At 39.1% G+C, this 144,179-nt stretch overlaps 1 long non-coding RNA gene and 2 pseudogenes across 1 annotated transcript; all 3 read right to left on the bottom strand.

Moving 5' to 3' along the window:
* Positions 1–29,949: 29,949 nt before the first annotated feature.
* LOC127671603 (zinc finger protein 431-like) lies at positions 29,950–121,583 on the bottom strand (annotated as a pseudogene).
* Positions 33,867–41,763, bottom strand: LOC127671681 (uncharacterized). Its single transcript, XR_007974778.1, has 3 exons — positions 41,618–41,763; positions 34,139–34,265; positions 33,867–33,927 (listed from the first exon to the last, which is right to left on the bottom strand). It is a non-coding gene; the product is annotated as an uncharacterized LOC127671681 (long non-coding RNA).
* LOC127672080 (vomeronasal type-2 receptor 116-like) lies at positions 64,741–77,592 on the bottom strand (annotated as a pseudogene).
* Positions 121,584–144,179: the final 22,596 nt, after the last annotated feature.

Below are 144,179 nucleotides of genomic sequence, written 5' to 3'. Positions count from 1 at the left end.
AGAAGCCTTCACTACCATGACAAAGCTCCCACTGAGCAGGGGAGAGAAAAAAAGACCTGAAGAGAGGATGGAGAGAAATGCAGGGATTTCACTTTCCTGATCAGGGCAAGTAGGGGATGGAGAAAGAAGAGAGGAGAGCCAGCCAGGCTGGGCCTATGATCATTGTCATCACGGTCAAGGGTCACTGTGAGGCTGGCTGGTTCCATCTGAGCAGAGGACCTGAGTCCTTTGTGTAGAGAATGGAGGATGACTTTATGGAGTAGGTTCCTTCATTCAACTTCCATGTGCTTCCTGAGGCATCAGATTCATGCTGCCAGGAATGCATAGCAAGCATGTTGACCTACTGAGACAACTCTACAGCACCCGCTGGTCTGTAATGTTTAAAGAGCACCCAAGTGCTCCCATGTGCAATCAGAACAGAAACCCACTATGTTAGATATTTGCCCAAAGTGGAAATCTCTGTAGATCAGGCCCACCTTGAGCCAGAGATTCACCTGCTTCTGCCCCCCTCACCTCATCCCCGAGTGCTGGGATTAAAGGCATGAACCACCACTGCCTGCAAGTGGGGTATTCTCAACCATAGCAGAAGAGCTGGCTCAGTTAGTCTGGAGTGGATCAGAGAATAAAATCTGTGTTTCTCTCCATTTCCTAGAATTGTTTGTTGGGTTGATTGGTTGATTGGTTGGTTGGTTGTTTTGTTGATAAGTTTGTTGGATTGGTTCTTTGACACATGGGTTTTCATGAAGTTTAGGTTAGTTTTGAGCTCCATATACAGCTGGGGATAGCCTTGAACTCCTGATTCTTTCCTTCCAGAATGTTTACATCTAGGATTAAAAGTCTGCAACTACCACACAGAGCTTGAAGAATCTGATGCTCTAACAGGTCTCCAGGCCTTTCTATGGGTATCACCAGCCTTGCCCCAAACCACACAGGCCATCATGGAAGATGGAATTTGAGCTTATCTGCCTCTAAATGTGCCACAATAGCTATAAATACCTCTCCTGAGAAATTTATCAGACAAAATGGAGAGACTGGCATAAGGCTGGACTCAGCTGTTCCAGCTTGTACTCTGGGTACCAGAAACATCAGCATTCCATGGGAGCACATCAGAGACAGAGATGCTAAGCCCTTCCCAGAGTCAGGACCAGAATCTGCATCTGCACAGACTGCAGGGAGGTCCTGTGAATATGACTATCAAGTGGTACTGTTCTAAGACCATTGAACTGTGACACCTGCCACACCCACCAAGGCCACACAGCTCAGCTGGGTCTCCCCAACCCATGCCAAATAATGGTGGGGTGAAGCAAGGTGTTCAGAGGAAGGGACTAGAATGTGATGACAATAATGACAAAGACAAAAGAAGCCAATCAGAGAGACAGAGGAATAAGATACAGGGGCCAACCACGTGTCAAAGAGGACAAGTCTGCAAAATGAGACTGGAGATGGATAGAGAATGTTCAGGATTTGTCCTACAACTTCACTCAGAGATAGGATGAGCAGATGTTCCTCGGGTCTTCTGTGGATGGATTTCAACAATCAGCCCCTCTGAAAGTCCTCCTTCTGGTCTACCCTCTGTACATCATAGATGTGGGAGACAGAACAGATGGGCCATGGAGTTGAGGCTATATGTGCTCAGCTGTAGGATTCTCTCTGTTACCATATGCCCACCCCCCCAACCCAAATGCTGGAGAAGATGCTGGTAACACCTTACCTCATAAATATTTTGCAAAGGCTGAATGAGACATAACCTTGAACATCGTAGGTCAGGTGTCTGGCTCATAGTAAACAGTCAATTTCTTGGGAGAATCTCCATCCCCTAGCTTTGGTTCAGTGAATCAATCTCTCTAATTGCTGCTTTGGAAAAGAGCATCCTGTTATTCCATGATTGGGAGCAGAGAAATGCTGTGGGAAATCAGACACAAAATGGAGATACACAGGAGAGAAAGCCCAGCAATGACTTTGGTTGCAGGGTGCTCACAGACAGACTTCCAAAATGCACACACATTGATGTTTCCCACAACTGGTGGCAATATCCCAGAGGTGCCCAGCTGACCTCAGAACCTTGTGGCTATGCCTTTAACCCAAAAGCCTATCACCATGCCAATCCCTGCCCTCTGAACTGACTGCCCCAAGACCTACATTTGTACACCACAGACCCTGAACCGCTCCCCCCTCCCGGGACAGGAAATAGTCTCTGTTTCATTTCCTACCCCTAAATAATACCCTACAAAGAGTGCTCGCTTCAGTTACATTATCTTGATTTGGAGTTGCTTCATGAGCAAAGGATAGGCTTAGGGAGGAGAGAAGCAAGGGCCAAGAACCCTGCAAAAGTCTCTAGTGCCCTGGGATAGGATTAACATAGAGAACCTGGCCATTTTATAGAAAGCAAAATACAGATTCAATGTAATCCCCATCAAAAATCCACCTCATTTTTTTTTACAGACCTTGAAAAATTAATTCTCAACTTCATATGAAAAAACAAAAAATCTCATGATAGGCAAAACTGTCCTGAAACGTAAAAGAACATTGGGAGAAATCAGTCTCTTCTATCAATCAGTACTACAGAGTAATAGTAATAAAAAAAAAAAAAACTGCTTGGTATCGGTACAGAAAAGCATTGAACAGTGGAATTGAATGGAGAATCCAGAAATAAACCCGTAAATCTATGGACACCTGAAATTCGATAAAGAAGCCAAAATCACACAATGGAAAAAATGAAAGCTTCCTCAAATGGTGCTGGACTAACTGGATGTCTACATTCAGAGGAATAAAAATAGATCCATACTTATCACTGTGCACAAAACTAAAGTTCAAGGGCATCAAGATCCTCAATATGAAACCGGATGCACTAAATCTCATGGAAGAGAAGGTGGGAAATACCCTTGAATGCATTGCTACACGAGACACACCCCTGAACAAAAAAACCAACGGTTCAGGCTCTAAGATCAACAACTGAGAAAAGGGACATCATGAAACTGACAAGCTTTTGTAACACAGAGGACACTTTCAATAGGACAAATCAACAGCGTGTGGATTGGGAAAAGATCTTCACTAAGCCTACATCTGACACAGTGCTGATATCAAAAATTTACAAAAAACTCAAGAAGTTAGACACCAACAATCCAAAGAATTCAACAAAAAAATTGGTGTAGGGTGCAGAACTGAACAGATTTTCTCACAAAAAATACCTAAAGAAATACTCAAGTTCCGTAATCATCAGAAAAAAGAAAATCAAAACACCCTGAGGTTCCATTTTACGCCCACTGAGCAGCTAAGATCAAAAGCTGCAGGGATGGCACACACTACAGCGGATGTGGAGCAACGGGAACACTGCTCCACTGCTGGTGGGAGTTTAGGCCCTGAAACACAAAGGTTATAATATCACACACTGACTTTGTTTCACAATATTTTTAAAAGAAGTGTGTGTGTGTGTGTGTGTGTGTGAATGTATTTTGTCCATAGGACAATAATACAATCTGCATGAGTTGATGCTCTCCTTCCAACATATAGCTCTAAGGAATCAAACTCAGGTTATCTGAATGTTAGAGACTCAATAATACGTCGTGCAAACGTCCCCTTGTGTTGTCCTTTAGGGAGTAATTTGTCCCTGTGACCACTCCTGACCCCCCTCAATTCTGGACTACACTAAAATTAGTCACAACTAGAGTGTGTTCCCTTCTCCAGGGAGTCAGTGTAGTGGGTGTGGCCGACCCCTCCCTATGGAGACGCTACATCTTCTATGAACACGAATCACAGCCATAGCCAGGGTGAACATGGACGGCAAGGAAGAGAGGTGTGGTGAACGTGCTGTGTGAACAAACCCTGTGCTTGAGCAGTGAGGGCGGCTGAGAGACAGGTTCAAACCTATTATTATTACTATTATTATCAATATTATTATTATTAAATGCATTATTATTACTATGTCGATATTATTACTGTTATTATTAACTATATTATTATGATCATTAATTATATTATTACTTTTATTATTAACTACCTTATTATTGTTGTTATTATTAAGTCAGTTATCAGTTATCCATGTTGGAGGCTCAGCCCATCTGGGCTGACAGAGGCCCTCTCCAGCCTCCCAAGGGGCCTAGCTCTGCAGGCTGTGCAGACAGCGCCATGTTTCCAGCTGTGGTCAGCCATCTCCCATGCTGTGGTGGGCTTGGGTCATTTGTGTCTCTGTAAGTCAGTCCACTCACACTCCTGTCAGCAACCTCTGCTCACTGACATTCCTGTAACTCCAGTAAAGAAAGTTGGACTTTGATGATATCCTTACTTTAACCTAATGTTGGTTCTCTATTTAAGGTGAGTCAATGTTTTCCCCAAGGAACAGTGTCACATAACAGTAGGATAGAAGAGAAGGAATTGGAGGTCACTGACTCAGGCAGGAGTGGCACATGCCTTTAATAATAGCACTTGGGAGGCAGAGGCAGGTGGATTTTTGAGTTCGAGGCCAGCCTGGTCTACAGTGTGAGTTTGAGGACAGCCCTGGCTACACAGAGAAACCCTGTCTCAAAAAACAAACAAGCAAAACAAAACAAAAAACCCACAAACAAACAAAAAACAAAGTAAAAAGAAAGAAAAAAGAAAGAAAAAAGGAAAGAAGGAAGGAAGGAAGGAAGGGAGGAAGGGAGGAAGAAAGAAAGAAAGAAAAACAATCAACATGGGATTCAGCCTCTGCCTGCTGATAGCACAGGGGAACTTGACTTGACTGACAGGTCACAGTCAGACAGGGGAACTTGACTTGACTGACAGGTCACAGTCAGACAGGGGAACTTGACTTGACTGACAGGTCACAGTCAGACAGGGGAACTTGACTTGACTGACAGGTCACAGTCAGACAGGGGAACTTGACTTGACTGACAGGTCACAGTCAGACAGGGGAACTTGGCTTGACTGACAGGTCACACTCAGTTGTGAACCAGGATCACACAACACAAAGCTCAGGTGCTGGACATTGGGAAGGTGGGAGAGGTGATTTCCTGGAGACACGGTGCCCACTGCTGCAGCAGTCACTGGCCTGCATCTTGCAGGCAGAGCTGCAGATCTCTGCAAATGAACCATTCTGGTTTAGGACTCTATCACTGGCTCCTGCTCCCCTATTGATATGGAAAGGTCTGAGAGTGCAGTGACCATGGACTTATCCCAGACCAGAAGCCCGGGGTAAACCTCAGACTGTGCTAGTGAGAAGCCATCGGGCCGCCATGTTTGGGTTCTTGTTGCCAGACCAACTGCTCGCCAGGGAAATAACCGGGAGGCCTTCTTAAGAAGTGTGGGTAGGCACCACGCCTTGAGGGTCAGCAGCATTGAGGGCCAAGCATCGGAAGCATGGGTCCAGACAGAATTCCACTGCAGCCACCCTGGCAGTCTGATCCTGTCAGCAAAACTAAAGCACCCAGAAACACAATCACAAACCCAGTTTGAAACCGGTGTAGGATTTCCACCAGGCATTGTTGACATCTGAGCAGAAGTTTGCTCGGCTGCAGGTAGCAAGCTCTTGCAAACAGGGATGCTCAGAAAGGACTCTGGCCATCAGAAGTTAACTCAAAGCACAGCGCTGGCGCTTGACTGCCCTCTACTGTGAAGAAGCCACTGGCCTGCAGTTCTGAGCTGAGAAGAGCTTATGCTTCTGGACAGACTCCTTCATTGGCCAGACTCCCTTTGTGGGATCCAGAGTGTGGACAAGAAAGCTGGCAACTATGGTACTGTCCCGGATCAAAAACCTGGCCCCAAACCCTGGGTGTGTGAGTGAGAAGCCATTGGTTAGTGTCTTCTGTCATCTTGCACACTGGACAAGTGCACACCAGGGACATATGCATGGGACAACTGCAGAAGGGAAGGGGTGCAGGAGAAAGACAGCTCAGAGAGCAAAGCTTTAGGGCTCTGGACTGTGCTGTCCTGAAGAACAAACAAACAAACAAATAAAATATCCAAAACAAAACAAAACAAAAATGACAGGTGGTGCTGGCTCACGCCTTTAATCCCAAGCACTTGGAAGGCAGAGGCAGGCAGATTTCTGAGTTTGAGGCCAGCCTGATCTACAGAGTGAGTTCCAGGATAGCCAGGGCTATACAGAGAAACCCAGTCTCAAACAAACAAACAAACAAAAAAACAAAAACAAAAGAAGGAAAACCAAAACCATACCAAACAATAACAATAACAATAACAAAAATAAAAACACCCTTCACAAGAAAGGAATGCAGCTTCAATTGTGATTCTGGCAGATACCAATCTTGTAAGCCTCCAGAGGTGGGGTGGGGTGGGGTGAGGCAGATGCTTTGATACACTTGTAGGGCCAAAAGCATGTCTTTACCAACGACAGCTTCACCATTCTTCTAGTAAATGGAAAGAAACTGGATGGATTTTCAGGGTTTAGAAATGACAAGGAACTGATCGGACAGAAACAATCAGAAAACACGGGGTCTGCAGCACATCTACTGCATACTCATAGCTGAGCGCCAAGCTTTTCTGCCAGCATTTAGTAATGTGCCCTGGGTTCGAATCCAATTCCACCTCATCCTGCCAGGAAGAATCCGATCTGGTTAACAAGACAAAAGCACCAAAACAAAATCCCCCACTAGGTTGGAAATGACCTTCAGACTTTCAGCCAGGGCCTGCTGACAGCCAAGAAGAACTTGGTTCTGTGGAAAAGTCATAGTTATTTGCACCCTGAGAATGCAAAGGGTGGGCGCTCACCATTGGCATTCCTCTCTTGGGGGAAGAGCTGCCCCACGGCGACCCCTGCTGTGAAGAAGTGGCAGTGCATGGAGCTCAGAGTCAGAGCTGGGGATCTTGGGAGCTTTGGAGCTTCTGGCTCCTTCCTTGGTCCCTGCTCCAGCTGTGGCCTCTACGAGTCTGGACAAGCAGACAGGGGGCTAACTATGGACTTGCCCAGGATTGCGCAATTTGCACAGCCATACACCGCGCAGGGGTAGAGGACTGAGGACCCCGTGCAACTGAATTCAGGGGCATTTAAAGGGGAAAAATCACAAGAGAAGGGTTGGAGACACAATTCACAAGGCAAGGGGTGGAGGACAAAACATGCACGGAATGGGGAAGTCCAGAATGAGGAAGTAAGGAAGGTTAGAGATTATCTGGAGCAAATGTCCTCGGGGCACTGTATTGTTAAACTTTGGAACTAGAACTTGGTGGGCCATCTTTCTCAAGCTGAAAGCAGAAAAACAAGTTACTCTGTGCTGGGCTAGTTGTTTAGAGGTCTAAAAACATTGAGTTGTGGGTCTCTCACCCTGACACAGCCCACTGGCTTCTACTTGTTAACAGACAAGAGGTCTGGGCTCCCACCCCATGCCCGCACAACATCACTTTCTCTCTTCCGTGTGTAGTGAGGGGGTCCACAATAAGAACTCACAACTGGACTTGCATGCACCCTGCTTCCTTGATGAAATGAACATATATAAACCAACATATATAAAAGAACAATAATCATGACATAGTTAATAAGTATAATGTAGTTATTAATAATAATGATGATGATAAGAAGAAAATAATAACTAAGCTAATAATATAGTGGTGTTAATCAGTTCCAAGTGGTATTTTGTCGTCGGTTTCATGCCAGAATTTTGCCAAATATAGTTAATAAAAACAATAATAATAATGATATTACTGATAACAAATAGAAACATAGTTAATAATAAAAATAATAATGATGGCATAGTGCCAGACTGTGGTGGCGCATGTCTGTAAACCCAGCACACTGGGAGGCAGAGGCAGGTGGATTTCTGGACTGGGAGGAGAAGAGAATTAAATTTACAAATGTTTCTAGGATGTCAACTCTGCTTGGCAGGCTCTGTCTCCTCTGGTTACATTTAGGGAAAATCATAAGAGGTGATTGGATTCTACACTGAGAAATGCGACCTTGGGAAATTTGCCCATCAGCATCTATTATAAATGACTGTATCAGTCACCAGGAAAGCAGCTCCTGAATTTGGAGTCCCAGGGTGGTTTTCGTTTTGTCTGCACTTTACAGTAAGCCTTCTCTAACAACTACACAACTAGGACAGATTGTCTGACGTGATGAGGACCAAACCAACTCAAAAGGTTCCCCAGAGCAGGAATGAGAATTAAAATGAAACAAGGCTCCAAATCCATAATAACTCTCTATGGAGGAGTAGGCAGGCCAGCCCTCAATGTCTTCTTAAGTTCCATAGCCTCACTAACCTTCCATAAATCTCAAGTTTGAATTATATTTTGAACAACATCTGGAAAAATCTGTTAGTCATGCAGTTCCAGCCTGTAACTCCCTGGGAGGAATTTGCAAGACAAAGCAGTGCCTCACAAACCTCACTAGGCCTTGCTGAGGTATGCATTAATTAAGATGTAAATGTGAGTTTCTTAATCTGAGCCTATTGTCTGAGGTCAGGGCAAATGATTACACCTCCAGCTGTGAGGAAATACTTCAGGAGAGCAGTTCTACTCTCTATTTCTTTAATTTTTTGGACAATATTTCCTAAAATTATTAATTCCCAATACTTAAAATACTTATCACACGTCTGTGCTGAGAAAGAATTACTTTTACTTGTAGAACCCTACAAGGGAGCAGTCATAGCCAGATCTTGATTGTATGAGGATCGGATTTCTGCACAGAGATGAATATAAGTCTGTTTTTGCTTTGTATGGCTGTATGGAAGGCTATAATAGCATTCTCATAAGCCAACTGTGTAACAAAAGGAACCCCTGCTTGAGGGACTCTGAAAATTCTTCCAGCAGCATTTAGTAGTCAATCAATAAATTCCATGAAACAGTTCATTAGGAGCCTATTTGATACCAAATAATTTCCCACTGAGATCAACTTTCCACACATGGGGTGGTTAAATTTTGCTTATACTACTGCATCCAATAAAGCTTGTGTAAAAGGGGCAGCATCCCATACTGGCCACAGCTGTTTGTAACTTTTATAACTCTGATAACCATCCTAATTACAAAATATTGGTAAATTAAGAATCGTGAGCCTGTGATCAACCTGCAAACTACTTTCGATGGACCACTGATAGATTAACCATAATTTTGAAGGTTTTATTTTTGTGCAATACAAGAGCATAACCATAAGTTTGGAAGGCAAAACACAATTTTAAAAAATCCATTCCCTTTAAAATCAACACCAAAAGCATTAAGCTCCCATACAACGTTTGGTTGCCAATACCTGCTCACAATGGTGCTGCCTTTAATACCTCACCAAAGAGTAATTGCCCTAAATCCTTCGTTTTATAAGTCTGGATTCTACAATAAGAATTGCATAAAATATTACCCAATTTAGAAGTAACTTAGAAACCTGTTTCCCTGCATTGGCTCATGCCACATGTTCTCAATTACTCTGAGTTAAAAGTATTAAGCCAACTTTCTTTTACCAATGTTGTAACTTATAAAAGGGACACCTGTAAGTTGCAGCTCTTATAACACAAGAACTTAAAATGATAAGACGAGTATGACATTGCAGACCCCAGACCAACTCCATGGTGTTTGAAACAATATAGACATATTGTCCAAGAATCCTTAAGTGATTTTGACCAGGGGATTTCACAAGTCATTTCTCTTATTGGTCATCAGCAGTAGTTCCGTAGTCAGCATTTCATTTCTGTCTTTACATGCTTCACTTTGGGGAGGGCTGCTTGGGATGATGGTCATCCAACAGCATTTGTAAGTACAAGAACACAAGTGATCTTCAACAGATAGAAGACATACAGAATGGACAGAACACCATGAATTAATTCCAAAGAGAAAAGACATGCCTGGCACCCAGTATGTCACCAAAGATTTTGGTCCAGGAGAGAGATGCCTGCTCTAAAGGTCACATCTCTTGCATCTCTGTGGGGCAGTGGAGATCTAATCAGCAGCTGTTTCCTCTGCCTTCCTACTTGTGCTTCAAGCCACCACAGGAAATGTCTTTTTAGGCTTATTCCCTACTACATAGAAAGGTCCTTCTCCTTAGAGGTCTCCAGCCCATGGTTTCCAAAGTCAGGAGAACAATGTCACAGTTCACATCAACTCAGGGTCTGTGGAGACGCCCATATCTCCATCCTGGTCACTCTATACCTATGAGTAAATTAAAATTCTATGCTGGGGAGAACATGGTCAACAGACTGACCAATTCACCCCCACTGAAAGACAAATTGCTATTATTAAGAGATCTACTTACCATAAGGCATAAGGCATGGCTTCTGTAAGACTTTCCCACCACAAATGTATATATATATTTATCTCCATTTTCATCCTTTGAGACTTACGACCCTGTCACTGAAGAATGACCCTTTGTTAGAGGGAACTGATGTACTTAGGAAATAATTTCAGGAATATCTTTTCTGCGTAAAACTTCCATCTACCTAATAGATGAGACTTTCAGTCTCCTGTCCCTATTTAATTGTCTAAAGTGTAACGTGGGGCGTGAAACTAAAAGCATTAGCCAGAGCTGAATGCATGCTGTCACTAAAGATATTTTTGCTGAGCCATGGTGGTGCACGCCTTTAATCCCAGTAAATTCCCAGCCTGTATTAACGCATATATGTGAAAGAAAACACACCAGATTGCGGGGGTGCAAAATTTGGGTAGGTTAGCTTGAGCCAGTGAATATTGAATTACCAATTAGGGGATTCTCCTGTAGAGATATGTGGAATGTTCAATGATATAGTTAAGTCAGCAAACAAATTTGTGAGACAAAACTTTCCCTGTGCTGGGATTGTTCCCAGTAACATTGCCTATAGGGACAAAGTCAAAAACTATCTTTTTACTGTCATGCCCTCTACCAACAAATGTCTGCTCTTTTTAAATGTTAATATATCTATGTGTCTTTTTCAAACATGTTTATCTTTTTAAAAAGTCAATGGTTCCTATTGCTTTTTGAATTTCATTTTTTCTACATGTAAATGCTCTAATCATTATTTGTTTCTATTCTCCATAGTTTCCTCATATTTAAGAATTTCGTTCTTTTATCTCAGAGGCTTTGGTATTTAATATTTGTTTCTGGTTAGAGCAATGTCATCCGTAGCTGAGACTTGGCTTATTATTTGCAATTAAGACTTGCTTTTAAGACGTAATCCTGCCTCTGCTGCACTGTGCCTTCAAGATAGTCACAAACCTCCTCTGAGGCTGGGCCCTACTGCTCAGTGTGAATGGAAAGACATTAGTGAATGAGTGTCCCCTAATCTCCATGGCTTTTTTTTTTTTGTGGGAATTACAATAACTCAGAGCTATGAGTCTCCTTAGCACTGTTTTCATTGTTTATCAGAGGTTTGGGTATGTTGTGCCTTCATTTTCATTAAATTCTAAAAAGTCTTTAATTTTTTTAATTTATTCTTTCCTTGACCAAGTTATCATTGAGTAGGGTGTTGTTCACTTTCCATGTTTGTGTGGGCTTTTTGTTTTTTCAAACCCAGCCTAAGTCTTTGGTAATATCATACATAGGATGCATGGGGTTATCTTCAACCTTCTTGTATCTATTAAGACCTGTTTTGTGACTGATCATTTAGTCAAATTTAGAGAAGGCACCATGAGGTGCTGAGAATAAGGTATATTCTTTTGCTTTAGGATGAGATATTCTACAAATATTGATACATTTAGTTCATACATTCTGTTAGTTTCACTGTGTCTCTATTTAGTTTCTGTTTCTATGATCAGTCCATTTCTAAGACTGGGGTGTTGAAGTCTCCCATTATTATTGTGAGGTGCAATGTGTGTTTTGAGCTTTAGTAAAGTTTCTTTTGTGAATGTGGGATCCCTTGCATTTGGAGCATAGATGTTCAGAATTGAGAGTTCATCTTGGTAGATTGTTCCTTTGATGACTGTGTAGGGTCCTTCCTTATCTTTTTTGATAACTTTTAGTTGAAAGTCAATTTTATTCATTATTAGAATGTCTACTCCAGCTTGTTTCTTGGGACCATTTGCTTGGAAATTATTTTGCAACCTTTTACTCTGAGGCGGTGCCTGTATTTGTCACTGAGATGCATTTCCTGTGTGTAGCAAAATGCTGGGTCCTGTTTGCATATCCAGTCTATTAGTGTGTCTTTTTATTGGCCATTGATGTTAAGAGATATTTAGGAATAGTAATTGTTGCTTCATGTTATTTTTATGTTTGTATGTTTATCTTATTTTGGGTTTTTTGATAGACAATTACATTATTGCTTTTTCTAGGGAGTTTCCCTCCTTATTAGGCATTTTCGATTTATTATCATTTTTAGGGCTATGCTTGTGCAAAGATACTATGTACATTTGCTTTTGTCACAGAATATCTTGTTTCCTCCATTTATAGTACCTGAGAGTTTTGCTGGGTAAAGTAGCCTGGGCTGGCATTTGTGTTCTGTTAGGGTCTGTATGACATCTGCCCAGAATATTCTGTCTTTCACAGTTCCTGATGTGAAGTCTAGTGTAATTCTGGTAGGCTCACCATTATATATTACTTGAGCATTTTCCCTTACTGCTTTAAATATTCTTTCTTTGAATTGTGCATTTTGTCCTTTGATTATTATGTGACAGGGGGGATTTCTTTTCTAGTCCAGTGTATTTGGAGTTCTGTAGACTTCTTGTATCTTTTTGGGCATCTCTTTTTTTAGGTTAGGGAAGTTTTTTATTTTTTCTTTCTGTAATTTTGTTGATGATGTTTACTGGCCCTTTAGGTTGGGAAATTTTGCTCTCTTCTGTAAGTATTATTCTTAGATTTGGTTTTCTCATTGTTCCCTGTATTTCCTGGATGTTTTTGGTTAAGAACTTTTTGCATTTTTCATTTTCTGTGACTTTTGAGTCAATGTTTTCCATGGTATCTTCTACACATGAGATTCTTTCATCTCTTTCTTGCATTCTGTTGATGTTTGCATCTATGACTTCTGATCTCTTTCCTAGGTTTTCTATTTCCAGGGCTGTCTCCCTGTATGACTTCTTTATTGTATCTATGTGCATCTGTAGATCCTGGATGGTTTTGTTCAATTCCTTCTCTTTTTAGTTGTCTTTTTTCTGAAATTCTTTAAGTGATTTTTGTGTTTCCTCTTTAAGGGATCTTGACTCTTTTCCTCTGTTCTGTATTTATTTAAGGGAGTTATTTATGCCGTTCTTAAAGTCCTCTATCATCATCATGAGATATGATTTAAATTAGATTCTTGCTTTTCTGATGTGTTGGTGTATCCAGGGCTTGCTATAGTGGGAGTTCTAGATTTTGATGATATCAATTTGCTTTGGGTTCTGTTGCTTATGTTCTTCCCCCTTGTGTCCTGCTCTCTGCTTATCTCTGGTGTTAGCCGATCTGTGTCTGACTGAGGCTTGGCTCTCCTGCAAGGTTATGTGTCAGTAACTCCTAAGAAACCATTTCTCCCAGGAGGAGTTTTGGTATGGATATCATTGGCACATAGTCAGCTAGATCCTAGGTGCAGACAGAATCCAGTAGGATCCTGTTCCCAGCTGCTCCTTGGTTCCTGGGTTCTGATGGCTCTCCATGGATCTCTCTTGGGCCTGGAATTAGAGCAGAAGTAGAGTTCTGACCTGTGCTTAGAGGTGTGATGTTACTCCTGGGAGATCAGCTCTCTTAGCACAAAATTTGGATGTGAAGTACTGTGGCAGGGGATCAGCACTGGGTGCAGGCGGAGAATGGAAGGATCATGTCCCAGGCTGCTCCTCAGTTATTTTGATCTGAGTGCTCTGTGGGGGTCCCTTTGAGCAGAAGTGGTATTCTTACCTCTACTCACAGGCTTGTCAGCACTCCTTGGAGACCCGCTCTCTCACTGCAGTATTTGGGTATGGAGACCTGTGGCACAGGATCAGCTCTCACACTTAGTGTTTTGATTATTACTGGTCAAGAAAATTTTACTTTTTGGTTGAAATTATTTGGGGAATCTATATGTTTCTTATATATTTATGGCCATTTTTTAATTGAAAAATGATTTTTAAATGATTTTATTGAAGTTTTTTTCTAGTACTTTGAGCTATGTGTTGGAGGGTTGAGGCATGCTTTTGGAGACAGAGTGGAAAAGGAATGGGATGGGGAATTTTGGTATGGTGGGCCAAGAGAGAAGTAACAAGTGTAATGAAAAAAAATGAAAGAAATTAAAAGATAAATAAATAAATAAATAAATAAATAAGACTGAAAGATCTCCCGTGTTCATGAAAACATAGACTTAACAAAAAATGCAGATGTCAGATGAACAGCTGTGCTGTGCTATTCTATCCTTAGAATATGGTTGGTTTTGACTCTAAGGAGGCTGGTTCCAAGGATGTCCACAGCTGTGCCTAAATTCAGAACAGAAGGAGTCCATTTTAACTAGCCCTGACTGTGATCCATCTCAGGGCTAAGTCAGCACTACAGAGAATTTCTTTTTAGTGTCATTTTTATTCTATGTGCATGGATGTGTTGTCTGTGTATATCTGTGTGCAGTACCTGCAAAGCCAAAGGAGCACCAGATCCCTTGGGACTGTATTTACAGGGCTTGATTACCTACTAAGTAGTTTCTGGGAATGAAAGTTGTCTTTTCTCTTTCAGTTCACCATGTTCTTCACTAGCATGCTGCCTGTTGACCTGTGCTTTTATTGAAATATTATTTGACCTTTTAATTAAAGTATATTTTTTATGCCTTGACCTCTCTCAATGTCATCCCTTCTTCCCTTCCAAGTCATTCATTTTACGTATGTATTAGAAAGCTTGTACAAATATAAGAATAAAATATGCTGCATACATTTCTGTTGGTTGTGTGTATATGATCCTGGGATGAACACTTACATGAACACTTGCATCAGATATGCAATTTGAAAGCTCTCTCTGCCTCAGGCTAATTCTTACACTTCTAAGATATTTGCTGTGTTTCTATTTTCATGGTCAACCCATGTCCCTCTGTAATCATAAACCAAATTAATTTCATTCAGTAGTTACCTTAGACATTATATTTTATCATTACAACATAAAATGCACTAGTACAAGCCATAAATTCTTCCACCTGCAAAAGTTCTTTCATGTAGCATAAGAAAATTGTGAAAACTAAAAAGGTTTCCTTCCTGTTGTATTCATGTGTCTTTTATTGATACATTTTTAGAAGTACAAATAAAATCGAGGGACATCATAACATTTGAAGGATATCTTGTCACTTGTCACAGTTTTTTTTTTACAAAAAATTAATCTTGAGTAAACAATGTAAGTGTGTTGTTTCAGATCTTGCCAAATTCTTTGTAGTCACAAGTTACTTTTGATATTCTTGAATGTCTTCAAAGACTACTATAATATGTAAAGACTTTAGTAGATTGATTGCATACCAAAGAATTTACACTTGTATAAAGATGCAAGAAAGTGGGAAACATTAACACATCATCTATGTTTATGGGGTTTATCTGAATTACAACTTTTTCTCATGCCTTTTTCAAAGTCTATTTCTAAGACTACTGTAATATGCAAAGGCTTTAACACATTGCTTATGCACAGTGTTTTTTTCCAGGATGAGTTCTTTTATATATTCATAGAAAATGTGTTATGAAAATGTTTTATCACATTTATTATATTTGTAACACTTCTTGTCAATATGCGTTTTGTTACAAATTTAAACATCACTATGATATTTAAATGTTGGGATGAAGGAAAATAAATTTGTCCTAAGAACTGCTTTTTTGTTACCAACTTCAATTTAATTATAATTTCAAACTAAATTTAAGTACCAGGTGATAGTTGACCTGAGTACTTGACAATATCAAGTCAGATTTCATTATTTATGTTTTGTTCCCCCAAACTTAACTGTTCATAACCATAATTTCTGTTACTCCTGTTTTATTTTTCAAAATATAATGCTTGTTCCTAACCAGAAAATAACACATGGATATGATAGGCTAGAACATAATAACTACCTTCTGTATCAGTTGACATAGAATATGAATAGAAAAAATAGTGATTGAGGGGAAAATGTAGATGTAACTTGGGACTGGTGTTTGTGGTTTTTGAGATTGGAAACTCTATAACTTTGTGGCTCAGTGTGGTAGGGGTGGAATGTTTCAGATAAGCTTTGGGGTATATTTTTCTGGCCCTGATTTACTAGTACTTATTTGATTAAAATAATTTCTTATCATTTGCATTTTCCTGATGTTTGAGATGTGTTGGAGCTCAGTGGACCCCATAACACAAAGGCTTAATCACATTGCTGTACTTCATACAATTTCTCTCCAGCATGCATAATTTCATAATGATAAACACTACAGGGGTGTGCAAAGCTTTACCATACTAAAAGCATTCACAAGGTTTCTCTGTACTTCAATAATGAAGAAAACTGCAGAATTGTGCAAGAATTTCACCACCCTAATTTCACTCACTGTGTTTTCAAATTTTATTAATTTTATTTTCTATGTTTCAACAGCTTCCCGGCCTATGCTTGGCAGTCCTGGACCTTACTTTGTCTATGAACCTTGAACCCCAAGAGCTGCACAGCTCTGTCTCCTGAACCCCAGCTTCAATGGAACACTTGGCCTGCGGCTGAGCTTGTCTTTTCCTAAAATCTGTTCTGGATCAGGATGACCTGAACCTGAAGTCTACTGGACTCTCCTGTCCTGGGATTAAAGTGTTGATGTCACATACGCGTGTTCCTCCTCGGACTACATGCAAACAATAGGCATGTAATAATAATGCGAGGTTAGAGAGGGTGGGAGGAGGCAGTGTGTGGTTAGCATATTCATGAGGGGGCAGGGCTCGCCTGCCTCGTTTGCATAGCGTTCTTGCTCAGATGTGAAGCAGACTGATTTGCATAGATTTGAATAGAAATGCATAAACCGTTTCTATGGAACCTCCCCTGTGCTGAGCACTGTACATTAGCATATTCATGAAAAGTCATGACTCACCTGCATCCTTTGCATAACTGAGTCCTGGGAAACCATCGAGCAGATTTGCATACATTTAAATCCAATGAAATAAATCATTTCCATCTGGGCTCTCCCAGGTGAGAGCCGTCACGATTAGCATATTCATGAGGGGCTGGGCTCGCTCACCTCATTTGCATAAACCTCGGCCTCAGAAACAGCAAGCCCAGCCGATTTGCATTCACGCAACTTTAAAATGTGAATCTAGTTGGAATAAATTATGATGTAATGGTGACGTGTGACATCACACAGTTCACTGCACCTGCAAATTCATTTTATATCTTCGATCCCGGGATTCGGATTCTTATTTCCTGCTTTGCCTTTGCGCATCAGAACTCACAGTTTGTTGTATTTTATGTCTCCTAAGATGACCACGTTTGTTTCATCCACACAGACATCTTTAGAATAAACTCTTGCTCAGCCCCGCCCACACACCTCCCTGTCAGTCACCCAGGCCTCGCCCACGCCCACAGTAACAGCCAGTCAAGCTTAGCCCCACCTACACTCAGCCATCAGTCAACCGGGCACCGCCCACACACGCCCATACTAAGGGTCAGTCATGCTAAGCTCCGCCCAGCTCTCCCCTGCACACCTCCCTTCAGTCACTCCGGCCCTGTCCACCTCCCTGTCATCTGGGCCACGCCCACGCGGAGAGTAACCACCAGTCGCGCCCCACCCACAGCAAAGGCCAGCTGCGCTAAGCCCCGCCCACGCCCCTCTGATTTCATTGCCATTTTGTTCATCACAGATAGAAACTGGAAAAGACTGCAGATTTCCTTGCAGGAAAATACAGATATGTAAAATACAGTCGTCCACAAGATGAAGTTCACTTATCAAAATCAAGGACATCGTGAACTTTTCTGACAAAAAAAAATAATAATAAAATCAATAAATAAAACAGTAAAAACAACAAAATCAATCAATCAATCAAAATAATATAAGTAATATAAAGAAAATAAAAAATATATAAAATGCAAAAAATAAATATAAAAATATAAATATAAATATGAATCTCTCATCTACCAAATTGGCTAGACTTGCATTCTCCTGTCCCTATTTAATTATTCCAAAATATAGCATGGGTCCTGAAACTAAAAGCATTAGCCAGACCTGAATTCATGCTGTCACTAAAGAGATTTTTAAGTAATGTTTAATTGTGTGTAGAGTGATTTCTCCCTGGGAAGGCGTATTAATTCTAAGACAGCTGTGTCTTCAGCCTTTTAGAAAACAGTTTCCAAGACAAGCTATGGCGACTCAGGTCAGTTTGCTGCCAGTTTGTTTATCCCCAGAAAATGACCGCGTTTTCCTCTTGATTAAAATTCTGCAATACTTCCGTTTAAAGGCTGCTCCACCACGGAGTTTTACAATTCCCCATTGGAATCATGTAGTGAACTGTCCATTGCAGCAACAGGAAGTGGATTTGCATGTGAAGCATGGTTTCTGCCTTGAGGAACAGGTCAGTGTGAACAACACACAGTGAAATATGAGAGGCAACAGCTACATCGCAGATCAAAGTTTAAGAGGGTGAGTGGCAGGGGACACAATTATGAAGAAAGACCTGATACAAGGAGAGTGAATTATTTTCTAATTTCCCATCTTGTATTAATTCATGTATGTGAAGGAAAACACAACAGGTTATCTTGAAAAAGTGAAAACTGAATTACAAATGAGGGGATTCTCCTGCAGAGATATGTGGAATGCTCACTAATATAGTGAAGTCAGCACAGACATTTGAGACACAAACCATTGGCTGTGCTGTGATTGTCTACACTAACATTTCCCAAAACCTATCTTCTTAATGTCATTCCCTCTACCAGCGAACGTCTGCTCTATTTAAAAGTATGTATACAAATCTGTCTTTTTTTAAACATGTTTATCTTTTAGAAACGTCAATTGTTCCTATTCCGTTTTGAATTTCATTTCCTCTATATAAGGATAAGTTATATCCTTAATAACTTATTTGTTTCTATTCTCCATAGTTTCCTCATCGTTAAGGCTTATATTCCTTTTACTCAGAGTCTTTGGTATTTGATATTTGTTGCTGTTTAGAGCACTGTCTTCTGCAGATGAGATGTGGCTTATCATCTGTAATTAAGACTTAATTTGAAGACCGAATCCTGCCTCTGCTGCACTGTGCCTTCAATACACCTCCTCTATGGCTGGGCCCGCTGCTCAGTGTGAATGACACTTGTCACATTTTTTTCTACATAATGAATAACATTGAGTAACTCAATATAGGTGTGTTGGCAAAGAATTTACCAAAATCTTTTTAGTCACAGATTACTATTGGTATTCTTGAAGGTTCTTAAAAGCTACTGGGATATGCAAAGGCTTTAATAGATTAATTGCATGCTAAAGAGTTTACTCTCGTATAAAGATACTAGAAAGTAAAAAAAAAATTAACAAATTGCCTATGTTTATGTGGTTTTTCTGCATTATGACTTTTTCTTATGGCTTCTAAGAGAACTGCTACATGCAAAGTCTCTCTACCAAATGGCATATTCATAGCATTTGTCTCCAGGAAGTATTTTTATGCATTCATAGATAACTATGGTGAAATATTTTATCACATTGATTGTATTTATAAGATTTCTCTTCAATATGTGCTCTGTTATATATTCAATGATGAGTATGATATACAAATGTTGGGAACAAGCAAAACAACTTGTTCTAAGGACTGCCTTTTGGTTGCCAACCTCCATTTAATCATGAGTTGTAACTAAGTTGAAGTCCCAGATCATAGGGGACCTGCATACTTAAAAATATTTGGCAAGCTTTCATCATTTGTTTTATTCCCCAAAGCATAATGACTGTTCTTAGCCATAATTTCTGTTATCCATGTTCTATTTCTCAAAATAAAATTCCTGTTCCTAAATACAAAAGAACCAGTGAGTGTGATAGGCTAAACAATAAAACCTACATTCTGTATCATTTCACACAGAGTAACAACAGAAAAAAATCCTCATAAAACTGCTGTCAATAGAACAAAACAGAAGCCAACAGATTTAGAAAAGATCTTATGAATCATACAAACGATAGAGGGCTAATATCCAATATATAAAAAGAACTTAGGCAAATGGATGGAGCTAGAGAACCTCATACTAAGTGAGGTAACCCAGTCTCAAAAGATCAATCATGGTATGTACTCACTAATAAGTGGATATTAGCCTAGAAACTTTGAATACCCAAAACATAATCCACACATCAAATGAGGTACAAGAAGAAAGGAGGAGTGGCCCCTTGTTCTGGAAAGACTCAGTGAAGCAGTATAGGGTAAAACCAGAACAGGGAAGTGGGAAGATGTGGGTGGGAGGACAGGGGGAAAGAAGGGGGCTTATGGGACTTTCGGGAAGTGGGGGACTAGAAAAGGGGAAATCATTTGAAATGTAAATAAAAAATATCTCAAATTAAAAAAATAAGGCTGCTATGAACATAATGGAGCATGTGTCCTTATTACATGCTGGGGTGTAATGTGGGTATATGCTCAGGAGTGGTATAGTGGGGTCCTCTGGTAGTATTATGCCCAGTTTTCTGAGGATCTGCCAGACTGATTTCCAGAGTGCTTGCACCAGCTTGCAATCCCACCAGCAGTGCAGGAGTGTTTCTCTTTCTCCACATCCTCTCCAGCATCTGCCGTCACCTGAGTTTTTGATCTTAGCCTAACCAGGTGTCCCTCAACAGACGAATGTATACAGAAAAGGATTTACATTTTCACAATGGAGTTGTATTCATGTATATAAAAGACTGAATTCATGAAATTTGCAGGCAAATGGATGGAACTAGAAAATAGCATCCTGAATGAGGTAACCTAGACACAAAATTACACACATGGTATTCACTCACTGGTAAATGGATATTAGCCCAATAGCTCACTCTATCCAAGATACTACTCCCAGACCAAATGAAGTTTCAGAAGAAGGAAAACCAAGGTATGAATGCCTCAGACCAGAGAATGAATGAAAGGCCATCCAGAGACTGCCTCATGATCCATTCCGTATACAGTCATTCAAGCCAGACACTATTGCATATACAAAGAACTGCTTGTTGACAGGAGCCTGATCTAACTGTCTGATGAGAGGCACGGCCTGAGTCTGAAAAACACAGACAAACATTGGATTCAGCATGGGTTTCCTAATCGAAGATTTAGAAAAAGGACTGAAGGTGCTGAAGGGCTTTGCAACCTGCAATGCACCATACAATGGAAATATGAAAGTGCCCTCGAATGGTGCTGGACTAACTGGATGTCTCTATGTAGAGGAATAAAAATAGATCCACACTTATCATGCACAAAACTAAAGTCCAAGTACATCAAGAAACTCAATCTGAAACCGGATGCACTAAATCTCATGGAAGAGAAGGTGGGAAATACCCTTGATTGTAGGCAAAACAAAAGCGCTGAGAAAGAAAATCACATACCCAGTTTTAAATCGGTGTAAGATTTCAGCCCAGCATTGTTGACATCTGAGCAGAAGTTTGCTCGGCTGCAGGTAGCAAGCTCTTGCAAACAGGGATGCTCAGAAAGGACTCTGGGCATCAGAAGTTAACTCAAAGCACACCACTGGTGCCTGAGCGCCATCTACTGTGAAGAAGCCACTGGCCTGCAGCTCTGAGCTGAGAAGAGCTTATGCTTCTGGACAGACTCCTTCATTGGCCAGGCTCCCTTTGTGGGATCCACCAGTGTGGACAAGCAAGACGACAACTAACCATGGGCTTGGCCAGGATGAAAATTCTGGCCACAAACCCTGGGTGTGTGAGTGAGAAGCCATTGGTTAGTGTCCTCTGTCACCTTGCACACTGGACAAGTGCACACCAGGGCCATATGCATGGAGCAACTGTAACTGTAGAAGGGAAGGGGTGCAGGAGAAAGACAGCTCAGAGAGCAAAGCTTTAGGGTCCTGGACTGTGCTGTCCTGAAAAACAAACAAACAAACAAACAAACAAAAATCCAAACCAAAAAAACAAAACAAAACAAAAAAAAAACCCCAAAAACACCAAAATTGCAGGTGGTGGCGCACGCCTTTAATCCCAAGCACTTGGAGGCAGAGGCAGACAGATTTCTGAGTATGAGACCAGCTTGATCTAGAGAGAGTTCCAGGACAGCCAGGGCTATACAGAGAAACCCTGTCTCAAAAAAAAAAAAAAAAAAGAAAACCACAAAAACAACCAAACAAAAAACAACAAAACATATAAAGCCAAAACCAAACAAAAACAATAAAAAAAAACAAAAAACCCTTCACAACAAAGGAATAGTGCTTCAATTGAGATTCTGGCAGATACCAATTTTATAGACCTCCAGAGGTGGGCAGTGGTGGGGAGAGGCAGATGCCACGATACCCTTGTAGGGCCAAAAGCATGTCTTTACCAATGACAGCTTCGCCATTCTTCTAGTAAATGGAAAGAAACTGGACGGATTTTCAGGGTTTAGAAATGACAAGGAACTGAGCGGACAGAAACAGTCAGAAAACACGTGGTCTGCATCACATCTACTGCATACTCATAGCTGAGCACCAAGCTTTTCTGCCAGCATTTAGTAATGTGCCCTGGGTTCGAATCCAATCCCACCTCATCCTGCCAGGAAGAATCCAATCTGGTTAACAAGACAAAAGCACCAAAACAAAATCCCCCACTAGGTTGGAAATGACCTTCAGACTTTCAGCCCGGGCCTGCTGACAGCCAAGAAGAACTTGACTCTGTGGAAAAGTCATAGTTATTTGCACCCTGAGAATATAAAAGGTGGGCACTCACCACAGTCATTCCTTTGTGGAGGAAGAGCTGCCCCACAGCGACCCCTGCTGTGAAGAAGCGGCAGTGCATGGAGCTCAGAGGCAGAGCTGGGGATCTAGGGGGCTTTGAAGCTTCTGGATCCTTCCTTGGTCCCTGCTCCAGCTGTGGCCTCTACAAGTCTGGACAAGCAGACAGGGGGCTAACTATGGACTTGCCCAGGATTGCGCAATTTGCACAGCCATATACCACGCAGGGGTAGAGGACTGGGGACCCCGTGCAACTGAAGTCTGGGGCATTTAAAGGGGAAAAATCACAAGAGAAGGGTTGGAGACACAATTCACAAGGCAAGGGGTGGAGGACAAAACATGCACAGAATGGGGAAGTCCAGAATGAGGAAATAAGGAAGGTCAGAGATTATCTGGAGCAAACGTCCTCGGGGCACTGTATTGTTAAACATTGGAACTAGAAAGTGGTGGGCCATCTTTCTCAAGCTGAAAGCAGAAAAACAAGTTACTCTGTGCTGGGCTAGTTGTTTAGAGGTCTAAAAACATTGAGTTGTGGGTCTCTTACCCTGACACAGCCCACTGGCTTCTACTTGTTAACAGACAAGAGGTCTGGGCTCCGACCCCAAGCCCCCACAACATCACTTTCTCTCTTCCGTGTGTAGTGAGGGGGTCCACAATAAGAACTCATAACTGGACTTGCATGCATCGTGCTTCCTTGACAAAATGAACATATATAAACCAACATATATAAAAGAACAATAATCATGACATAGTTAATAAGATTAATGTAGTTATTAATAATAATAATGATGATAAGAAGAAAATAATAACTAAGCTAATAATATAGTGGTGTTAATCAGTTCCAAGTGGTATTTTGTTGTCGGTTTCATGCCAGAATTTTGCCAAATATAGTTGATAATAACAACAGCAATAACAACAACAACAATAATAATAATGTAGTTACTGATAAAAAATAGCAACATAGTTAATAATAACAATAATAATAATGGCATAGTGCCAGGCTGTGGTGGCGCATGTCTGTAAACCCAGCACTCTGGGAGGCAGAGGCAGGTGGATTTCTGGACTGGGAGGAGAAGAGAATTAAATTTACAAATGTCTCTAGGATGTCAACTCTGCTTGGCAGGCTCTGTCTCCTCTGGTTACATTTAGGGAAAATCATAAGAAGTGATTGGATTCTACACTGAGAAATGCGACCTTGGGAAATTTGCCCATCAGCATCTATTATAAATGACTGTATCAGTCACCAGGAAAGCAGCTCCTGAATTTGGAGTCCCAGGGTGGTTTTCGTTTTGTCTGCACTTTACAGTCAGCCTTCTCTGACAACTACTCAACTAGGACAGATTGTCTGACATGATGACGACCAAACCAGCTCAAAAGGTTCCCCAGAGCAGGAATGAGAATTAAAATGAAACAAGGCTCCAAATCCATAATAACTCTCTATGGAGGAGTAGGCAGGCCAGCCCTCAATGTCTTCTTAAGTTCCATAGCCTCACTAACCTTCCATAAATCTCAAGTTTGAACTATATTTTGAACAACTTCTGGAAAAATCTGTTAGTCATGCGGTTCCAGCCTGTAACTCCCTGGGTGGAATTTGCAAGACAAAGCAGTGCCTCACAAACCTCACTAGGCCTTGCTGAGGTTTGCATTAATTAAGATGTAAATGTGAGTTTCCTAATCTGAGCCTGTTGTCTGAGGTCAGGGTAAATGATTACACCTCCAGCTGTGAGGAAATACTTCAGGAGAGCAGTTCTACTGTCTCTCTATGTCTTTAATTTTTTGGACAATCTTTCCTAAAATTATTAATTCCCAATACTTAAAATGTTCCTTATCACGTCTGTGCTGAGAAAGAATTACTTTTACTTGTATAACCCTACAAGGGAGCAGTCATAGCCAGATCTTGATTGTATGAGGATCGGATTTCTGCACAGAGATGAATATAAGTCTGTTTTTTGCTTTGTATGGTTGTATGGAAGGCTATAATAGCATTCTCATAAGCCAACTGTGTAACAAAAGGAACCCCTGCTTGAGGGTCTCTGAAAATTCTTCCAGCAGCATTTAGTAGTCAATCAATAAATTCCATGAAACAGTTCATTAGGAGCCTATTTGATACCAAATAATTTCCCACTGAGATCAACTTTCCACACATGGGGTGGTTAAATTTTGCTTATACTACTGCATCCAATAAAGCTTGTGTAAAAGGGGCAGCATCCCATACTGGCCACAGCTGTTTGTAACTTTTATAACTCTGATAACCATCCTAATTACAAAATATTGGTAAATTAAGAATCGTGAGCCTGTGATCAACCTGCAAACTACTTTCGATGGACCACTGATAGATTAACCATAATTTTGAAGGTTTTTTTTTTTTTGTGTGTGTGCAATACTAGAGCATAACCATAAGTTTGGAAGGCAAAACACAATTTTAAAAAATCCATTCCCTTTAAAATCAACACCAAAAGCATTAAGCTCCCATTACAACGTTTGGTTGCCAATACCTGCTCACAATGGTGCTGCCTTTAATACCTCACCAAAGAGTAATTGCCCTAAATCCTTCGTTTTATAAGTCTGGATTCTACAATAAGAATTGCATAAAATATTACCCAATTTAGAAGTAACTTAGAAACCTGTTTCCCTGCATTGGCTCATGCCACATGTTCTCAATTACTCTGAGTTAAAAGTATTAAGCCAACTTTCTTTTACCAATGTTGTAACTTATAAAAGGGACACCTGTAAGTTGCAGCTCTTATAACACAAGAACTTAAAATGATAAGACGAGTATGACATTGCAGACCCCAGACCAACTCCATGGTGTTTGAAACAATATAGACATATTGTCCAAGAATCCTTAAGTGATTTTGACCAGGGGATTTCACAAGTCATTTCTCTTATTGGTCATCAGCAGTAGTTCAGTAGTCAGCATTTCATTTCTGTCTTTACATGCTTCACTTTGGGGAGGGCTGCTTGGGATGATGGTCATCCAACAGCATTTGTAAGTACAAGAACACAAGTGATCTTCAACAGATAGAAGACATACAGAATGGACAGAACACCATGAATTAATTCCAAAGAGAAGAGACATGCCTGGCACCCAGTATGTCACCAAAGATTTTGGTCCAGGAGAGAGATGCCTGCTCTAAGGTCACATCTCTTGCATCTCTGTGGGGCAGTGGAGATCTAATCAGCAGCTGTTTCCTCTGCCTTCCTACTTGTGCTTCAAGTCACCACAGGAAATGTCTTTTTAGGCTTATTCCCTACTACATAGAAAGGTCCTTCTCCTTAGAGGTCTCCAGCCCATGGTTTCCAAAGTCAGGAGAACAATGTCACAGTTCACATCAACTCAGGTGCTGTGGAGATGCCCATATCTCCATCCTGGTCACTCTATACCTATGAGTAAATTAAAATTCTATGCTGGGGAGAACATGGTCAACAGACTGACCAATTCACCCCCACTGAAAGACAAATTGCTATTATTAAGAGATCTACTTACCATAAGGCATAAGGCATGGCTTCTGTAAGACTTTCCCACCACAAATGTATATATATATTTATCTCCATTTTCATCCTTTGAGACTTACGACTTATGACCCTGTCACTGAAGAATGACCCTTTGTTAGAGGGAACTGATGTACTTAGGAAATAATTTCAGGAATATCTTTTCTGCGTAAAACTTCCATCTGCCTAATAGATGAGACTTTCAGTCTCCTGTCCCTATTTAATTGTCTAAAGTATAACGTGGGGCATGAAACTAAAAGAGCATTAGCCAGAGCTGAATGCATGCTGTCATTAAAGATATTTTTGCTGAGCCATGGTGGCTGGTGCTGAGTAAATTCCCAGCCTGTATTAACGCATATATGTGAAAGAAAACACACCAGATTGTGGGGGTGCAAAATTTGGGTAGATTAGCTTGAGCCAGTGAATATTGAATTACCAATTAGGGGATTCTCCGGTAGAGATATGTGGAATGTTCAATGATATAGTTAAGTCAGCAAACAAATTTGTGAGACAAAACTTTCCCTGTGCTGGGATTGTTCCCAGTAACATTGCCTATAGGGACAAAGTCAAAAACTATCTTTTTACTATCATGCCCTCTACCAACAAATGTCTGTTCTTTTTAAATGTTAATATACCTATGTGTCTTTTTCAAACATGTTTATCTTTTTAAAAATCAATGGTTCCTATTGCTTTTTCAATTTCATTTTTTCTATGTGTAAATGCTCTAATCACTTATTTGTTTCTATTCTCCATAGTTTCCTCATATTTAAGAATTTCATTCTTTTTGCTCAGAAGCTTTGGTATTTAATATTTGTTTCTGGTTAGAGCAATGTCTTCTGTAGCTGAGTCTTGGCTTATTATTTGCAATTAAGACTTGCTTTGAAGACTTAATCCTGCCTCTGCTGCACTGTGCCTTCAAGATAGTCACAAACCTCCTCTAAGGCTGGGCCCTACTGCTCAGTGTGAATGGAAAGACATTAGTGAATGAGTTTTCTTCAATCTTCTTGTATTTGTTGAGTCCTGTTTTGCTACTGATCATGTGATCAAATTTAGAGACGGCACCATGTGCTACTGAGAATAAGGTATATTCTTTTGCTTTAGGATGAAATATCTACAAATATCTGCCAGACACATTTGGTTCATAAGTTCTGTTATATGTTCAGTTTTGACTCTAAGGAGGATGGTTCCAAGGATGGCCACAGCTGCGCCTAAATCCAGACCAGATGGAGTCCATTTTAACTCGCCATGACTGTGCTCTGTCTCGGGGCTAAGACAGGACTATAGTGAATTCATTTTTGGTGTCATTTTTTATTTTATATGCTTGGATGTGTTGCCTGCGTATATCTTTGTGCAGTTCCTGCAAGGCCGGAGGAGCATCAGATCCTTTGGGACTGTATTTACAGGAGTGGATCACCTACTAAGTTGTTCTGGGAATAAAACTTATTTTCTTTTAGTTCACAATGTTCTTCACTCGCATTCCGCCTGTCTACCTGCACTTTTATTGAAAAATTATTTGACCTTCTAATTAAAGTGTATTTTGTTATGTCTTTGCTCTCTCATTGCCTTCACTACATCTACCATACATTTTAAGTATGTACAAATATAAGAATACAATATGCTGAGTGCATTTCTGTTGGTTGTGTGTATATAATACAGGGATGAACAATTAGGTGAAGACGTGCATAGGATAAGCAATTTGAAAAGTCTCTCTGCCTCAGGCTAATTCTCCCACTTGAGAGACACTTGCTGTGTTTCCACTTTCATGGTCAACCCATATCCCTCTGGAATAATAAAACAAATTAAACTTTTTTTAGAAGTAGCCTTAGAAATTATATTTTATCATTACTACATAAAAGGCACTAGTGCACAGCCATAGTTTTTTACACCTGCAAAAGTTCCTTCATGTAACTTAAGGGAATTGTGAAATACAAAAAGGATTCCTTACTGTTGCCTTTATGTGTCTTTTCTCAATACATGTTTACAAGTGCAAATAAAATTGAGGGACTTCATAAAGTCTAAATTGAATTTTGACGCTTGTCAAAGTTTTTGTTTAACAAAAATAAATAATCTTGAGTAAAACAATGTAAGTGTCTTGCTTCAGATTTTGCCAATTTCTTTGTAGTCACAGATTACATTTGGTATTCTTGATTGTTTTCAAAGACTACTTTAACATGGAAGGGCTTTCTTAGATTGATTGCATACCAAAGAGTTTCCTCTTGTACAAGGATACCACAAAGTGCAAAATATTAACCCATCGTCTATGTGTATGGGGTTTATCTGAATTATGACTTTTTCTTATGACTTTTTCATAGTCTTTTTCTAAGACTATTGCTACATACTTTAACACATTGCTTAAGCACAGTGTTTCTCTCCAGGATGTGTTCATTTATATATTTATAGATAAATGTGTTGTTAAAATATCTTATCACACTTATTGCATTTGTAAGATGTGTTCTGTTGTACATTTGATATGATGGCTTACATATATATGTATGTGTATATATGACTTACATATATATGTATGACTATAATATATAAATGTTGGGAACAAGCAAAAAGAAATTTGTCCTAAGGACTGCCTTTTTGTTAACAACATTCATTTAAACGTAAGTTCAAACTAAATTTAAGTGCCAGGTTATAGTTGACTTTAGTACTTAACAATATCTAGGTAGCTTTCATTATTCATGTTCTGTTCCCCAAAACCTAATAACTATTCATAACTGTAATTTTCATTACTCCTGTTTTATTCCTCAAAATATAATGCCTGTCCCTATCCACAAAAGAACATATGGCTATGATAGGCAAGAACTTAACATCTATATTCTGTATTAGTTGAAATACATTAAGAATAGAAAAATGTAGTGATTGAGGGGAAAATGTAGATATAACTTGTCACTGGTATTTGTGGATTTCAAGAATCGAAGCTATATAACTTTCAGACTCTGTGTAGATAGGAGTAGAATAATTCAGATAAGCATGGGAGTGTATTTTTCTCACCCAGATTTATCAGTACTGACTTGATTACAATAATTTAATATCATTTCCATTCTTCTGATGGTTGAGCTGTGATGGATTTCAGGGGACACACAACATAAATGCTATACCACATTGCTGTATTTCATATAATTTCTCTCCAGCATGCATAATTTCATAATGATAAAGACTACAGATTTTTGCAAAGCCTTCACCATACCAAATATTTTCACAAGGATTATCGGCAGTACGAATTCTTACATGATGAAGATTGTAGAATTGTGCAGAAGCTTCACCAACCTAAATTCACTCACTTTATTTCTAAATTAGAGTTTAATTACTAAGAATAGATGAAATGATCAATGCATCGTTTATAAAAGCAAACATTTAATTGGGGCTGTCTTTCAATTTCAGAAGTTTAGAAAATTTTCCTCATAGGAGGAAACATGGTACGCATACAGGCAAATATAATGCTGGAGAAGCATATGAGAGTTCTGCATCTTGATCCAAAGAAAGTTAGGAAGAGACATCTTCCAGGGTGCTAAAAGGAGAGTTTCTTCAGCACTGGGAGGATCCCCAAAGCCCACCCCTACACTGTTAAACTTTCTCCAAAAAACACCCGTGCCATTAGTGGCACTCCCTCCTCCACGTAAGTCATAACTACCACATTCCACTTTCTGGCACCATATGATTGTTCAAACACAAGAGTGTATGGCAATCATACTTAAAGAAAGCATATTGCAAAACACTTGATCTCCAATGTCAAAAGGCAGCAGCATCCATCAAAGTCTCAAAAATGTTAAAAGCCCAAACGTCAAAGACTCTTCTGTGATTAATCGTATCATGCAACAGTAATCCGCTCTATTTTTGGAAACAATAAAGCACATCATATATCTTGAAATTCACAGGATATACTTTATTAATCGTAAAGGTAATCATGAGGAAATACTGGACCTAAAGAAGACCAAAGCCAGCAGAACAATCTCCAAACTCTGCATCTCCATGTCTGATGTCAAAGTGTTCTTCAGATCTCGAACTCCTTTCTGCTTTGTTCACCGAAGCACAATTTGTTCTCCTTGACTGGTTTTATTCAATTCTTGAGCAGGTATCATATAGTTCTAACATCTCAACAACTTGGGGTCTCTAAGATAACTTCAATTTCACAGCTTCTTGTTTCAATGTCCTGGATCCACACATGATCTTCTCTGCTCCTCCAAAGAGATTGGGTCACTTTTCCAGCTCTTCCCTCTGTATCATTTTAAGCTCTGGTTGACTCCGTTCTCCTGCTCCTGTTGTTCTTGCTGTTCATACCATGGTACTTCCATCTTCAAGATACTGGGTTCTTCTGCTAGAACAAGTCTTGACCCATAGCCTCCTGTATGTTTGCTCAATGGTGCCAAGCCTCGGCTGTTCTGCATGACAACTTCATGAATTCAAAGTCAGTACCACCTGGGTTATTCTTACACATAACCAAGCCAAGCTGCACCATGAGGTGCAACCTTGGTGAGCTCTAGAACACACCTTTTTGTCACTCATAAAATACTAGTCAGTTTTTACCACAGTGATGTTGATTTCTTCTTCATCACCTCTAATTACTAGCTAGCCAGCATCAATTGTCTCAGTATTATTACCATTTAAGACCGAGCTGCTGAGTTCTGCTGCTTACTGGGGCTGTAACACAGCTCCTTCTGTTACTTTATCAGCAGCTTTCAATATTTCAAATATATCACTGCCTAATCTTGGCTTTCCTGGAACTTGCTTAGAGATCTACCTTGATCTCAAAGATCTGCATGACTCTGTCTTGTGAATGGTGGGTTAAAAAGCATGTAACACCATGCTTGGAACTAAGATTTTCTGTTTACATTTTAAAATCAGAAGCCAGAATCCAAATATATCCCTTGGCAATTTGACACATACTTGTATGTTCATATGTCTACATCAAAACAATAACCAGGTAATAGTAATTCCTAACATGATACAGTTCACTTTCATACAACTGCAAATCCATATGTTTAGGTGAATGTAATCTTGTCCTAATGTAACCATTACTTTAATGCCATTGAATATCCTTGATCACAAGATTAAACGTCATTCGACTTCCTGATGATGCCTTGTATTTGAACCTTTCTTTTTTTATTTTTCCTTTCTTAGTTTCTATGTTTGTTAAAAAATTTCATGCCAAATTCTATGCAGTGATCTTCGTGACTTACTTTGTCAATACAATTAATGTAAACATCTTTACCTTAACCTCAAGGAAACTCTTCAGACGAGGGCAGCAAACTTCTTTGCAAAAGCATAAAAAAAAATCTCCAGAATGGAAATAATCCCAAGCACCCATATCTATCATATCCTCCTATGATACCCTCCTAATTCCCACTTAATTCATGATCATTTTCATTATGTTTCTCTCCAGCACACAGAATTTGGAGACTTATCCCTGGTGAAAACACTGTACCATATTGATTACATTAATAAGTTTTCTGTCCGGTGTGTGTTCTTTTATGATACTGGAGATGACTGGGTCTTGCAAAGGCTTTACCACATTGATTACATTCATAAGGTTTCTCTCCAGTATGTGTTCTTTTATGTATTTGGAGATACCTGTCCTGTGCAAAGGCTTTACCACATTGATTACATTCATAAGGTTTCTCTCCAGTATGTGTTCTTTTATGTCTTTGGAGATCACTGTACTGTGCAAAGGCTTTACCACATTGATTACATTCATAAGGTTTCTCTCCAGTATGTGTTCTTTTATGATATTGGAGAGAACTACATTGTGCAAAGGCTTTACCACATTGATTACATTCATAAGGTTTCTCTCCAGTATGTGTTCTTTTATGTCTTTGGAGAACACTGTGCTGTGCAAAGGCTTTACCACATTGATTACATTCATAAGGTTTCTCTCCAGTATGTGTTCTTTTATGTCTTTGGAGATCACTGTGACATGCAAAGGCTTTACCACATTGATTACATTCATAAGGTTTCTCTCCAGTATGTGTCATTTTATGTCTTTGGAGATAAATGGGTGTTGCAAAGGCTTTACCACAGTGATTACATTCATAAGGTTTCTCTCCAGTATGTGTTCTTTTATGATATTGGAGAGTACTGCACTGTGCAAAGGCTTTACCACATTGATGGCACTCATAAGGTTTCTCTCCAGTATGTGTTCGTTTATGTCTTTGGAGAGCACTGTGCTGTGCAAATGCTTTACCACATTGATTACATTCATGAGGTTTCTCTCCAGTATGTGTCATTTTATGTCTTTGGAGATAAATGGGTGTTGCAAAGGCTTTATCACATTGATTACATTCATAAGGTTTCTCTCCAGTATGTGTTCTTTTATGAATTTGGAGATAACTGTGCCATGCAAAGGCTTTACCACATTGATCGCATTCATAAGGTTTCTCTCCTGTATGTGTCATTTTATGTCTTTGGAGATGACTGGGTCTTGCAAAGGCTTTACCACATTGATTACTTTCATAAGGTTTCTCTCCAGTATGTGTTACTTTATGATATTGCAAAGTACTGTGACATGCAAAGGCTTTCCCACATTGATTGCATACATAAGGATTCTCTCCAGTATGTGTTCTTTTATGATATTGAAAATTACTGCGCTGTGTAAAGGCTTTACCACATTGATTGCATTCATAAGGTTTCTCTCCTGTATGTGCTGTTTTATGATATTGGAGATGACTTGATCTTCTAAAGGTTTTACCACATATATTACACTCACAGGGTTTCACTCTAGTATATCTTCTTACATGCCTGCAATGATAATTAGCACATGTGAAAACTTTACCACATTCATTACTCTGATCAATCATGTAATTAATATGAATTATGTTTACAATTTGTCTAATGGTAAAGAAGCATCAGATCTTAAGGTTTTAGCACTTTATATGTTCATGTTTTTCTCCCTCATCATGAGTTGTTCAAGACACCTGTGATGGTTATTACATGGCTCATATTTATAATACCCTCTTTTTATATGATGTATTTTAGCTATCTGAATAAAGTTAGAAAAACTCTGATCTGTATAACACTGATTGTATTCATATTTTTTCTCTAGTGTGAATTACAACACATGTGACTGGGAACCAGGACACACAGAAGAATTTCCAAATTCCTAGTACCCATAAAGATTTTTTTTATACTATGAGTTTTGGGATATTCCCTGTAAAGCTAAAAAAACAACTAATTACAAATGTCTTTCATATTCCTAATTTCTTCCAAAGGCAGAATACTACATATCTTCTTGTTTTAGAACAAAAATTTTATGCTTCTTCCTTCCATATCCCAATGTTCACATGATTATTATCCATTGTGACACATGATATACCTAATAAAAAGAATGATAAATGAAAGGTTTATGTATTGCATTCACACTGTTTGAATTTTTGTTTCTCATAACATGTGCAATATGGACTAATGTTTCTCTACAACAATATTCTTGATACTCATAAAATGCCCTCTCACCAAACTGAACCATATTACTACAAGAATAGTAGTATCACCAAATTTTCTATGGACTATTTGCTTATTAGAATGTTTTGGATATAAATTTATCACTATTCAATGTGCAATTTCTAAATACTATGAGACTATACAGATTGGCAGATCCACAGCACAGGTCTAATGGAGCTACTCATCAAATGGATACACAAACCAGATATTGGATCTTGAGGTATATGGTTTTGTAAGAATATTATAATCATATATACACTTAAAGGACTGCGTTTTTTACACTCTTGCTTTTTGCTGGAGATTCCATAAGATATTAAAATTTCCTCAGAGACAAATTTGGAACAGCTTGCACATGAAAATTACCTTTCATGACTTCTATTATTTTGACAATGTTCTTCGAGATGATGCTCTTCGCAATTATAGCCTAAAACACAATAACAGAAAATGAATGATATAGTATTGGAAAATAGGCAAAATTAAAGGTACTGTGAATTTTAACTGCACCGTGATAGTTAAAGTGAAAATTTAGTGAAACAGAATTATTCAGCTCAATTTTCATACAATTAAAATAATAGAAGATCATCAATAACCAAGAAACATTTGTTTCCTTCAGAAAAAAAAAATAACAGTCTTACCTATAGCTTTGAGGTTCAGGTAGGTTTCCAACATCACATTTTTGTAGAGACTCTTCTGGGAAGGATACAGCAAATTCCATTCTTCCTCAGTGAATTTCACATGCACATCATTAAAAGTCACTGCATCCTAAATATCCCATACATGTACAACACTAAGCATGATACTAACATCACTGGAAAACAAATATACGCTTTCTCAAATATATACTCACATAATTCTCATGCTTGTTCTGCTTATTTTCTGACTCAGAATTTATAATTACTGTGTCATTTTAGAAGGAGCTTTAATTATAAGATACGCCTCTGTCACTTTTGAACACTTTTAATAGGATACAGCTTTGCCAGAGAAATGCGAATTGAGAGGGAGATGCAGAAGAAACAGATCCACAATACTGAGCACACATCTGAAAAATTGTATGAACAATTACTAACTACAAACATGATGGGCAAGCTGGGTATATTTTCTCATGTCTTTAATCACAGAGGCACAGGCAGGTGTATGTCATTTACCTAGACACTGGCATGGCTTTTGTAATGTGTTCTAGGAGACTAAAATGTATATTTTAAGACCCTCAATAACAACAAATAACAACCATGGGAAAAAATGATACTGAACTTAAAGTTCTTTATGAAAGTTCCTACAAAGAATTATAAATTCACAGAACATCTGTATTTACCTGGCAGATGTTCAAACATCTAAAGTCTCTTCTGACACACAAGGCCAAATCTTGAAGGTCACCTCTTGTAACAGTTTGGGTAAATCCTCTCCTTGTATACATCTCTCCATGGCTGATTTAACGATGCCTTAGTTATCTCAACAAGCTGTGGTCGCAAAATGCAACTCAAGAATCATCCTCATAATTTCACTGCAATGAACTCTCATGGAGTCTTCCCATTGCTCTGAGTCTGCCAAAAGATGGCTGGATTCAGGCCAAATTGAAACCATACAGGAAGAATCCAGGAACTCGAATTTATCATCTATCAGTTTTCAGAAGCCACGCCATATAAAAGATCCTCTTAAGTTTGGCTTTTAAGGTGATGGACTCTGCCTCACTTGGTCCATATTTGCAGCAGGTTTTATTTAAAGTTCCTTCTTGGGACTAGGAAACACATTGCCTATTCCTTCCATGAATTTAAGATTTAGTAGGAGGACATGTTACACTTAGGATATGTTCTTAGGACATCTACCCACTAGAGCATGTGTTCCACTAAGTTCATATCTGTTTTACTTATAACAGCTGGAAACTGAAAAAAAATCAATAAGGCCGCCAACCAAAATTTGGATACAGAATATGTGGTTCATATACAAAATGGAATACTGTTCAGCTAGTAAAAACAAGAACAATATGAATCTTGCAGGCAAATGGATACAACTAGATACTATCATCCTAAGTGAACTATCCCAGACCCAAAAGGACATGCATGTTTGTACTCACTTACAAATGGATAATAACCATAAAGTACAGGATATATGCATGATATTTCTTGGACCTGAAGAAGCTAAAGAAGAAGGAAGTCTAAGGGGCTGAATAGATGGCTGAGCTTTCTCATCCAGCCTAGGCCCACTTGCTTATGAATATTGTCACCCTCAGTGGAAGACACTTCCCACATCAATCATGTACACTGTCTCACACAGACATAGCAACCAGCCATTCTGATGAGAGCACACCCTCAACTGAGGCTCCTTCAGATGACTGTAGCTCTGAAATGTTGAAATGTTGGCAGCTTCACCTCTCTCCTGACTATGTGTCCTTGTGGATTGACAAGATTATCTCTTCCTGCCCACCTCCTCTCCTAGCTTTCAACATTAACCAGCAATCTCTCTTGAACATTACAAAAAGGTCAATAAAAGAGGCCACACTCTGCCAACACTATGAAAATCTAGACCTGAAGAAGCTAAACAAGAAGGAAGTCTAAGGGGCTGAATAGATGGCTGAGCTTTCTCATCCAGCCCAGGCCCACGTGCTTATGATTATTGTCACCCTCAGTGGGTGTAAAATGTAAACAGGAATAAGCATCCACACAAACAAGAAAAACTGAGAAACCTTACCTAGACCAATAATCACCACAAAAGCAGCTGCCCAGACACCAGCATAAATAAATCAAGGAGTGGTTAATTTCATATTGCAGGATCTTAAAGAGAATACTTAAGAAATAATTACTTCCTATGAGAGTTTTAAAATAAAAAAAATCAAACTAATCACCTTTGTTTTGTAAAATAAAGTAGTACAAATACAAAATACAAAAATGAACTTTCCATATATAGGTTGAAAAAGCATCTATATCCTCGATCAAAGGTGGATCTGAACATCTCTGAAGATCAAGAGCAAGAAAGGGTTTCTCAATTTAAAAGATATAATTAAGAAACACCCACCAGAGTAACCAGGTTTAGTTATGGTTGCGGATTAGAGGGTTAGGGTTAGGGTTAAGGTACAAGGGTTGTTAGGGTTAGGATGTTTAAGAAATTAAGAGGTTAAGATAGAATTAGAGATTTAGGATAACTCTCAGGCTTAGTCTCAGGTTTAGGATAAAGTTGGCCACCATTATTCTTGATGGTCCCACTCCCACTGAATCAATAGTATCTCTATTAGACAAAGAAGAAATGTCAGGGTTAGGGTCAGTCTCAGGATTAAGTCAAAGAATTTGTTTGTTGTGCTTTGTGAAAACAGCTTCTATATTTTCTCTCATCTGCCTTCCTAGTCCTTGTTTTCATAATAGCAAAATCTTCTTTCTTGCCCCCAATGAAAGTGGAAAGTGAATTATCCATGAACCTAGAATTCCCAGATGAGAACGTTCTTTACATTATTATGGGGCCCAGTTCACATACAACAGAAGAGTAACTATGACTTGCAACATCATTTTTCCCAAGCTCACCAACAAATTGCTCCTAAAGATATTCTTAAGTTTATTAAAGAATGGCCGTAAAACGACCTTGTTATTAGTTAGTACTTGTTGATCAATATATTACCTACTCTGAGGTCAGAACACACCTCATCCCTCCCCAGGCTCTGAAGAGCATCTTTAAAAGCATCAGCCTAGACAGGTGAGGCACGCATACACTGCCACCACCACACACACATCACTGGGCACTTGTCAACCAGGAGACTGCAGTGAGCTCCAGCCAACCTAGAAGACATAGTGAGTTCTAGGGCAGCCTTAGACTACACAGCAGGATCCTGTCTCAAAACACTCAAGTTAATAAGCATCCACACTACATGGGTGCTACTCAAAGAACTTCAGTTTAGGAACAAATTTGCAGGCAACAATTAGAAATTACACCAAGTTACTTCAACGCAGCAACCTCTGGACTCAGGCGTTGGATTCCTTTCTCAGAAGGAATATTAAATAACACTGGCCAGCCTTACAGCTTTACAGTGATAACTTCAAAACAGAGTCAAAAAAATATGGGCCAAATGTTCCACAACTGAGCTAATGGCTTGGCTACTGAAGTTACCATGCTTCTAATCCAGTCTGGTATACCTATTTCTTCAACTAAACAATAGGACAGCATGAACAGGTTTTGCACTTAGCAGTTGCCATGCGGTCTCAGGTCTAAGGTGGCTCTCACTGTTAGTCTACGTCCTCACATATTTCAAAAGAACCTGGACAGCCAAGCAGTGGTGGTGCACACCTTTATTCCCAGCACTTGTGGGGCAGAGACAGGCAGATCCCTTGTGAGTTCGAGGCCAGCCTGGCCTAAAGAGCAAGTTCCAGAACAGCCAGGTCTACACAGAAAAATAAAGAAAGAAAGAAAAAGGTCTTGAAAATTCAAGATAATAATAGTAATGGTGATAAAGTCCTGATAGACTTTTTTTTCACTGTTTTGAATTCCAGACTCTACAGATGGGCAATTCTAGTTTTGTTTTGTTTTGTATTTTTTTTTTTAAAGAAACGAAGCTCTTCAACGATCCGATAAGTTTCACCACTGCCTTCCCAATGGCAAAACTGTGTTTCCAAGTTTCTCCAAAAGCAATTAGGGGATGGAAAGGAAGAATACACTCAGAAGAAAAGAATTGTGAAACTCCACGATGAGGTAATAGAAAAAAAATGGGTAACCAGATCAGGATTAGCATGTCCCCGCAAAACACACACACACACACACACACACACACACACACACACACACCAAACTTTGCAAGACCCAGTTTCATTTCAAAGTCTGGTCAGTCCTGATTCTTCAACTGCCCCTGTGTTGTCTTCACCTCTCCACTGACCTTTCCCGGCCTCTCATACTGGCAAAACTCAACTGCGACTCATTTTCATTACCCCATGTCTTAGTCAAGGTTCTATTCCTGCACAAATATCTTAAACAAAAAGCAAGTTGGGGAGGAAAGGGTTTATTCAGCTTACATTTCCACATTGATGTTCATCACTAAAGGAAGTCAGGACTGGAACTCAAGCAGGTCAGGAAGCAGGAGCTGATGCGGAGGCCATGGAGGGATGTTCCTTACTGGCTTGCTTCCCCTGGCTTGCTCAGACTGCTCTTATATACTCTTATATAACCGAAGAATACCAGTCCAGGGATGGCACCACTCACAGGGGCCCTCTCCCCTTGATCACTAATTTAGAAAATATCCAAAGCTGTTTCTCATGGAAGCACTTCCCCAACTGTAGAGCTCCTTTCTCTATGATAACTCCAGCCTGTGTCAAGCTGACACGGGGGGAAAAAAAAAAACAGCCAGAACAAGGTTCTTCTTACTTGGCTGCCTTGTCTAAGTTGAGTAAAAGAGATATGCTTAGCCATGCAGAGACTTGAAATGCCATTTTTTTTTGATACTACAGTGGTCCCTGTGCTTCTTTGAGAGATAAAAGGAGTCAGGGATGATGGACTGTACAAGGGGGATGGAGAGTTGGGAGAAAGTAGAATGTAAATTAAATAAATAAATAATAAATAAATAAGTGGGGAAAGTAAACAAATACATATAAATAGAATGAAAATTTAGAAATCAGCCCATTATTTTTAAAATATACCCAACTCTATATTTCAGGTGTAAGACAAGGAGAAAAGATTTTTGGCCAAAATATCACACAAATGTCCTCTCGGTAAAATTCACACTGTTTCTTTTTTCTTCTAAAATGCTATGATCTCAGTTTCCTCTGGCTGCATACTGTCAACACTCCAATCTTGCAAGTCCTATGAGAACAACTGATTAAGCTCAATGGACAGCTTTCTATGACTTTCATCATCTCAATTCCTAATATATTCCACATTCCTGCCAAAAAGAATAAATTCTGTCCAGCCGCAAAACCAACTATCGATACCATTTGTTTTTGTTATTGTTGTTGTTCTAGCTTGCTACTCTGCTGCTGTGATGGAATCTTTTGAGCAGAAGCATCTCTTTTAATGAACTGTTGTTGTGAAAGGTTGTGTCAGAGCACAATTCATCACTTTGGGAGCTTAGAGTAGAAACTGAAGCTAGAAACTGAAGATAAAAGCATGGACAAATATTGTCTCCTGGCTTGCTGTCCTCCTTGGTCAGTGTCCCATGCTCAGTTAGCTCTCTCATCCAGCCCAGGCCCACTTGCTTATGAATATTGTCACCCTCAGTGGAAGAGCCTTCCCATATCATTCATCCACACTGTCTCACAGACATAGCAACTAGAAATTCTGATGAAGGCACACCCTCAACTGAGGCATCTCCAGATAACTGTAGCTCTGAAATGTTGAAATGTTGGCAGCTTCACTTCTCTCCTATGTGTCCTTGTGGATTGCTCAGATGATCTCTTCCTGCCCACCTCCTCTCCTAGCTCTCAAAATTAGCCTGCATTCCCTTTTGAGCACACCCTCAAACAGGTCAGTAAAGAGACATTTAAACAACATCCTATGAAAATCCAGAGGGCAAACTCTAAACCAGGAATAAAGCTCACACCCAAAAAAGACAAACCCAGAAACGAATTCCTAGGCCCGTTATCACCACAAACCCAGATGGCTAGACACGAACATAGGAATATAATGAATAACAGCCAGGAAAATATTTCACCAAGAAAGCCAAGCTATGATTTCACAGCAGGTCCTGAGAAACTAAAACATGCAAGAGATCGAATGCAAAAAAGATTCTATGGGGAAGGGAGAGGAATGAGAACCTGAGGATGGGATAGAGGTACACAAGAAAACCTGAAGTCAGGCAGAGAGATGGGGAGCAGGGAACGAGCAATGAAGGAAGAGAAAGAGAATAGAGAGAGTGCATGTGCAGAAAATAGAGACAGAGTACAAATATAGAAGGTTTTACAGGTATATAACGCACAAACGGGAAACAGCAGCAGTTGATTGAGGTAGCTAATGGCTTAAGCATTTCCTAAGTCACTAAGAGCAGGACATTGAAAATGCCTGTCCACTGACAAATATTGAGGCAAGGATCATCCAAAGAACAACAAATGGAAGAGAGAATCACAAGAATTAAAAATGAATAGCAAGCAGGCAGTGGTGGTGCACATCTGTAATTCCAGCACTCTGGGAGGCAGAGGCAAGTAGATTGCTGAGTTAGAGTCCAGCCTGGTCTACAGAGTGAGTTCCAGGACAGCCAGGGCTATACAGAGAAACCCTATCTTGAAAGAAAAGAAGCCAACAAATCCAAAACAACAACAACAACAACAACAACCAAAATATGAATCACAAAAAAAGCGATAAATTGGTAAAAACAAAAATTGAATTCTAAAACTTTCCAGGCACTAAATAGCCAAAAGTTCTGCAACATATGATAAGGCAAAACCACAAATGATTGGAGGAAGAGAAAAAAAAATAAAAAGGAGAAGGAGAGGAAGGGAGAGGAGGAAGTAAGAGGAGGAGGAGGAAGAAGTAGAGGAGGAGGAGGAGGAGGAAGAAGAAGAAGAAGAACAACAACAACAACAGCAAAAACAACAAGAAAACAAGAAGAAAAAGAGGGCAAGGGTGAGGATGAGGGTGGGGTGATGGCAATCAATCAGTAAAAAGGACAAGAAAATATTTCCAATTAACACTAAATGAAAACATTCCCAAACTAAAGAAGGTGCCTGTTAATTTAAAAGAAGCATCCAAAATACAAAATACTTTGGGAAATAGTCCCTTTGCCACATACTAATAAAAACACTGAACTTCTAAAGTAAAACAATAAACAAGCTACAATAGAAAAAAAATAACAAACTAGAGAAAAAAACAAGTCACATATGCAAGCAGAGCTACTAGATTTACACCTGTCTTTTTAATGAATGTTATAAAACACAAAAGGGTTTGGACACGTGCTGCAGAGTCAGAGAAACCACACATGTTCCTACAAGAAAGCCACTGGTCTGAATGTTTTGGGCAGATTCACAATCAGTCAGGATAGTGAGGTCACTCAGAGGCCACTGATTGATTTGTCAAGTGAGGAGCCACACAAGAGACCTCACAGGTGTTCACATCTGGCTGATGTTTCCCATCCAGCCACAGAGAGAACCCCCACTCCAACACCCACTGCTCAGCCATCTGTCCCTACCCATTGTGGGCAGTGATCCTGTGCTCACCATGTCGCGATTTCAGAGCTTCCCTGAGGTCCCCTCACAGCACACAACAGCAGAGATCAGAGCAGGACACGGAGAATCATTCAAGCTGCACAGCAAGGATGAATTTCCCCACCCGCAGGAAGGGCAGGAAGTCCTCCTGCAAGAGCGGCTTCTCCCTGTGCTGTCAGCAACTGCGGGAACTTTCTGGTGAATCAGGGCCTTGGGGGCGGGGCTGTGACGTCATCACTGTAGGATGGCTCTCCTGCCTGCCCATCGCCTGCCTGTCTGCCTGCCTGTCTCCTGCTGTGGGCGCAGGGTAGAACCCCAGGGCCTCCTTCTATAGAGGGCTGGGGGCGGGGCCATGGGAGGGGGCGGGGCCGGTGACAGACAGACAAACAGGGCAGTGAGCTTGTTCAGTATTCATGCCTTGGCCTGCCCTCACCCGGCGACGCCCCGCCCTCTGGCCCTGGGCCCCGCCCACCTCAGCAGAGCTGAGCTCCCAGGGGAAATAGATGCAGGGATGCTGTGGTCGGGGGCGTGGCCATCAGCTGGGGCTCCTCCCTGTGGGCGTGAACCTGTGGGGGCAGGGTATCGATGTCCTGGTAGGAGGGAAAGGTAGTGGGGTTACGGGGTGAGGGGAAAGGCAGGGGACTGCAGTGTCAGAGATGGAGCAGGCTCAGGGCATCTGCACAGGGCCACAGGCTGACTCAGGCCACACCTGAACCTTCCTGTCACTCTCACCTCGCCCCGCCCCATAGCAGCTCTGGGAGCCACGCCCCCACCTGTCACTCTCAGCCCCTGCCCCGCCCCCAGCTTCCATAGACCAGAGTTTAGAAGGTTATAAAAGTTCCGTCTCATTCACACTCTGGGAAGAATCATGGGACATTGTGTCTTCCACTGTCTAGTGTAGGGAAGTGCAGTCTCACAGGACACACTGAGCCAGGAGTTGAACATTCTCTCTGTTGTTCATATGCTATTGTATGCTAGTCATGGTTACAAAATATCTCCAAACTTCCTGTGACTCCTGTCATCTGCAGAACATGCCATTAGGCTAAATCCAAAATGCCTGGATTATAAAGATTCGACACCCGTCCTGTCCAATATCAGTACCTGTGCAGACATTCACTGAGTTATTATGCTGATCTCTTGCCTGATAATCAGTCCCTGGCAGTCAGTGCCATTTGATGAAACATTTCTCTGTTGATGTTTGTTCACACCTCATTAAGAATTTGAGAACAATTTCATACATTTTTTTCTAAAGGACATGAAAGATTCCACATGGCATTTCTGAGAAACAATTGTATTGCTAATGTGATTATGTACCATATATTTTTCATTCATGTCTAGTTGGTATTTGTTTTGAAACAGTTCTGTGTTTCATTATATTGCAACAACACAAATGTATTTCTATTATGCCAATTTATGTAACTTGGTTAGATTCCAATCAGTGCCACCGATGGAGCATTACATTTGATTTATATTTGTTTGAACTACATTATTTTTGGCCCATAATATTCACACTGATTTAAATAGATTCTTTATCTCCATTTTTGGAATGGTTGCTAAGTCACTGGCTTAAAATAAAATCTGGCTGTGGAGTTTATTGCACTATCTTAAATAATATGAAAAAAATTGTCTTCATACTTTTGTTGAATTATGCTTTGACAATTTGAATATTTTTCAGTACTTCTGCAGACCTGTATACTGGGAAGATTGATACTGTGATATTCTATCCTTGTTGTATATTGTGTGGTAGTATCAGGTCAAATGAATTGGGAATGTGTGTTGAGGCTGACTCTTCACTCCATTGTGACCCCTATGGAAATTCTTTCTTGGTCTGTGGCAGTCTTTTGGAAGTAATTTGGTGCATATGCGGATTGGACTTGGATCCATACTACACTCATTACAGGCAGAATACAGTTCAAATATAAACGTCCTTCAATGAGCTTGAATTTGATTTTGCCAAGATTGAGAGCTGAGAGTCCATGTTGTTTTCCACAGGGAAATCATTCATGTCCTTGGAAAACAGATGCCTGATCTCTGAGCCCTCTGCACCAAGCCAAGTTTCACTCAGCAGCCTGATATCCCAGGAAGACCTGCCTTCTCCTGCCACCTCTCCACATACCTTCATCTGAAACATAAAGAACTGGAGGTCTGGAAAAAGATATACTAAGGATACCCATCAGATGACGGCCACACCAGGATCAATAAGGTGCATGCCCTCCCAATACCCACTACAATAGGAATTTTTATGGACCAACATTTTCAGGAAACCCTTGAAACAACACAATCAGCAAAAGACATGGATACATAATACATAATACCTCCAAAGAAGGCCTACACCAATACAGCAAGCCCGGGATAGCAAGAAATATAGGAAAATGACTACAATTAAACCTTGTAAAGATGATAGTGTTCTTTAAATAGAAAAAGTGTCAAAACTGAAGATAATCTTGGAAAAATAATAAAGATAAAATGGTAGATTTAGGACATATTTCTAAACTAAATAAATAAATTTATTTTGTATTTTTACTGTTTTACCATTATTATTTTCCAACAAATTCTTCAATTTTAACATTTTTCTATATATTTGTTCAACTTTCTCAGAAATATTTTGCATGTAATCTCCAATTTTTTCATAAAATTTTTATGTGCTTCGTCAATTAGTAAACAAATATTTTCTATGTTAACCATTTTACCATTATTATTTTACAATAAATTATTCAAATTTACATTATTTTTCTTTACCTTTCTTCAGTTTTTCGGAAATATAGTCTATGTAAAGCTTCAACTTTGTCATAAAATATTTCTATTTCCCACTTCAATTTGTTTAGAAATGTTGTCCATGAAAATTTTCTATTTTATATATATTTTTTATATTTCTTCAATTTTATCAGGCATATTTTTCATCAAATCCTTCCAAGTTATCAGAAATTTTTCTATGTACTTGGTCAATTAGTAAAGATACATTTTGTTTCCTATTTTGCCACTATTGTTTTCCAAAATTGTCAATTTAAACAATATTTCTATATATTTCCTCCATCTTATCAATAATATTTTCCTTGAAAATATTCAATTTTATCAGACTATATTTCTAATTAACTCTTTAAGAAGTGTAGAATTCCTTTCTATGTCTACCATGGATTGAAGATTCATGGAAATCTTCAATTTGAACACTTTCTATATATGTGTTCTATTTTATCAGAAATATTTTGCATCAAAATCTTCAATTATAATGGAAATATTTTCTATGTGATTGGCCAATTACTACAGAAATATTTTCTTTGTTTACACTTTTGAAAATATTATCTTCCATCAAATTCTTCATATTTATTATATATTTCTATATATTTCTCCAGTTCAGAAATACCATGTAAATCTTCAAATTTATCATAAAATACTTCTATTTACCAATTCAATTAGTTTAGACATATTAATATGTCTATAATTTTAACCATATGTCTTCAATTTTAACACTTTTTTCTATACTTCTTCAATTTTATCAGAAATATTTTCCATCAAAACCTTTTATTTTACTAGAATATATTTTATGTGCTTGGTCAATTAGTAAAGGTGTATTTTATATGTTTACTATTTTACCATTATTATTTTCCACCAAGTTCAATTTTAACTCTATTTCTTATACATTTCTTCTATTTTTAAGTAACATTTCCATGAAAACATTCAATATTAACACATTTTTTATATACTTCATAATTTTTTCAGCCATATATTTGAAGTATATATTCAATTTTATCAGGAAATGTTTCTACTTATCTCTTTCATTAGTTCAGAAATGTTTTCTGTTTCCTGAATTTTTAATCTTAGCCATTCTGACTGGTGTAAGGTGAAATCTCAGGGTTGTTTTGATTTGCATTTCCCTAATGACTAATGAAGTTGAGCATTTTTTAAGATGCTTCTCCGCCATCCGAAGTTCTTCAGGTGACAATTCTTTGTTTAACTCTGTTCCCCATTTTTAAATAGGGTTATTTGGTTTTCTGGAGTCTAACTTCTTGAGTTCTTTATATATATTGGATATTAGCCCTCTATCTGATGTAGGATTGGTGAAGATCTTTTCCCAATTTGTTGGTTGCTGATTTGTCCTTTTGATGGTGTCCTTTGCCGTACAGAATCTTTGTAATTTTGAGGTCCCATATGTCAATTCTTGATCTTAGCGCATACGCTATTGGTGTTCTGTTCAGAAACTTTCTCCCTGTACCGATGTCCCCAAAGGTCTTCCCCAGTTTCTTTTCTATTAGCTTCAGAGTGTCTGGCTTTATGTGGAGGTCCTTAATCCATTTGGATTTGAGCTTAGTACAAGGAGACAAGGATGGATCAATTCGCATTCTTCTGCATGCTGACCTCCAGTTGAACCAGCACCATTTGTTGAAAAGGCTATCTTTTTTCCATTGGATGTTTTCAGCCCCTTTGTCGAGGATCAAGTGGCCATAGGTGTGTGGGTTCATTAGAAAGAAAAACACTCCTTCACTGCTGGTGGGGTTGCAAATTGGTACAACCACTCTGGAAATCAGTCTAGCGATTCCTCCGAAAACTGGGCACCTCACTTCCAGAAGATCCTGCTATACCACTCCTGGGCATATACTCAAAGGATTCCCCACCATGTAATAAGGATACATGCTCTACTATGTTCATAGCAGCCCTATTTATAATTGCCAGATGCTGGAAAGAACCCAGGTATCCCTCAACAGAAGAGTGGATGCAAAAAATGTGGTATATCTACACAATAGAGTACTATTCAGCCATTAGAAACAATGAATTCATGAAATTTTTAGGCAAGTGGATGGAGCTAGAGAACATCATACTAAGTGAGGTAACCCAGACTCAAAAGGTGAATCATGGTATGCACTCACTAATAAGTGGATATTAACCTAGAAAACTGGAATACCCAAAACATAATCTACACATCAATTGAGGTACAAGAAAGGAGGAGTGGCCCCTTGTTCTGGAAAGACTCAGTGAAGCAGTATTCGGCAAAACCAGAACGGGGAAGTGGGAAGGGGTGGGTGGGAGGACAGGGGGAGAGAAGGGGGCTTATGGGACTTTCGGGGAGTGGGGGGCTAGAAAAGGGGAAATCATTCGAAATGTAAATAAAAAATATATCGAATAAAAAAAATTTAAAAAAATAAAAATAAAAAATAAACATATCCAAGAAAGTGAAAGGCATTTGTATTGAAAATAGCAATAAAAGATATTTTTGTATAAAAAAATTACTAAATTAATTAAAAGGGAAATTACAAACAAACAAAATAAGAAATGTTTTCTATATTTATCATTTTACCTGTATTTTTCCATGAAAATCTTCATTTTAACAAATTTTCTATAATTTTTCAATTTTATCAGAAATATTTTCCTTCAAAACATTCAATTTTATCAGAAAATTATTCTTTGTGCTTGGTCATTTAGCAAAGATTAATTTGATATGTTTAGTTTTTACCATTAGTATTGTCCAACAATTGCTGTTATTTTAACACATTTTTCTATACATTTCTTCAAATTTATTAGCTTATTCCTCAAAATCTCCAATTTTACCACAAAATTTTCTCTGCATTTGGTCAATTATTAAAGACATATTTTCTATGTTTACCAATTTACTATGGTTATTTTCTATTAAATTATTCAACTTTATGACATTTGTCTACATATCACTACAATTTCATCAGAAATATGTTAGACTAAAATCTTCAGTTTTATCAGAAAATGTTTCTACATACTACATCATTAAGTTTGGAAATGTGTAATGTGTCTACCATTTTATCTGTATTATTTTCCATGACAATCTTTAATTTTAACACTTTTTTCTATACTTCTTCAATTTTGTAAGAAATGTTTTCCATCAATATCCACTATTTTATTAGAAAATATTTCTTTGTTCTTGGCCAATTAGTATGGATATATTTTCTATGTTTACTATTTCACCATTATTATTTTTCAGGAAATTCTTCAATTTTAGCACTTTCTCCTATGTATTTCTTCAATTTTATCAAGCAAAGTTTCTATTGACCACTTCAATTATTTTAGAAATGCTTAATATATCTACTATTTTATCTGTATTTTTATCCTTGAAAATCTTCTATTTAAGTTATTTTTGTATGTATTTTTTAATTTTATCAGAAATATATTATATGTAAATCTTCCATTTTATGAAAAAAGTTTCTATTTATTTAAATAGTTTAGAAACGTTTTCTGTCTACCATTTTATCTATATTATTTTCCATGAAAATCTTCAATTTTAATACATTTTTCTATAGTTCTTCATTTGTAACAGAAATATTTTCCATCACAACCTTCAATATTATTAGGTTTTTTCTACTTGCTTTGTCAAACCATTTAAAATATAAATAAAGAACAAACCTAATAAAAATAATTTTAAAAAAGAAATATTTTCCATCCAAATCTAATTATTAGAATTTTTTCCTATATGCTTGGCCAATTAGAAAAGATATTTTGTATTTTCACTATTTTACAATTATTGTTTTCCAACAAATTCTATAATTTTAATGCTTGTTGCCATATATTTCTCTAATTTTATCAATATTTTCCATGAAAATCTTCAATTTTATCAGAAAATGATTCTATTTACCACTTTAATTAGATTAGAAATGGTTAATATGTCTACCATATCTATATGGTATGGTACTATCTATAACACATAATATCTGTAAAATTTTCCTTCAATCTGTAAAATTTTCTCTTCAATCCTATCATTTTGTATATATTTTCTTCAAATATATTGGAAATATTTTCCATCAAAATCTTCAATTTCATCAGAAAATGATTCTACTTAACTCTTTAATTAATTTAGAATTTTTTAAAAGATGTATTTTTTATTTTATGTAAGTACACTGTAGCTGTGTTCAGATTTGAACTCAGGACCTTTGGAAGAGAAGTCGGTGCTCTTATCTGCTGAGCCACCTCTCCAGCCCCAATGTATATTTCTATTTTTACCATTTTAGCTATATTATTTCCTATGAAAATCTATTTTAACACTTTTTTTCTAGAGTTACTTACTTGTATCAGACATATTTTTCATCAAAATCGTCAAAATTATCAGAAAATGTTTCTATGCTTGGTTATTTATTAGAAGTAATTCTTCAATATTTGCTTTTTAACTGTATTATTTTATAACAAATTCTTCTATTTCAACACTTTCAATATATTTCTTCAATTTTGTCAAAAATAAATTTTTCCTTGTAAATTTTCAATTTTAGCAGAAAATGTTTCTGCTTCCTTTTTAATTATTTTACAAATGTTTTTGATTCAACCATTTTATCAGTAATATTTTCCATGAAAATATTCTATCTAAATATTTTACTTTTTATTTTCTCTATTTTAACAGAAATATATTCCTTCAAACTCTACAATTTTTTCAGCATGTTTTTCTATCTGCTTAGTCAATTAGTAAAGATATATTTCCTATGTATACTATTTTACCTTTATTATTTTCCAACAAATTCTTCAGTTTTAGCATGTTTTTCTATATATTTCCTCAATTTTATCAGAAATAGTATCCATGAAAACCTTAAATTTTATCCGATATTGGTTCTTCTTACTACTTCAGTAATTTTAGAAATATTTAATTTTCTCTATCATTTTTTATGTATTATATTCCATGACATCTTTATTTCTTCAATTTTATCAGACATATTTTCTATCAATATATTCAATTTTATTAAAATATGATTCTTTGTGCTTGGTCAATTAAGATATAGTATCTATATTTTCTATTTTACCATTATTATTTACCAACAAATTCTATTTTAACCCATTTTTATATATTTCTTCAATTATTTTCTGAAATATTTTCCATATAATTCTTCAATTTTATCAGAAAATGTTTCTACTTACCTCTTCATTTAGTTTAGAAATGTTTCCTATGTCCTCCATATTATCTGTATAATTTTCCAGGAATATCTTCAATTTTAACACATTTTTCTATATATTTCTTCAATTTTACCTGAAATACTTTTGATAAAAATCTACAACTTTATCAGAAAATATGTTTACTTAACACTTCAATTAGTTCAGAAATGTTTAATATGTCTACCATTTTATCTGTATTATTTTCCATGAAAATATTCAGTTTTAAAACATTTTTGTACATATTTCTAAGGCAAAGAGATAGACAAGAGCTGTTCAGAACATGTATAATTTGGACATCTGTTGACAATTTTGGACACACAACTTTTGGGAAGTGTCTGGTTAGATGGCTTTCTCACAGCCTGACTGACAGAGCAGGGAATACAGAGAATGCACTATACCCTTTGTTTTCATCTCTCAGTCACAGTGTCAGATCTGAGTAATCTTGTTTTCCTGATTCCTCTCCACAAGCATCATCTCCAAGCAAGATCGTCCTGAGAAAGTCCCTCCCGTCCTGAATCTCTACATGCTGAAGGTGACCCTGGAACTGCCTTCTAACAAGTTCATGCGGCCAAAGCCTAGGAAGAAAGTGGACATCTCAAGTCTTCTGCTGCCAATGTGATGGGCTGGCTCTTCTCTCCATCCTGACCCAGGCCTCCACAGCTAACACATTTGGAAATAAAGTACAGCACTTTCCCATTGTTCTGACACTGACAAATCTCAGTGGCTGAGACCTCTGGCTTTTGAAAGGGAGGTGATCAACATTTGTGTCCTAGGAGAGTCTCCCAGGATGGGTGCCTCAGCTTCTGTTCAGTAGAGGGAGAACATTAGCAGGAAGGCAAAGCCTGTTCCCCATGACATACACAATCCCTTGTCTGAACATTCTAGTGAATCCGGGAGAGCTCTAGGCATCCCCTGTGATGTCATCAGTGATGTCACAACACCCACTGCTCTCAGGGCTTTCAATTAGTCCCTAGAGAGTTCACCCGTATTTATGTCTGCAAGATGGAAGAAGAGTCTACTTGAGAGTGAGAATGGGGAGCATAGAGAAATGAGAGAGAGGCCAAAGGAAGCTGACTTTCCATCTCACTGTAAACCAGCAAGGAAGATGTGGTCCTGAGAAAGGCACAGTGAGTCATGTAACAGTGATGTTAAAATTCCTGGGGTAGGCACACTTGAGCCTGGCTTCCCAGAAGTGGCTAACAGGAAATAGTGCCAATGTAAATTTAATAAACTTGCCTGTTTATCATAATTCCTGAAGTGTGAGTATTCTAGTTCATTTGTTTGTCCATTACCTAAGACAAGAGGTGGCTAGTCCAAAGCTATTATGCTGTAAATATGTATATTTTCCTCTTTTTGGAAATGGGGGTATAACCTGGGGACAAAAGGAGACCATAATATCTCAGGGAGGAAATTATATCTGCTAGTTTATATGAGTTCATTACTCTACCCTCAGTTTGTTTTTTTTTTATGTACAGTAGCTATCAGACTATATTAACTCAATGAAAAATAGTGTTATGAGACATTACATTCTCATAACTTCTCTGACAGCCTGAAAAAAAAAACCCTAAAATTTCTCAATTGGCAGATTTGTTCTCAGACATATCTTTAATGCAGCCAAACAACTACCAGAATCAGAGATTAGATACATTTTCCAGCTCAAGGTTCTTTAAGTCTTTCAGTTGGATGATTTTCTCAGTCTTTTTATGATGGTTTGCCATACACAGCTATTTATTCCACAGTCATGAGCCTAGAATCCACAACAGGGCATCTGATTATGAACACTTCATATGGGGACTTAGGGATTGTGCCATTTTTTTTTCTGGTTTTCATAGCTAGTTGGTTGGTGTCTATGAAGACAAGTTGTAACCTGTGGAGTTGTTTAAAAGCTTGGAGAGGCCATATCTTTAGTCATCATAAGAATGTGTAGGGAGGCAAACAAAATACCTGTCTGCTTAGATATCCAAACCTCTACAGGCTGATGGCCGAGCTGAGATCCACAGAGCAGGCATTTCAAGCCTGTGCTAAAGTCTTTCCTGTCTCACTGGATTCCAGGTGTGCTCTCTTTCTCTTTGGTCCTCAGCCTGGTCTGTGCATTCTCTATGCCTTCCCACTCTGCAAGTTTACTTGTGCTCCTCTAACTGCAGAGGCAGGGATATGCCACAAATATCCTCTATCAACAACTGTTATCAAAAATTACGAAAAGAAATTGGACAATCTGACCACTCACCTGATGCCTACTGAGAGAAATGAGCTGCAAGATTGCCTGGCATTTATCCCTGACAAATGGACTGATAAATTGGACTATAGCCATTCATTGTTTCCAAATTCATAGTGTTATTCGTGGATCTGCAATGCCCCACTCATCTTATATTTTCATTTTTTTTTTGTTCTATGTGGTTGTACCTCCAGGATGTCACTGTGCCCACCATTATGTCCATAAGTGGTTCTCCAAGGAAGAGTGTACCTTGGTACACTTTGGAAACCCTTAGCAGTTTATAGAGTTGTCTTGGTTTTAATCCCCACAATAACTTGCAATTTCTGACTGATTTTGCTCCTGAGAAAAGAGTGGGATAGACTGCATTCCCTATCCTACTGAGTGACCTCATGCAACCAGGGCATCCTCCAGTTGGATACATAGCCCTTGTTCACCTAGTGTCAGGATATCATGTTTCATGATTGAGTATTGATTAACAGTTGATTGATGATCAGTTATTTATCAGTTATTGATCCATATTCTGCCCCTCATTAGCCGTCATACCCCCTACAAGCCTCAGCCTCACCACACACACACTAGCTAGACTCTCAAGCTTCAACAAACTACCTTAGGCTCTGCCCCAGGCCCCGCCTCTGCATTACTAAGCCCTGCCCACAGTGTGACCTCTCAGACCTCTGGCCCTACCTAATCTGCTCCTGAGCTCCACCCTCAATTTCGTCACTCTGATCTCAGGCAATGCCTCCTGAGTGCAGAGCGAGCTTGCACTCAAACTAACTGCTCTGTCCTCAGGCCCTGGCCCTATGCTCTTAAGTCCCACCATCAGTCTGACTGCTCCTCACTTAAGCCCTGCCATCTGTGTGCAGACAGTACACAGGATTCAGGATATTGACCCCATGGTATGTATTCTTTGAGGACCACCCTGTGCTGATATTTTGTTTTAGGTCAGTGTTCATGGGAGTCTACATGCCTAGGGACATGCCCTACACAGGGCGTATTCTTTGTATGAGAAAGTAAAGTAAAGTCATTTTCAGGTAATATCACACCTACAGAGATTAGAGAATGAGGACAATGAAGCCTTGGAGAACCACAAGAAGCTCAAGAAGAAGAAATTCTTCTATTGCTAAGTGCCTCTCAGGGAGTCCACCGGTTGTGGAATGCTCATTTCTACGTTTGTTTTTGGACTACAGATTCTGTAGCTCTTATTTTATCACTTTTGCCTCTTTCCCATCAGATAAATTGTGGGATTTGGACTACATTTTGTTAAATGTGAAAAAGACTGTTATCCCTCCCAGCATTTTCTTTTCAGCCTCATGAGCCTTAAGAATAATCAAAAAAAGTATGGCAGCTCTGGGCTCAGACAGGGTTTGAAAATCTGATTGTTATGAACCAGGTATATAGAATATCCTCCCTTGGGTCTCTTGTACTATCTTGAGAATATTTATCCTCTATACAACTTTTGTTGTTTTCCTGTTACCTTTGTCGGAGACAGACAATTATATCTATTATTTATGGTCTAGGGAAAAGAGTTCTCATAGCTTATATTGCCCTTTTCGAGTCTTCATGGGTTTCTGTGGCCTGGATGTGTTGTTAAACCTAATCCATCCCTTTACCTGATTATTTTATCTATGGAATTTTACAAGCTCTTAATCTATATTTATGTTCTTTGTAAAAGTATATGTCTATATATTAATCTACACACACATGTATTCAAGTGGATATATATATATATATATATATATATATATACACACACACACAAACATACATATATATACATGAACGCATATATATCCATTATATATAATGAAACTCCTGTTAGGACCTTTGCAGAGGCTGGAGGTTGGAGTGAATTGAAGTCTCTATGGAGACACTCATTTTCTTGAAGCCTACACCTCACATGTAAATGGGATGTTCATTATCCTTTCTTTCTGAAGGCTCTTGGGATAGGACTGATCCTAAGGCATTGTACATTCTATCCAAATACTCTACCAGTGAGTGGCAGGTCTAGAATATCATTCTTCATCTACAAAATTACAGGGTAGATTGAATGAAAGCATTTAGCTTGAAATGTGACCATCCATAGATTGGCCATCATAGAGGATGGCTGAAAGAATGCTCTCAAGATTGGTGATGTTTAGCTACCTGATAGAGAAATTACACTCCACTATGTGTAATAAGGACATTTCAGTCTGGGAAAGTGTAATATAAAAATATTCTATACCTGTACATGTGCCAGTAGAAGATACCAGGTTAATCTGTATATCTAGGATCATTATTCAAAGCAATCACACATTATGCTGAGGACCCACTCTTGAATAAGTCAAAGCCAGACCCAGGCTCCTTCCAGGTACTAGTATGGACATGAAGACCTACTCAATATGGTAGTTCCTTGATAGTGTGTCTTAAACAGAGTATTACAAAGTTTCTAGTATGCACTTTCTTTTTCAGGGTCAGCTCAAAAAGATAAGGTGACTTAAGGCATAGAGATACAAATCTGTCAAGATTCTCTGGATATTGATCTTTGAAAAGCCACAGTTTGCCAGGAACTGTCTGGGGTCCATTAGTTCACTACCTCCACATTTAACTCTCTGGTTTATATCCAGTCTCAGTAAGTCAGTGACACCCCATAAATCATAAATCATTTGTCAAGGAACAGACTTAGCTTGGAGAGAGATTCTAAGGAAGAGGTGTCTGATAGTAGAAAAACAAAAGCCTAGAATGGTGGGTGCAAGATGGTGGCCAATGTTCATCTCAGGAAAGCTTTACCACCTTCTTTCTCTTTCTTCTATTGTCTTTCGTTCTGATCAGTTTTCACTGAAGATTTCCAGTCAGCTCCTGTTCTCTCTAGGTGTTGCCTGTGACAGTTCTCCAAGTAGTTCTCTCTTGCTATTCTGAAAACCTTCTCTTAAAAGTTTTTCTCTTGCATCTCATAAGCCCAGTCACTTATTTTACATATAAATCCAGTTAATTACTCCTGCTCTCTTTTTGGTTTTCATATAAATAGGCATTATGTGAACCTAGCACTTTGCTTCTTTTTTTTTATTGTATACTTTTTTCGTTTTTTTGTTTCTTTATTTTTGTTTTTGTTTTTTTCGACACAGGGTTACTCTGTATAGCCTTGGCTATCCTGGAACTCACTCTGTAGAGCAGGCTGGCCACGAACTCAGAAATCCTCCTGCGTCTGCCTCCCAAGTGCTGGGATTAAAGGCGTGAGCACCACTGCCTGGCAGCACTATGCTTCTTAAGGGACAAAAATCACATATTTCCCTTTAAGTTTGCAAAATAAATTAGAGATACACTTTCTTCTGTCAAGCACAATGGATAACCAAGCTGTGGGTACCCTTTCTAGAAACAACTTCTAGAACACCTGGGACTACCCTTGCCCTGTGCCACGCTGATCTTGAACTCAGTTATCTGACTGCCTTGTTAAGAAAAAATTCCTAAATCTCTTTATTTCTTTTCTTACTACAATTCTGAAAAGTTGCTACACAGTTCAGTTGCTTTTGTTACTTTAGTTTCATAAAGCCTCTTATGCAATTCACATTGCATCCTTATATTTTCACATAGTTGAGAAATTATCTATTTTCCAAGTCATATTTTTAAAGAACTTTGCATAGCCTAAATGGCTGTTCAGAATATGCCTGCCTTTAACATTTGCTGAGAAATTAGCCATGCCTTGATTCTGGACTCTAGTTAGCTATAAGTATCATGGAGTCATTAACATTATCAAGGACATTCATCAAAGGAGGAATGTAAAATATGTACATTATTGTATAAAGGAGATGTATACCCACATCATCTATCAACACTCCTGGAGGCCATGCCTGCTGTTTCTATCCCAAAGGCAATAACCATTTCATTCTCTATCAAAGAAGGCCTGCCAGTCAAACATTCATAGCCCTCCTGTAAGTAGTCAGTTGTCTGATAGAAGATATACTTCCTCAATATACTCTGAGACCTTCTTTGTCCAAAGAGACTCTTTAACTGTACCTGTAAGTATCCAGGTTTGGACAGACATGCTATCTCCCAGAATCCTTTGGGCTAGTCTGTAGATCCATACACTGAGGTACATTGGAGCTTCCTCCCAACATTCTTTAGATAAAGATATTTTCTTGTTTTCAAGAAGTATTCATTATAATGCCCCAGTGTGGAAGAGGATAATATCAATTCTCTATTTTATATATGTGCTTATCTGGATGACCTCCTCAAAACTGATTCCAAAGTATGTGATGATAGGCCATGATTTTGAGCCCACAGAGACCATTGGGAGAAACAAAGCCCTGTATAAATGTGTGGTGTCCTAAGACAGTTAGCATGTATACCTTACTTACCTATACCTTCACATCTGCAGAGGTACCTCCATGAAAACAGGAATAGTACAGTACAATCAAAGCAAAACAAGTGCTGGAAGACAAAGGCCAAGTGCAGAATCAGGAGTAATTGCTCATAAGTTAAGAATATTTGTTGTTCTCTGGGAGGACATATATGGTGTTTAACAAGGACCACCTGATAAGAGAGGATCAGATAACCTATTTAGAGAGCTGAGTGAACTGATTGCAGGATGACCATAGTCAAACGGTAGGCCTAAAAACAAAGAAATAAAACAAAAATAAAAAACAAAAGAAACTTTCGTTCATATAAGATAAATATAAAAATAAACATAACCAGCAACACAAACATCAAAATAATCACATCAAAAACATGATCAAGGAAAATATATATAAAAAGTTCTTTCCTTACATGATGTGGAAGGTCATTATCTCTGTTGTGTGATTATCATTGATGCTATATTACAAGAAAAAATTAGCAAATAGTTTTGCATTTTGGATTTCTTTTATACTGCCTTGTGAATGTTTATTTTTCTTTAGTATCTGAAGAGAAAGGTGACTTTACTTCTAATAAATGGGTCCACAGTGGAGTAAAGAATACGGGTTACACAGTAATATGTTTAAGGGGTAACAATAAACATGACAGTATGACTATAGTTTGGTACAAATTGCATCATAAAGTGTGTACCCATGGAGTAAGCCACATAATCCACACAATAAACACAACCCGTTAAGTAGCCCTTGCTGGCTGAGAATTCACTATGTAGCCCTGGCCACCCAGAATTTACAAAGAATATTTTCCTGCACATTCTGAAGTTTCAGGGGTATGAAAACACACATAAATAACCAAGATTGTCTTAAAGGTGAAGAATTCTCCCCCTCTTACTATGAGGGTGTTCCTCCATCCAACCCACTCCTACCTCCCTTCCCTCAATCGCCCTATACTGAGGCATTTTTCGAGCCTTCCTAGGACCAAGGATCTGACCTCCCATTGATGCCTGGCAAGGCAATCCTCTGTTACAAATATAGATGGAGCTGTGTGCACTCCTTGATTGATGGCTTAGTCCCTGGAAGCTCTGGTGGGTATGGTTGGTTTATAATGTTGTTATTTCTATGAGGTTGCAAACCCCTTCAGGTCCTTCAGTCCTTTCTCTAACTCCTCCTTTGGGGATCCCGTGCTCAGTTCAATGGTTGGCTGAGAGAATCTGCCTCTGTATTTGAAAGGCTGTGCCAGAGACTCTCAGGAGACAGCCTTTTCAGGTTCCTTTCAGCAAGCATTTCTTGGCATCTACAATAGTGCTGGGGTTTGGTGAATTTACATGGCTTGAATCCCCAGGTGGGACAGTCTCTGGATGACCTTTCTTCCATCTCTGCTCCACACTTTATCTCCATATTTACTCCTGTGATTAACTTGTTCCCCTTCTCAAAAGAGACAAAGCACCCACACTTTGTTCTTCCTTCTAAAGTTTCATGTGGTCTGTCAACTGCATCTTGGGTATTCTGAGCTTTTGGGTTAATATCCACTCACCAGCAAGTGCATACCATGTGTGTTCTTTTGTGATTGGTTTACCTCCACAACAAAAGAACTTCTGGGGGGAATCACCAACCCTAATGTCAAACTCTACGATATAACAATAGTGTTCAAAACTGTATGGTATTGGTCCAGAGACAGGCAGCAAGATCGGTGGAATAGAATTGTAGACCCTGAAATGAACCCACAGCTCTATGCTTACTTGATATTAGACAAAGGAACTAAAACCATCCAGTGGATAAAAAAAAGCATTTTTAACAAATGGTGCTGGATCAACTGGAGGTCAGCATGTAGAAAAATGGAAATTGACCCATTGAACAAAGCTCAAGTTCAAGTGGATCAAGGACCTCCACATAATATCAGAAATTGCAACTTTTGTTTTGGTTTTTTTGGAGACAGTTTCTCTATATAGCCCTGTCTGTCCTGGAACTCACTCTGTAGAGCAGACTGGCCTCGAACTCAGAAATTCGCCTCCCAGAGTGCTGTAATTACAGGAATGTGGCACCACTACCCGGCTTTAAATTACAACTTTTAACACAACTGTGCATCCCCTTGCTCTGTTCAGGGCTTATCTTGAACTCAGTAATCTGACTGCCTTTTTTTTTTTATTCTGCAAGTCATATTTATATACTTAAATGCTTATATACATAATGACAATATGTATTAAAAGAAAAAAAGACATCAATTTGAGAGGGAACAAATGAATGAGTGACATGGGGAAGACTTGAGGGGATATGAGAGGATGTGGAGGGACAAATGGAAAGGGAAATTAATATAATTACATTTTAATTAAAATTTTAAATGGAAAAAAGAATAATTTTTGAAAACCCTGATTGTCTTCTGTGTGTTATGCCAATTTTATATTAAAGCAGAATAATAAAAGAGAAACTCCAGGACATGTTCCTGCTAACAGGACAGCAAGTACAGTATTTTCTGGCAGCTTTTTGGAGAACATATCGCTAATCCTTTGATGTAGTGGCAAAGGAAGACTTCCTCAAAGAAATGAGGTAGAGCATATAGAAAAGATGATCCCGAAACACAAAGGCGCACATAGAGACTCAAGTCTGAGAAGCTACAACACTGCCTTTTTAAGAAAAAAAATACCTAAATTTTTAAGAAAAAAAAACCTAAATTTCTTTATTTCTATTCTTACTATGATTCTGATAGGTTGGCACACAGTACAGATACTTTTGATATTTTAGCTTCCTGAAACCTTTAATACAATTCATATTGTGTCCTTTTATTTCGCATAGTTGAGAAATTATCTATTTTCAAATTTTTAAAGAATTTTCCATAGCCTAAATGGCTGTCCAGAACACCACAGCCTTTACCATTTGCTGAGAAATTAGCCCATCCTTGCCTCTGGACTCTTGCTAGTGCTGATCATCATAGAGTTATTTACATTAACAAGAAGGACATTCCTCAAAGGAGGAATGTAAATTATGTACATTATTATATAAAGAAGATTATACACACATCAACTATCAACACTCCTGGATGCCTATGACTGCTGGTTCAATCCCAAAGGCAGAAACCATGTTATTCTGTCTCTAACAAGGCTTGCCAGTCAAACCCCTATAACCCTCCTTGTAAGTAGTCAGTTGTAAGCTAGAACATATACTTCCTCAGCGTACTCTGAGACCTTCCTTGGCAAAAGGGCCTCTATAACTAGCCCTCCAATTTTCCAGGCTTGGACAGACATGCTTTCCTGCAGAAAACTGTAGTCTGGATTGTAGATCCATACACTGTGGCTACATTGGAGCTTCCTTCCTACATTTTTTAAATAAATATTTTTTCTTGTATTCAAGAATTATTCATTATAATACTCCAGCCTCAAGGACGGTGTTATTAATTCTGAACTTTATAGATGTGCATAATCTATATTGTCATTCTAAAGTACAGGTGAGCAATCCCCTCCAAAACTTATGCTAAATAAATGATGCTGGGCCATGATTTTGAACCTACAGAGATCATTGGGGACAATATAACCCTGCATAAATATGTGGTATCATAAGATAATTAGGATGTATACATCACTTACCTGTACCTTCACATCTGAAGAGGTATTTCCATTTAAGTGGGGATGATATATTTCAATTAGAGCAGCACAAGTGCTGAAGACCAAGGCCTAGTGCAGAATTTGGAGTAATCACTTATAAGAGTATTTGTTGTCCTCTGGGAGGACATATGTGATGTTTAACAAGGACCACCTGATAATAGAGGATCTGATAACCCCTTTTGGCAGCTGAGGGAACTGATTGCAAGACGGCCATAGCCAAATGGTAGGGATAAAAAAATTAAGTAAAAAAGAACCATTCTTTCATATAAAATAAATTTAAAAATATACATGAACAACAACACAAACAGAAAAAGAATCTCATCAAGACCACCATCTATAAAAAGTTCTTTTCTTGCATGACTGAGAAATCATTATCTCTGTTGTGTTGTTATCACTGATGCTGTATTACAAAAATAATTTTGCAAAATGATGTGCATTTCTGGAATTTTTTATACTCTCTTGTGAATATTTTTATTTCCTTGGTATCTGAAGAGTAAGGTGACTGTATTTCTAATATATGAGTCCACAGTGCGAATAATGAATGTGGGTTAGAGATTACATGTTTTAGGGGTAACAATTAACATAGCAATATGGATATAGTTTGATAGGGATTGCATCATAAAGTGTGTATCCATGGAGTAAGCCATGTCATCCACACAATAGACACAACCCTCTGAGTAGCCCTAGCTGGCATATAATTCAATGTATAGCCCTGTGTGCCTATAATTTACAAGCAATCCTCTTTTTCTGTAGGTTCTGAAGTTACTGGAGTATGACAGCACAGCTGAATAACTAAGATGGCCTTGAGGGTGAAGAATTAGAAAGAAAATATCTATTCATAATAATAAGTTTTTTAAAGTGTTTGGGTTTATTTCCTTTTTTACTGGATGTTTTATTTATTTATATTTCAAATGTTAATCCCTTTCCTGGTTTCCTCCTCTCAGAAGCCCCCTAGCCCATCATCCCTCCCCCTGATTCTATGAGGGTGTTCCTACACCCACCACACTTCCACCTCCCTACTTCAATTCCCCTACACTGGGGTATCTATCAAGCCTTCATAGGACCAAGGACCTCTCCTCTCATTGGTGCCTGACAAGGCAATCCTCTGCTACATATGCAGCCATGTGTACTCTTTCCTTGACAACTTAGTCCCTGGAAGCTATGGTTGGTTGATGTTGTTGTTCTTCCTATGAGGTTGCAAATCATTTTAGCTCCTTCTGTCCTTTTTCTAACACCACCATTAGGGACCTCATGTGCAGATGAATGGTCAGCTGAGTGTGTCTGCCTCTGTATTTGAAAGGCTCTGACAGGGCCTCTTAGGAGACAGACATATCAGGATCCTTTCAGCAAGCATTTCTTGGCATCATCAATAATCCCGGGGTGATTGTATATGAGATGAATCCACATGTGGGACCACATCTGGGTGACCTTTCCTTCAGTCTCTTCTCTAACTTTATCTCTGTATTTCGTCCTATGAGAATCTTGTCTCCTTCTCAAAAGAACCAAAGAATCCACACTTTGATCTCCCTTCTCCTTGAGCCTCATGTTGTTTGTCAATTGTATCATAGGTATTCTAAACATTTGGGCTAATACCCACTTATACACTGAAACAAAAAGAAGAGAAAGTGGGGAAGAACCTGAAACACATGGTAATAGGGGAAATTTTCCAGAACAGAACACCAATAGATTATGCTCAAAAATCAAAAATTGACAAATGGCACCTCATAAAATCACAAAGATTCTGTAAGGCAAAAGACACTGTCAATAGGACAAAATGGCAACCTACAGATTGGGAAGAGTTCTTTACTAATCCCACATTTTATAGAGGGTTAATATCATATATATACAAAGAACTCAAGCAGTTAGACTCCTGAAAACCAAATAGCCCTTTTAAAAATGGGGTACAGAGCTAAACAAAGAATTCTCAACTGAGGAATACTGGATGGTTGAGAACCACCTAAAGTTCAACATCCTTAATCATCAGGGAAATATAAATCAAAACAGCCATGAGATTCCACCTCATACCAGTCATAATGGTCAAGATCAAAAAATCAGAGGACAGCAGATGCTGGAGAGGGTGTGGACAAAAAGGAACACTCCTCCATTGTTGGTGGGATGGAAAACTGGTAAAACCACTCTGGAAATCAGTTTGGTGGTTCCTCATAAAATTGTACATAGTATTACCTGATGACACAGCTACACCACTCCTCACCATATACAGATGATTCTCCAGGATGTAATAAGGACACATGCTCCATTATGTTCCAAGCAGCCTTATTTATAATAGCAAGACAGTACAGATAAAGAAAATGTGCTACATTTACACAACGTACTACTACTCAGATATTAAAAGCAATGAATTCATGAAATTCTTAGGCAAATGGAAGTAGCTAGAAACTATCATCCTGGGTGAGGTAGCCCAATCACAAAAGAACACACATGGTATGCAACTACAAATAAGTGGGTATTAGCCCAAAAGCTTTGAATACCCAAGATGCAATTCACAGACCACAAGAAGCTCAAGAAGAAGGAAGACCAAAGTATGAATACTTTGATCCTTATTGAAAAGTGGATCAAAATACCCATGTCTTACAGCCAACCAATAGAATGAACTTAGGTTCCCCAATGGAGCAGCTGGAGAAAGGACGAAAGGAGCTGAAGAGATTTGCAGCCCTACAGGAGGAACAATAATATGTGCCAACAAGTAATCCCAGAGCTCCCAGGGAATAAATCTCCACCCAAAGAGTGCACATGGAGGGACCCTTGGCTCCAGCTACCTATGTAGAAGAAGAAGCCCATTTAAGATATTGAGAGGAGAGGCTTCTGGTCCTGTGAAGGCTCAATTCCCCACAATAGGGGAATGCAAATCAGTTAATTTGGGGAGAGGTTTTATCAGGGGGAGGATGGTGTAATAGGGGGTTTTCAGAGGGGTAACTTACTCAGAAAAGGGATACTATTTGGCATGTAAATAAAGCAAAGATTTAAAAAAAAAAGAAAAATTTGACAGCAAATCCCATGGTGATTACCCAGCAGCCTTTTCTAGCACAGTGCTGGCTTATGCTAGAATCTCAGCAGACATATTTTGAATAAATGAAAATTTCACGAAAGTACTACTGGACTCAGAAACACACCACTCAGCTGCTCTCTGTCTGCAAGGTGACTTTAACATAACGTATTCGCAACAGGGCAATTCTTCTTAGTCACATATACTAGGTCAACTTAATTGCTCTTAAGGTGAGACTTGTATAAAAGTCTGTGTCTGCAGGAACAATGCAATCACACGACCCCATTCCAATCTTAGTTTGTGTTTTCATCAGCTCTATTGATCCACAGACTAATCAGTTTGTATTCTATATTATATATACATGACTTTAGGTTTTTGGTTTTTTTCCTAATATTTCAATGAAATAGAAAGGCCCAGATTTTAAAAATATGTCATAAATTAATAGTTCAGAACTGCCTTTTATACAGAGATGGTGATGACTACAAATAACTCTGACTGGTTTTAGCATCGACAACAGCCCTTTCCTCCCTATTTGTTGTGCAACAGGTATGTGGTTTGCTGAAGAAGGCTTTGCAAAAACACCAAGCCTTATTGTTCCTTGTATGAGTTACTCACATCCCTCAGTCTAGAACAATTGGATCTTAAATAATGGAAGACACTGCTGGGAGCTTTGAGATGAATAGGATTAAGTTCTAGCTTCCATGTGACTGCATCTGCAGGAGGGGTTTGAGAGGTAGGAAGGCTAAAATAAAGGAAAAGTGGAAAAAGTCATGCCTATAGACCTATAGACCAATAGAAGAACACGACCTATAGACCAATCAATGGACACCACTGAATAACATAAACAACACAGAGGTTGCCAAAAGGATGCAGTGTCTATTTTGGTTCATTATCTGTGATGGTTGATTGGCTCTATTAGAGAAATGTCAGGATCCTTGCTATTGGATATTTTATGTATTTACATTTCAAATGTTATGCCTCTTTCTAATTTCTCCACAGAAACTCTGTATCCCACCCTTGCTCCTTTTTCAATGAGGGTGCATGCCCCCACACACCCACTCCTGCCACCTTGCCCTGGCATTCTCCTACACTGGGGCATTGAGCTTGGGACCAAGGGCCTCTTCTCCCATTGATGTCCAAGGATTTTCTCTGCTACATATAATGCCAGAGCCACCCTTAATGTGGTAAAGGTCTTGTGGAGGACATTTCCATTAGTGATTTTTCTCAATGAAACACTTTCATTTCATAATGAAATTGTGTCTTTTTACATAAATTTACAGAGCACAACTGAACCCCATTGGACCTTTCTTAAAATATTCCGTTCCTTTTAGATTAATTGATATTCTTAAGAAATTTCTAGTACATTTAAAAGCTACTCCAAAGTCCAGTGCTTCTATGCTGTCATATGAAATACTGTCCATGTGCTTCACACTCTGCTAAAATTTTCTCTTGTTTCTCTTTTCAAATAAGTGCATTTCAATGCATCAGAAATCTATGATATCCCAAATTCTAACAGAGGCATTTTAACATTTAGGTGGGTGATATCTTTGATTCTGTTGCTCTAAGAAAAAAAAACAAAAACAAAACAAAACAAAACAAAGCCAAAACCACACAATGATTAAGAGAAACATTTGAGAAAATTGTTTAATTCTTATGTACCTTGGTCACAGAATACTGAATGTAACCAAGGCATGAAATTGGATGCAAGCACTCCATGAAATCATGTGGAATAATGTGACTTACTGACTTCATGTCTATGTTGTCTGCAGTGCTCTTTCATATAACTCCAAGAAAAACTCACCTAGTGTGGGTACCATCCACTGTCACTATCATCACCTTATATTAATCATTTATTAAGTACATGGCTTACACACAATACCAAAGGTCAACATGATGGTAGCCATTCTTCAATTGAGATTCCTTATCCTCAATTTCTTCAGAACTGTGTATTTATTTATGAACCCATTTCCACCAAACTTTGTTCATTTGTATCACAATGAATAGTACTGTCCTTTATGTAAGTTCTAATTTGTATATCCCTTAAAATTTTTCTATGATTAAGTACTACATTTGTTAAAAGAAAAAATATGTTGAGTATCATCTAACATTTTCCTAATATGAATATTTCAATGAAGCAATTTGTCTTTGCACTTTTGTACAAAATTTGAATCTGATCTAACTAAAATAACATAACACTTTGGGACAAAGATACACCCAAGCAACCCTGCACTAGAAGCCAAGATGGAGAAGACCTCCACAACCACCATGATCTTCCCCCTGGTGCTATGGTAGACAGGGAGGAAGGTGATCCAGACACTGCAGAACACCAGCATGCTGAAAGTTAGAAACTTGGCTTCATTGAATCTGTCAGGAAGGTTCCTAGCCAGAAAAGCCACAATGAAGCTCCCTAGAGCCAAAGGAACCAAAGGATAACATGGAAGGCAATGACTGAGCCTTTGTTGCAAATAATGACAGTCTTCCCATGTTCAGATTGTATATCTCTGTCAATAAAGGGAGGGGATATTACCAACCAGATGCCACAGAGAACAACTTGGATTAGGGTACAAATGGGAATGACCAAGTTAGGTGCCCCTGAAGTCAGGATTCCTCTCATTCTTCTTTCTGGAGTAGTGAGCTTGAAAGCCATGACCACAGTTATTGTTTTGGCCAACACTGTAGAAACAGCCACTGTGAAAAATATTCCAAATGTGGTCTGCTGCAGGATGCAGGTAGCCTGGTTGGGATATCCAATGAAAAGGAAAGTGCAGAGGAAACACAAAATTAGAGAGATAAGCAGGATGTAGCTGAGAATGAGAATTGGCCTTCACAACAGGAGTATCCTTGTACTTCACAAAAGTGGCGAGTACTAGAATTGTGATGACTGAGAAGGACAGAGACATGAAGCCTAGAGCTATCCCCAGTGGATCTTCATAACCCAGAAATGACAAAGCTCTTTGGAGGCAGTGGGTTTGCTCCAAGTTGGCATACTTATCATCTGAACACCTCACACACTGTTCCATATCTGCTGGCAAAAACAATAAACCCTTATAAGATATCATAATTATGTAGTTAATTATTAGGTATTTGTGTTATTCACAGAATGTATCAATAAATATTTTGGTATTGAATATCTAATCCATCCCTTGTTGTTGTAGGGACCACTGACTTAAGATTGATTTCTATTTACCTGTGTTTTGAGATGAAACACAGCAACATGATAAGGAATGGAATGGAAAAACAAATGTATTATACAAAAAGAGAAAGAAAATATCATAAATAACATTTGCATTATCTCAGATTTTTTAATTCGTCAAACCATAAAATCCCTATTCATAGACAAGCGTAGTGTGCATGTGTAGTTACTGATGTCAGTTGATGAAATGCATTATGTACTTTGTTTACTTTTTGGGTGGTGCAATTGACAGTATCTCCTATAGAATTCACAACATACAGTTCCTCATGCAAATACTGTTTGCCTAAAGGAATATTTTCATTCTTGAAGCTCTCTATCTCATAGACATTTGCATGTTCCTCTCATTTTGGTACAATTTCTTTATTCCCCACTATTCATTCCAAGGTATATGGCATGAAGGTAATGAATATTCATAATCATCTCTCTTGACTTAGGTAGGTAGTGACTGATGATAAGCACTATGCCATCTCTTCTTTCTTGAAATCTTCACTCTTGAAATCTTCACTCTTGTTCTTACTGTGACAGGAAATTCTCAATCCCTTAAGCCATCTACCTATTCTTGTTTTGAATTGTCTTGGTTTTTTGAGACAGGGTTTCTCTGTACAGTCCTGGCTTTCCTGGAACTCACTCTGTAGACCAGGCTAGCCTTGTAATCCAGAAAATCCACCTGCCTCTGCTCTCAATGTCCTGGGATTAAAGGCATGTGCCACCACTTTCTGACATTCATCTTACATCTTAAAATATATTTCATAAAACAACAACTGTTACCCTGAGCATCTAGTCTTTGTCAGGAACTTAGAAGGGTAATGGAGGGAAAGATTATGGACTGATCATCTAGTCAAGTTTATTTGGGCAAAAAAAAAAAAAAATCAAAGAAAAATTATGCCTAAAATTCATCCTTAACAATTGGTACAAATGTTTGTCCTCCTAAATGTTTTCTGCATAATATAAAATCAGAAACCAGCATACAGTGAGAGAAATATAATGTTTGTAAAGAGTCTGCAGGTTATTTTCTGGGATCAAAAGAAGCTGATATTATTTAAATGATTAAGTTCTGAAATGAGGAGATTTTAGGATTTCAGTTTCCATTTAGGTCACATAACATTTCTCATTTGGAAGGAGAAGGTATTCAAATTCAGCAATATTTTTCTCCATGCAAGCATGTACCTGTTTCATTGGAAACCTCATTTTCTGGACACTGAACACAATCAAAGCAGCAGTCTGCTGTTTCTTTCTGATGAATTTTCCTAAATCCAGGAGTACATGGCACACTACACAAGGAGGATGGAACCTGAGACAATACATAAATATTATATAATATGTGTGAGAGTGAGCGAGTGTGTGTGTGTGTGTGTGTGTAGTTCATGTATACATCATATGTATAATGACCGATAGATTTATATATGGGACATTAAGAGATAAGGCTGTAAATATTACTCTGTGAACCAGTTTTTCTTAACAATTTCAGACACATTATTATTTTGTATTTCCCTGCAGTACACCGAATGTCATATAATATTTTCTACATCATGCAATATTATATATGTAACTTTTAGGTTGTAGCAATTTTGAAACCATTTACTTCCTAAACTGATATATCCAAAGAGAATGCTTATGTGGCATGTTTTTTTCCTCAGCATTTATAAATAAAAAAATCATAATACTGAGGTTTGTGGAGAAACAATGTAGGGTAAATCAAGAAAAAGTTATTTGATTGATATGAACATTTGATTTATATGAACAAAATATGTTATATAAGACTACCCTAAAATTAATGAAGTTTAAAACAATAACTTGAATTTCTTATCTCTTCCCTCCTTCCCCTGCTTTTATGAGATTCCTGCCTCATCACTCTAGCATACACCTATCCTGGGGCATTAAGCTTGCACAGGAGCAAGGGGTTCCCTTCCCACTGATGTCAGATAAGGCAATCCCGTACAGAAGAGGGCAGACTGGGAAGTAGGAAAACATGTGAAATTTAAGTAAATAAAATTACCAATAACATATACATAAATAAAAAAGTAAACCTTGAATCTAGAAAAAGGTTTCTTTTAAAGAATACATGCTATATTTTATTAGGGCACACACACACACACACACATGTGTGTGTATGTTGTTACAGAATTATAAAAATCCCATGTTATAAATATAGTTTCAAAATTTTCATTATATATATTAATTTAATAAATATATTCCTGTAGTGTGTGGAGAACAGTCATATGGCTGTAACTGAACATGGAATACAGAGGCTTTTTATCTCTATGATGAGATTTACATGGAGTTGAGAGGTACCAGATATTGGTACTTGTAACTGAACATGGTCTTTTGCAAGAGCAGCAATTAGAATTAACCATAGAGATATTATTTCAGTGCCTCATATTTTAAAATGTAGATATCTTGAAAACAACTAAAATTTGTGGTTTACATACCGAAGTTCCTTCTGGGGCCCAAGGCACATCTTCAGATATGTGAAGTTGTTGCATCTGTGGGAAGCTAGGAAATTAGCTTCCTATTTTCACTTTTAATCCAAATCCTTTTGGAAAATTCCAAGTGATGAAAATGTCATAATTTGTACACTGATTTTCCCTATGATTCATGTTCACCCGTTCTCCAACAGAGTTCGTAAATACCCTGGTCTTCAGCAAAGAAGACAACTAAATGAGATCCATCATTAGATACTTACATATGTGTATCACTAAAGGGAAAACAAAATTGAGAATTTACTCTAATTTCCTAATGATTTTCACAAAAGACAGCAGCATTGAAATAATCCTGTGTAATAAAAAACAATATACCTCATTGATAAGTGAAAATTTATATACCTCATATTAATGTTCAATGGTAAAATGTGCAAAATGATTAGCATATAACAAGTAACATGGTGTATGTGAATGTATGTGAGTGTGTGTACTATGGTTTCAAAAATACATTTTTAAAAACGTAGCCATGTATGTGCAAATGAAGGGGAATTCTGAATGTGTGTGAAAATAAAGAATGGCTGCTGGTCTCTCATGTAAAGATAGTGAACATATGAGGTAAACAGAAACTTAATAAAATGTATAGCATTAATCATTTGTGGTTTTGTAAATCATTATTAATTTAAATGAGTAACTATTAGTTACAGCATATGAACTGATTCTTGAGAAATTACTCTTTAGAAAAATATTCCAGTCTAGTCATCACTTAAGGCTTTTATTATAAAATCCTTGGCTCCTTTTTTAACTTTTGAACTCATTTGATGAAATGTTGAGACATGTTTTCACAAAACTCACTGATACCACAAAAATTATTGCTTCCTATTAAATGTTTTCCTTGTGCATGATATTCATCCTTGTGAAAAATAAATTAGCAAGTTTTGCAGTGTAGAAATCTTCACACTGACAGAATACTCTCTAAAAAATATGCATGTTTTTCTCTGGGTCCATTTGAAAGATCATATTGGTATATTAAAGCATAATGAAATGTAAGACACTTAACCTGCTGACAGTCATTAAATATTCCTTTGTATTCTGCTGGTATCTGAGATTCTACTTGTTTAAGAATGAGTTCATGGTAGGTGTGGGCCACAGCGTAAACAGCATTATACAGATTGTAACCTTCTTCACTCAGGTCCATGTAATATTTCTGCATTGCTTTCCATTCCAATGTGTTGTTGAACTTAAAATGTTCCATTTTACTTCTGTTCGTAGAGATTGAACAATTAAAATAATTCCACCCCAGTATAGAATCAGAAATGTTTACTGGGTATTTGTCAGTATCCATAGTTTGCATAAAATTCCTAAATTGAGGCATAGTACCTCTGTGGTGTGCAAAAATGATAGTCCCATGGAACAAATCAAGACTGAAATCCTTTGTATTTGTGATAATATCCCATTGCGAAGTTGTGATCCAGATTCTCTGAGCTCCTAAATATCCCCATCTTCTAAAGTTAACTTCTAAAGTGGAGTTCATTTCACCATAAATGACAACAGCCTTTGCTGAAGATGTCATAATTTGTTTATCATATATTGTAGCCTTTGTCATGTGTATCTGCATGGTTTCTGGGATCACATTCACAAAAGCTAAACAGGTCCCATGCCTTTGCATTTCTTCTCTTAAATCAGAGAGAAACTGAATTCCCTGATCATTATCTGAGATGACCACTCCTATCCAAGTCCATCTAAAATGAAGCATCAAGGAGACCATGCCATGGGACAAATGTGTGTCCTTGGTGGCTATCTGATGGAGATAGGGAAACTGGTCATGGTCACTTAGGTTAGGATTAAATGGTCCAAAGAAAACCTAAAGTGTTTAGAAGAGAGGATGAAACATCCACATGAGGAATATTTTTAATAGACTGTTTGGAATTATATACTAATAATGTTGCTCATCTTTCAGAACTCCTAAAAAGCATAGTATGAATATACTCTATATATCATGTATTATTGCTTTTAAATTCTTAACTATTTCTGACAAGTCTGAATTTCCTAGAACACAGTCTTCCCTGTTTATCTTGTACATATATGATCTGATTATTTAACTGCTTAACATATATACATATATATATATGTATGTGTATATATATACACATATACATACATATATATTGATATGTTCATACAGTGATGCAGTGATATAAAAGTACAGTGATATATATAGTCAGACATATATAGTGATATATATATATAGCTATATATACAGTGTGTGTGTGTGTGTGTCTGAGAGAGAGAGAGAGAGAGAGAGAGAGAGAGAGAGAGAAAGTAGTAGCACACTCCAAAATGTATGCTGTCAAAGTTTTCTTGGTGACACATGTAAATGGAATTTAATGTGGTTGATTCATTCAGTGTCACACATTCTTACCTGTGGTGACCCAGAATGAAATGCCAGTTTGGCAGATGTTTTCCATGATGGCCCAGTAAGGTCTATATCACAAAATTTATATTTTATACAGTTGTAATTAATAAAATAGTTGCCATTGTTTTGTGGTGAATATAGTCTATCCAGAATTCCCAATGTATCTTGAATTAGATCAACAGTGATGGTGAACATCAAAGACATATTGGGTAAAAGATAGGGATTCTCATTGATCTCATCAGTAGCAAAAAACATTACCAGAAAAAACTCGTAAAAACTTGCTGGTATTCTAAAACAAGGCATAGTGATGATTAAGGGAGATATTTGAAACTTACAATTTCATTTGCAGTAAAGTTTGTACTGAGACATGCTAAGTTTCTAAATAAATGTCTTGAAATAAGCCTCATGAATCTTTAGAGCTGAATACAATTTAAGAGTTCATAGACTTAGGGCACTATGATATGATATAAAATTGTGTATTTTTGTAACTTGATAAGTAGTTTTTCTATCTCTGAATGCCATCCTTTAACTACATTGCTGTCCTATTGTATAAGACACTATAAAATAATCTTGGATATGTAATTCAAGGTATACATTTAAAAAAACGTTTTTCTAAACCCCATATAAAATATCCAACATATTCTCCTTATTTTTTATTAAAGATAATTCTATACATCAAACATCTTAATTACATTTTGTATTTTGAGAAGCAAATAATACTTCAAAAAAGAGTTCAACTTCTATATTTCTATAATTTCATACCATGAAAATAGCATTAATGTGTACTCAATAATAACTATCCCTAAGGATCCTTTATCTAATGTTGAGAATGAAATTATTCTAAAACATACATGATATTATTTGGAAATTAAGCACAGGAAAAGATCATAAAATGTAAAAAATTGAACTAATAAGAAATACATTGTCACCTTCTCAAAAATTGACCACATAGTTGCATAGTAGATACAAGGAAAATGAATTAATCCCACGTATCTATGGGACTACTAACTCAGAGTAAGGTTGATACTAAATAACAACAAAAAGAACAGAAAGCTCACATAGACGCAGAAGATGAACAAACTATCTTCTCAATAATAAATTGATCAGAGAAAAGATAAAGAAATGAAAGATTTTTTTAGAATTAAATGTAAATAAAGGCATAGCCTATCCAAATTATGGAACACAATAAAAACAATGCTAAGATAAAATCTCATAGCTCTGAGTACCTCCATAAAGAAAGTAGAGAGATCATACACTATCAACTTTGCATCGCATTTGAAATCTGTAGAGCAAAAAGAGGCAAATATAACCAAAAGGAGAAGACAGCAGGAAATATCAAGCGCAGGGATGTAATCAACCAAGAAGAAATAAAAATAACTATACAAAGAATAAACAAAACTGGGATCTGGCTCTCTGAGAAAATCAACATGATAAATAAATATTTAGTCATACTAACCACAGGGCACCAGGACTGTATCTAAATTTAAAAAATAAGGAATTAAAAGGTAGACATAAGAACAGAAAATAAGAAAATAAAAAAAAAATCTGATTCTACTACAAATGTCTATATTCAACAAAAAATGGGAAAAGTGGATTAAATTAATTAATTTTATAGACAGATATCATGTACCAAAGTAAAATCAGCACCAGGTAAAACACCTAAAGTGTTCCACATTCCCCAAGGAAATAGAAGCAGTCATTAGAATCCTCCCAATCAACAAAAAGCCAAAGGCCAGATGGTTTTATTGCAGAACTCTATTAGACTTTCAAAGATGATCTATTACCAAAACTTTTCATACTATTCCATAAAATAGAAACAGAAGGAGCTAACCAGCACTTTTTATGAAACCACAATTACACTGATACCTAAACCACAAAATTATATAACAAGGTAAGAGATCTAATGACAAATTTCCCCAATGAATACCTATGCAAAATTATGCAATTGATTTCCCACAAACCGAATCTAATAATACTTCAAAACTATTATCCAAAAGGAACAAGTAGGCTTGATAACAGGGATACAGGGATGGATCAATATTTGCATCCATCAAAGTAATTCACAATATAAAAAACTCAAAAAAAAAAAAAAAACCCAAACAACTTGATCATCTTATTAGATGCTGAGAAATCATTTGACAAAATTTAATACCTCTTCATGGTAAAAGGCTTGGAAAAATGAAATATTCAAGGCACATGCCCAAACACAGTAAAAGCAATATACAGCAAATATATCCAACCTCAAATGGAACTTGAAGCAACCCCACTAAAGTCAGCGACTAAACAAGGCTGCCCACGCTCTCCCTCTCTATTCAATATAGTACCTGAATTTCTATCTAGAGCAACTAGACAACCAAAAGAGGTGAAAGGGATAGATATTAGGAAAGTAAAAGCCAACCTATCACTATTTGTAGATTATATGATAATATACTTAAGTGACCTCCAAAAGTCCACCAAAGAACACTTAAAGCTGATAAACAACTTCAGTGAAGTGTCTGGATATAAAATTTATTCAAACAAATCAGTAGCCTTCCTCTACACAGAGTATAAACAGTCTGAGAAAGAAATTAGGGAAGCAACACCCTTCATAATAGTCACAAATAATATATAAAAAAAACTTGGTGTGACTCTGACCAAGCAAGTGAATGATATGTATGACAAGAATTTCAAGTATCAAAAAAGAAATCAAAGAACACCTTAAAAGGTGGAAAGTCTCCCATACTCATGGATTGGCAGGATTAATATAATAAAATTGCCCATCATGGTGAAAGCAATGTAAAAATTTGATGTAATTGCCATCATAAATGCAACTCAATTCATCATAGTGTTAGAAAGAGTAATTTGCAGAGTCATCTGGAATAACAAAAAATCAAGGTTTGAGAAAATTTTTCTTAACAATAAAAACATCTGGGGGGAATCACCATCTGTGACCTCACGTTGTTGTATTACAGAGCAATACTTACAAAATCGGTATGATATTAGTAAAGAGACAGGTATATAGATTAATGGAACAGTACTGAAGTCACAGAAATGAACACATACACCTATGGTCACTTGATCTTTGATAAAGGAGCTAAAATCATCCAGTGAAAAAATTCATCATTTTCAATATATGGTGCTTGTTCAATTGGCTGTCACTATGTTAAATAATGCAAATTGATTTATTCTTATCTCCCTGTACAAAACCCAAGTCAAAGTGGATCAAAGACCTACACATAAAACCAGATGCATAGAATCTAATGGAAGAGAGAATGGGGAAGAGCCTTGAACATGTAGGCACAGGGTCAATTTTTTCTGGACAGAACATCAATAGCTTATGCTCTAAGATCACCAATAGACAAATGGGTCCTCATGAAACTGCAAAGCTTCTGTAAGATAGAGGACACTGATAATAGAACAAAACAGCAGCGTACAGATTTGGAAAAGGTCTTTACCCATCCTACATGAGATAGAGGACCAATATCCAATACATACAAACAACTCAGGAAGATAAACTCCAGAGAACCAAATAACCCTATTAGATTTGGATACAGAGCTAAATTAATAATTCTTAATGAAGGAATATCGAACAGCCAAGAAGCATCTAAAAAATTTCAACACCCTTAGTTATCAGTGAAATGCAAATCAAATCATCCATCAGATTTAACCTCACACCAGTTTGAATGTTTAACATCATAAATTCAGGTGACAGCAGATAGAGCGGAGGATGTGCAGAAAGAGGAACACCCCTCCATTGCTGGTGAGATTGCAAGCTGGTACAACCATTCTAGAAATCACTCTGGTGGTTCCTCTGAAAATTGGACATAGTACTATCTGAGGACACAGCTATACCACTCCAAGGCATACACCTAAAAGAAGCTTCAACATATACCAAGGACACATGATCCACTAAGTTAATAGCAGCCTTATTTATAAAACACAAAGCTGGAGATAAATCAGATGACCCTCAACAGAGGAAAGGATACAGAAAATGATTTACATTTACACAATGGGGTACTACTCATGTATAAAAAACAATGACTTCATGAAAGTCACAGGAAAATTGTTTGAACTAGAAAATTTCATCCTGAGTGAGGTAACCCAGTCACAAAAGTACACACATGATATTCTCTCACTGATAAGTGAGCTCAATAACTCAGAATACCCAAGATACAATGTACAGACCCAATGAAGCTCCAGGAAAAGGAAGACCAAAGTGTGGATGCTTCTTTAGTTCTTTCAAAAAGAGGGAACGAAACACTCATGAGAGGTAAAGTATAGAGCAGATACTGAAGGCCATTCAGAGTCTGCCCAAACTCGGGATCCATTCCACATAGCGTCATCAAACCCAGACACTATTTTGGATACCAAGAAGTGCTTGCTGACTAGAGCCCGGTACAACTGTCTCCTGAGAGGCTTTGCCAGAGCCTGACAAACACAGAGATGAATGCTTAAAGACAACTATTGGACTGAGCATGGGTTCCCGAATGGAAGAGTTAAAGAAAGGACTGAAGGAGTTGAAGGGTTGCAACCCCACAGGAAGAAAAACAACATCAACCAACTAACCCACCCAGAGCTCCCAGAGATGAAACAACCAATGAGTACTCTTGGAAGGAACCATGGCTCTGATTGCATTGAAGCAGAGGATGGCATTTTAGGGCATCAGTGGGAGGAGAGGCCCTTGGTCCTGTGAAACCTTAATACCCCAGTGTAGTGTCAATTAATTGATGTGGCTGTGGATGTTTGTCAGCAGGAATACCTTCATAAAACGGGGGTGGAGGAATGAGATAGGGAGTTTCTGGAAAGGAAACAGGAAAAGGGATAACATTTGAAATGCAAATAAAGAAAATATCCAATAAAAGAACAGGAAAATATATATATATGTTCAAATGCTTTTATGTCATAACACTTGGGATTGTGTATTTTTAAAATGCATATTGTACCTGTGTATGTTGCCTAACAATCATTATGCCTAAAAATGGTTATCTGTGTAACAAGGAAAGAAATTATTTTATCAATAAAAATATGTTACAAACTTTTATACAATAAAATTGAGAAGGTAAATGATATAAAACGTCTAAGTTCACGTACAATGAGAAAAACTATCAACAAGATTTCCATGATGTTTGTAGAACACTATTTTAATATTTTCAAAGATTAATATTCATCATATTGAATTATTATTTTAAAATATATTTCATTTAAATGTTTTATCCATTTCAAACTATACAAGATGATATAATAAACCAGATATCTAGGTTTTAATTCTTTGGGCTCTTTTATGCACTAATTTAATGTTAATTTTTAGTGTGTTTTTACTATGTCAATTTCTTAAAAACCTATCAGATTTCTCTTAAAACCTCAGCATTCCTCATTCTTTGAGATCTTTTAAGTGATGTCTGAGCACAGAGATCTTCTCTCCATAATAAATTTGCTCATCTGTCCCAACACATTAACAGTTCATCTGTTATTATTAGTCACTACCTTTCTTCAGGAGTAAACACACCAAACAAGCTCTTTTGATGAAATTTGCATTTTAATTGAGTGGAGCTAAGTTTCCATTTCTAAACCTGATATGTGTTTTGACACAGTTCATATATTTGTTACTTTAAACCATATTATGGCTTATAAAACTGTCACTAATAAAAATTTCCACTAGTTTTCCAATGAGATGTGGAAAAATTCAGAATACATCAGAAATGAAATTCATACTAACCTAACACAGAAGAAGAATAATGTGAAGCACACTCACTATCAAAGTGTACATTATACTGTGGCTACAAATTGGAAAACATATCCTTTAAATTCCAAAGTCAAGAAAATGTAAGAGTAAGAGATGTGATGAGCCTCAGAGACAGAAAATCACAGAAAATCTTGATTCATGACATAAAGAAGTACCAAGCACATTGATGAGCTAAAAGGTGAGTTATTTAAACACACATTCCCATATTATCTACAGGCACAAATGGCAACATGTCATGCATTGAGAACAGGTTTTCTAAAGAAGAAGTACATTTATTTTCCTAGATTTTCTCTAATGCTATATTTATTCAATAGTTAACAGAAAAATTGACCATCTGATCCTCACAGTAAGCCATATCTGTGTCTGTATATTTGTGTAATTGGACCCAAAGATTATTCCAGTAAGAGAATATGAAGCCTGTCAGTGTTTTCCCACATTGAGCTTCAAATCCAGAATTTCAGGAGGTGCTCATTTAAGGACTATTTTATAAATCAAATGATACATATATTCAAAAGTATTTATTTAATGTTATACTTGTAATCATGTATAGTAAACCAGCACATACACAAATATTTCAATGGATGAATGTATGCCCAACTGTTGGAGACCCAAATTAGATATCCATTTTATGAAGGCATTTAGATGCATTGTCATATAGGAATCACTGTCAGGCAATTGAATATAGGCAGGGATGCAGTCTCTTCATATTGAACTCTTGATAAAGGTAGGAATTGTGAACTCATGGCAGATGAAGAGACATCATTCAATATATGATAGTGACAAAAAGTCAAAAGAGAGAATCAATAATCATTTTCCAGTGTTGTGAACTGGATCCCAATATAGTAAAGCTAAACTAAACAGAGACACAATTGAAACTATTAAAATAGTGATTGGTGTAATAATTAATTTTCAGCAATTTTTAAAGTTACATGGGTTGGAACAGGACAGAACCACACAGTTTGTGTACACATCTAAATATTTCCAATTTATGACATTGATGAAGGAAATAAAGTTAACGACTTACCTAAAATAAATAATATCATTGTACAAATTGTCTTCAATAGGTCCCTCGTGTGTACAAAGGTAGAAACCACAATCATTTCTCAAATCTTCATTATTATCTTCACTATTCTTTATCCTCCAAAAGCAAGTACGTTCTGTCAAACAGCACATGATGAGAGAAAAATTCAGGAGCAAAATTGAAATAGAGGAAGCACACAGCTTCTTCATGTCTCCTTGACTTTTAAATGGAGCAGTTGTGAAATCTGTTTCTTATGCAGACAAGCATTGCACAGACATTTACAACTAAGTGTCTCTTTTAAGGCTACTGCTGTCTGGAGAGCCACTTACTTATATTCACTGTTGTTTCCATTCATCCTATGTCATGCTCCCTGGATACACTGAGTATCTGGACTCAAGCTCTACAACTGAGGTCTGAAAATTTTGATCAAACATTTCTAAAACATGTTTTGGAGATCACGTTCTCCATCCTCAGGTGCCATGATTTCATTCATATTTCTGAAAACATGTTTTGGAAATCATGTTCTCTATCCTTAGGTGTCATGATTTCATTCATATGCATAGCATAATTCCCAAGGACAATCTTCTCTTGGGCAGCTTGAGCCAGAATATGTGTCAACAGTCATATGTACAAACACAATGGATTTCAACAGAACTTCCATAGACAAAAGTTTAGAAGGTCATAAAAGTTCCATATCATTCACACTTTGAGAAGAATCATGGGACATTATGTCTTCCATTGTCTAGTATAGGGAAGCGCCGTCTCACATGAAACATTGAGCCAGGAGTTGAACATTCTGTTTTTCATATACTATTGTATGCTAGTCATGCTTACAAAATGTCCTCAAAATTCCTGTGATTACTGTCATATGGAGAATATGTCATTATACAAAATCGAAAAATGCCTGGATTTATAAAGATTCAATACTCATTCTGTCCAATATCAGTACTTGTTCAGACTTTCACTGAGTTATAATGTTTATCAACTGCCTGATAATCAATCCCAGGCAGTCAGCGCCATTTGAAGAAACAATTCTTTGTTGATGTTTTTTCACACCTCATTAAGATGTTTGAGAAAAATTTCATACATTTTTCTCAAAGAAATGAAATATTTTACATGCCATTTCTGAGAGAGAATTGTATTGTTAATGTTACTGTATACCTTATATTTTTCATCCTTGGCTAGTTGGTGCTTGTTTTGAAACAGTCCTATCTTGGATTACATTGTAAAAACACAAATGTATGTCTGTTATACTAATTGATGTAACAGGGTTAGATTACTATGAATGATACAGATGTAGCATTGAATTTGATTTATATTTTTTCAACTATATTATTTTTGGCCCATTTTATATATACCGAATTAAATGGAATCTTTAACACCATTTTTGAAATGGTTGGTATGTCACTGGCTTATAATAAAATCTTTCTATAGGGTTTATTGTACCATCTCAGTTAATATGAATACATATTTGCTTCATTCATATTAAATGGATTCTTTAACACCATTTTTGAAATGGTTGGTATGTCACTGACTTATAATAAAATCATGCTATGGAGTTTATTGTACTATCTCAGTTAATATGAATAAAAATTTGCTTCTTACGAATTAAATGAAATATTTAACGCCATTTTTAAATGGTTTGTATGTCACTGGGTTATAATAAAATCTTGCTATGGAGTTTGTTGTGCCATCTCAGTTAATATGAATAAAAATTTGCTTCATACTTTGGTTGAATTATGACTTTGTAAATTTGAATATTTTCAGTATTTTTCCAGACCTGTATATTGGGAAACATGAGTGCCTTTATACTGTGATATTCTATATTTGTTTGATACTGCATGGTAATGCCATGTCAAATGGATTTGGAATGTGTGTGGAGGTTGATTCTTCACTCTATTGTTACTACTATGGAAATAACATCCTGGGCTGTGACATTTCTTTGGAAGTCATTTGCTGCACATGAGCATTGGACTTGGATCCATACTATACTCATTATATCCAGACTGTAGGTCGAGCATAAAGATCCTTCAATAAATTTGAATTTGGTTTCGCCAAGACTGAGAGGTGAGAATCCATGTTGTTTTCTACAGAGACATCCTCTGTGTCCTTGGATCACAAATAGTTTTTCTTGAAATTTCTTTTCTTTCTACCTTAAGCTCATGTTATTGACTTGACATGGTGGAAAGAAGTTATACCAGACACCATTGTATCCTTCCTGATTATCAAGAGAGTCTTTTTTTCTTTTTCCATTAAGTTATAAGCTTGGATCGCAGTCTTAAGATATTCCCTACAGTACTTTATGAGTATGTAAAATAAAATGTTCTTCCATATCTCACAAATAATATTCCATAGCTTCAGTTCAATTTGTGGTTCCTTTATTTTGTGTTGGAGTCAGATATCTGATTTCATGTTGTGCTGTGTGGAATATGAGATAGACTCTATCCCATTTGCATTTCATAGAATAATCTCTAAAGTATTGGTATTGTATTTTCATTAACTGTTGGATATCATTTATTAATAAAACCTTTCTGTCCTGTTTGCTTCCCATTATTCATATACTGATTTTTGTTTCTTAAATCACTTGAAACAAGGTTTTATGTGGTGTAGAAATATGATTTCTTTAAAATATAGAAGCAGTTTTGAGTATCTGCACTCATCACTCTACATGGATAGAAAAACTTCCTCTTTCATGAATGAGATAAGCAATAGCAATGATCTTATTCATTAATCATAGATATTTGAAAGGCAATGTGATATCTATTGTACATCCATGCACCAATAAGCATAATTTCAGTTTCTTCATTACAAAGAGCATCTCAGTCAATTATAAGTTCCATGACTTATGTAGAAACTTCAACTTATTCTAATGAAAATATGTTTAGCTTAATTACAATTATGATTTTTAACCCATGAAACATTTCTTCAATAACACTTAAAATACATAGCTGGGCAGGTTTGATGATGATGATTCTTCCAAGTTGTACCCTTATAACCTTTAAATCATGAAACTCTGATTATAATAATGTCCTATATTTCATTCCAAGCTTCATTGCCCCATATACTGAACCATGATAACATGGAATACCAAAACAAAAAAAGAATTTCAATATTCTATATAAATTTTACACCCGAAGGACTTCTACAGTCTGAACTTGGGAAAGCAGGGTGTACCTCCCATATCTAACGGGCTACCTTTCTAAGAGGTGGTCTTCCATATCTACAAACATAGGTCAGACTTTGGCTGAATTCACACACCATTTTGGAATCCCTACCCCCCCGAGACCAGCACCTGTGGTATTTATGAAGCTCCTCATGAGCCATGTTGTCTGTACAGTCTGCACCTTCAATTGAAATGATGGCAGATCAATATGCCTACCCCAGACCCAAATCCATCCTGGCTTGTGAGAGGTCTGCGCTAATCAGTGCCATGGGGATCCATGATGGTTGCACTAAGAATGGTTAAGGAAGGCCCGAACTAACCAGAGATAGCACTGCCTGTCTCCAAAGTGTCCTGGTTCAGTCTGTGGGCCCAGACAAGTTAATAACAGAAATGACCAGGTGGTGAAAGAAAAATGCAAGAACATATACAACAGAAGACAAGGTAATTTGGCATTATCAGAACACAGTTCTCCTACCCTGGATACCCAAGCACACATGAAGAACAAGATTCTGACCTAAAATGTCACCTCATGAGGATGACAAATGTCTTTAATGAGGATTAAATTGATCCCTTTAATGAAATACAGAAAGCCACTGGCAAACAGGTAGAAGTACTTAGAGATGAAAAAACAAATCACTTGAAGAAATGGAAGAAAATAGAATTTATAAGGTAATGGAATGGAAAAGAAGAGAGTAAGACTTAAACTCAGAAGCCATAAATAAATCATAAATCTCTTCTGCACATTTATCAGAATCCAGACGCACACAGGTAAGCTTCCCTTGCCCCACCCATCTTCCCTGATCTCTGAGTCCCCTGCATCAAGCCAAATTTCACTCAGCAGTCTGAGAGCCCAGGAAGATCTCCATTCTCCTGCCACCTCTCCACACACTTTCATCTGAAACATAAAGAACTGGAGGTCCGAAAACAGATACAAGGATAAACATCACAATGCCCCACTGTCCAATCACAATGCCCCACTATCCCATCACAGTGCCCCACCATCCCATCACACTACCCCACCGTCCCATCACAGTGCCCCACTGTCCCATCACAATGCCCCACTGTCCCATCACAGTGCACCACTGTCCCATCACAGTGCACCACTGTCCCATCACAGTGCCCCACTGTCCATCACAGTGCCCCACTGCCTGCTTCTCTTCTTGTGAGCAATGACCCTACACTTACCAGGACCTAAATTCACACCTTGCCTAAGCTTTCCTCGCAGCATTTGCCTGCTTCTTCCTGTAATTCTAGGTGAATAGCTTGCATAGCCCATTTCTCAGGTGCAGTGGAGGTATAAATCTGAGCCACAAGGGGAAGGGTGCCCAAGCTATTAACTTTAAAGAGTGACTTTAGGAAACAAGAGTTTTGTTTGCTGGCTTCATGCTGAGCTCAGAGAAATTGCAGCTCCCTTTCACCAGAAGATAATTCTTTGATTTTCATGTTTCTCTTGTCAGAGATGCATTATTGGAAAAAGAGTACAACTGTCTCTGAGACATTTTAATAAATCTTCTTTCTACATACACAGAAAAATTCACTCTCTCTATGAGATATGTTGATCTAGAGAACCTCTGCTAACACAACTGCAGGTTTTTCCCCACCTTGCCATTGAGAAAGATGTGCTCACTAACAGTAGTGCTCCACAGTGTTTGTCATCTGCTCCCTGTCTTTTCCCTGAGCTTATTTCATACCTATCATCTGGTGGAAGAAAATTGTATGAAGCCGCAAAACACGTGTTTCCTAAAATCTCTCTTTAATGTTAAAAGCCTGGGCATACTTCCACTGATGGGCCAGCTTTATACCTCCACTACAATTCAAGTAACAGGTTATACACCTTGATTTCAGGAAGAAGAAGGGGAACTGCTGTGAGGAATTCTCAAGCAAGCTATGAAGGCAGGTCACGATGAGAGGAGGATCACGGCCCACAAAGGGGAGCAGAAAGCAGCTGAACAGCCTCAGTTGCAATGGTGTGCCCTCCTCCAGTCCTGGGTGGGAGTAAAGATGGATGAAGTTCTTGGAGGATAGGCACAAATGCTATGGAAGCACAAACCTGACCTCAGATATATGAGTGGTCTGACACAGGACTGGAAGCACACTCTAGCCTTGAGGAGGGGTAAGACTCACTAGCCAATCCAGGACACCAGGCAAACCTGACAGTCAGACTGTGAGGAGGGTCTTCCTAGTGCCTTGCTGCAAGTTCATTGTGGCTGCACAGGCTTGAATTGTTCTCTGTCCTGCTTTGAGTCCTGCTGTTGGATACTGTAGAAGAACTTCAAGTAAGTTTTGTTTTTGAGACTTGTTGAGCACAGGCTGTCTGCCCATGTTGATGAAGAAAAGTTAGATGAGAAGTAAGAGCTTGGGTGTTGGGCAATCCCTAGGGATGGATGGGACGCATTAGACAGATGTAGCCAGATGTTTGCATCTTAAAGGTCCCTTGGGTTGCTTCTCACTTGCTAGATCAGGCTGGGACCTCTGAATAACTTCACTATCAGGGCTGAATCTGCTCAAAACATTTGGACCAGGTGTTGATTGAAGAAATGTATGCTAAGCAGGCCGGTTAGAGACTAGGATATTAGGATTCTCATGTTCGTTCACAAGGTTTGTTTAGAAAACTGTCTCCAAACCGTAACAAAGGAGATAACTGTGGTGCACAACCAGCCACTTTGCACATGATCACAACAATAACAACAACAATAGCAACAGCAACAACAACAATAACAACAACAATAATAATAATAAATAAAACAGCTCAGTAGCAAGCTGCTGAAAGTGTCATTACAGTGTCATAATCAACATTAAAGCCTGGTGTGCCTGAAACCCCCATTTTCTAATTGAGGAAAGCATAGTTCAGCCACATGGGGCAGACGACACTGGGTGACAGCCATTTGAGATGGAAAAACACCTATGTACTTGCAGACAGGAGCCGAGCATGGCTGTCCTCTGAGAGGCAACACCAGCGACTGACTGAGACAGATGCAGATTCTCACAGCCAACCATTGGTCTCAGGTCATGGACCCCTATGGAGAGTTAGGGGAAGGATGGAAGGAGCCATAGGGGATGCCAATCCCTTAAGAAGACCAACAGTGTCAAGTACCCCCAGACCACTGGGAGCTGAGAGAGACGAAGCCATCAACCAATGAGCAAGGGCTGTTCCATGTCCTCAGGAACATAAGTAGCAGAGGACTGCATTGTCTGTACTCAGTAGGAGACAATACAGCTAATCCTGTAGAACCATGATGACCCAGAGAAGGAGAATGGGCAAGGTGAGGAGGTGGTCTGTGAGTAGATGAGAGGAATAGAGGTGAGTGTGATGAAGCACCCTCTCAAAGCAAATGGGAGTGGAATGGGGTAAAGAGCCCTGGGAGTGGAGACCAGAGAGTGGGGGCAACAATCGGAATGTTAATAAGTAAACCAATTAAAAACTAATTGAGAGAGAGAGAGAGAGAGAGAGAGAGAGAGAGAGAGAGAGAGAGAGAGAGAATGTTGGCTGGAGGGCTAGCCTTATCCAGCATGTCTTTCTAGGAGGCCCTCATGAATGGAGAATGACAAAGCTCCTTGTCAAACCCAGGAACATACTGGACAGAGATCGTAATAGCCTGGGCCTACTCCATGGGACCTTTTCCTGAGGCTATATTAGATTGAGAATAAAATATAGGTCCTTTGCTAAAGCCAGGAATGTGCTGGCAAGAGCTGGTAATGGTCTGGGGTCACAGCCTTCAGAATATTTTATATCCTCAGAACCCAACTCTGTCCACCATTTGGGGCTTTGGTTATCAGTTCTAAGGCACTTTAGGCTTGGGCAATGATGTTCCTGAGATAAGGTCTTTTCTCCTAGTGCAGAATTTTATGATAGCTTCTGCTGGCTTCCTGTTGATTTCCATTTTACCTCTGTAAGTAGTTCACAAGATGGCTTTCTTTTTTTTTTTTTTTCTTTTCTTTTTTTCCGAGACAGAGTTTCTCTGTGTAGCCCTGGCTGACCTGGAACCCACTCTGTAGTTCTGGCTGGCCTCCAACTCAGAAATTCCCCTGCCTCTGCCTCCTAAGTGCTGGGATTAAAGGCATGCACCACCACCACCCAGCAACAAGACGGTTTTCTTAAGAGATTTACTTAGCATAAGACATGGCTTCTGTAAGATCTCTTCACCACAACATTTATACATACTTTTATAATTTTAAAGATTTGTTTTAAAAGACTTATATGTATTTATATTCATATTTTTATCAAAAATGTATTTTATATTTATATAAACATATATTTATATTTTATAATCATATTTTTATTTTTTCTTTTTATTTAAAAGATATGTATATATAATACAGAAATACATAAACCAATATATGAATAAATACGTAAATATATATGCTATTCTTTTTTTTTAAGATTTATTTATTATTATATCTAAGTACACTGTACTGTCTTCAGATGCACCAGAAGAGTATGTCAGATCTCATTATAGATGGTTGTGAGCCACCATGTGGTTGCTGGGATTTGAACTCAGGACCTTTGGAAGAGCGCTATTCTTAAAAGCTTTATTTAGCATAAGGCATGACTTCTGTAAGACTTCCACCCCACAACTTTGATTCTTTTTTCTTTTTAAAGATTTATTTTATATACAAGTATATATGTATATATGTACCATAAATATGGACTGTTTCCTTTCCCTATTTAAATTATGCCTATTTCATTTACATATTTTATTAGCATACAGAATAAAATCTGACAGGAGACATTGCAAGTCTCTGCAGATATCCACTAAATATCAATAAGGCTGCCTCACTTGGTGACACTTTAGGTAAAACCGCACCACAAGTATTCAATGTGTGCATCGAATGCATGGGGAGCCATCACCTGCGTTCCCACAATGCCATCACCACTCACAACCATTTATGGGTGTGCACAGCTCAAGGAATTCTTACAAAATGGCAGAACCACCATGATTGTGGATGTCACTGACAGGGGTGGAGGGCGGGGTCAGCGTGTCTTGGCGAGATTGTGGGCATCACTGACACAGGAGGTGGGCGGAGCTCAGTGAGACTGACTGTCATTGTGGGCATCACTGACAAGGGAGGTGGGTGGGGCTTCATGTTTTATAAGCCTTACTACTGTTGTTCTTTCTTAAAGTTTAACCCCTCAGTAGGCTAAATCATGTACCAGTCTAGAGAGCAGTCACAAAGCACTTAGTGTGAAGAGGACAAATAATTATCATTTCTTACAGTTTGCTCTCTGAAACTCATTTTATAGGAAGTGTGTGTAGGAAATAAGTACTGCACAGAAATACTGACCATCATGTTTTTCCTTGAATATTCAACATTTTCTTTAATTCACACCACTTGGAACTTTCAACAGAGGTGGGAAGTCTCCAGTAATACTTCTTGGATTCACTGAATGACTCATCCCTGAGCACCAGGCTGTTCTGTCAGTATTTAGGAGTGCACCCTGCGTTCGATTCAAGTCCCATTGCAGCTTGCTGGGCATAATCTGATTTGGTTGTCAAAACGATAGAACCAAGAAATCACAGACACACTTGGAAATGATTTCAGCGCGCAAGCCAACACCCATGGAAAACTTGGCTGTGTGGGAAATTCACAGTTAGTTGAGCCCTGAGAATGCAAACATGGGCACTGAACATTGGCATTCCTTTCTGGTGGAAAAGCAGCCCATGGTGACACGTGCTGGGAAGAAGTGTCAGTGCATGGCGCTCAGAGGCAGAGCTGTGGAACTAGGAAGCTTTGGAACTTCTGGATCCTTCCTTGGTCCCTGGTCTAGCTGTGGTCTCTACAAGTATGGACATGCAGACAGTGGAACTAACTATGGACCTGCCTTGCCAGGATTGCAAGACTCACATAAAACTCGGGGTGAGTGAGTCAGTCAATCATGGTTGTCCTGTGCTTTCCCCATCAAGTATACTCTTGGGCCATGGCAGCAAGGCAACAGGGAAACTACAGCTTCATGAAAAGACCAGCAGAGACAGAATACCAGATGAATACTTGTCTGTGCCGTCTGGAACATCATAGAAGATCAGAAAGGAAAGCAGCTGCAAGGAGATTTGTGTTTGCACTGAGTTTGTTGCATTCCATAAGGGGGGGGATGTGTCACAAGTCTTGGCACACTGGTAGGGCTGAATGGGTTATTTTCCTAAGGTAGACAGAATGAAGTTTGCTTTCTGAAAAGTCAGGAGGCTTAGTGGGGCAGAAAACAAACTGAACCCATGGCACCTGCCATGCATCTCCTTCCTTGAATCCGGGCACCAGGCATTTTGGTCAGGCTTTAGCAGCACACCTTCCAGACCCTGAGCTCCGGCAGAATTCTACCTCTGTTCACCTGGCAGAGTCCAATCCTGTCAGCACAGCGAATGTTCAGAGGAACAAAAACACATATGAGTTTCAAATCACCTTCGGAAAACAACTCAGGCCTGCTGACAGCCTAGAAGAACTTGGCTTGGGGGACAAGTCATAGCTAACTAGAGAAGGGAGCCCACCATGTGACCACTGAGGTCCCCACCACGTGGAGTGCCAGTGCCACAGCACCCCCTGTGGTGAAGTAGTATATGGGCTGCAGCTCTGTAGGAGAACTGAGGATCTGAAAAAGGAGACTTTAGCCTTCTTGCCAGGCTTCATTCCTTGGCTCTGGCTCTTGTATTGCCCTCAACAACCACAACCATCCTGCATGATAGTGGTTTCTTGGAGGGTCCAAGCCAATTCAAATAATATAAAATAATAAAATAACAACCCTACTATGAATTACATCAGATTGGCCCCTATCTGTTATTTTGTAGATCACTAACATTTCCCTAGCACTATACATCTCTTCTTACCTTGTTGGAACTCACTTTGTAGACCAGGCTACTAACAGAGATCCACCTGCTTGATTCACTCCCATAGTGTTTGGATTAAAGGTCTTGAGTTGCCACACCAAGCAGAAGACACTTACCTTTAATCCAGAGATTGAATCTGGAGCACACACCTTTAATTTGGGCCACACCTTCATCTTGAGGCCTATATAAGAACACAGAGGAAGTAAGTTTTCACATTGCCTGCTTGCTCTCTCCTAGATAGCAAGTCTTAGGACTTCCCTGGCATTATTGCTTACTTGTCTGTGATTCCATCTTCTACTGAAGACATGCTGAGACATCCAGCCTCAGGGACTGAGAACTTCTGGATTTTTGGACTTTGCTTCCCATGCAACTGTTGTGGGTGTTAAACCCACAATAATAGCATCTATTTGTATTGCCTAATAGAGGCAAAATTCTGCCTGCATGACTGCATCATGTAAGTCATTTTAATATAATCCCCTTTCAGGAAAGACAGGGTGACTGAGAGATCATTCTATGTGATCTTTTACTCTTTAAAACAGGTACCCGAGTAGATTTACTGACCCATGAGCACTTCCCCCATTGCCTGTTTCATCAGTCCACTATAATTTAACTCAAGACAATTGCATCCAGAGTGGTAGGATCTTAATTTGAGAAGCTTCACTCCTTTCTTGTTTGCTTGTTTGAATATTTTAGCCTAGGTTTTAATCTGTAGCCCTAGCTGTCTTGAAACTAGGTCTGACTACCAGGTTGGCCTTGAGATTAGAGATCCAACTGCTTCTACTTCTATCCCCAATCTGCTTCTTTTCTATAGGTGCTGAGACTAAAGTATTGCTTCGCCTGACTGGGCAGAATTTTGCCTCTATTAGGCAATACAAATAGATGCTATTATTGTGGGTTTAACACCCAATATTCCACAGTGTAATGCTCAGGAGGGTATAATTAAGTAACAGGAGATTTCTTTGTATTTGAAGTTCAAGGACTTGCCCTCAGCGTTCCATGGATAACCTGAAGGTTCTGAGGGAGTACCTTCTAAGTTTTGTCAAAAACACAGCAGATTCGGAAGAACATGGACTGCGGAGTGTTTGTGATTTGCCATCCCTGACTAAAAGATCTTCCACTTCTGAGCCATGTTTTTTCTGTGGAGAGTCAAGGCACTGCTCTGAGGATGACTGGTTTGCAGATTGATATCTATACTCCTTTTGTGTATTTGAGAGCTTGGACTACCTGAGATACTACCAAAGATTGAATTGTGCTATGAAGAAGAGCACAGAGATCTCCCCTAGGTGAGAGTCCGAGGGAGACACATGTGGCTTCAGGAGATGTAAACAACAACAACCAAGACAAAGATATAGAGGAGGTAGACCAAACCTCACCAAGTTTGCTGAGGGAAAAAGGGCTAGAACTTGAGACCTATGATGGTGGAGTCTGCCCTGACCAGCATCCTGCTTCTGACAGTCCCAGGAACCTAGGATGCTGGGCATGGCTTCAAAAGGCTTTTGGCCAAAAGAAGAAGAAGTGAACAAGCCACCCAGAATGCTGTTTGGAATCCAGGAGCCCTGATGCCTGCTAAGACCTGAAATTAGGGGATCTTCTGTCAGCTCCTCTATTAAAACAAAGGCACAAACAAGGCAGTTGCGTCTTTGCAGCCATCTGGTGTTTGTTTGCTTGTTTCTTTACATCTTTCTTAATAAAAGTGTTAAAAAGCTGGATATTTGTGTTCTTATTTAAATGGCCCAAGGGAAAATATGGGGGCTAGAGTGGACCCAGATGAGGATATTCTATTCTTTCCTACCTTTGGTTACAGGAGTAACTGGTGGTTTGTTTTCAAAAAGTCCTTAGGTGACTTTGACATCCTGGTTTTCATGTGTGCTGAGACATAAAAGAACCAGCACACAGGAAGTAAACTTGAGCACTTTGGGAAACCACTCTGATTAATCAACCTGGTTGAGGAGTGATCTACCCAGATGCTTCCTTTACAAATTAATCTAGGGGCCTTCAACTTCCATTTTACACCCTCTTCCTTCTGTGTAGACTAGACTAGAGCTGAACTCAGATTTACTTTGCTTTATCTCTCTAGTATGGGGATTAGAGGCCTGTGCCACGACTTCTACACAGGAGATTCTTTCTATTTTCAGGAATTTCCTTTCAAAATTTCTGCCTCACAAGGGAAGTCACCTGCAGAAACTGGACAGGCTAAGTTGGAAGCTCAGGACAGTGCTGGACCTAACAGAAAACCCAGCTCCCTAGCCTCGAGAGTGTGTCTTTTAAGTGCTTCCAGTCTTGGAAAAGCTTCACCTCTTACAATCCTTACATCTATTGTTGCTCTTCCTAGCAGTTGAGTCCCTCAGTAGGCTAAGCCATGTACCAGGCTAAAGAATGATTTCTTACATTTGACTCTCTGAACTTCATTTCTCAGGAAGTGTATGTGGGAAAAAATAGACACTGCACAGAATTACTGACCAGCATGTTTTCCTTTGAATATTCAACATTATCTGTAATTCACATCACGTAGAACTTGCAACAGAGGTGGGAAGACTCAGGTAATACATCTTGTAATCACTGAGAGAATCACTCATCCCTGGGTATCAGGCTGTTCTGTCACTATTTAGGAGCGCACCCTGGGTTTGAATCAAGTCCCATTGCAGCTTGATGGGCATAATCTGATTTTGTTTTCAAAATGATAGCACCAAGAAATCACGGACACAGTTGGAAATGATTTCAGCTCCTGCAAGCCAACAGCCATGGAAAACTTGACTGTGTGGAAAATTCACAGTTAGCAGAGCCCTGAGAATGCAAACCTCGGCACTGAACATTGGCATTTCTCTCTGGTGGAAAAGAAGCCCATGGTGACCCCTGCTAGAAAGAAGTGTCAGTGCCTGGAGCTCAGAGGCAGAGCTGTGGAACTAGGAAGCTTTGGAGCTTCTGGATCCTTCCTTGGTCCCTGGTCTAGCTGTGGTCTCTACAAGTCTGAACATGCAGACAGTGGAACTAACTATGGACCTGCCTTTCTAGGATTGCAAGACTCACATAAAACTCGGGGTGAGTGAGTCAGTCAATCATGGTTGTCCTGTGCTTTCCCCATCAAGTGTACTCTTGGGCCATGGCCCCAAGGCAACAGGGAACTGCAGCTACATAAAAAGACCAGCTGAAACAGGATACCAGTTGAGCACTTGTCTGTGCCATCAGGAAAATCAGAGAAGATCAGAAAGGAAAGCAGCTGCAAGGAGATTTGTGTTTGCACTGAGTTTGTTGCATTCCATGAAGGGGGGGGGGTGTCACAAGTCTTGGCACACTTGTAGGGCTGAATGGGTTATTTACCTAAGGTAGACAGAATGAAGTCTGCTTTCTGAAAAGTTAGCAGGCTTAGAGGGGCAGAAAACAAAACAAACCCATGGCACCTGCAATGCATCTCCTTCCTTGAATCCGGGTGCCAGACATTTTGGTCAGGCTTTAGCAGCACACCTTCCAGACCCTGAGCTCCGGCAGAATTCTACCTCTGTTCACCTGGCAGAGTCCAATCCTGTCAGCACAGCGAATGTTCAGAGGAACAAAAACACATATGAGTTTTCAAATCACCATTGGAAAACAACTCAGGCCTGCTGACAGCCTAGAAGTACATAGCTTGGGGGACTAGTCATAGCTAACTAGAGAAGAGAGCCCACCGTGTGACCACTGAGGTCCACACCACCTGGAGCACCAGTGCTGCAGCGCCCCCTGTGGTGAAGAAGTATAAGGGCTGCAGCTCTGTAGGAGAACTGGGGATCTGAAAATGGAGACTTTAGCCTTCTTGACAGGCCCCATTCCTTGGCTCTGGCTCTTACATTTCCCTCTACGACCACAACCATCCTGCATGACAGTGGTTTCTTGGAGGGTCCAAGCTAATTTAAATCATATAAAATAATAAAATAACAACCCTACTATGAGTTACATCAGATTGGCTCCTATCTGTTATTTTGTAGATCACTAACATTTCCCTAGCACTCTACTTCTCCTCCCACCTTGTTGGAACTCACTTCATAGACCAGGCTACTAACATAGATCCAGCTGCATGATTCACTCCCATAGTGCTTGGATTAAAGGTCTGAGTTGCCACATCTAGCAGAACACACCTTTAATCCAGAGATTGAATCTGGAACACACACCTTTAATTTGGGCCACACCTTCATCTTGAGGCCTATATAAGAAAACAAAGGAAGATAGTTTTCACATTGCATTCTTGCTCTCTCCTAGGTAGCAAATCTTATGACTCCCCTGGCATTGGAGCTTACTTGTCTGTGATTCCATCTTCTACTGAAGATTAACTGAGAAATCCAGCCTCAGGGACTGAGAATTTCTGGATTCTTGGATTTTGCTTCCCATCCAGTTGTTGTGGAATAAGGCAGACTGTATCATGTAAGTCATTCTAACATATCCCCTTTCAGGAAAGAGTGAGTGAGAAATCATTCTATGTGATCTTTTGCTCTTTAAAACAAGCACTCCAAGTAGTTTTACTGACCCATGTGCACTTCACCTATTGCCTGTCTCATCGGTCCACTATAGTGTTTGCCTCTAGACAATTGTATCCAGAGTGATAGGATCTTAATTTGAAAATCTTCACTCCTTTTTTGTGTGCTTGTTTTATTTTTTGAGCCTAGGTTTTCCTGTGTAGCCCTAGCTGTCTTAAAACTAGGTCTGACTACCAGGCTGGCCTTGAGAACAGAGATCCACCTGCTCTTCCTCTATCCCCAATCTGCTCCTTTCCTTTAGCTGCTAAGACTAAAGTCTTGCACCACCAGACTGGGAAAAATCTTGCCTCCTTAGGCAGTGCAAATGGAAGGTAGGATAGTGGGTTTAAAACACAATTTTCCACAGTGTAATGGATGGGATGGTATAATTAACTCACTGGAGACTTGTCTATATCAGAAGGCCAAGGACTTGCCCTCAGCATTCCATGGATAACCTGAAGGTTCTGAGGGAGTACCTTCTCAGTTTTGTCAAAAATACAGCAGATTCTGAAGAGCGTGGATGGCCGAGTGCATGTGACTTGCCAACCCTGAGTACAAGATCTTCCACATCTCAGACACTTTCTTTCTGTGGAGAGCCAAACCACAGCTTTGAGGATGGCTGGATTCTAATTGCAAGTCTTAGCAGGCATCAGGGCTCCTGGACTCGAAACAGAGTTCTGGGTGGCTTGTTCACTTCTTTTTCTACTTTTGGCCAAAAGCCTTTTGAAGCTATGCCCAGTATCCTAGGTTCCTGGGACTCTCAGAAGCAGGATGCTGGTCAGGGCAGTCTCCACCATCACAGGTCTCAAGTTCCAGCCCTTTCTCCCTCAGCAAGCTTGGTGAGCATTGATCTACCTCCTCTATACCTTTGTCTTTGTTGTTTACATCTTCTGATGCCACACGTGGCTCCCTCTGACTCTCAGTCTGGAAGACCTCTGTGCTCTTCTTCAAGGCACAATTCAATCTGCTGCTGTATCTCAGGTAGCCCAAGCATTCAAATACATAGTAAAAGGAGTATAGATCCCAATCCACAATCCAGCCATCCTCAAAGCTGTGGTTTGGCTCTCCACACAAAGAATTCTATTCTTTCCAACCTTCGGTTACAGGAGTAACTGGTGGTTTGTTTTAAAGAAGTCATTAGGAGACTTAGACATCCTGGTTTTCATGTGTGCTGGGACATAAAAGAAACAGCAAATGGTGAACAACATTGAGCACTTTGGGAAACCTCTCTGCTTAATCAACATGGTTGAGGAGTGATCTACCCAAATGCTTCCTTTACAAATTAATTGGGGCCACCTGCAACTTCCATTTTACCCTTCTTCAGTCTGTGAAGACTAGATTAGCCCTGAACTCAGATTTACTTTGCTTTGTCTGTCTAGTATGGGGAATAGAGGTCTATGCCACCACTTCTGCACAGGAGAATCTTTCTATTTTCAGTAATTCCCTCTGCTTCACAAGGGAGCTCACCTGCAGAAAGAGGACTGGTTAAGTTGGAAGTTGTGGGCAATGCTGTCCCTGACACAGAAAAGACTGCTCCCTGGGCTTGAGAGGGTATCTTTTATGTGCTTCCTCTCTTGGAAGAGCTTCACATTTTACAAGCCTTACTTCTATTGTTGGTCTTCCTTACAGTTGAATCCCACAGTAGACTAAGCCATGCACCAGGCTAAAGAATGATTGCACAGCTCTCAGTGTCAAGAGGACCATTAAGTATCATTTCTTACAATTGGCTCTCTGAACTTCATTTCTCAGGAAGTGTATGTAGGAAATAAAGTAAACATTGCACAGAAATACTGAATAGCATGTTTTCCTTTGAATATTCAATATTTTCAATACTTCACATCACCTGGAATTTTCTACAGAGGTTGAAAGACTCAGGTAATACATCTTGGAATCACTGAATGACTCATCTCTGGGCACCAAGCTGTACTGTCAGCATTTAGGAGCACACCCTTGGTTTGAATCAAGTCCCATTGCAGCTTGGTTGGCATAATCTGATTTGGCTGACAAAATGAAAGCACCAAGATACAAAATCACACACGTAGTTGGAAATGATTTCAGCTTGCAACAAGCCAACCGCCAAGAAGAACTTGGCTGTGAGGGAAATTCGCAGTTAGTAGAGCCCTGAGCTTCCAAAGATGTGCACATACAATTGGCATTCCACTCTGGATGAAGAACAGCCCCACAGCATCACCTGCTGTGAAGAAGTGGCAGTGCCTGGAGCTCAGAAGCAGAGCTGTGGATCAAGGGATCCTTGGTCTCTACTCCAGCTGTGTCCTCTACAAGTGTGGACAAGCCAACAGGGAGACTAACTATGGGCCTGCCCTTCCAGGATTGCAAGACTCTCCTAAAACTCCGGATGTATGAGTGAGTCAACTGGGGTCGTCCTGTGTTTTCCCTGTCTGTCAAGTGTACTCTTGGACCATGGCCCCAAGGCAACAGGGAAACTACAGCTAGATGAAATGACCAGCTGAGGCAAAATACCAGTTGAGCACTTGTCTGTGCCATCTGGAAAATCTTAGGCAAATAGAAAGGAAAGCAACCGCAAGGAGATTTGTGTCTGCACGGAGTTTATTACATTGCGTGAGAGGGGTACAGTGTGGGAAGTCTTGGCACTTTTGTAGGGCTGTAGGTGTCATTTACCTATGGTAGAAAGAATAAAGTCTGCTTTTTGAAATGTCAGAAGGCTGAGCTGTCAGGAAAAAAATCTCTGCACCTGCAATGAATTTCCATCCTCAAACCTGGGCACCATGCGTTTTGGTCAGCCTTTAGGAGCACAAGTTCCAGAACCAGAGCTCCTGCAGAATTCCACCTCTGCCTGCCTGTCACAATCCAATTCTGTCAGCACAGCGAATGTTCAGAGGAACAAAAACACATATGAGGTTTCAAATCACTTTCGAAAAATAACTCAGTCCTGCTGACAGCCTAGCTGAACTTTGCTTGGGGGACAAGTCATAGCTACTAGAGAAGGGGATCCAAGGTGTGAGCACTGAGATAATCACCACCTGGAGCACCAGTGCCTCAGCGCCCTCTGTGGTGAAAAAGTTGCTGGGCTGCAGCTCTGTAGGAGAACTGAGGATCTGTAAAAGGAGACTTGAAAAAAAACATGAAAGAATTCTTAAATATCTGGAATTTTAGAGGAATAATCTCAAGCAAGTGATGACAGCAGTGATGCATTTGAAATTAATTATTGACTTACTAAACAAATAAAGATAGAATGGATTAGGTAGTATTCATTCTGTTTCTATCATGGTTTCATAGGTGGTCCCCACAATAAATTTCTTTGTATGGAAACAAACAGAATATCAAGTTCATCCACATGAAAAGGAACTTTTCATTTCAAGAAGTGATAACACCATTCCATTCCACAATTTTGGCAAAAGATGATGTAATAAGGACCAACATTGATCCCTCTCTGGTTAATGACTGTGAGTCCATTTATATTACCAAAGAAGGTCTTAAATATCACAACATTGCTGCATTATAAGACAAAGGCTTTGAAGCCAAATATAAGAAGTTCCTGGAGGTCCTTAAAGAGGAAATGGCTAAATCACTTACAGAATTCCAGGAAAACACAAACAATTGGAGGAAATCAATAAATACCTCAAAGTCACCCAGGAAAACAGAAACAAAAAAAGGGGGTGAAACCAATAAATTCTATAAATAAAGAAATCATAAACCAAGCGTTGAAGGAAAAAAACTACTAGAGACCAAGAAATACAAAAAATGAAGCAAACACAAACTGAGGGAATACTGCAAATAAAAGTTTAGGAGTGCACATTGGAACAAGAGGCAAGGTTCAGTGAGAGAATACAGAGATGGAATACAAATCTCAAGCATTAAAGATACAATAGAAGGGATGAACTCATCAGCCAAAAAATATTGAATCTAACACTTCCTGACATAATATCCACAAAATGCAGGACATTGTGAAAGATCAAAGCACTAGAAGACTAGCAATAGAGGAAGAACTCTAGATCAAAGTCTCAGAAAGTGTTATCAACAAAATCATACAAGAAAAATTCCCTAACCTAAAGAGGAAGATGCCTATCAAAGTACAAGAATCATCAAAACACCACACAGAATGGACCATGAAATGTAGTCTCTTCCCTGAATAATAATCAAAACATACAATGCAAAGAACAAATACTAAATGCTACAAAAGTATGAAAGCCAAAAAACATATAAAGGAAGATCTGTTGAAATCACAGATGACTTCTTATTGAAGCGTCTTAATACCAAAAGGATTTTGCACACACGTACTGCAGAAAGTTAGGATGTCAAGATTATTATATGTAGAAAATATTTAATCCCCGCAAATGGAAAAATAAGATAGTCTGTGATAAATTCAAATTTGAACAATATCTGTCTAAATATTCAGACCTACACAAAGTGATACAAGAAGAATCCAATCCAAAAAAGTTAATGATACAGAGGTATTAAAAAATCTTGTGTTTTATGCAAAAGGGAAAACACACACACACACACACACATACACACAAACACACACACACACTCATAGACACACACACACATACACACACCAGTACCAATAAAACCGGCCATTGCAACAACAAAAACAACAAAGTTCCAGGAGTTAACAATCACTGTTCATTAACTCTTTCAATATTTATAATCTCAGTTCACCAAATAAAAGGACACAGTCTAACCGAATGTATGCTAACACAAACCTATCCTTGTATTTTATACAAGAATTACAGCTCAGCATCAAGAATAGGCGTTGCTTCAAGGTAAATACATATATAATTATTATATATATATATATATATATATATACATATATATATATACATATGTATGTATATGTATATATGTATATTGAATATATATTCAAATCCAATTGACCAAAGAAGCAAGCTAGTGTAATCATCTTAAAATTTAGCAAATTATATTTTAACCAAAAAAATAATGTAAAGAATTGGAGAAGTACACTAGGTATTCCTCAAAAGAATAAATATCACCACAAATGTCATTGAAATTTTTAATATCTTTGCCTTAAACACATGATCACCAACCATTGTAAAAGAAATATTTATAAATCTAAAAGCACATAATAACCCTCATGCGCTTATGCTCAGTTATTTCAATACCACTCTCTCACCAATGGACAAATTCTCCAGACCAAAACTAAACAGAAATAATACAGCTATCTGACAGCATGGACATGAATCCCGCTGATATTTAGAGATCATTCTATTGCAATATAAGATAATATACCTTCTGCTCACCACCTCATGAAACTTATGTATAAACTGAACACATATTCAGACACATTGATAGGCTTTATATGCACAAGAAAATTGGAACAACACCAGGTGTCTTGTCAGACCACCATTAATTACAGCTAGATATCAACAAAACCAGAAAGAACAAAAGACTGACAAACTCAAAGAAGCTGCCCACACATTACTGAATGAAAAAATATGTTAAGGCAGAAACAAAGGTACGCAGTAGAGGTTTTCCAGAATTCAATGAAAATAAATATGCAACATGCACAATTCTATTTAACACAATGAAGATAAAAGTAGTGCCTAGAAAAACTTCATAGCACAAATGTTTACATTAAAAAAAGTGGAGAGCTCACATATTGGCAATTGAAGAGCACAATTTTAAGTCTAGAACAGAAAGAAGTGAATGAGCAATTATAAAATGGAGTAGACATCAAGAAATTATCCAACTGGGGGCTGAAATCAATAAAATAGAAAAGAATCACTGAATCACGGATTTGGTCCTTTGAGAAAGATACACAATATCAAAATTTCTGAAATCTAAAATGAAAATGGGGAAAATAACAGACAATGAAGAAATTCAGAGAATAATAGAGATGTTTTTAAAAACCTGTACTCCAGGGAATTGAATATTCTAAAAGAAATAGGTAATTCGCTGGGTAGAATTAATTTACCATAATTAAATTAAGAAAAACATTTTAAAAAGAACTCTTTATTTATTTATTTAATATATACAGACCAAAACATCTCACTAGATGATGAAATTTCTCTTACAATATCCAACACCACTTTATGGAAAAATTCTTGGAGTAAATAAGCACATAAGGGAAATACACATACTAACATCACATTACAGCAAGGGAATAGCCAACATTAAGTTAAATGGACAGATATTACAATCAGTTCCCCTAATTCACAAACAAGAAAAGGTGTTTCCTTCTCTTTGTATCTATTAAAAGTACTATCAAAAAATTTCACTAGAATAAAATAACTGAAGAGGATGAAATCAATATGAATTAATAAGTAGTAAGTAAAATTACATTTATTTGAAGATGACATGGTCATATGCATAAGTGAACCAAAATTTCCCAAAGGCAATTCCTGAGCTGATAAACATGTTCAGAAAGTTGTTGGATACACAACTAACTAAAAAAATCCAAAAAAATATAAATCAATGGCTAAGCTTTTGGGCATATTTTTGTGGTGCAGATTAATGAGTAGCAAGTTTACTATAAAAGATTCTTATCATTTGCATTGTTCTGGTGTTTGAACTGTGTTGAAATTCAGTGGATCCCATAACATAAATGCTTTGTCACATAGCTAACATTCATAGAATTTCTCTCCAGCATGAATGATTTCATAATTATGAAGAATATAGAGGTGTGCAAAGGCTTCATTGTAATAAACACATTCATGAGATTTCTCTCTAACACATATTCTTTCATGAAAATAAATACTACAGGATTGTGCAGTCTTGATAACATTAAATGAACTCAGTGTTACTTTCTTTCGTTTCCATTGCTATGAAAAGTCATCATGAACAAGGCAACTCCTATAAAAGCAACCATTTAATTAGGGCTGGATTACCGTTTCAGAGGTTTAGTCCATTTTCATCACAGCAGCAAGAAAGACAGAAATGCAGATAGACATGATGCTGGAGAAGAAGCTGAGAGTTCTGCATCTTTACTCAATGGCAGCTAGGAAGAGACTGTCTTCTATGGACTTAATAGGAGGGTCTCTTCAGCACTGGAAGTAATTTCAAAGCCCACCTCCAAAGTGATGCACTTCCTCCAACAAGGACAAATCACTTCATAATCCCACTCACTTGCCTTGGCATATTAAAATTACTACGTTCCACTGTCTGGCCACCATATGATTGTTCAAACACATGAGTGTATATGGATCATACTTAACCATGTAGAATACATGAGCTCCTATTTCAAAAATCCCCATTGTGTATAGCAGTCCCAAAATGCTGAGTCCAAAGTTCAAAGACTCCTCTGAGATTAATACTATCCTGTAATAGTAACCATGTTCAAACACATAAAAGTGCACCATATACTTCCATATTCACAGTATATACTTCACCATTCATAAAGGCAACATAAGGAAATAGTGGCCCTAAATAAGACCCAAGCCAACTGAGCAATCTCTAAACTCTGCATCTCCTTCTCTCTTGTCAAAGTGTTCTTCAGTTCTCCAACTCCTTTCTGCTTTGTTCAATGCAGCAGCATTATTTCTCCTTGAGTGGTTTTATTCCCTGAAAGCAGTTTTCCTGAGCAGGTATCACCCAGTTCTAATATCTCAAAATGTTGGGGTCTCCAAGATAACTTCAATATCACAGCTTCTTCTTTTAAATACAATGATCCACACATGCTCTTCTCCGCTCCTCCAAAGAGATTGGGTCACTTTTCCAGATCTGCCCTCTGTATCACTCTAAGTTCTGGTTGACTCCACTCTCCTGCTCCTTCTGTTCTTTCTGTTCATCCCATGGTACTTGCATCTTCAGGATGTTTGGTTCTTCTGCTACAACTAGTTTTGACCAATAACCTCCTTTATGCTTGCTCAATGGTGCCAAGCCTCAGCTGCTCTGCATGACAATTTCATGCATTTGAAACCAGTACCTCCTGTGTGATTCTTACACATGACCAATTCCAGCTGCACCACTTGGTCCAACCTTGGTAATCTCTGGAATGCACCTTCGCTTTCACTCAGAAAACTCTAACAAGAAGATTTTATGTCAGTGATGCCGATTTCTTCTCCATCAACCTCTATTTCTTGAACTAGAGCTATCCAGCATTAACTGTCTCACTAGTCCCTTTTATTCTTGCCTCTAAATACAGAGCCACATGGACAAAACTGCTGAGCTCTCATGCTTGATGTGGCTGAAATATGGCCCCTTCCATTACATTATCACACACTTTTATTTTCTCAAACACTTCATTGCCTAAGCTTGGCAGTCCTGGAACTTGATGAGTAGATTAACATTGAAATCAGAGATCTCCAGGGCTCCATTTCCTGAATGCTGTGGTTAAAAGCATGGAATACCATGCCTGGACCCAAGGTTTTCCTTTTAGATCTTAAATTGAAAATCCAGAATAGCAATCAAAATATATCCCTTGTCAGTTTGACACATACTTGTATCTTCATACATCCACATGAAAACAATTACCAAGTAATAATTCCTAACCTGATACAGTTCTTTTTTATAAAACTACAAATCCATAACTTTAGCTGGATGGAAACTTGCCTTAATGTAACCATTCCTTTAATGCCATTGATTATCCTTGATAACAGGATTTAGATTAATTCAACTACTGGTGATGCTTTGCTCTTTGAACCTTACCTTTTGTAGTTTTCCTTTCTACGTTCACTATGCTTGGTCAAAATTGTCACGTCAAATTCTATGTGGGGATTTTTGATACTTCCTTTGTTAATGCAATTAATGTAAACCTCTTTACCTTAACCTCTAGGAGACTCTCAAATGAGGAAAATAGCCAACATTCCGTGATAAATCATCTTAAGAACCATCTAGAGAGTTAATATAATCCTAAGCACTGATGACTATTATATTCCTAATCGAATAGGCTCTTTTTTTTATTCGATATAATTTATTTACATTTCAAATGATTTCCCCTTTTCTAGCCCCCCCACTCCCCGAAAGTCCCGTAAACCCCCTTCTCTTCCCCTGTCCTCCCACCCACCCCTTCCCACTTCCCCGTTCTGGTTTTGCTGAATACTGTTTCACTGAGTCTTTCCAGAACCAGGGGCCACTCCTCCTTTCTTCTTGTACCTCATTTGATGTGTGGATTATGTTTTGGGTATTCCAGTTTTCTAGGTTAATATCCACTTATTAGTGAGTGCATACCATGATTCACCTTTTGAGTCTGGGTTACCTCACTTAGTATGATATTCTCTAGCTCCATCCATTTGCCTAAGAATTTCATGAATTCATTGTTTCTAATGGCTGAATAGTACTCCATTGTGTAGATATACCACATTTTTTGCATCCACTCTTCTGTTGAAGGATACCTGGGTTCTTTCCAGCATCTGGCAATTACAAATAGGGCTGCTATGAACATAGTAGAACATGTATCCTTATTACATGGTGGGGAGTCTTCTGGGTATATGCCCAGGAGTGGTATAGCAGGATCTTCTGGAAGTAAGGTGCCCAGTTTTCGGAGGAACCGCCAGACTGATTTCCAGAGTGGTTGTACCAATTTGCAACCCCACCAGCAGTGGAGGAGTGTTCCTCTTTCTCCACACCCTCTCCAACACCTGCTGTCTCCTGAATTTTTAATCTTAGCCATTCTGACTGGTGTAAGATGAAATCTTAGGGTTGTTTTGATTTGCATTTCCCTAATGACTAATGAAGTTGAGCATTTTTTAAGATGTTTCTCCGCCATCCGAAGTTCTTCAGGTGAGAATTCTTTGTTTAACTCTGTACCCCATTTTTTAATAGGGTTGTTTGGTTTTCTGGAGTCTAACTTCTTGAGTTCTTTATATATATTGGATATTAGCCCTCTATCTGATGTAGGATTGGTGAAGATCTTTTCCCAATTTGTTGGTTGCTGATTTGTCCTCTTGATGGTGTCCTTTGCCTTACAGAAACTTTGTAATTTTATGAGGTCCCATTTGTCAATTCTTGCTCTTAGAGTATACGCTTATTGGTGTTCTGTTCAGAAACTTTCTCCCTGTACCGATGTCCTCAAGGGTCTTCCCCAATTTCTTTTCTATTAGCTTCAGAGTGTCTGGCTTTATGTGGAGGTCCTTGATCCATTTGAATTTGAGCTTAGTACAAGGAGACAAGGATGGATCAATTCGAATAGGCTCTTAACTCCAACTTAGTTCATGATTATATTAATTAGGTTTCTCTCCAATATGTGTTCTTTTATGTCTTTGGAGACTTCTCCCTTGTGAATAGTCTTTACCACATTGATTACTTCATAAGGTTTCTCTCCAGTATGTGTTCTTTTATGATACCGGAGACTACTGAGACATGAAAAGTTTTTGCCACACTGATTACATTCATAAGGTTTCTCACCAGTATGTGTTCTTTTATGGTATTGGAGATGACTGTGACCTGCAAATTGTGTCATTGATTACATTAATATGGTTTCTCTCTAGTATGTGTTCTTTTATGGTACTGGAGATTACTGGATTTAGCAAAGGCTTTACCACATTGATTACATTTGTAAGGTTTCTCTCCAGTGTGTGTTCTTTTATGGTTTTGTAGAGTACTGTGAAATGCAAAGGATTTACCACATTGATTACATTCATAAGGTTTCTCTCCAGTATGTGTTCTTTTATGATATTGGAGATTAGTGGGTGTTGCAAAGGCTTTACCACACTGATTGCATTCATAAGGTTTCTCTCCAGTGTGTGTTCTTTTATGGTATTGGAGACTACTATGACCTGCAAACACTTTTCCACATTGATTACATTCATAAGGTTTCTCTCCAGTATGTGTTCTTTGATGTCTTTTGAGATAACAGTGATACAAAAATGCTTTACCACATTGGTTATATTCATAAGGTTTGTCTTCAGTATGTGTTCTTTTATGGTATTGGAAAGTATTGTGCTGTGCAAAGGCTTTACCACATTGATTACACTCATAGGGTTTCTCTCCAATCTGTCTTCTTATGTGCCTGCAATGATAAATATCAAATGTATAATCTTTACCACATTCATTGTGTTGATCAATCATGTAATCTATATGAGTTATGTTTACAATTTGGACTAATGGTAAAGAAGCATCAGATCTTAACGTTTTATCACTTTGTATGTTCATGGTGTTCTCCCTCATCAGGAGTTGTTCAAGACACCTGTCATGGTTATTACATGGCTCATATTTATAACAAACTCTTTTTATAACAGATTTTTATATGACATACTTCAGCTTTCTGAAGAAAATTTGAACAACTCTGATTTTTATAACACTGACTGCATTTATAATTTTAACTGTGGTGTGAATTACAACACAATGGACTGTGAACCAGGACACACAGAAGTATTTTGAAATTCCTAACACCCATAATGCTTTTCTACACTTTGAGTTTGGGGATGTTCCCCATAAAACTAGAAAACCAATTAATCGCAAATGTTTATCATATTCCTAATGTCTATCAAAGGCAGAATACTACATATCTTCTCATTGTTTAAGAACAAAAAATTTCTGTTGCTTCTTTCAGTATCCCTATCCTCACATGTTTTTTATCCATTGGGAGACATGACATACCTAATTTAAAAAAAAAATTAGGGCAAATGAAACGTCTACACATTGCATTTAGACTGTTTGAATTTTTGTTCCTCATAACATGTACAATATAGATTAATGTTTCTCAACAACAACATTCTTGATTCTCCTAAAATGCCCTCTCACAAAACTTAACCATATTTCTACAGGAATATGAGTATCAACAATTATACTATGGACTATTTGCTTACTAGAATGTTTAGGATATAAATTTATCATTATTCAATGTGCAATATCTAAGTCCTATGAGACTATATAGATTGGCAGGTCCACAGCACAATTCTAATGTAGCTACTTATCAAATGGATACACAAATGAGATATCTGACTTGATGGAGATGATTTTGTAAGAATATTATAATCATAGCTACACTTAAAAGACTGTTATTTCACACTCTTGCTTTTCGTTGGAGATTCCAAAAGATATGAAAAAATCCACAGAGGCAAATTTGTATCAGATTCCACGTGAAAATTACCTTTCTTGTCTTCTACTACTTTGAAAATGTTCTTCAAGATGATGGCCTTCCCAGTTATATCCTAAAACACAGCACCAGAAATTGAGTGATAGACTATTAGAAATTAGGCAAAATTTAAGGTACTGCAAATTTTCACTGCACCATGAAAGTTACAGTAAAAATTTAGTGAAACTGAATTATTCAGCTCAATCTTCATTATTCAGAATTAAAATAATAGAAGATCATCAATAACCAAAAACTATTTGTTTCCTTTAGAAAAAAATAACAGTCTTACCTATAGTGTTGAGGTTCAGGTAGGTTTTCAACATCACATCTTTATAGAGATTCTTCTGGGAAGGATCCAGCAAATTCCATTCTTCCTCAGTGAAGTTCACATGCACATCATCAAAAGTCACTTCATCCTAAATATCCCATACATGTGTACAACACAAAGCATGATACTAACATCATTGTAAAGGAAATATATGCTTTTTCAAAAACATATTCATATAATTTTGGCACTTGCTCCACCTATATTATGACTCAGAATTTACGATCACTGTGTCATTTTAGAAGGAGCTTGAATTATAAGATTCACCCGTGTTGCTTTTGAATCCTTTGAATAGGATACAGCCTTGCCAGAGAAATGCCAAATGAGAGATAAATGGGAAACATCCACAATACTGCTCACACATCTGAAAAATTATGTGTACAATTGCTAACTAGAACAGTGATGGGCAAGCTGGGTGTATTTGCCCATGTCTGTAATCACAGAGGCACAGGCAGGTATATGTCATGAAGATGGATGCCAGCATAGCCTATGTAATGTGCTGTAGCAGACCAAATGTTATATATTAAGACCCCTAATCCCTACAAAAATCAACCAAGTAAACAAAAATGATAGAGAACTCACAGTTATTTACTAAAAGTTCCCACAAAGAATTAAACATTCACTTCACATCCATATTCATCTTATAGAAACATGAAGGGCAACAGTTTAAAATATAACATTAATAAAATTTTACTAAAAGGGAATGCATGCTTAAACAGATACAAATGAACAGATGAAAATATAGTAATATAAATGTTGATCATAAATAAGCAATGTAGGGCAGGAAAGAGAGATCAGCTGTGGAAATCTCTAGCTGGTCTTCCACAATGTGTTCATCAATTTCTCAGATAGACATGGGGACCAACAACTACTCATTACTTCAAGATCAAGAGTTCGGAGGCCATCTTTTGCCAACAGTAAAGAAGAGGAATATGATATTCATATTCATATACATAGGCAAAATACTATTTATTCAAACATTTCAGAACAATGACAAATCTGAGGAAGTATATCATACACGTGGAATCCAAGGCTCTGAAGCTTCAGGTAGTATTGATGTAATGAACACATATCAACTTGCGAAACAGAATATAACCTATATATTTGGCCAAATTTCAAAGTGAACCATGAGGATTAAAAGTTGCACAAAATCATATCCCTATTGTGCAAAACCATGTGATGTGGTTTATGTGGTTCCTATATACACTATCAGGACAGGAAGGATTTCACAGAGAGATTTTGTCTTGAAAGCCATAAACAAAGGAATAAAATTTAAAAAAAAAACATTAAACCACCAGGCTTGCAAATAGCTTAGCATTAAATGTAAATGGGGCTAAAGCATCTTATGTGATTTTTGGACAGAGTCCAAATATTGACTGTATGGGAGCATGAGAAGAAACCTGAAGGATCAGTTTCAACTACAGCACAGTAGAAACACAGAACAAAATCTGTCCCATCTAAAAGAAAAGCAGGGGCACACCTGGAGCAGAGAATGAGGGAATGCCCAATGAAAACTCACCCAACTGGAGAGCCACCTTATGGGCAATCCCCGTTCCAAGACATTATTATGGATACAATGTTATGCTCCCAGACAGGAGATTTTCATAAGTGATCAATGAGAGGCTTCACCCAGCAGCTGACTGAAATAGATGCAGAGAACCAGAGTGAAACATGGGATGGAAGTTCGAGACGCTTAAGGAAGAGTTGGGGAAGGATTGAAGGCCCTGAACATGGTCGGAACTCCGCAGGTAGTCTAGCAGACTCAATGAACCTTTAACCTTCAGGACATTGACAGATAAAGCCATCAATTGAATGGTAGACACAGGCTGGACTAAGGCCCCTGGCACATAAGTAGCAGAAATTCAGGTTAGTCTTCATGAGTATCCTCCAACAACTGGAACAGGCGCTGTCCCTAAAGCTGCTGCCTATCTTTGGTACCTGTTCCTTTAACTGTACTCCAATATCTGCCCTCAGTTGGAGAGTTTGCACTTACCCCAGAAGAAATATGAAGCCCCATGGTGTGGGGATACCCAGGGTACCAAATCAACCCCATTCTTACCCTGGATGCTATAGGCTCATGTTCATCCTGTGATGAAAATGCATTCAGTCTACAGTGATTCTAATAGTCTGCAGGAGTCCCTACATGGTTCAAATGTCTAAACTGTCTTATGACACTCAAGGCAATATCTTGAAAGTCAAATGTTTTAAAAATCAGAAAGCAAGTCATATCTTTCTGATATACAGTAATACAGAACACCCCTTCCATTAGACAGGAATGTACAATACCACATGCCAAGCCTGCCAGGACATAAATTAGGCATTCCATAGATCTACCACACTATTTGTTATCCTACATGCAATTTACACAGCTGTCCCTAACGCTGTACAAGCACCAGAGGCAGCTTAACCTCTCTCCTGACTATGTCTTCTAGTGGATTGCTAAGATCGTATCTTCCTGTCTGCCACTTCTCTTACCTTTCAACATTAGCAAGCATTCTCTCTTGAACGTACCCAGCAAACAGGTCAGTAAAAGGGGCAAAATGCAACCAACATTCAGTGAAAATACAGACAGCAAACACTAACCCAGGAATATAATTACCACCCAAACAAGACAAACCCAGAGACCAGTATCTAGAGCAATTGTCATCACAAACCCAGACACACCCATAGGGGTATAATGAGGATAAGCCAGGGAAATATGTCGCCAAGAATCCAAGGTGTCCTGTCACAGCAGGTCCTCAAAAAGTAAAACATGCAAGAAATGTGGTACAAAATAGGTTGTTTTGTAAAAAGGACAGGCATGAGAACCTGGGGAATGGATAGAGGTATACAAGAGGACCTGCAGACTGGAACACATATAGAGAGCAGAGAGAGTGGGATGAGAGTAGGTAAAGACTATAGAGGGGGCTTGTGTGGAGAACAGAAACAGGGAACAAATATAGAGAGCAGCTGAAGCTAGTTCTCCATGTATATAAAGCACACTTTACAAAAGCAGCAGTTGATGGAGTCAGGTAATGATTTAAGCTGGTGCTAAGTCCTTGAGAGCAGGTTATTGAAATTGCCTGCAAATTACCCACTACAGAGGCAAGATTCATATACCAAAGAGGAAAGGATAATAAATAGAATAAATGGACTTAATGGTCAAAAAACATTTGGAGTCTCAGTTTCCTGGCACTAAATAACCAGCAACACTGTAACATATCAAAAGCAAATACTACAATTGACTGTAATAGAAAACAAATATCAGCCCAAAGGACAAGGACGCCGTCTTAATGAAATCCTAAATGAATAAATTCTAAACTAAAACTTTGATTCCTATTAAGGTACAGGAAGCATCCAAAATACCAAATAGATTGGAAAAAAAAAGTCCCCTTGCCACACAATATTCAAATAACTATACATCTAAAGAAATAGGAATAGTGAAAAAACAAAAACAAAACAAAAAACATGTTAAAATAGACCTATTAGATTCATATCAGCACTCTCAGTGTGTAGTGTAAAACACAAAATGTTTTGGAAACATGCTGCAAAATAAAAAATTTTAAAAAAGCAGCCATGATATTTCTAAAAGCAAACCAATGGTCCAAATGATTTGGGAAGATTCAAGCATGAGAGGGAAGATATTCAGAGGTCAGTGCCTGATTTAGCAAGTAAGAAGCACCACTAGAAACCTCACACATAGTCACATCTAGCTGATGTTTCCCATCTAACCACTGATAGCAGCCTCCACTGCTCAGCCACCTGTTCCTCCCCATTGTGGGCAGATATCCTGGGCTTACCATGTCTCGATTTCAGAGCTTCCCTGAGGTCCCCTCACAGCACAGCACAACATGGAACAGCAGAGCTCAGAGTGAGGAAACAATGAACTATCCTGGCCTTCACAGCCACAGGGATCTTGAAGAAAGGTTCCTGGAAGATCCTGCCTCTGTCTTTGAATGGCAGGTCTGGCTGGAGTTCTGGATTGACCAGTAAGCCTTACAACTCCTTAAGGTTAAATTGTTCTTCTAGTCCAGGGCCAATTTTTTTCCAGATCGTAGGAGTGGTTTGTACTCCTTTAGCATTTGTGCTTGCCTTGAAAGAGCACTTTCACACCACACAGGCCTAGGGGAAAGTCCACTATTTCAGTTCAGTCTATTCAGTTGCCCGCTCCTCTCCTTGTAAGCAATAACCCTGCACTCACCCGGACCTAAATTCAGACCTAGCCTGCGCTTTCCTCACAACACTTGCCTTCCTCTTCCTGTAATCAAGATAAATAGCTTGCATAGCGTATTCCTCAGGTGCAGTGGAGGTATCAATCTGACCCACAAGAGGAAGGGTGCCCAGGCTATTAACTTTGAAGAGTGATTTTAGGAAACAAGAATTTTGTTTTCTGGCTTCGTGATGGGCTCAGGGAAATTGCAGCTCCCTTTCAACTGAAGATAATTCTTTGATTTTCATGTTTCCCTTGTCAGACATGCATTATTGGAAGAAGAGGACAACTATCTCTGGGACATTTTAATAATTCATTCTGCATACACAGAAAAATTCACTCTCTATGAGATATGTTGATTTAGAGAACCTGTGCTAACATAACTGTTGCTTTTTCTGCACCTTGCCATTGAAAAAAAGTGCTGACAATCCATAGAGATCCACAGTGTTTGTAATCTGTTTCCTGGTTTTCTCCCAAGGTTTTTTCATGCCTATCATCTGGTGGAAGGGAATTGCATGAAGCCACAAAGCAAAACATGTGTTTCCTAAAATCCCTTTTTAATGTTAACAGCCTGGGAATCCTTCCACTGATGGGCCAGCTTTATATCACCCATGCAAGTCAAGTAACAGGTTATCCACCTTGATTTCAGGAAGAAGGAGAAGTGCTGTGAGGAATTCTCAAGGAAGCTATGAAGACAGCTCATGATGAGTGCAGGATCACTGCCCACAAAGGCAAGGATACAACAGCTGACCAGCCTCAGTTGCAATGGTGTGTCCTCCTCCAGTGCTGGGTGGGAGTGCAGATGGATGAGGTTCTTGGAGGACAGGCACAAATGCTATGGGAGTGCAAACCTGACCTGAGATATATGAAAGGTCTGGCCCAGGATTGGAAGCACACTCTAACCTTGAGGAGGGGTAAGACTCACTGACCAATCAAGGACCCCAGACAGACCAGCCAGTCAGACTAAGAGGAGGGCACTTTCTGGTGCCTTGTTGACGTTTGTTTTGGCTTAGCAGGCTTGAATGGTTCTTTGTGCCCAGCTTTGAGTGCTGCTCTTGGGTGCTGTGTGGCAACCTCAGTAAGTTCTGTTTTGGGGACATGTTGAGCACAGGGTCTATGGCCATAATGAGGAGAATGTGGATGAGCAGTGGAGCTGTGGTGGTGGGTCCTCCCTGGTGCTGGATGGGAAGCATCAGTCAGATGTAGCCAGATATGGCCACCTGTGAGGTCCCTTGTGGTACTCCTCACTGCCTACATCAGGCTGTGACCTCTGCATAACTTCACCATCAAGACTGAATCTGCACAAAACAGTTGAGCCAGAGACTTGCTTATAATAATAATACAGGGAAGATGCTAAATGTAGAGAGCTCTATTTCCTCTTAAATCTACAATTTCTGCTCTTAGCATTCACCACCTATGTATAGGATCCATTTGTTGTTTATTTTTTGGAGCTATTAAAAAGCATCTCATGTGTTGGGTAGAGCTCCAATATGAAACTGAGATACAGAAGAGTAGAATTGAAGATGTAAAGGATTTACAAAGCTTAGGAAGTAGTGACAGTAAGTAGCATTTAGCTGATGGAGGACTGCCTTAAAAACACCCCACAGATGAATAGTGTGCTAAGCAGGGTGGTGAGATACTAGGATGCTGGTGTTCTCATGGTTGTTCACCAGGTTTGTTTAGAAATCTGTCTCCAAACCATAATGGGGACAACTGTGCTGTACAACCAGCCAATCTGAACATGCTCATAGCAAAAAACAGGTCTGTAACAAGCTGCTTACACTGTCATTACAGAGTCACAAACAACAATCAGGCCTGGTGTGCCTGACGCCCCCATTTTCTAATGGATGAAAGCATAGTTCTGCCACATGGGACAGACTACACTGGGTGACAGCCACTAGAGTTGGAAAATAGAATAATAAAATCAATCAATCAAAAAATAATGGAAGTAATAAAAATAATAAAATCAATCAATAAACAATAAAGATAATAAAAGTAATAAAATCAGTAAGATGAATAAAATCAACAAAAATAAATAATAAAAATAATAAAACAAAAATCAATAATTAATAATAAATTCAATCAGTAAATAAATAATAAAAATCATAAAATCAATCAATAAATAAATTATAAAAATAATAAAAGTGATAAAATCAATCAATATATACATAATAAAAAACAATAAAAGTGATAAAATCAATAAAATAATAAAAATAATGTACTTGTAGACAGGAGCCTAGCATGGCTGTCCTCTGAGAGGCAATACCAGCGACTGAGACAAATGCAGATACTCACAGCCAACCATCAGACTGAGGGCATGGATTCCTATGGAGAGTTATGGGAAAGATGGAAGGAGCTATAGGAGATGCCAATCCCTTAAGAAGTCAAACAGTGTCAAGTTACCCAGACCCTTTGGTGCTCAGAGAGACTGAGCTCTGTTACCCAGAGCCCTTGAGGATCAGTGTCATCACCTGAAGGGTTTATGTGGGCTGGTGAATGGCCCCAGGGACATATATATATATATATATATATATATATATATATATATATATATATATATATAAACAAATATATATATAAAATACATACAAAAATGACATTGCTCCATGGGTACTTAGGAGAGAGTGATGAGGGAGACATACAAAAAGGGTGGGATCAGGTAAGAGATGAGACAAGCGAGAAATACAGATTGTCAGGAAATATAAATATGTAGCCCTGGAGGATGGCAAATTCCCCAGTAGAGGGGGTAGCCTCTAGAAAGTTCCAGAAACCAAAGAATTGAGAGGTTCCCAGGGCCCAAGGGGAATAATGTCAGCTGCCCCCACCCGTGGGGATTTTTGACAGGGGACCCTAGAAGAGAAGGGCAAAGAAACAGAGACAGGAGACGTGAAGAAGGAGGTCAAGACAAATTAACTGCTCAAGACCACCCAAACTGTATTTTCTCAGGGAACTTATATAGGCAGGGGAAGAAGTGAGCAAGTGGGATTCTTCACATAGTCTGGGCATTCAGCCAAGGTGAATCTCTGGCAGCTGCAAGATGTTTTCTTCTTCTGGGAGAGCACAGTGACCACTCATTTTCTCCAAGGTATGTAGCTGAGGAGAAGTCAAAACCCAAGCCTATATTTAATAAGCTCTAAACCAAAAGTAAAGTCAATTTGGCTCCTGGCAGTTTGTCCAGTGAGTCTAGCTTTCCTTAGGTTAAAGTGTGCTTCCCCTCTATGGCGGGACCTTTTCCAGATCTCAGGAGTGGTTTGTACTCCATTAGCATTTTAAATAAGATTCCAAGTGGAACCTCACCCCACCCAGTCCTGGGGGAGGACTCAACATTCCAGCTGAGGCTGGTCAGCTGTCTGTTCCACCCCTCTGTGAACCAAAACCCTGCACTTAACATGACCAGACTTTATTCCTTGCCTGGGCATTCCTTAAATAACTTGTCTTCTTCCCATAATCATGGTGAATAGCTTGCAAAGCCCACTGCTCAAGGTGCATTGGAGGTATCAGTGTGACCCAGGAAAGAATGACCCAATACATGACCCTGGATATTAACTTTAAGGATGTATTTTTAATAAAAAGAGTTTTAGCCAGGCAGCGGTGGTGCGTGCCTGTAATCCTAGCACTTGTAATAAACTTCTGACTTCCAGGCTAGCCTGGTCTACAAAGTGAGTTCCAGGAAAGCCAAGGCTATAGAGAGAAAGCCTGTCGCAAAACAAACAAGTACATAAGCAAACCAGTTGTTTTGTTTATGGATAAATGCTTGAATCAGTAAAACTGAAGCTCCCTGAAACAGATGATAGGTATCAGACAACCTCAGATGAAAAGCCAGATACATAAGGGAATCACTGATGAGCACTGTTATTATCCAGCACATTTTCATCAGTGGCAAAGTAGAGAAAAAACTGTTGAATTAGTATAGATTTTCTAGATAAACCTATCGCAAATCATAGAGAAAATGAATCTTTCTCTGTATATAGAAAGGGTAGTTAATAGAATGTCCTGATAAAGGCTGTAAGCCAAGGGAAATAAAATAAATCAAGGACTGGTTAATTTCACATTGTAGGATCTTACAGGGAATACTTAAGAAATAATTACTTCCGATGTGAGTTTTAACATAGAAAAGTTAAACAAATCACCTTTGTTTTGTAAAATAAAGTAGTACAAATACAAAATATAAAAATGACCTTTCCATATGTAGTTTGAAAAAGCATCTATAGCCTAGATCAAATGTGGATCAGAAAATCTCTAAAGATCAAGAGTAAGAAAGGGTTTCTCAATTTAAAACTTATAATTAAGAAACACTGCCCCACAGTAACCAGGGTTAGGATAATTGTTAGGGGATTAGAGGGTTATGGTTAAGATAAGGACAAGGGTTGTTAGAGTTAAGATGCTTAGGGAATTAAGGTGTTAAGATAGCATTAGAGATTTAGGATAAGTACCAGGGTTAGGCTCCTGGTTAATGTTAAGGTAGCCACCATTATTCTTGATGGTCCCACTGAATCAATAGAATCCCTATTACACAAAGAAGAAATGTCAGGGTTAGGGTCAGTCTCAGGATTAGGTGAAAGAATTTGGTTGTTGTGCTATGTGAACTCAGCTTCTGTCTTTTCTCTCATTTGCCTTCCTAGTCCTCTTTTTCATAATATCAAAATCTTCTTTCCTGCCTCAATGAAAGTGGAAAGTGAGTTATTCACAAACCTAGAATTCCAGATGGGAAATATCTTTACATTATTATGGGGCCCAGTTCACATACAAGAGAAGAGTAAATATGACTCACACCATCAGTTTTCCTAAGCTCACAAACACACTGCCCCTAAATAAATTATTAAGTTTATTACATAATGGCAGTAAAATGTCCTTGTTATTAGTTAGTACTTGCTGATCTATTTATTACCTACTCTGAGGACAGGACACACTTCATCCTCTCCAGTCTCTGAAGAGCATCTTTAAAAGCATAAGCCTAGCCAGGTTGAGGCATGCATACACTGCCACCACCATACACACATCACTGGACCCTTGTAAACCAGGAGACTGCAGTGAGCTCCAGCCAACCTAAAAGACACAGTGAGGTCTAGGGCAGCCTTAGACTACACAAGATCCTGTATCAAAACACTCAAGTTAATACAGATCACACACTCCATGTACCCTACTCAAAGGATTCAGTTTGAGAACAAAGGTTGCAGCTGACATTTAGAAATTACAGCAAGTTATTTCAATGCAGCAACCTCTGGACATGGGGCTTAGACTCCTTTCTCAGTGGGAATATTAAATAACACTGGATGACCTTACGGATTTACAGTGATAGCTGCAAACACTTTAAAAAAAATATGGGCCAAAAGTTTTGCCACTGAGCTAATGGCTTGGCTGCTGAAGTTACCACACTTTTAAACCATGCTCTTATCCCTACTGCTTCAACTACACAGTAGGACAGCAAGAACAGGTTTTGCACTTAGCAGTTGCCATGTAATCTCAGGTCTCAGGTGGCTCTCACTGTTAGTCTATGTCCTCCCACATTTAAAAAGAACATGGGCTGCCAAGCAGTGGTGTTACACACCTTTAATCCCAGCACTTGGGGTACAGAGTCAAGCAGATCTCTTGTGAGTTCGAGGCCAGCCTGGTCTACAGAATAAGATCTGGGACAGCTAGGGCTAATGATGGAACCCTGTCTCAAACAAAACAAAACAAACAAACAAAAACTCTTGAAAAGCATGCAAAATGTCCCACCTATCTCAAACATGCTCCAAGGCCATCCCCTTACCCATCTATTGAGGACCCATTCAGATTATCTTCCCCCCCACAGCCTCATCTCACCCTGACAAGTCAACAGCACTTTAATTCCCAGCAAACTCACTCACTGCCTGTTGCCTTAAGACTGAGCCTCAGGTGTCACATTTCTGTATTTGATTGCAAGGTAAATCCCACTTCCAAATGTGTTTGTATTTTAAATAAAAAAAAATTAAGGTTTTAGTTTTTGAATCAAATTCTATTCATAGCATGTCTATTACGGAGGTCTTTAAGGGGAAAAAGAGTCAAAACTTATATTTCTTTGTCTTTTCTAGACATCTGGGACATTCACTCATTATTATTTTATGTTAGTTCTCAAAGTTAAGAGGAAAAGCTGGCCTATATCCCATAAGAAATTTAATTTAATTGTCTGTCAACTTTTAAAACACATTGCTGTTATTTTTCAAATATATTCATACATACTTGAATGAGGCTCAGCCTAAGCTTTCCATATAACCATTTTCTGGGCACTCAATAACTTATTAGATGCCAGGTTCCCTGCTTAACACATCAACTACACTGTCTCATTTCTTTAACAAATAAACTCTCATCATCTCTGCCACACCCACACCAGACATAAGCAGCCGCCATGACAGTTATCAAAGTACTGGTGCTGTACTAAATCCCTAGTGCCTAACACACATGTGTTGTCCAACTTAGCCCATGTTGCTGTCAGCACCATCGCCATCAGCAATGCTGTGTGAGCTGCACTGTGTGCCATTTGTGGTAGCAGAACAGGGAAAAGTATTATTTTTGTTGTTGTTGTTTTTTATTTTTTCGAGACAAGGTTTCTCGGTATTGCCCTGGCTATACTGGAACTACTCTGTTGACCAGGCTGGCCTGGAACTCAGAAATCTGCCTGCTTCTGCATCCCAAATGCTGGGATTAAAGGGTGCACCATCATCGACTGGCAGGAAAGCTATTATTAAGTGACATCAACTTGCACTCCTTTCTACAGGCAGATGGACATGATATTAAAAACCCAGATACTTAATCCTCAACATAACAGTAAATTAAATTTCCCCAAACATGATGATCAGCATTTCACAGAAAAAGTAAAATGATTTTCTCCAGAACTCTGAAGCCTGGTGGTGGTGGCACAAACTTTGGTTTCAGCACTCTGTAGGCAGAGACAGGCTGATCTCTTGTGAGTTCAAGGCCAGTCTGGTCTACAGTGCAAGTTCCAGAACTGCTGGGGCTACACAGAAAAAAATGCCTAGAAAATTCAAAATGATGATGATGATGATGATGATAAAGTGTTGATATATATTTTCACTGTTTTCAATTCCAGACTCATCAGATGGGCAATTTTGGTTTTGTTTTGTTTTTAAACGAAAGCAATGAAGCTGTTCAAGATCTGCTAAGATTCACCACCACATTCCCAATGGCAAAACTGTGTTTCCAAGTTGCTCCAAAAGCAATTAGGGGATGGAAAGGAAGAATACACAAAGACTTCAAGAATGGTAAACTGGTACAATAAGACAATAGAAAACAAACAAACAAACAAACAAAACAGGTAAGTGGATCAGGACTAGCATGTCCCCCCAACACACATACACACACACACACACACACACACAGGTTTGCAAGACCCAGCTTCATTGCAAAATCTCTTCAGTCCTGAATCTTCAACTGCCCCTGTGTCTTCACCTCTCCACTGATCTTTCCTGGCCTCTCATACTGGCAAGGCTCAACTGCTACTCATTTTCATTACCCCTTGTCTTAGTCAAGGTTTCTATCACTGCACAAACATCTTGACCATGAAGCAAGTTGGGGAGGAAAGGGTTTATTCAACTTACACTTCCATACAGCTGTTTATCACTAAAGGAAGTCAGGACTGGAACTCAAGCAGGTCAGGAAGCAGGAGCTGATGCAGAGGCCATGGAGAGATGTTCCTTACGGGCTTGCTTCCCCTAGCTTGCTCAGTCTGCTCTCTTATAGAACCTAGGATTACCAGTCCATGGATGGCACCACCCACAAGGGGCCCTCCAATCTTGGTCACTAATTGAGACAATGCCCCACAGCTGTATATCATGGAGGCACTTCCTCAAATGAAGCTCCTTTCTCTGTGATAAATCCAGCTTGTGTCTAGTCGATGCACAAAACCAGACAGGACAATTGGTCCCTTGTCAGCTTGACACACAAACACATCACTATTAAGCCTCAACCCTAATTTTCTTACTCATCCCCAAGATATAAATAACTTTAAAAGTCCTACAGTCTTTTATGTTAAAAATTCAATCCCTTTAAAAATTCCAATATCTTTTAAAATTTAAATACTTTTAAAAATTCAAAGTTTCTTAACTGTGGGCTCCACTAAAATAATTTCTTCCTTCAAGAGTGAAAAATATCAGGGCACAGCCACAATCAAAAGCAAAACTCAAACTTTAATGCTTCAATGTCTGGAATCCAACTCAAGAACTTCCAGGCTCCTCTGAGGGCTGGGGTCATTTCTCCCACTCTGCCCTTTGCAGCACACAACTTTTCTTCTAGGGTCCAGCTGCCTGTACTACACTGCTGCTGCTGGTCTTGGTGGTCATCTCATGGCACTGGCATCTCCAAAACACTGCTGTTTTCTGCCATAACTAGGTTTCACATATAGCCTCTCATAGGCACTTTTCATGGTGCCAAGCCTCAGCTCCTATGCATGACCCCCCCTTAAGTCCTGGGCCATCAATTGCAACTGAGATTGCACCTTCACCAAAGGGCTTACATGGCTGGCCTCTCACAGTGCTGTGCTTCAGCTGTTCTTGTTGACATCTTCACACCTTCAAAACCAGTACTGTCTGTGTTACACATATGCACATTATCAATTCCAACCACAGCACAAAGTACAACTGTGGTTATCTCTGGAACACAGCCTCTGTACTCTCAGAAAACACTTCCCAGAAGATTTCAGCTCAGTGGTGCTGGGCTCTTCTTAATCACTGCTAATTTCTTAGCTCCAGCAAAGAAGCCATCAATAGTCCCAGTAATGCAAAAGGTTTTGCTTTAATAGTTCTAGTATCTTGTTAATCTCAGCTGATTCTTCAGCCCCAGCTAACCAAAATCACAGAATTCTCACAATCAAAACAGCAACAGCCCTGAAAAGAATCTTAAATTTTCCTTCTGAAATTTCATGAGCCAGGCCATCATTTCTTAACTGTTCTCAACATATTATCATACAAGCTCCTATAGAAAATCCCACAGAGCTCTTAACAACCAATGGCTCTTCTAACCCAAAGTTCCAAAATCTTTGCACATTCCTCCCCAAAACAATGGCCCAGGTTGTCATAGGGATACCCCACTATGCTGGTACAAATTTCTCTTAGTCAGGGTTTCTATTCCTGCACAAACATCATGGCGAAGAAGCAAGTTGGGGAGCAAAGGGTTTATTGAGCTTATACTTCTATACAGCTGTTCATTACTAAGGGAGGTCAGGATTGGAACTCAAGCAGGTCAAGAATCAGGAGCTGATGCAGAGGCCATGGAGGGATGTTTCTTACTGGCTTGCTTCCCCTGGCTTGCTCAGCCTGCACTCTTATGTAACCTAAGATTACCAGTCCAGCGATGGCACCACCCAAAATGGGCCCTCTCCCCATGATCACTAATTGAGAAAATGCCCCACAGTTGGCTCTCATGGAGGCACTTCCCCAACTGAAGCACCTTTCTCTGTGATAACTCCAGTCTGAGTCAAGTTGACACACAAACCAGCCAGTACACTCTTTCACTCATTTGGCTGCCTTGTCTAAATTCAGTAAGAGAGCTATGCCTAACTATGCAGAGAGTTGAAATTATAGGTGTTTGATATGCCAGTGGTGCCCATGCTTCTTGAAGAGATAAAGGAGTTAGGGAGACAGACTGTGTAAGGTGGAAAAGAGAGATGGGAGAAAGTGGAATTCAAATTAAATAAATAAATAAATAAGTGGGGAAGTGACAAACAAATACATATAAATAGAATGAAAATTTAGAAATCAGCCCATTATTTTTAAAATTTACCCCACTCTATATTCAGGTATAAGACAAGGAAAAAGGATTTTCGGCAAAATATCACACAAATGACCTCTCACTAAAATTTACAGTTTCTGTATTCCTCTGATATGCTATGTTCTCAATTTTCTCTGGCTGCATACTGTTAAGACTTCCATCTTCCAGGTCCTATGAGAAAAAATGATTAAATACCATCTACAGATTTCTATGACTTTCACCATCTCAATTTCTGATATATTCCATATTCTTTCAAAAGAGAACATAAATTCTGTCCAGCAGCAAAATCATATATTGATACCATTTGTTGTTGCTGTTCTAACTTCCTATTCTGCTTCTGTGATGGAATCCTCTGGGCAAAAGGATCTCAGGTAATAAATAGTTGTTGTGAATGCTTCTGTCAGACTACAGTTCACCACTTTGGAAGGTTAGAGTAGAAACTGAAAGGACAAACTGAAGGTAAAAGCATGGACAAACATTGTCTCCTGGCTTGCTGTCCTGCTTGGTCAGTGTCCCATGCTCAGGTAGCTCTTTCATGCATCCCAGACCCACTTGTTTATGAATATTGTCATCCTCAGTGGAAGAGCCTTCCCACATCAATCATCAACACTATCTCACACAGATAGAGCAACCAGCAATTATGACAAAGCACACCTTCAACTGAGGCCCGTTCAGATGACTGTAGCTCTGGAATATTGAAATTTTGGCAGCTTCACCTCTCTCCTGACACCATCTCCATGTGGATTGCTAAGACTATGTCTTCCTGCCAACCTCCTATCCTAGCTTTCAACATTAGCCAGCATTCCCTCTTGAACATACCCAACAAACAGATCAGTAAAAGGGGCAACACTCAGTCAACACTATCTGATAATCTAGACAGCAAACTATTAACCCAGGAATAACTTCCCATCCAAACTAGACAAACTGAGAAACCTTACCTAACCTAAAATAACCACACATGCAGATGCCTAGACACCAGAACAGAAAAATAAGGTATTCCAGCCAGGAAAATAACTCAACATCCTCCGATTTTTAATACTCTGCATCGTCTCATACAACTTCTTTTGCATCAGTTAGTTTAGTTTAGTTTAGTTTCTCAAGACATATTAGAGAAGGAGGAGGAGAAAGAGAAGGAGAATGGAGATGAGGAGGAGGAGAAGGAGGAAGAGAAGAAGAAGAAGAAGAAGAAGAAGAAGAAGAAGAAGAAGAAGAAGAAGAAGAAGAAGAAGAAGAAGAAGAAGAAGATCAATAAACATAAAGATCTAGAAAATATTTCCACTGAAATCATAAATAATAACTTTCCAAACTAAAGAAGATGACTGTTAATGTATAAGAAGCATCAAAAATACCAAACAGATTGGGGAAATGTCTCTTTGCCACATAAAAATCAACATACTAAACATATAATTTAAAGAAATATAAAAAATACAGCCGAAAACAATAACAAACTAAACAAAATAAAAACTAGTAATGTATGAAATCAGAACTATTAGATTCATATCCTTTTTCTTTTTTAAAGGATTTTATTCATTACTTAAACAAAGTCCTCCCTACATGCATTCCTGCAGGCCAGAAGAGGGCAGCAGATTCCATTGTATACAGTTATGAGCCACCATGTGGTTGCTAACAATTGAACTCATGGACTGTGTAAGAATACCCAGAGCTCTTAATCTCTGAGCCATCTCTCCAGGCCTGAACCTGCCTTCTTAATGTATATTATAAAAGGAAAAAAAAAATAGTTTGGACACAGGTGCTGCATAGTCACAGAAACCACCCATGCTGCTACAAGAAAGCAACTGGTCCAGATGTTTTGGACAGAATTACAATCAGCCATGATACTGAATTTATTCACAAGTCATATCCTGAACTATCAAGTAAGAAGCACCACTAGAAACCTCACAGGTCACGTCTGGCTGATGCTTTCTATTCAACCCCATAGCAGACCCACCACCCCAGGTCCCACTGCTAAACCACCTGTTCCTTCCAATTGTGGGCAGATATCCTGTGCTCACCATGTCTCAAGTTCAGAGATTCCCTGAGGTTCCCTCACAGCAACTAACAGCAGAGCTCAGAGCTGGATGCAGAGAACCATTCAAGCTGCACAGCTACAGGGAACACCTCAGAAGGAGAAGGAGAGGGTGAGGGTGAGCATGAAAATCAATCAGCATAAACGTCTAGAAAACATTTCCAATAAAATCATAAATGAAAAATTTCCTAAACTAAAGAAGGTGCCTGTTAATGTAAAAGAAGCATCCAAAATACCAAACAGATTGGAGAAAAGTCCTTTGCCGCACAAGCAAAACACTAAACATCTAAAGTAAAACAATACAAAAACCTGCAACAGAAATAATTAACAAAACCAAAGGGGGAAATAAAAAACAAGTTAGCCTGGGACTTAGCCTTGCCCATCCCACAGCCCTTGACCCCAGACAGCTGCAACTTGATCATTTATGCTCCTTGGGAAAGCGCCAGCCCAGACCTCTGTAAACTCTACCAGGTCTTTGTCATTTCACAGCCCGGCCTGTCTCATTAAGGAACCGGATTCAGTTTATCAGCCTGTGAATTCCCTACCTGTCTCACCAGCTCACACACAGAAGCAAGGGCGCACAGCCCAGTGATCCAGGGCGGCCAGGCTTGTCTTCTGTTCCCACAGGAGGGTCGTGCCAGGAGGCCACTGTCCCTGTCTGAAGGAGCACAGAGAGTTTGCACTCTGCCCCGCTGCAAATTTTCCAGAGCGGGAAGCCCGTGCCTTGCCCGGCCACTGTCCCTGCCCAGAGCACAGAGAGGGTTTGCATTCTGCCCCACTGTAAACTTTCCAGAGCGGGAAGCCTGTGCCTTTCCCGGCCACTGTCCCGGCCCAGAGCACAGACAGAGTTTGCACTCCTTCCACCTGCAAAATTTCCAAAGCAGAGTGGGAAGCCCGCGCCTTGCCTGGCCTCTCCAAACTCAGAGACGAAAGGAGGATAGCACGGAGTGATTCCAGAGCTCACAGACACCCGCAGCATGGAGCACTATCTTCATCCAAATGCACATGCGAATGCGGTCCCATTCCACAATTCCAGGCCAGGCTGCTCAGAGCCCGGGAAGCTTAGCAATCCCAGCAATCGCTAAATGCGTACGCTCACCTCCTTCCCGCCTCTGCCAGACCTCCAACCAACACGCACATTCAAACTCCCCAGCCCACTTTCATTCATAAAATAAAAGAGAGGAAATGACAACATTCCAGGAGGCTGGATGCAGGGCGGGCACTGTGGTGACGTCAGGGGTGGTGCCAGCGGTCCCCGGGTGATGGACAGGGACGCCAACATAGCGCCTGCCAGGGGCTGAGATGCATGGTCACAGGGCGGGGGCGGGGCTCGGGGGACGTCAGGGGGCGCGGCCAGAGGTTGCTGGGTGACAGTCAGGGAATCCAACTTGACTCCAGCCCTGGGCTGAAATAGATGGGCGAGGGGCGGGATCAGGGTGACATCAGGGGCAGGGGCAGCAATCTCTGACTGACAGTAATGCCAATGTGACATTTTCACTGAATTTGAAGAAATATATAAATATGTGTATTAAAATTGAGGAATTTGATGTACAATAATACACATGAAAGTGTACAAATAGATAATACATCAAAACTAACTGAGAAACCATATAAAAAATTCTAATCAAATTGATGGCTTTCATGGAAAATACTTCTAATAAAATTGAAGAAATATACAGAAAATTTATGTAAAATTAAGATTTGGCATTGAAAATAAATACACATAAAAAGTTGACAAAGAAAACTAAATGTATAGGCAAACTCAATTTTAGGAAAAAATTGAAAAATAAAGTGTTAAAATTGAAGAATCTGTTGGAAAATAATAATGGTAAAAGATAAATCATCTTTACTAAATCAAGCACTTACAAACATTTTCTTATTAAATTGATGATTTTCATGGAAAATATTTCTGATAAAATTGAAGCAATATGTAGAAAAGTAGTGTTAATTGAAGATTTTTCATGAGAAATTATTCAGATAATATTGTGTACATAAAAACATCTATAAATAATTGAAAAATTAAATAGAAATATTTTCTGATAAAATTAAAGTTTCTCTTAACTAATATTCAAATAATATTGAAGAAATATATATAGATATGTGTTAAAATTGAAGAATTAGTTGGAAAATAATAATAGTAAAATAGTAAACATAGAAAATATACCTAGAACATTGTCCAAGAACCTAGAAACAATTTTGATAAAATAGAAGATTTTGATGGAAAATATTTCTAATAGAATATAAGTAATAAACAGGAAATATATTATAAATTAAGATATCAGAAAAGATAATACAGATAAAATATTAGACATATAAAATATTTCTAAACTAATTGAAAAAGGTAGTAGAAACATTTACTGAAAATATTTGTGAAAAAATTAAGTAGAACTTGAAATAGTGAAGGTTTTAATTGAAAAATAATACAGATAAATGGTAGACATTGAAGGGAGCTAGGATCTCTCAGAATTCTTAGTTGAGGCAGCAGGCAGACTTAGAGCCCGGGCATTCCAGACAAGCTTGAAGGAAGATTGTGATTGAGTCATTCCACAAACAGACCGGTCATAAAAAGATAAGGGGCATGCCTGGGAAAACTCCTATGGGTCATACACCATCTGGACTGGAGTCTCCTGTCTTCTGTCCCTTGGATGCAATTTACTAATGTCGAAGTAACCTTCTTGCTAACAAAATAAATCACCCTCTTACATTGCTGATGGCCCAAGCTGTATGTATGCCAAAAAGCCCCTTCTGTGCGCCAGAATCCCCCGTCAATGTTTGGATCAGCAAATCATGTGTAACAACACTCAAACCCCTTGACTTTTCCTATATAAACCCCTAACTTTTGAGCCTCAGGGTCGACTCCTCTGTCTCCTGTGTGAGATACCTGTCGGCCCGGAGCTCTGAGCTCTGATAATAGATAATAAACTGCCTTGTGTGTTTCCATCAGGTTGGTCTCTCATGTTTCCTTGGATGTACACTATCCCGAGAAGGGAGTGGGAGACTCCCCAAAAAGGAGGTCCTACATTTGGTGGCCCGTATGGGTATATAGGTGGCACCCAGGAACCTCGAAGACCCCCTTGGAGGTATGCTTGTGTGTGTGTGTGTGTATATGTGTGTGTGTGTGTGTGTGTGTGTGTGTGTGTGTGTGTGTGTGCTGGCAATCTTTTTGTTCTAAATGTCCTGAGTGTCTGAGTCCGGCACCTCTGTGTATGTGTTTTGGTTTCAGTTTGTTAACAGATAGGAGTGGAAGCAGAATTCCACTCCACAGTTTGTTTGCAGCTACCGCTGTGGACCATAAGGACCCAGCTGCTGCAGAGGGAGACATCCTAGAGTCCCGGAGGTTGCAACCTTGGAGGACGCTCCAAGGGTGAGGAACAGTCAGGGGGACCTGACTGTGGTTTTCAGGAATGAAGGAGACAGAGTGCTTCTTCTACCGAGAAGGGAAAGGAAACAGAATCCCACCCCGTCAGAAGTTGTGATTGGCATTTGTTTAAGTCCAGGCATGGACGAGTGTGCTTGGACGTGCTAGTGTTTATTGTTTGTGTTTTGTTCTTGTACCTTTTGTTTTTTGTTTTTGTCATGGGGCAGACAGTGCTAACCCCTTTGTCTTTGACTAAGGACCATTGGATGGAAATTAGGGCAAGAGGACGGAATTTATCAGTAGAAATTAAGAAAAAACAGTGGCAGACCCTTTGTGCCTCAGAATGGCCTGCTTTTTGGGTAGGATGGCGGCCCATAGGAATTTTGGTTTGCCTACCATTAGGGCCATGAAGGCCGTTGTTTTTCACGAAGGACCGGGATCACATCCAGACCAACAGCCGTACATCACGGTATGGGAGGACTTGGCACGATCCTCACCTCAGGGGGCCCAGCCATTCCTCCCACCCCGTCGTTCCGGCTCGAGGATCCTGGCTGCCAGAGGAGATGCTGCAGATCAGAAAATGAAACTGAAGCCTAAGGAGGGGGGCAAGTGCAGCACTCCACTAGCACCTGTTCCTAAGATCTACCCTGAAATAGAAGAACCCGCTGAGTGGCCTGCTACCCCACCCCCACTTTACCTTGCAGCCCCACTACCAGAACTTCAAACCTCAGCTCCGCTGGCCCCCCTTCTAGCTCCAGTCCCTGGGGCTGGAGGAATGGGTCCCGCTGGAGGGACAAGGAGTCGACGGGAGCCACCTCTGAGGGAGTGGCTGACTCCACTGTAGTGTCCCTGGGTGTGGCGCTTCCCCTCCAAATCCAGATGACCAGGCTGGTTTACAACTTTTACAGTACTGGACTTTCTCTTCCTCTGATTTTTATAACTGGAAAGTTAATCCCCTTCCCTTTTCAGAAAACCCTGCAGGGCTTACAGGTCTAATAGAGTCCTTGATGTTTTCGCATCAGCCTACCTGGGACAACTGCCAACAACTTTAACAATCCTTGTTCACCACCGAGGAGAAAGAAAGAATTCTCCTCGAAGCTCAGAAGAATGCCCAGGACAATGCCGGATGTCCTGTCCAGACTCCAGCTGGGATAGATGAAGGATTCCCCTCGATGCGTCCTCAATGGGACTATAACATGGCACAAGGTAGAGAACAGCCGTCCAATTACCTTCGGGCTCTAGAGGCAGGTCTCAGGGGTGCCACACAAAGGCCCACAAATCTGGCTAAAGTAAGAGAGGTCATGGAGGCGCTGACTGAACCCCCTTCAGTCTTTCTGGAGAGGCTCATGGAGGCTTATAGAAGGTATACCCCTTTTGACCCCATGTCTGTAGGGCAGCGGGCCTCTGTGATTATTGCCTTTATTCAGCAGTCAGCTCCTGAAATTAGAAAGAAATTTCAGTGGATTGAGGGTTTGCAAGATTGTACTATAAGGGATGTGGTTAGAGAGGCTGAGAAAGTGAGCCACAAGAGGGAGACAGAGGAAGAGAAACAAGAAAGAGAAAAGAGGGAGAGGAGAAAAGACAAAGCAAGAAAAGACTTTGACTAGAATACTGGCCTCAGTAGTAGACAGAGATAAAGAGACAGGATTTGGCAGTCAGAGGACCTGGGAGACGGAAAATGGCAGGGGCCAAGGAGACCCAGAAGAGATAAACTGCACTTGGAAAAAGATCAATGTTCACACTATAAAGTCAAAGGGCACTGGGCTCAACCTTTTACTCTAAGGTAGTGTCTGTCTTGGTCACTGAGGTGTGTTTCCAGTATGCAGTAAAATGCTGGGTCTTGTTTACATATCCAGTCCATTAGTCTGTCTTTTTATAGGCCATTGATATTAATAGATATTAAGGAATAGTGATTGCTGCTTCCTGTTATTTTTATGCTTGCATGGTTATCTTATTTTGTGCTTTTTGAAAGACTACTTTATTGCTTTTTCTAGGGTGAAGTTTCCCTCCTTAGGTTGGCATTTTCCATTTATTATACATTTTAGGGCTGAATTTGTGGAAGTATATTGTGTACATTTGTTTTTGTCATGGAATATGCTGTTTCTCCATTTATGTTAATGTTGAGTTTTGCTGGGTATTGTAGCCTGGGCTGGCATTTGTGGTCTCTTAGGGTCTATATGACACCTGCCCAGGATCTTCTGGCTTTCATATTTTCTGATATGAAGTCTGGTGAAATTCTGATAGACCTGTATTTATATGTTACTTGACCATTTTCCCTTACTGCTTTAAATATTCTTTCTTTGAATTGTTCATTTGGTGCATAGATTATGTGAGAGTAGAAATTTCTTTTCTAGTCCAGTCTATTTAGAATTCTTTATAGGTATATTCATGGGCATCTCTTTCTTAAGGTTAGGGAAGATTTCCTCTGTAATTTTGTTGAAGATATTTACTGGCCCTTTAGGTTGGGAATTTTTGCTCTCTTCTCTATCTATTACCTTAGATTTAGCCTTCTTATTTTGTCCTGGATATTTTTGGTTAAGAAATGTTTGCATTTGCATTTCTTTGACTTTTCTGTCAGTATTTTCTACGGCATCTCCTACACCTGAGATTCTTTCTTCTCTTTCTTACATTTTATTGATGTTTACATCTACGACTCCCGATCTCTTTCCTAGGTATTCTATCTCCAGGGTTGTCTCGCTTTATGAATTCTTTATTGTATCTATTTCCATTTTTAGATCCTGGATGGTTTTGTTCAAATTCTTCCTTTTTATTTGCCTTTTTTTTGAAAACTATTAAGGGATTTTTGTGTGCTCTCATTAAGGGATACTGGATGTTTTCCTGTGTTCTGTATTTCTTTAAGAGAGTTATTTATACTCTACTTAAAGTCCTCTATCGTCATCATGAAATATGATTTTAAATCAGAGACTTCCTTTTCTTGTGTGTTGGGATATCCAGGGCTTGCTCTGGTGGGAGAACTAGATGTTGATGATACCAATTTGCCATGGGTTCTGTTGCTTATAATCTTGCCCTTGTGTCCTGCTCTCTGGTTATCTCTGATGTTAGCTGACCTGTCTCTGATTGAGGCTTGTCTCTCCTGCGAGTTTGTGTGTCAGTACTCCTGAGAGAACAGTTCTCTCCAGGAGGAATTTTTGTATGGAAATAATTGGCACATAAGCAGCTACCTCCAAGGTGCATACAGAATCCAGAAGGATCCTGCCCCCAGCTGTCCCTTGGTTTCTGGGTTCTGATGGCTCTGCGTGGATCTCTCATGGTCCGGGGATTTGAGCAGAAGTGGAGCTTCAGGTGTGATGGAATTTCTGGGAGATCAACTCTCTCCACACAGAATTTGGATATGGAGCACTGTGGCAGAGGATCAGCTCTGGGTGCAGGCAGAGAATAAAAGGATCATGTCCCAGGCTGCTGCTCAGTTCTTTCGAACTGAGTGCTCTGTCAGGGTCCCTTTGAGCAGAAGTGATAGTCTTACCTCTACCCACAGGCTTGCCAGAACTCCTGGGAGACCCGCTCTCTCACTGCAGTATTTGGGTATGGAGAACTGTGGCACAGGATCAGCTCTCACATTTCGTGTTTTGAAACTTGTATGACAAGAAAATTTTATTTTTTTGGCTAAATTGTTTGGAGATTTATAGGCTTCTTGTACATTTATGGCCAGCACCTTTTTAAGTTGGAGAAGGATTTTTTTTAATGAATTTATTGATGACCTTTTTCTAGTACTTTGAGCTGTGTGTTGGAGGATTGAGACATGATAGTGGAGACAGGGGGTAAGAGGAATGGGATGGATAATTCTGGGATGGTGTGCCAGGAGAGAGCTAAGAACTGGACTGAAAAAAATGAAAGTAATAAAAATGAAAATAAATAAATAAATAAATAAGACTGAAAGATCTCCCATGTTCAAGAATATGTAAACTTAACATAATATGAGGACAATAAACTAAAAGCAATCATCAGATTTAATACAAACCCCCTCACATTTTCAGCTTAATTGTTTTGCAGATACGTCAAGGACAGTACTCAATTTCATGGGGGGGGGGAACCTCTAATATATCTAAAACATTCTTGGACAATAATTGAATTCTTGGAAATAAGACCATCCTTTATTTTAAGTTTTCCTTTTTAAAAGATTTATTTATTTATTGTATGTAAATATCCTGTAGATGTCTTTAAGAAACTCCAGAAGAAGTCGTGAGATCTCATTTTAGATGTTTGTGGGCCACCATGTAGTTGCTGGGATTTGATCTGCATAGAATAGTGGGGTGTTGTTAGATTTGAGGCATTTAGACCACACTTGGAGGCAGTCGGGTGTGGCATACTGTGGTTAATTCCGTTATAGAATAGGTTGGAAGTGGTTGAGGGACAGATGAGAGCTGTTTAGGATATGGGGTATTTGGAAATGTGTTGACAAATTTGGATACACATCTGTTGGGGAGTGTCTGGGTAGATGAGTCTCTCACAGCCTGACTTACAGAGCATGGAATACAGAGATATATACTATACAATATACTATATAATATATACAAGATTACTCAGATCTGACACTCTGACCGAAGAGAACAAAACAGAATAATCTTGTTTTCCTGATCGCTGTCCACAGGCATCATCTCCAAGCAAGACCGTCCTGAGAACGTCCCTCCCGTCCTGAATCTACACATGCTGAAGGTGTCCCTGGAACTGCCTTCTAACAAGTTCATGTGGCCAAAACCTAGGAAGAAAGTGAACATCTCACGTCTTCTGCTGCCAACGTGATGGGCTGGCTCTTTCCTCCATCCTGTCCCAGTTCTCCACAGTTAACACATTTAGAAATAAAGCACGCTACTTTCCCATTGTTCTGACACTGACAAATCTCAGTGGCTGAGACCTATGGGTTTTGAAAGGGAGGTGATCAGCATTTGTGTCCCAGGAGAGTCTCCCAAGATGGGCGCTGCAGCTTCTGTTCAATAGAGGGAAAGCAGTAACAGGAAGGCAAAGCCTGTTCCCCATGACATAAACAGTCCCTTGTCTGAACATTCTAGTGTATCCTGGAGAGCTCTGGGCATCCCCTGTGATGTCTCTAGTGATGTCACAACACCCACTGCTCTCAGGGCTTTCAATTAGTCCCTAGAGAGTTCACCCATATTTATGTCTGCAAGATGGAGGAGGAGTCTACTTAAGAGTGAGAATGGGGAGCTTAGAGAAGTGAGAGTGAGTCCAAAGGCGGTTGGTTGGCTTTCAATCTCACTGTAAACCAGCGAGGAAGATGTGGTCCTGGGAAAGGCACAGGGAGTCATGGATCAGTGATTTGAAAATTCCTGGATTTGGCATGCGTGAGCCTGGCTTCCTAGGAGTGGATAACAGGAAATAGTGCACCCAGGTCTGCAGCACACTGCCCTCCCAGCCTCTATCTTGGTCCCATGAAGGAAGAGTCAGCATATGCAGCCTTGACCTTGCCTGAGCATCCCAGCCAGTAGCATGCAGATGTTGTTGAAGCTATGACAGAAAATCGATTGCTAATTGATCAATAATCATCAATCGATTGATAATTGATACTTATTCTACAATTGAGTCATAGTTGCTATACAGCCAGTCATGGAATAAACCACAGCCTGTCAATAATTAATTTGTGATCAATACTGAGGTTGATTAATACTTGATCAATGAATGATAATTTATTAATAGACAAAAATCCAGAGCTCACATCCATCCCCCTGCCTCACACACAGCATCCACTGCACTTGTAATCATACCCATGCCTCACTTCCCTCACTCTTGAACATCCCCCTGACTCATGCCATCACTTGTGGTCATCCCAGAAGATAGGAGCTGGGTATTCCAAAGATATTATATAGTGAATTTCTATATTTCCCTGTTACTGGTCATTGGGGTGTAACCTGGGGCCATAAGGAGACCATAAATATCCAGGGTGGAAATATTTCACAGTTTATATCAGCTCAACACTTTACTCCCAGTTTTTTTTTCTAGGTATAGTGGCTATCAGACTATAGCAACTCAGAGCAAAATATTATTTTGACATCTTACATTCTCAGACCTCCTCTGACAACTTTATCCCTGAGAATGACACCCTGAGTTTCCTGAATCAGCAGATTGGGTGTCAGACATATCTCTAATGCAGCCAAACAACTGTCAGGATCAGAGACTGGGTACTTTCTCCAGCTCAGTATTGTTTTAGTCTTTCAGTTGGGTAAATTTTTCAGGTTTTGATGGTGGTTTGCATTTAATGCACAGTCATGAGCCTAGAATCCATGACAGGGCATCTGGTTATGAACACTGCATACGGGTGCTTATGGGACTGTGCCATTTTTCCTGGTTTCTGTAGCTACATGGTTGGGGACTCTGAACCTGAGTTGTACCCTGTGCAGTTGTTAACAAGCCTGGAGAGGCCCTCTGTGAGGTCATCCTTAGCATGTGTAGGGAGGCAGATAAAATACCTGGCTGCATAGATACCCAAATCTCTACAGCATTATGGGAGAGCTGAGATCCACAGAGCAGGCATTTCGAGCCTGTGAAAAATCTTTGGTGTCTCACTGGATTCCAGGCATTCTCTCTTTTTGTTTGGGCCTCAGCCTTGTCTGTCCACACTCTACTCCTTCTCATTAAGCAAATTCAATTGTGTTCCTCTAGCTACAGAGGCTGGCATATGCTACAACCACCTCCTACCAACAATTGTCATCAAGAAGCAGGAAAAGTAAGCCTGGGGGGGGGGGTGCCACACACCTGTAAACCCAGCACTCTGAGAGGCAGAGGCATGTGGATTTCTGAGTTTGAGGCCTGGTCTACAGAGTGAGTTCCAGGACAGCCAGGGTTGCACAAAGAAACCCTGTCTTGAAAAAACCAAATCCAAAAAAAAAAAAAAAAAAAAAAAAAAAGAAGCAGGAAAAGTAAATAGAGGCATTCTCCCTTTCTGTTTGGGCCTCAGTCTGGTCTGTCCACCCTCTACTCCTTCTCATTAAGCAAGTTCAATTGTGTTCTTATCGTTACAAAGGCTGGCATATGCCACAATCACCTCCTACCAACAATTGTCATCAAGAAGCAGGAAAAGTAAATAGAGAATCTGACCACTTACCTGATGCCCAGTGAGAGAAATGAGATGCAAGATTGCTTTACAGTCATTACTGATGGATCCCTGGACTACAGCAATTCATTATTTCAAATCCCATAGTGTCACCCTTGGGTATGCAATGCCCCACTCATATTTCTCAGGTCTTTTGTTCTAAGTGGCTGCACCTCCAGGATGTCACTATGCCCAATCTCATATCCATAAACGCTTCTCAAAGGAAGAGTTCACCTTGGTACACTTTTGAGACCCTTGGCAGTTTATAAAGTTGTTCTGTTTTTGGTTCTCATCCCCACAATATCTTTCAATTTCTGACTGACTTTGCTCCTGAGAACCTAATGGGATAGACTGCATTTCCAATCCTACTGAGTGACCACATGCAACCCTGGCATACCCCAGTTGGACACATAGCCTTTGTTCACCTAGTGTCAGTATAACATGTTTTATAATTGCCAAAATTTGGCAGTACACAGGATCCAGGATATTTCATTCCATGGTATGTGTTTTTTGAGGACAACCCTGTGCTGATGTGATGTTTTAGGGCCAGTGTTCATGTGAGTCTACACTCCTAGGGAAATGTCCTAGCACAGGGCATATTCTTTAAAGAAGATTCTGAAATTAGGTCATGAGCAGGTAATATCACACCTGCAGAGATTTGCAAATGAGAAAAATGGAGCCTCCGAGAACTACATGAAGCTCAAGAAGAAGAAATGCTTCTACTGCTAAGGGCCTCTCAGGGAGCTCCCAGTTGTGGAATGGATGTTTCTGCATATTTTTTTGGACTGCATAACCTGTAGGCCTTATTTTATCCCTTCTGCCTCTTATCCATCAGATAACTTTGTGGGATTTGGCCTAAATTTTGCTAAATGTGAATGAGACTGTTGTCACTCCCAGAATTGTCTTGTCAGCCTAATGGGATCTCAAGATTAAAATAAAGTGTATGGCAGCTCTTGGATTAGGCAGAGTTTACATAGTGGATTGTTATTGAATATGTACATAGAATATCCTTTGCTTGGGATTCCTGTACTATTATATTATACATGATTTTGTAGTTTTCCCATTACCTTTATCAGTCAGGGAAAGCTGGAGATCCCACCTTGCTTTGGAGGGACATCTACACATATTGTTTATGTTCTTGGCATAAGAACTCTCAGGGATTTTTCTGCCCTTTCTAGTCTTCATGTGTTCCTGTGGCCTGGATGTGTTCTTACAACAAAACTGTCCCTTTATCAGATCATTTCTTTTTCTTTCTTTTTGTTTTTTTTTTTCCTAGACAGGGTTTCTCTGTGTAGCCCTGGCTGTCCTTAAATGCACTCTGTAGTCCAGGCTGGCTTCGAACTCAGAAATCTGCCTGCTTCTGCCTCCCAAGTGCTGGGATTAAAGGAGTGTGCCACCGCCGCCTGGCAATCTGATCATTTCATGCAAGGAATTTTACAAGCTCTTCATCTATTTTTATGTTCTTTGTGTGTGTGTGTGTGTGTGTGTGTGTGTATAATAGAAATCCTGGTAGGACCAGTGGAGGATTGAGGTTAGAGTGAATTATAGTCTCTATGGAGATATACCTTTTTGAAGCCTACACCTTAGCTGTAAATTGGTCTCTTCATTATCCTTTGCCTGAATTCTCTTGGGATAAGATTGATTGATCATAGGGCACTGTACATGCTATATAAATATTCTACCAATGAGTTGTAGGTACCGAATCCCATTTATCTTCTACAAAATTGCAGGGTAGATTGAGTGAAGGCATTTAGCTTGGAATCTGTCCATGCATAGATTGGACATCATACAGAATGACTGAAAGGATGCTCTCAAGATTGGCAATGCTTAGCTACCTGATAGAGAAACTATACTCCACAGAGTGTAATAAGGAGATTTCAGTCTGGGAAAGTCTGGTATGAACCTGTTCTATTCCTGCACATGTGCCAGTAGAAGATGCCAGGTTAATCTATTCATTTATTAGCATTGTCCAAAGCAACCACACATTATGCTGAGGACCTACAGGTGAATATGTCATAGATAGGCCCAAGCTCCTTCCAGGTACTACTATGGACATGGAAACCTACTTAGTATACTAGTTCCTTGGTACTGTGTCTTAAACCTTGTCTCATAAAGTTTCTAGTGTTTACTTTCTCTGTCAGAGTCAGCTTAGAAAGACAAGGTGACTCTCTTAAGGCAGAGAGTTACAATGGATGCTGATTTTGAAAAGTCCCTGTGTGCCAGGAACTCTCTGGGTGACCATTATATTACTTCTGCCACATTTTACTCTCTGGCTTACATTCAGTCTTAGCAAGTCAGTGACACTTTATAAATCATAAATCATTTGTCAAGAAACAGTCTTAACTTGGAGAGAGATTCTAATGAAGAGGTGTCTGATAGTAGGAAAACAAATGGTAAAATTACTAAAAAAATTATGGCTCAGATTGTTTCTAGGGCATCATTCTTGTTAGAGAAGTACTCTACCACTGAGGTAGACTTCATGACTCTTACCCCATTCTTTGACAGTTACAGGGCAGACTGAATGAAGACACTTGGTTTCTGTTTTGGCCATCCCAAATCTGGTCCGTGGGAATGGCTGAAAGAATATTATGAAGACAGGGAATGGTTTGCCACCTGGAGAGAATAGATGTACCTCAGGCCATACTGTTTACTAAGGAGGGTTTAGTCTGGAAAATACTGATATCAAACTACCGTCTAACAGAACATGGCAATCGTAGAGGTAACAAGGTCAGTATATCCACCTGGTATTATTTACCAAAGACACTAAACAATATATAGAGGACCCCAGGTGAATAAGGTACAGTGAGGCTCAGGACATTTACAGGTACTAGGATAGACAATGAGACCCACTCTATATAAGAGTCACTTAGTTCTGGGTCCCAGTGCTAGTCTCACCTAGATTCCAGTGTGTCTGTAGATGGTACTTTCTGCATCTGGGTCAGTTCATAAAGACAATTTCATAAAGACTATAGAGGCTGCCTATACCTGAGCAGTAGGTATACACAGCAAGGTCTACCATTTGGAGTCCCAATATGGAAAACCACACTGGGCCAACACATATTATTAACACAAGATTGGTATTCTCGTAGGCATCCAACATATACACAGGATCAAAGGATCTTGACACAGCACCTTTCACCAAATCTTCAGAAAGATGTAGTGCTGGCATAGATAGTGAACGGATTTGTAACAGATTCTAAAATTCAATCTGCAATTTCGTCTAATATTTCTCTCTAAGCATATTCATATGTAAGATATTCATGGAGGAATAGAGCTTGACACAGAACAGCTTGAGGATTCTCTGAGAATCCATCTTAGCTGCACCACTCCGCTGCCCATGGCAACGAGCAGAGATTGCTGAAGCCCTCACCATACTCAACATCTTTGGAGGCATCAGGAGTCTTGCTTGTGCTCTTCTTACATTTTCAATTTTCTTGCTCAATGTCTTCATTTTTAAATGCCAGTCAGACAAAAATAACAGTGCTAATATCAGGCAAAATTTAAGTAAAAGAGCAAAAAAAAAAAAAAAAAAAGAAAAGAAAATAAAAGAAAAAAGAAAAAAAAGAAAAAGAAAAGAAAAGAAAAAAGAAAGAAAGAAAAGAAAATATGTTATCAAGGACAAAACTCAATCAGTAAACTGAAAGCCCTAAGAGGGAAAAGGCAAAAACATAGTCAGAGGGGAGGTACAAACATATATAAGAAAAGTGTAATGTACAAAAGCACATGGGTGAATTAGGACACGTTCATACCTGTAAACCTTGCTTCTTCAGTATATCACAGAACTACACTCATTATTTCACTCAAGCAAGATGGTAAAATAGACATTACACTTTTCTGGACACCTCTAGCAGCCTGCCACGCACCATCACATTTCATTTGTTGTTGTTGTTGTTGTTGTTGTTTGTTTTTTGGTTTTCCGAGACAAGGTTTCTCTGTGTAGCTCTGACTGTCCTGGAACAAACTTTGTAGACTAGGCTGGCCGCAAACTCAGAAATCCGCCTGCCTCTGCTTCCCAAGGGTTGGGATTAAAGGTGTGCACCACCACCGCCCAGCCCACCATCACATTTTGCAATACTGCTGGAAAATGTGTGGAAGCCATAACTCATTATAAGAATCAGCCAAGGAACAAAGCAAGAGTTCCTGGACCCACACATGTTTATTGCCTCCGTTCTTTTTTTTTTTCAAAAGGATGTTTAGTGTTTAAATTTAAAATTGTTAAACAGGGAGTTGGATTTATTGTGATACCAAATAGATAATATGCTATTATCTATATATTATTTTAATCATATTTACCATTATAGAAAGAACTTTTTTTTGAGATTTGATCTTGTTTCTTTTTAATTGGATTTATTGAATATCATCTTCATTTACATTTCCAAAGGTAAATCCTTTCCTAATTTCCCCCTTGCATAAGGACCCATAATGCCTCCACCCACCCCGCTGCCTCCACATATGTGCCCCTACACCTGACACACTCCCAACTACCCTCCTTTCGATTGCCCTTTGTTGGGGCATCTATTGAACCTTTCCCTTGCCAAGGACCCCTCCTCCTACTGATACCCTAAGAGGAATTCTTCTGCCACACCTTTGGCTTGAATCATTGCCTCCTTTCTTAAGCCACAGCACTATCAATGTGTTTGTCATTACAGGAGGACAGAAGAAATATTGTACATCCAGTATTGAACTAAAGTTTCCATCAGACCCAGAACCCTCTGTTTCTATTTTAAGGTAAGTCATGGCCCTACTGTTTGTTCATTCAAAGATCTTTTCTAAATGAGACTTATAATCAAATATTTTATCAGCACCTGCTCTTGAGGACTGTGCCCTTGTAAGACCCCCCCAAAACTGAGGGTGCCCCAGCACCCCACACCTCAGAAGGTGACACCCGAATCACTAACGAGAAATGGTCTCGATGCAATAGCATGAGGATTTCTTTATTGCAGAATTCTGGGTTCCACAGCCATACACCGCGCAGGGGTAGAGGACTGAGGACCCCGTGCAACTGAAGTCAGGGGTATTTAAAGGGGAAAAATCACAAGAGAAGGGTTGGAGGACACAATTCACAAGGCAAGGGGTGGAGGACAAAATATGCACTGAATGGGGACTTACAGAATGAGGAAGTAAGTAAGGTTAGAGATTATCTGGAGCAAACGTCCTTGGGGCATTGTCTTGTTAAACACTAGAACTAGAACAGGGTGGGCTATCTTTCTCAAGCTGAAAGCAGAAAAACAAGTTACTCTGTGCTGGGCTAGTTGTTTAGAGGTCTAAAAGCATTGAGTTGGGGGGTCTCTCACCCTGACACAGCCCACGGGCTTCTACTTGTTAACAGATAAGAGGTCTGGGCTCCCACCCCATGCCCCTACAACATCACTTTCTCTCTTCCATGTGTAGTGAGGGGGTCCACAATAAGAACTCATAACTGGACTTGCATGCACCCTGCTTCCTTGAAGAAATGAACAAATTCTTCCATTATCCCTACCTTATATAACCCTGAATCTTGTCATACCTCTTTGTCCAGGCAGTAGTCAATTGTTTTTAATAGTCTCTTCAAGATGGGTGAAATAAGGGATAATGCCAAGTGTTTTATGGGTTTGATGCCGAACTGGGAAGAGAAGAGAATTAAATTTACAAATGTTTCTAGGATGTCAACTCTGCTTGGCAGGCTCTTGCTCCTCTGGTTACATTTAGGGAAAATCATAAGAGGTGATTGGATTCTACACTGAGAAATGCGACCTTGGGAAATTTGCCTATCAACATCTATTATAAATGACTGTATCAGTCACCAGGAAAGCAGCTCCTGAATTTGGAGTCCCAGGATGGTTTTCATTTTGTCTGCACTTTACAGTAAGCCTTCTCTGACAACTACTCAACTAGGACAGATTGTCTGACATGATGATGACCAAACCAGCTCAAAAGGTTCCCCAGAGCAGGAATGAGAATTAAAATGAAACAAGGCTCCAAATCCATAATAACTCTATATGGAAGAGTAGGCAGGCCACACCTCACTGTCTTCTTAAGTTCCATAGCCTCACTAACCTTCCATAAATCTCAAGTTTGAATTATATTTTGAACAACATCTCAAAAAATCTGTTAGTAATGAGGTTCTAGCCTGTAACTCCCTGGGTGGAATTTGCAAGACAAAGCAGTGCCTCACAAACCTCACTAGGCCTCACTGAGGTTTGCATTAACTCAGATGTAAATGTGAGTTTCTTAATCTGAGCCTATTGTCTGAGGTCAGGTCAAATGATTACACCTCCAGCAGTGAGGAAATACTCCACGAGAACAGTTCTAGTGTCTGTCTATGTCTTTATTTTTTTTTTTGACAATCTTTCCTAAAATTATTAATGCACCGATACTTAAAATATTCCTTATCACCTCTGTGCTGGGAAAGCATTACTTTTACTGTAGAACCCTACAAGGGAACAGCCATAGCCAGATCTTGATTGTATGAGGATCTGATTTCTGCCCAAAGATGAATATGAGTCTGTTTCCGCATTGTATGGCTGTGTGGAAGACTACAATAACATTCTCATAAGCCAACTGTGTAACAAAAGGAACCCCTGCTTGAGGGTCTCTGAAAATGCTACCAGCAGCATTTAGTAGTCTATCGATAAATTCCATGAAACAGTTCATTAGGAGACTATTTGATACCAAATAATTTCCCACTAAGATCAACTTTCCACACATGGGGTGGTTAAATCTTGCTTATACTACTACATCCAATAAAGCTTCTGTAAAAGGGGCAGCATCCCATACTGGCCACAGCTGTTTGTAACTTTTATAACTCTGATAACCATCCTAATTACAAAATATTGGTAAATTAAGAACCGTGAGCCTGTAATCAACTTGCAAAAGAAAAAAAAAAAACAAACAACAGAAATGCCACATAAACATGGAAATTGAGCAACATCCTACTCAATGATATCTGGAACAAGGAAGAAATGAAGAAATTAAAGACTTTTTAGAATTTAATGAAAATGAAGGCACAACATACCCAAAATTTGGCACACAATGAAAGCAGTGCTAAGAAGACTCATAGCTCTGAGTTTTTGTAATTCCCACAAAAACCATGGAGATTAGGGGACACTCATTCACTATCTTTCCATTCACACTGAGCAGTAGGGCCGAGCCTTAGAGGAGGTTTGTGACTATCTTGAAGGCACATTGCAGCAGAGGCAGGATTAAGTCTTCAAAGCAAGTCTTAATTGCAAATAATAAGCCAAGTCTCAGCTGCAGAAGACATTGCTCTAACCAGAAACAAATATTAAATACCAAAGCTTCTGAGCAAAAAGAATGAAATTCTTAAATATGAGGAAACTATGGAGAATAGAAACAAAGAAGTGATTAGAGCATTTACACATAGAGAAAGTGAAATTCAAAAAGCAATAGGAACCATTGACTTTTTAAAATGATAAATATGTTTGAAAAAGACACATAGGTATATTAACATTTAAAAAGAGCAGGCATTTGTTGGTAGAGGGCATGACAGTAAAAAGATAGTTTTTGACTTTGTCCCTATGGGCAATGTTACTGGGGCCAATCACAGCACAGGGAATGGTTTGTCTCACAAATTTGTTTGCTGACTTAACTATATCATTGAACATTCCACATATCTCTACAGGAGAATCCCCTAATTGGTAAGATTTCTCGGCAATTTATGTTCTTTTCAATATTTGAACAGGACTATAATATATAAATATTGGAAACAAGGAAAAGAAATTTGTCCTAAGGATTGCTTGATTATTACCAACTTCAATTTAATCATAATTTCAAATTAAAATAAGTGCCAGGTGCTAGCTGACCTGTATAATTGACAATATCTAGCCAGCTTTCATTATTCATGTTTTGTTCCCCAAAATATGACAACTCTTCATAACTATATTGTCTGTTTCTCCTGTTTTATTCCTGAAAATGTAATGTCTGTTCCTAACTACAAAAGAATGCATGGCTATGATAGCCTAGTACATAAAAACTACATCCTGTATCTGTTGACAAATATTTTTTTGATTGTTTTTTTGTTTTCCGTTGACATATATTAAGAATTGAAAAAATAGCTATTGAGGATAAATATAGATGTAAACTGGCACTGGTGTTTGTGATTTTCAAGATTGGAAGCTATATAACTTTCATGCTCAGTGTGGATAGGTGTGGGTTATTTCAGACAAGCTTTGGAGTGTATTTTCCAGGCTGTGATTTATCAGTACTGACTTGATTAAAATAATTTCTTATCATTTGCATTTTTCTGATTATTGAGTTGGACCGCAGTGGACCCCATATCATAAAGGATTTATTAAATTTCTATAATTCATATTTTCCCTCTGACATGCATAATTTCATAATGACAAAGGCTACAGAGGTGTACAAAGGCTTCACCATACTAAATACATTCACAATTTTTCTCCACAGTACTAATTCTTACATGATGAAAAATTGTGCAAAAGATTCACCACCCTAAATTCACTCACTGTATTTCAAAATTAGATTTTCTATTACTAAAAATAGATGAAATGATAAGTGCAATTTTTAAAAACTTTTATTTTGGGCTACCTTAGAGTTTCAGAAGTTTACTACATATTTCTCATAACATTAAACATGGTACACGTGCAGGCAAATAATGCTGGAGAAGCATATAAGAGTTCTTCATCTTGATCCAAAGAAAGTTAGGAAGAGAAATCTTCCAGGGAGCTAATAGGAGGGCTTCTTCAGCACTTGGAGGAACCATGAAGCCCACCCCAACAGTGATAAACTTTCTGCAAAAAGCCAGACCACCTAATAGTGCCCCTCCATCTCCCAAATAAATCCTAACTACCACATTCCACTCCCTGGTACCATATGATTGCTCAAACCCTAGAATGTATGGGGACCATACTTAAACAAAGCATAATGCAAACCACATGAGCTCCCACTTCAATAGGCACCATCATCTATAGAACTCTCAAACATGTTAAAAGTCCAAGGGTCAAAGACTCTTCTGTGATTAATCCTATCCTGCAAGAGCAATCCCCTATACTTTCAAAAACAAAAAGAATAATATATACCTTGAATTTCACAGTATGTACTTCATCATTCCTAAAGGTAATCATGAAGAAATATTAGACCTAAAGAAGACCAAAGCCAGCTGAGCAATCTCCAAACTCTGCATCTCCATGTCTGATGTGAAAGTGTTCTTCAGATGTCCAACTCCTTTCTGCTTTGTTCACTAAAGAACAATTCGTTCTCTTTGACTGGTTTTATTCCATTAGTGAGTAGGTATCATACAGTTCTAACATCTAAAAAACTTGAGGTCTCCAAGATAACTTCAATACCACAGCTTCTTTTTTCAATGTCCTGGATCCACACCTGATCTTCAAGATTAGGTCACTTTTCCAGCTCTCCCCTCCGTATCACTTGAATCTCTTGTTGACTTCACTCTACTGCTACTTCTGTTCTTGCTGCTCATCCCATGGTACTTGCATCTTCAGGGTGCTGGGTTCTTCTGCTGCAACTAGGCTTGGCACATAGCCTCCTTATGCTTGCTCAATGTTGCCAAGCCTCGGCTGGTTTGCACGCCTCTTCATGCATTCAAAACCAGTAACACCTGGGTGATTCTTACACATGACCAATCCAGCTGCACAACTAGGTCCAACCAAGGCTATCTATGGAACACAGATTCTTTGTAACTCAAAAAATTTTACCCTGAAGATTTTATATCAGTGTTGCTGATTTCTTCTTCATCATCTCTAAATTCTTAGCTACAGCTAGTGAGCATCAATCATCTCAGTAGTCTTTTCTATTCTTATCTCTAAAGACAGAGCCAAATGTAAAAAGTTGCTGAGTTCTGCTGCTTGCTGGGGCTGGAACATGGCCCCTTCTTTTCCATTATCACAAGCTTACTATTTCTGTAAAACTTTACTACCTAAAAGTGGCAGTCCTGGAACTTGCTCTGTAGATTAACATTGAACTCAGAGATCAGCTGGGTTCTGTCTCCGAAACTCTGGGATAAAAATCATGTAACACCATGCCTGGACCTAAGCTTTTCCTGTTAGTTTTTAAATTGAAAACCCATCTATAGCCTAGATCAAAGGTGGATCTGAACAACTCTGAAGATCAAGAGCAAGAAAGGGTTTCTCAATTTAAAGATATAATTAAGAAATGCCCCCCTCCCACAGTAGCCAGGGTTAGTTAGGGTTGGGGATTAGAGGGTTATGGTGAGAATCAAGACAAGGGTTGTTAGGGTTAGGATGCTTAGGAAATTAATAGGTTAAGATAGGATAAGAGATTTAGGATAAGTCTCAGGGTTAGTCTCAAGTTTAGAGTAAATTTGGCCACCATTATGCTTGATGGTCCCACTGAATCAATAGTATCCCTATTATTATAATAGTATCCCTGACAAAGAAGAAATGTCAGGGTTAGGGTCAGTCTCAGCATTAGGTCAGATAATTTGTTTTTTGTGCTCTGTGAACTCAGTTGTAGTCTTTGAACCTCTAAGGGGGAGGGGAGATGTGGGGTGTGTTCATCTGAGCTCAAGGGCTTCACTGGAGTGTTGTTTGCAGCAAGCTTGCTGTTTTACCAGCTACTGGTGCTCTGGGCAGTTATAGGGTATGCCTTTAATCCTTTAATCCAAGAACTTGGGAGGCAGAGGCAGGTGGAATTCTGAGTTTGAGTTCGAGGCCAGCCTGGTCTTCAGAGTGAGTTCCAGGGCTACACAGAGAAACCCAGTCTCAAAAAAAAAAAAAAAAAAAAACCCTGAAAAAAATTACCCAGTACTCACTGTTGCATTATTTATTAAATGGGTAGACAAAGAGACTCATTTCAAATATAAAAAGCACATCTTGGTATTTACTTAACCCACCACAGTATTTAAGCTGCTGTTCTGTGACGTCAGTTTGCTCTGTGTCACCATCTCCTTCCAAAAGCTGCACTTTGAATCTGTGGCTTCTGAAGCCCTGGGAAAGATTTGGTGATGTTCTTGCTATTCTTATGGTTTGAGCAATTTGATTTTTCTTTTTGGCTTGTTTGTTTCTGTTTTTTAAGACTCGGTCTCACTATGGAACTCTGGCTGTCCTAGAACTCACTATGTAGACCTGTAAGCTGGCCTGAAACTCATAGAAATCCACCTGCCTCAGACTCCCAACACCTGAGTTAAAAGCGTGAGCCACCACTCCTGGCCTGTGTGTTGTTTCTTAAGGCAGATTCTAAAACACGGTATGAGCTTTAGTCCTCACAAAATCTGAGTTGTTGCCCAGTGTGCGGTTTAACTGGGATCTTTATATCTTGCATTTACTGTCACAGGTACCCACACCTGCTCCAGTTTCTTTTCTTTTTGCCATCCGCCCCACATAACAGACCCACAAAACCATACTGCATTTCCAGTGCTTCCAGGCTTCTGGTGATTTTGATGCATGGGGGACCCTGAGAAGGAGAGAAAAAAGGAAAGTCAGCTAAAGAAGGTGGTGTTTCTTCTGATTTCTTCCAGCAAACACACGTGCATGTACACACACACACACAAACACACACAAACACATACACAAACACACACAAAACCACACACCAACACACATACAAACACACTCAAACGCACACAAACACACACAAACACACAAACACTCACACATAAAAACACACAAACACACACACGCGCGCGCGCGCGCGCGCGCGCGCACACACACACACATGAGCAGGTGAGTCCCTTAGCTAAAGGTCCCTTCAGCTGGGCTTCCTACAAGTATGCCATGAGAACATGCCATGATGATTCTGTTGAGATGACTGGATCTGGTAACGTAGTGGCTGCCCCTGAGCCACAAGTTACTATTTTATCCTGTGTGGCTTTGGCCTCACATCTTTCTAAACATCCTCACTTGGGGGGGGGGACCCTCTTCAACAAATCTTCTCACAGCATCTTCTTTCTATACACACCACAATGGAAACGCAGGTGCAAGTTGAGTTTTTGATGAATATGTGTCAACAGAGAGGTCTCAAGATTCACATATCTCATGAGTGTGAAGTCCCACGGCAAGACTCTGTGGTCAGAATGCTTTGAGTGACAGCCATTTTGCACACACAGTGCACACACATACACAATTGGAATGGGACTTACTTGTTACACTGTGACCATGTTCCCCTCCTGCAGAAGAAAGGTCCCTGCTGCCACACAGGCTTGAACATTGGCCGACCTTAAAGCACAGTTCAGTCAGCAACACTGCCTGGTCTGTTCCAAGGTGGGAATAGAATGCATTCCAGAACTCATGGCTCTGGCACGATCAGTCGGTCCTGCTGAGCTTTTGAAATTAAGAACTGAGCTATAATAAACTTGTATGGCCAGGCCAGGTAGCACTTGCCTTTAATGTCAGAATTTTTGAGATAGAGGCAGGTAGATCTATGGCCTACATAATGAGTTCCAACACATCCAGAGCCACATAGACTCTGTCTCAAAAAAAAAAATAAATAAATAAAATAAAATAAAATAAAATAAAACAAAAAAGTAATTTCTATAGTCCTAACAAATATTTTTGAACATTGACTGTGAACCAGGAAGTAAAGTGTTCACCCTAGATTCCCATTTAATTAATATTAAGAAAGTCCTACTGGTAGACAGGAATTATGTTTTTCCATACTTTTTGATGAAGGGAATTAATGTTCCCTTAATCTGCTTTCAGGTTCAGTTCTCAAGGACAATTTATACACAGCCTCAAACCACAGAGGCAATTCCTTCCAGGAAACCCTTCCAGCTCAGTGATAGCGGTGTGGACAGAGCAGGGTCAGAGGTTGTGAGATTCCTAGTTCAGAGGCCATCAAGGATCAAGGAGGTGACTCACAGGAAGTTTAGGCAACGTGAACCACAAGTTTTCAGCAAGGAAGACTCACTACAATTTTGTGTGTAGACTCTACATTGACTTGCCACACAGCCAGGCCCCAAGCTGCCCTTCTTCAGTTCTAAGAGGCCCTGTAGTCCTGGCTGTTGGCATTTTGTCTAGGCTCTGCCCAACATTGACCTGGCAACAGCCTGGTATGGCAACTCATTCTAAAATGAGCTGCGTGCCCCCTCCTCACTCTCTTCTCTTCTCCTGTCCTTGCACCCTTACTCTCTCCCCCCTCTCTCCCCATTCCCCTCCCCCTTTCTCCATGTGCTCATGACCAGCCTCCCTCCTCTTCTTCCTCCTCTTCTTCCTCTCTCTATTCCTCTCTCTAACACTCTATCTATCTATCTATCTATCTATCTATCTATCTGCCATTTCTGTCTCTACTTTTCATATCCCCTCCCCATGCCCTAAATAAACACTATTCTATTCTATACCATCCTGTGGCTGTTCCTTCAGGAAGAAGTGGTGCCTCAGCATGGTCTGCAAAGGCACCACCTTCGCCCACACCTTACCACACCTCCACCAAACACATTCTTGACTTCCTTTTACAAAACACAACACTGAGAACCCTATGCAGAGATGTGATGAAGTCAACAGTGGGAGTCACTTTGGGGGAAAGAGTAGAGTTTGAGACCATTTTTGCTCAAGGTGGAAATGCCATCTGGGAAATCCAAGTCACCCACAGAGTCCTTAGGGAACCACACTTCCCTGGCAGGCTGCCACCAGGCGCTCCCTCGATCTACAAGTCAGTTCTTGAGTCCTTGCCATCATTCTCATCTGTGGAGTTGGAGCAATCATCCTAGGCTCCCTAGCAATTTGCCCCTCCTA

Source organism: Apodemus sylvaticus, chromosome 21 (assembly GCF_947179515.1).
Source record: "Apodemus sylvaticus chromosome 21, mApoSyl1.1, whole genome shotgun sequence".
NCBI classification, from domain to species: domain Eukaryota; kingdom Metazoa; phylum Chordata; class Mammalia; order Rodentia; family Muridae; genus Apodemus; species Apodemus sylvaticus.
The sequence above is the reverse complement of the archived record's forward strand: the minus strand, read 5'-3'. Positions and strand labels throughout refer to the sequence as shown.